The 134,147-nt window shown below is 44.3% G+C and overlaps 2 protein-coding genes across 5 annotated transcripts; both read right to left on the bottom strand.

The window, feature by feature from the left end:
* Positions 1-5,889: 5,889 nt before the first annotated feature.
* Positions 5,890-57,477, bottom strand: FBLN7 (fibulin 7). Of its 2 annotated transcripts, XM_057558818.1 has the most exons (8): positions 57,127-57,477; positions 34,764-34,923; positions 29,976-30,146; positions 16,351-16,476; positions 13,866-14,003; positions 12,719-12,856; positions 11,868-12,006; positions 9,035-10,433 (listed from the first exon to the last, which is right to left on the bottom strand). In XM_057558818.1, the coding sequence occupies exons 1-8, from the start codon at positions 57,199-57,201 to the stop codon at positions 10,061-10,063; spliced, it is 1,320 nt and encodes a 439-aa protein (XP_057414801.1). In that variant the 5' UTR covers positions 57,202-57,477; the 3' UTR covers positions 9,035-10,060. The 2 variants fall into 2 exon arrangements, with proteins under 2 accessions (XP_057414802.1, XP_057414801.1); XM_057558819.1 differs by lacking the exons at positions 34,764-34,923; positions 57,127-57,477 and adding an exon at positions 33,420-33,518 and having other exon boundaries at positions 5,890-10,433.
* A 14,299-nt stretch (positions 57,478-71,776) lies between these two features.
* Positions 71,777-124,289, bottom strand: TMEM87B (transmembrane protein 87B). Of its 3 annotated transcripts, XM_057558218.1 has the most exons (20): positions 123,958-124,088; positions 123,097-123,276; positions 120,996-121,056; positions 117,340-117,431; positions 115,402-115,536; positions 114,380-114,433; positions 112,889-112,979; positions 111,000-111,061; positions 110,576-110,759; positions 107,583-107,682; positions 103,507-103,600; positions 101,898-101,968; positions 96,098-96,207; positions 95,954-96,012; positions 94,592-94,695; positions 93,209-93,282; positions 84,336-84,409; positions 82,164-82,216; positions 76,513-76,543; positions 71,777-75,033 (listed from the first exon to the last, which is right to left on the bottom strand). In XM_057558218.1, exons 3-20 carry the CDS (start codon positions 121,024-121,026, stop codon positions 74,974-74,976), a joined length of 1,479 nt encoding a protein of 492 aa, XP_057414201.1. In that variant the 5' UTR covers positions 121,027-121,056; positions 123,097-123,276; positions 123,958-124,088; the 3' UTR covers positions 71,777-74,973. The 3 variants fall into 3 exon arrangements, with proteins under 3 accessions (XP_057414201.1, XP_057414199.1, XP_057414200.1); XM_057558216.1 differs by lacking the exons at positions 101,898-101,968; positions 123,097-123,276 and adding an exon at positions 97,744-97,815 and having other exon boundaries at positions 96,098-96,206; positions 123,958-124,289; XM_057558217.1 differs by lacking the exon at positions 123,097-123,276 and having other exon boundaries at positions 123,958-124,288.
* Positions 124,290-134,147: the final 9,858 nt, after the last annotated feature.

Below are 134,147 nucleotides of genomic sequence, written 5' to 3'. Positions count from 1 at the left end.
GCTTCTTCTCTGACTCGCAGCTGAGCAGGAATTACACAAATAAGGTGATCGTTTTTTATCACTTTTAAGTGCTCCAAGATTATTGACAAAGAAAAGGATAACCAGGCTGGGATGTGGGCTTTTGAAGAGAAGAGTGTGCTTGGCACTGGGTGGCTGTCCAAGTTCCCCAGAATGGAGGTGCCCCCTCCCTCGGGGAGGTGGGTTGGTTGACCCTCAGCAGATGCTCTGCAGAGGAGACCAGGATACAAGGTGTGTTCATTTGCTGTAACAGAGGACCACAAACTCGGTGCCTAGAACAACGGAAATGTATTCTCTCTCAGTTCTGGAGGCTAGAAGTCTGAAGTCAAGGGGTAGGCATGGCCACGCTCTGAAGGCTCTAAGGGATGATCCTTCCTTGCCTCTGTCTAGTTTCTGGTGGTGACTGGCGATCCTTGGTGTTTCTTGGCTGTGACAGCCTAACTCCAATCTCTTCATCGGTCTTCTCTCCCTGTGTATGTCTGCATCTGTTTTCTCTTCTTATGAGGATACTGGTCATTGGGTTAAGGCCCACCCCAATCCAGTATGACCTCATTTTAATTAACTAATTACATCTGCAAAATCCCTATTTCCAAGCAAGGTCACATTCACAGGTACCAGGTGTTAGGACTCAAACATACCTTTTTGGCGGACACGGTCCCGCCAAAACACAAGGCCTGTTCTGCTCCCGAGGCAAGAGGTTGCAGTAGAGCTAGGGTTGGGCCTTTGGGGCCTCCTAAAACTCCGTGTTGCTGGGAAGCCTAACCTCAACCTTTGAGACATACCACTGTAGCCCAGTTTTGCAATTTAAGGTATCACTTGTGTGTGTGGCTTTTTTGTTTGTTTGGTGTTAAGGAGTTGAGTATAAGGAGTTGAGTTCATCCCAGCCCCTCAGCCCATAGCATGATCTCATCATCAGTCATAGAGGGATTCTCCCTTATTTTATTTTTTTCCCTTTCTGCCCTGCATCAGTCAGGATAGTTATGCTGGAGTAACAAACAACTCTAAAATCTCTGTGGCTTGAAACAACCAAGGATGATATTTTGCTCATGCTGTGCACAGCGTGGGCCAGCAGTTCACTGTGTCACACAGGTAGGCACCTAAGCTGTCAGCGCAGCCTCCACCTGAGTGGGGCCAGATGCCATCAGGGAAGGGAAAGAACTCTGCAATAGTGTGACCGAACCACAAGGGGGCAGAAGTCCCCAGAGGTGGGAGAATAGGAGCGATTTGGCCAGATTGGCCAATGTTTGCCCTGATCGCCAGCTCTTTTATTGGGTTGGCCAATTGGGAAAAACTGGAATGAATTTTTTGGCCAACCCAATATTTTGCGGCTTGTCTGTCACCTTGTCTGTGGGTTTCCATTAAGGATTTCCATCTTTAGGAGGCTCTCACTACTGTTTCCTTCCTACTCATCTTTCTAATAGTCCCTTTCCCAATCCACTGCCTCAGGGCCCTGATGTTTACAAACTAAATTAAAGCCAAGTTGTTTCTGGATGCGATGGGTGGCCTCTCTTAATGCATTCATGTTGGTCCTCATGATTTAAGGTTCTCCAATCATCAGTCTCTAGACGAGTGTTGAGCACCTGCCAGGGAGAGCAGGTGCTGGGGCTACATCAGCAGGTGTGCAGACACGATGCCTGCTCTCTCGGGACTTCCCTGGTGGTCCAGTGGTTAAGAATCCGCCTTCCAGTGCAGGGGACACGGGTTCGAGCCCTGGTCGGGGAACTAAGATCCCACATGCCGCGGGGCAGCTAAGCCCTCGAGCCGCAACTACTGAGCCCGTGTGCTCTGGAGCCCACGCACCACAACTAGAGAAGCACTCATGCCGGAACAAAGACCCGGCGCAGCCAAAAAAAAAAAAAAAAGATGACTGCTCTCATGGAGCTGGGATTCCAGCCAGTTAGATCCAGGATGCTTTGGGCTACAAACAACAAGAATTCCATCTCAAACCCACTTAAACCATAACCACATTATCTCATATAACAGGAAGTCCAGAGGCAGGAAAGTTTCCAGGGGTATTTTGATTGGGACCCCAGCTCCATTTGGCTCTGCCTTTCACCAGGAGGCTTTTTCCTTATACTAGCTTCTTTCATTGTGTGTAAAATGGTTTCCAGCAGCAACCGTGATGACATATTCCCTCTTATTCAGTGGAAAAGATAGAGACCTTTCCAACCATGTAATAAGAAAGCCATTCCCTTCATTCTGCCTGGGACATTCACTGTGGTTGCCTTGGAGCCTGGAGGGTGGGTGGTGGGTGATCGCCTTCCCCTGAGTCACAGGCTGGAATGAGGAGTGTATTGGTTTACTAGGGCTGCCATCACAAAGGACCCAAGACACAATTATGGAGGCTAGAAGTCTGAGATCAAGGTGTCAGCAAGGCTGAGTTCTGAGGCCTCTCTCCTTGGCTTGTAGATGGCTGTCTTCTCCTCCCTGTGTCTTCACACGGTCTTCCCTCTGTGTGTGTCTGTTTCCTAATCTCTTCTTATAAAGACACCAGGCCTGTTGGATTAGAGCCCACCCTAATGGCCTCATTTAAACTTAATTAGCTCTTTAAAGACCCTATTTTCCAATACAGTCACATTGAGGTACTAGGGGTTAGGATTTCAACATCAGAATTGGGGTGTGGGTACACAGTTCAACTCATAACAAGGAGGGAAGGGACTCTGAGCAAAACAGGTTTCTTTTTGGAAGGTGGAAAAGGGAAATGGATATTGGATGGGCAACCAACAGGCTTCATGCTATGGGGAGAGACAGAAAACAGGTAAACAAATATGATCATTTCAGATAGTGAAAAGTACTTCTGAAGAAAGCGAAACAGGGAAAGGTAATCAAGAGGGATGGCAGATGGGTGAGCAGCATTGGCGAGGGCAGCTGGGACGGCCTCTCTGGGGAGGGGACTTTTGAACCCACCCAAGTGGAGACCAGAATGAGGAGCAGAGCAAGGAGGAAACGACAGATCCAGAAGCCCCAGGTTAGGAATGAGCTTGGCAGAGTCCAGGGGAAGAAAGGAGGCTGGTGCATCTGGAAGCATCACAAGCAGTGGTCCAGGAGGTCGGCAGGGGCCAGCTCACTCAGGGCTCTGGGATTTGGGGTTGCCCACTAAGATCCGGCTGCCCTCAGGGAAACGGATCATGATTGAACATGGAATGTGTTGAATTTCCACGTGGCCAGGTAACTCTGCAGAGATACACTTGTCCCATGGGCAGACTCCAAACCACTGTAAGACCAGCATTGGAGTGAGAAAGACCCCTTAGAGGATGGTGCCCTTTCTCCAGCTTCCAAGGCCCAGTCCCCAACCAAGTTTGGCACTGCCTGCCAGCTGAAGGCAGGAAGGGAGGAATGAGTACATAGCTCATCTTAGCCCACAGGACTCTGGGAAGGGGTGAGGAACAAAATACATAGCTCATCTTAGCCCACAGGACTCTGGGAAGGGGTGGGGAACAAAACAAACTCTCCCTGTGATGGAACTTGACGGCTTGGGTGGGGAGGACAGATGAGTCTAAGAAACAGAGATCTTTATCTCCAGCACCACGTCTGACCACTCGGCCAACTGTAAAGGGAAGGAAGGCGAGATACTGTCCAAGGGCCACCACATGATGGTTGTGAATCCTGGCTCAGGTCAGCAAGGTATACATACCATGGAGCCTGTTTTTCCTCTAAAAAGTGTATCTAAAGAGCTTCCTGGAGGTAAAGAACTAGATGGAGAAAATCTGATTTCTCATTTGAAGGTGGTGGTCAGACTCAGAAAATTCTGTCAGCCCAAACCCAGTTTTCACCAAGTCATACTCTCCTGTGTGCATGTCAGCTGACCTTCCCATGGCTTTGCCGATGCTGGATTTTGTTGGAAATGCTCCTTGTGAGAGTGAGTTTACCAGGAGATGGCTTGCATGTCCCACTAGAGTTCCCTAGTAAGAACCATTTCAATGCCAGCTCCTCCATGAACTGGTCCCAGCCCTTCCCTCGACCTCTGAGCTTGGTGAACCTGCAGCACCATGCCTGGCGACTTTAACTCTGTTTCTCCCATTGTCCCTGGTGAGACATGTGAAGATCTTATCTCCCAGCCTGAGTATAAACCCTGTCTTAGGCAGGGATCATCTGTTTGCAGAGAACACCCAAAAGGGCTATCTGATGAAACCCACAGGTCAGAAGCCGGATTTCAGGAGGCACTGGAGCCCTAAGCAGGAAAGCAGGAGTGGCACGGTTAGAACATGGCCCTCATGGCCCTAAAATCCTTTGAAACCTCTCAGTTCAACTCTGTGAGGTCACTGGTCCATGTCCACTTCCCTTGACTCAGTGGCTGCTTGCGACTATGTCAGCCAACAGTGTGGCGGAGGTGACCCTACGTGACTTCCGAGGCTGGGTCATAAAGGCCATGCAGCTTCTACCTTGTTTTCTGGGACATGCACTCTAAGAGCCCTGAGCCGCCACGTCAGAAGTCTGCCTACTCTGAGGCCACCACGCTCTGAGAAAGCTAGCCCACAAGGAGAGTCCAAGGACAGCTTTCCCGTTGTCAGTGCTAGTCTCCGAGTCATCCCAGCCCGGGCCAGACATGCAAGTGAGTGAATGACCCTTCAGGTAAGCCCAGCCCCCAGCCCAGGAGTCTTCCCAGCTGAGGGAGGTACAGACATTGTGGAGTAAATACAAACCACCCCACTGTGCTCTGTCTGAATTCCTGACCCACAGAATTTATGAGCATAATAAAGTAATTGTTTTAAGCTGCTAAGTTTGGGGATATTTTATACAGCAGTAATAGAACACAAAACGAGGCTCCCTCCCTGCAAGTTTCCTTTCTTCCCACGAAGAATCAGCATCATCGTCCTCTCTGTGTAGATGAGCCCAAGGTGGTCATCCCAGGCCTTGCTTTACATCACGACTTCCTTCAGACCCTTGAGATTCTGAGTCCTAATTCCAAACACCAGGAAATGAAATCTGACTGTCACCACACACGATCACAGTGTTTGCAACACCTAGGTTACATGGATGATATATCTATGTATACTTATGCATACAGTTAGTATATACTGACCACCCTCTTTTGCTGCCTTTATTTTCATAGCACTCATCCCTCTTTGAAATCACACACTTTTCTTGTGTATTTATATTATCTTCTCGCTTGCTATAGTGTAAGGGTACCATGAGGTCAGGGCCCATCTTCTCATCCATTGTATTCTGAACAACTGAAACAGTGCCTGGAACACTGTAGACCTCCAGGAATATTTATGCAGCTTATAAACCCCTATAGATTTTCATTGTACAAGGTAAAAGTCGTAGAAGTCCACTTTTCTCTCCCTGCAGTGTGAGCTTGGTGAAAGCTGAGTCAGTGGCTGGTGGACCCATTCAAGGCTGACCATGTCTCTCCTTGGGGCACATGCTCAGATGCCCAATAAACCAGTGACCATGACCATGCAGTTTATTGTGACCATGCAGGGATATTTTGTTTTTGGCTTATTTTCCTTTTAGTTTGCTAGTGTTGTAAGTATAACATTTTAAAAATAAGATGATTTTTTAAAGTTATCCCAAAACCTAGCTAACTTTCCATCCCTCAGGAGCCCGTGATCCAGTTGGCTTGTCCCTCATGTCTTCCTAGTGAATGTTGATTACTACTCAGAAGTCCAGGACAGGCGGGTGGGCTAGCTGTGGAATAGCCCTCCATTCAGGCTTCTCTGTCCTTCCAAAGGAGAGTCTGGTGGATGCACAGATGTGAGAACTGGGGACACCACTGGGGCCTTCTTTGGTTTTAGGGACACAAACTCTCATACATTGTTCATGGGGATAGAAGGTAGTATAATCCTTATGGAGGAAAAATTGGCCCTAGAGATAGAAAGGCAAAAATGCAAAAAGACAAGTGCATATTGTTGCAGTATTTTAATAGCAACGGACTGGAAAAAACCCAAATGTCAATCAAGGGTGACTGGTTGAATAAACAATGGTATGTCCTCATAATGGAGCATTTTATAGGAGAACATTCTATCTGGTTCTATGGGATAATATTCAATATACTGTCAAGGAAAAAAAGCAAGATCAAGGAAAGTGTGAAATGAATTAGTATGCTATCATTTATCATGTGTTTATATGTTTTTAAATGGAAGGGTAAAATGGAAAAAACTTGATTATCTATGGTAGAAGGAGGACATAGGGTGGAGGGGACTGGGTTAGTATATAGACTTCTCTGATTACAGCTCATTTTGTGAATTTGACTTTGGAACCATGTAAATAGTTTACACAATTCCTTTTAAAAATTAAAGTAAAAAAAGCAATCTCTAAAAATTTAAGGAAAACAAAGCAAATAACCATAACCCTGATTCAAGCTTGGGGCATAACCACAGAGAGAGGAACTATTCCAAGTTATTTGATTGTACATCCTTAATAGCATGAACCCTAAGGACAAAAAGAACTGAGAAAGAAAAATCTTAACTGTTTTCAGTAATTTTTTGATGCTAATTTTGTTACCATTGCATTGTTATTCTGAGGATTTAAAACAATGTGTAATTATTTTGGTGATTTTGAGAAGGAGGTCTTCAGAATGAGAGAAAAAAGAGCAGATGTAAGATCAATGAGGTTACATGAAAAACCCTGTACTCCTGAGCTGAATTGGAAGTATCAGTATAAACTCATGTAGTGTTTCTTCTTAAAACAAAACAAAACAAAATGAATAGTACTTATTTCCTAGCTCTTTCCACTAAAACCAAGAAACAATGACCAAACCACTACCAATGAGCCCTCCTTACACTCAGATTTTGATCTCTAATGACCATTCCCCACTGAAAGGAACCAGGGATCCCTGGGTAAAAAAATCGATAACTTCAGGGCTGGAGCATAAAATATACAAGATGAGCTTGAAACATCTTGTCATACAAGATCACTACAAAACTCTTAAAGACCACTAGGGTCATGTCAAAAAGAATCAGCCAACTTGAAGCAGTTCACAAGAGCCAAAGAGGACAATCTGAGTGACAGGAAAGATAATAACTGCAATGGATTGAAACATACATATCAAATATGTTTAAACCATGAGTTCATAATGTATCCAATAAGAGCACAACTCTCCCTGGACAGCTTGGAAAGATGCCAGGGAACCACCTTGGAAACTGACAAAGGGGAAAAAGTCAAAAATGTATCCAGTCTTTCCTGTACAAACCAAACCTCAGGGTAACCAAATAACTGATGAAGTTTCTCCTTGTAAGGTATGCCAGCTAATAAACGAAGAAACAGTAGCACTAGAATATTATTTGCAACCCCTAAAGAAGTAGCGGATCTATTGAATAATCATCAATAGTTGCTAACATCAGAAAAGAGAGGCAACTGGAGATGATATGGGTCCCCCTGGAAGTACCTATCACCACCAATAAAGTAGTCTTGCGAAAATAAACCTAACTGGAGTCTGATTGAATTTCTAGATATAACTACTGATATATAAGAAATAAATAGGACAGAGGACCATGTTAAAAGACACTACAGACAATGTAAAGCAATTATACTCCAATAAAAATATTAAAAAAAAAAAAAAAGAAGACACTACAGAGACAGACTCAGGAAAACCCAGACTGTGAGAAATTCTATAGGACAAAGGACCTTCTAACAAGGACAAAGGAGGCTTCTTCCAACAAGCCTCCAGGTTATCTCAATATATGCTAAACCGTGAGAACCACTGCTACAGATTAGAGGTTTAAGAAGTGAATCAACAAATTACAGAGCATGGACCTAATTCAAACAAAAAAATCCACAAGCCACTCAGAAACTTGAACAATGACTAAATATTTGAAGGTATTAAGGAATTATTGCTGATTTTTTTAGGTATGATTGATTGATATTGAGGTTATGCTTTTTGAAAAGTTCTTAATGGTTTAGAGATAATGCTGAAATATTTACAGATGAAATGATGTGAGGTCCAGGATCTGCTTCAAAATCATCGTGGGGTGGGGTGAGAGCAGAGATGAAGCAAGATTGGCTGTGAGTTGATTGTTGAAGCTGGTGATTTGGAAATGGGGTTCATTCTATTGTCTGTACTTTGGTATATGTTTGCAGTGGTACCTTATAAAAAGTTTTAGAAGCTCCTTGCCAAATAACATGAAACTGTATTACTTGGAAAGGGCTGCAAATTAATACCTGTTAACTGCTAGCTCTTCTGACCTAGCACAGATTTGAGCTATGAAAGGACACAGGAGAGGTTGGTTTCCATAGGGGAAAGTTGAGAGAGGCTAGAGAACAAGCTATCCCCCAGGGAGGAAGGGCCAGGCATAATCCACAAGAGGGTGGATTCAGGCAGGCATTCATAGGTGGGTACTGTAAGGGCTGGGGCTCAGCGTGGCATTTCATAGACGGGAAGCAGGTTTGATGATGGCAGATCTCGGTGATGCAAATCATTGGTTTCGCTTGGCCTGTGTGGCATCCAAGTCATCATCCTACACAAGTTTGGGGGGAGGGCCACCTGCTCTGTAGTGCCCCCAAATCACTCCTTACCTGCTGGGAGGTAAGAGACTTGTCCTTCGGCACTACCCACCCTACCCCTGGCAAGAAGGTAGGTCACACACCTGCGACGTACTTTCAGGAGCATGGCCATGCCTTGGACCCGCCCACCTGGTGTTCTGCACAGGCGACAGGGTGGTGTGTGGGCTTCTGACCCATCAGAGCACCATTTGGAAACACGAGGCCATGGATGATAGTTTTAATAACATCCTGTAACAACCCAGGGAAGCAGATGTGCCAGGCCCCTGTTCTGTTGTTGGAGAGATTACAGCTGAGCCCAGAGGGGGAGAAAAATGTCAGAAGCAACTCTTGACCATGTCTCACTTTGTCTGACATAATAACACACAAGAGAGGTGTCCTAGGAACCACCTTGATGTAGGGCTTGATCACTAAACTGTCAGCATGCTTCCTCTGGCTCCACCTCACACCAAGGCCAATACAAAGAATTTTTCAATAGGATGTCGGTGATGAAATCGCACCTGGATGAACATGCATTTCCTGACAGCTCAGCTAGCTTCTAAATTGTCACTTAAACGGTCTCCCCCACCCCACTCCCAGCCCCCGCAGGCATTTTTTTTCCTCAGTCACCTGGAGGGCGTCACCCCTGGGCTCCTCCATCAGAAGTAGAAGGTCCTGGAATCAATGGCAGTTCACAAGCATTTTCTCAAACTCTCCATGGCCAGATGTTGCCTTATCAATTTCCCATGTGGCCAAACCAAATTTCTGTTGATGGAGCAATCCCAGCGTCACCTCTGTGTTATCTTATTCATTTATCCCAGTGGGTCCAGCCTAGACAGGAAGAGGACCAGTTACCCCCCTCCTAGGAGGAACTGGGCTAGCTCACGGTCAGGGACAGGCCAGGTGGGCAGGGAGGAGCCACAGACTTTATTTCTTCAGTTATAATACCAGGTTACGTTTTGAGATATGATTTCTCAAAAGGGAATGAATTCAGGCAAAATCTACACGTGAACATTGGTTCCTTGATCTGGATGAATCTGCACTGGGGTCCAGGCCCTGCCACGGCTCTCTGATGAGAAGGCTGGCAGGCGTGTCACAGAGGGGAATGCAGACAAGAACGTGCTGGGTCGTGGAAGGGAATCCTGCCCCCCCATCCCATGCCGCGTGCACAGGGGCATGATTTGACCCTCAGCATGACCAGAACTACTTCATAACAAGGCTTGACTATAACAATACAGGAGGCTGGACAATCATCTCAGACACATGCCATAAGCTCTCCCCTCCCTAGCTAGTTCAAGCTCACAATGCCACTCAACACAGCATTTTGAAAAGCTGCCCATTCCTCTGTAAAAAAAAAAAAAAAAAATTGGTGAAAGTGCATAATCTAAGGGGAGGGCCTTAAAGCAGAAAAACGTGTGATGGCAGTAGTTTGGGTTTTGGGGCTGTGCTTTGGTGCCACTTCCTGGGACAGAGTGCAGCGCTGCCCTAGGAACGTAGGGGACAGGCAGATGGGCAGTGGGCAGGCTGGGGAGAGATGTCTCTTGCAGTCAACGCCTGCAGCTGAGTCTTTGAGGAAGAGAAATGAGCCCAGATTGCTGCACACCGTGACCCCATGGCACCCTCAGAAGTCATAAGGGGACACAAAGATGGTGACCTTGGACACGTGGTTGGCCTGGAAGGAGCGGTCCAGGTATTCGGACATGTCAACATCCACCTCCAGTGTCTGAGGTCCCTCCAGGGTCTGGACCAGGATCAGCTCCCCTGTCTGGCGGTCTGAGCGCTGCATCACAAAGTGGCCGCGGCTGTTCCCACCCACGATCCCAAATCGCAGGCTGTTGGGTCCAGGCCGGCCGGGGGCCGAGGCCGTGGCCATGCGGAAGAGCGTGATGGGCGTCTTCAGGTTGGAGGGCAGAGAGAGGTAATGGAAGGAGATGGTCTTGGGCATGTGGCGGCAGGGCCTGCTGTCCATGGGGCAGGGGTTCCGTTCACACTGGCTGGAACAGAGAGGCAAAACGTAGGGAGCCGTCAGCCTTGGGGGAAGTCAGGAGGGGCTGCTCTGACCGGGCTTGTCTGCCCACCCGCCCTCCTGCAGAGGCCACCGGAGTGACCCTTCCAGCCACGGGTCCCTCGCCACGGGTGCTCCAGAGCCACAGGCCAGTGAGTGTGGCTGGCGTCAGGCCTGGCCATGACTCACCTGTATATGTATGTCCGGGTGTGCATGCATGTTTATATATGCTATTACTACCGTTTTTACAGAAAAATAAAGCCGGGGAAGATTAAATAACAATGGTGCTGGCATTCAAACCAGGTGCCCATCCTACACGTGCTGAGACCCCAGCAGTTAGCTGGCAACGTCCTGGATTGTGGTTCTCCACATGTGGTGGGCTTTCTAAACACCCAGTGTCTGTTCTTTTTTTTTTGGGGGGGGCGCACCCCATGGCTTTTGGGATCTTAGCTTCCTGACCAGGGATCAAACCCGGGTCACGGTAGTGAAAGCGCAAAGTCCTAACCACTGGACCACCAGGGAGTTCCCCCAGTGTTCACTCTTAAAGCAGGACACCCTGTCTTCCTCAGGCATGTGGAGCCAGGGGTCGTGTGGAAGTGCTTTGATAGTTTTCTACCTTGTCCGACACAAGAGACAGATGCAATTTAGCGATTTTGGTGACTCAGATCATCACCGTTAAGGAGGTCAAATAGCACTTCCAGATGTTAATCAGGGATGTCCCCAAAGGCTCTGACATACAGGTCTCTCTGTCCCTTCACTACGTGACACCGGAGGAAGATCTTCACTCTCAGTGAATAACTGCCACTCTTCAGCGCCACTGACTTTCTTGCTGCTTTTAATCTGCTTTAGCCTTAAAAGCAATTCAGGCAGCTAAACGAGTGAGGTCAATGCATTCTAAAGACAAACTAAGGCTCCTGTGATCTCTCTCTCAGAAGAAAACGTGTACTTTGTGATAGCTGCAGTTATTCTCCTTAAAAGCCTGTCTCCCACCTTTTGGAAAAAAAAAAAAAAGTCTGTTAGGTGCTGAGGTTACTAGAAATCGAAGTTCCTAGTAGCAGTGGAAAAGCAAGAGTAATATAATGCAAAGTGTACAGTTACCATGTGAACACAGGAAATGATCCTCTCCTGAACCTGTGTAACAGATACCTGCCTCCTGGCCGCCTCACCATGGCCCTCTTGGCCTCCCTGTCAGCAGGGAAGCTCTCAGAACCTCATTCTTAAGTGCGCAGGGCAGCAGTGCATTCAGTGCAACCTCTAAAGGGAGATGGGAGCTCTGAGAAGCCAGACTCCCAGCTCCGTGCCTTTCATCAGACATAACTGTACCTTCTCCCAAGAACGTCGAGGAAGAATGCAGCCCAGCCCCCCAGGAGGCCTGGGTGAGGGATGTACGTGCTCAGCCATGGGTGGCCCTGGCTATACTCACAACGGAGAGGTCTTCACGTAGCTCACATTGCCGCTGCCCTCAGGGCACTCGGGGCTGACGCACTGGAAGCCTCCACCCGTGTTGATGCACACGGTACCCCGGGGGCACACGTGCTGCGGGCTCACACACTCATCGACATCTGAAATACCGGACACCCAGTGAGGGTGAAGATCCCCCGACACCCCCTCCATCACTGATGGGACTACATGAATGGCCCCACAGGCACTGGAATGAGGTGCTCCACACGCAGTGAACTTTCCAAATACCCAGTGCTGATTCTTAAAACTGGAAGTCCGGTCGTCCTTAACCATTTGAAATCCAGATCTGGTGGAAGTGCTGGGGAACTCCCCTCCCTGGATCCCATCCTCCTCCCCTGGCCATGACAGGTTACAGAGGTGCTGGAGGGCACGGACGAGTGTTACTGGTCACAGCACTTCTCTCAGACCTGCCTCCTCCTCAGCCAGAGGGCCCAGGAGTCTGCCCTCCGTGGCTCATATCATGCCCTTTATATGTTCTCTGCTCCCTTCACACGTGAGTTCCCGGGCTGGAGGCTGGGTTTCTTCCCAACCTCCGCATAACCCTACGTGGGCCTTCATGAATACTTGTGGGATAGAAGGATGGATGGATGGATGGATGATGGGTGATGGCTGTCTGGATGCTTTCTCCCTCTAGTCCCAGGTGACCCACTCCTCTGAGCCCCGCAGTGGAGCCCCACTAGGACGTCACTGGGGAGCTGCCTGTTCTCTCAGGTTCCATGTCAGCCCATGGAGGAGCCCTCTGCCCTCTCCTCCTCCCCCCGTAGTTCAGAGCCATAGTCTGGGACCACCTGCCTCTGCCACGGCCTCACTCACCCTCACAGCTCTTGCCATCGGCCAGGGTCCGGTATCCGCTGGGGCAGGCACAGCGGTAGGAGCCAGGGGTGTTCACACAGGCGTGCATGCAGAGCCGGGAGCGCCCCTCCTGTCCGTAGAGCTCGCATTCATTCACATCTGGGGACAGAAATGCCCAGTATGACTCCAGGAGCCACCAGGCGGGCGGCCCCTAACCATGACCCAGGATGGCTGCTGTGTCACCATCTCTGTCAGCTGTGGCTAACTGGCTGGGTCGGGTGTGGCCACCAAGCCCTATCCCCGGCAGGGCATGCAGGAGCGCCCCCCTTTCTCCCAAGCCAAGGACCCCGAGGGCTGCAGGGAGGAGTCAGGGAGCTGATGTAGCCGACCTTAGGCCGGCTCCTCTAAGGCCTTTGACTACCTGGGGAGACCCTGCAGAGGCTGTCAAGTCAGGCCCAGCAGCCCAGGGAGGAAGGCGTGGGGCTGCAGACCTAGACTCCCACCCTGGTTCCCAGCCGCACCTTAACCCTCCTCATCTTTAGGAGTGGTGTAAGAGGGTTTCTGCTGCTGTAAAATGAGGCTGTTGGCACCAAACGGCCAATTCTTAGGTTTGAACCAATGGTTTGAGTTGTTTTCAGAAGGAACTTCGATAATCGGGAGAGGTTTGCAAAAGTGGGCCAGTCAGTAAAGCTAAGCCGAGAGGGGACCAGAGAATGAGCCCAGGCCCCTGCACAGCTCCGGGGGGCGGAGTGCGGGGAGCGAGGGGGCTGTCTACGGTCACAGCGACTCTAGCTCCTCCCTGCCACCTGCCCTGCGATCCCAGCCAAGAGGGAGCGGATAAGGGACCTGAAGGCTCTCCTAGACGAGTGTGCGTGGCCGGGGGGAGACCGGGGACCCCTGGCTTCTTTCTCTACAGTCTGGTTTTCTTAGGACAGCCCCTAATGTCTTCGCACTAGCTGTGTCCTAGCACCCATCTGCACCACACTTACCTAAGCCGCAAGGTGGGCGGGCCTTTCTGAGACCACGCCCAGGAAGCCGCCCGCCCGCGCGCACTCGGCCCCTGGGCGAGGGCGGGGTGCGCCCGGGAGGGCTGCAGGTGGGAGCGCCTCTCCCCGCAACCCCAGCGTCCCCCCATCCGCCTCCCTCCCCCGGCTGAGCCCGCGCCTACCCTGGCAGACGCTGTCGCCGGCGGCGCCGCTCAGGTGGAATCCGGCCTCGCAGCTGCAGTGCTGCGTCCGCTCCACCTGCGCGCATCGCGGCGCGCGGCTGAAGGCGGGGTCCCCCTCCTCGCTGCCCTCGAGGGCGACTGCGGGGAGAAGACACCCTTAGGGCCGGGCCCGGCGCACCTGGGCCTGACCTTGGAGGAGCCCCGAGATCGGGGCGTGGCCCCTTCTCAGAGCTTACTCTGGAGTAGGGAAAGGAAAGGCACGGAATTAACCGAAACCCAGCCGTCGGTCCAGGGCCCACCGGAAGGGGCGAAGGACAGGGGACGCACCCGAATAGAACGACGCACGAAAAGCAGGCCACACAACTGCACCCTGAGGACCACAGTACCGTTAAACCCGCGTTTCACTTACAAAGGCTTAAAACACCAAAATTCTAGCCGTGATCACTGTAGTTGAAAACTATGCAGCTTATCGAAATAATGCCATTTGTAGCCACATGGATGGACCTCGAGATTGTCATAGTGAAGTAAGTCAGACACCGAGAGACAAATATCATATGGTATCGCTTATATGTGGAATCTAAAAAAAGGGTGCAAATGAACTTATTTACAAAACAGAAATAGAGTGACAGATGTAGAAAACAAACTTCTGGTTACCAAGGGGGAAGGAGGGAGGGATAAATTGGGAGATTGGAATTAACATATACACACTACTATATATAAAACAGATAACTAATAAGGACCTACTGTATAGCACAGGGAACTCTACTCAATACTCTGTAATGGCCTATATGGGAAAAGAATCTTAAAAAGAGTGGATATATGTATATGTATAACTGATTCAGTTTGCTGTACAGCAGAAACTAACACAACATTGTAAATCAACTATACTCCAGTAAAAAGTAATTAAAAAAAAAACTATGGAGCTTACAACACTACTTCTTTTTCAGGGTTCTTTTTTGTATTTTTTAAATACTTTCCTAAAGTGTCTAAGCTTTTTGTTTGTTGTAACTAAGAACATAAATCAATTTTCTTATCAGAAAAAAAGTGTTAGTTTTTGAAAGTTTTCAAAGGATTGAGAGCTCTCATATGGTCAGAAGAGACTGCAAAGCAATCGGTGGTAGGGCTTCCCTGGTGGCGCAGTGGTTGAGAGTCTGCCTGCCAACTGCAGGGGACACGGGTTCGAGCCCTGGTCTGGGAAGATCCCACATGCCGCAGAGCAACTAGGCCCGTGAGCCACAATTACTGAGCCTGCGCGTCTGGAGCCTGTGCTCCGCAACAAGAGAGGCCGCGATAGTGAGAGGCCCGTGCACCGCGATGAAGAGTGGCCCCCGCTTGCCACAACTGGAGAAAGCCCTCGCACAGAAACGAAGACCCAACACAGCCATAAATAAATAAAAAATAAATAAATAAATAGGGGGGAGAAGCCGTGAGGCTGCCAAGAAGGCCCTGTTTCCACATAGGGCAGCCCCAGGGACAGGCGCTGTCAGGGGGCCTCTGGGCTCTTCCTGAGAAAGTGCCCAGCAGGGTGACTCAGCTGAACGGAATCAAGACACATTAAGCAGCAGATCTCTGGGGACAACATTTAAACCTGACCTTGAGCTGGGTCCAATGCAAGGATATCAAGTATTGACAAAGCTTGTACTCTCTGGACACCAATTCTTACCGCCCCCCCCCCCCCAAGATTCCACTCAGAAATCAAGACAGTCAGACAGGACACTTCAGGCTTTTCTGGCAAAGGAATAAGACATCTTTAGGTTTTGACTTTTTTTTTTTTTTTTTTGACTTCATGGCATGCAGGCTCTTAGTTCCCTGACCAGGGATCGAACCTGTGCCCCCTGAAGTGGAAGCATGGAGTCTCAACCGCTGGACCGCCAGGGAAGTCCTGGTTTTGATTTTCTTATATAAGAAATGTTGGCTGCAGCATAGTGTAGAACCGCCACCCATCCGCCATAGATTCCTTATCATTGGATTTTCTTGGCACCCGCAAAAACAGCCACAGTGTGACAGCTAGACCTTCAGGCTGGACAAATGTTGAGACTCGAGTGTGGGTCATAACCTCATCACCAGTCGAATGTCTAGTTCATCCAGCTCTGAAAATACTTTGGCCTGTGTTAGTAACTACGAATTTTGCAGGATGTGATGAGAGCGTCTGCAGGAGAAGCTGTTTTGCTGACGTGCAGAGGAAAAGTCAACCATGTGAAGGTGACAGCAAGGAGGCTTCTCAGGCCAAGTTCCCAATCTGGAGGGTTTTCAGGGTGGGGTCAGTCCTTCCACTTGCATTTTCTTCCATAAGAAGGATCAAAACTCTGGTTCCACAAAAGAACTAAACGCCATCCCAAATAACCACTTCAGGGAACCAGAGGGATCCTTGGATGTAAAACAGAGAGGACATCCCGCCTGGTCTGCCTTTGGTGACCCATGACTGGGGTCCTACTTCTCTCTCTGCAGCAGACCGTCCTCCCCCAGCCCCACAGCTGCTACGTACCAGTCTGGGCCTGATGCTGACAGCGGCTCCCTGTCCTTCCCGGAGGACAAATGCATTTGTACTGGTTGACACCTTCCACACACGTGCCACCATTCTGACAAGGCTGGCTGGAGCATTCGCTGATATCTAGGAAAATAAATAAGTTTCAGATACAGGTATGTGAGTTCTAATTCTAAAATGAACAAACAGAAAACAAAGATGGGGTCACTTTCTTTCCATGGCAGGATGACTCCAGTTTGTGACCTCCCCACTCTGCCCATGCCACGGCCCCTCCCAGCAAGAGCAAGAGCTGGGAGGGGGCCAGTGGGGCTGAGATGTAGCCTACCCTCCATTCAGCAGGCCACGGACCCTGGCACACGCTGCGCCCACCTGGAGCTCTACCTGTGGGAGCTGGCCCATCACCCAGCTGTGTTCTACCCAGGGGCACCATTTTCTAATTTGCAGTGTAGACGCTGTAGTGGGGCAGAGGCAACTACCTGTGGCCTGTGCCCGCATTGCCTTTGCATCGAGCCTTACAGCCCCCCAACTCTGCCTCTATCAACCAGCACCCAGGTAGAACACCTTCTGAACAAGAACTCAATTCAGAGGGTTATAAGAGAGAGGGGTGGCTCATCAGAATGTCCAGGGATGGGGAAAATGAACTCTTTCCAAATTCCCACCCAGACACCCTCCTGTGCTCATTATTTCCTGTGCGACCAGGGAGGAGTTAATCTTGACCTTGACATTTCCTTAATGTCGGAAAAGGGAAATGTTCTTTGCTTATATACACAACGGTCCTGTGGAAAATATATGGAGAGATATATTAAACGTGTTTAAAATTTTAATAGGTTTAGGGACTTCCCTGGCGGTCCAGTAGTTAGGACTCGGCGCTTTCACTGCCGGGGGCCCAGGTTCAATCCCTGGTCAGGGAACTAGGATCCTGCAAGCCGAGTGGCGTGGCCAAAAAATATGATAATAATAAAATAAAATAAAAATTTAATAGGTTTTAATAGATTTTTCTCTGGTAGATTACAGGTAATTTTTGCTTATTGACAATTTTTTATACTCTTCTGTTTTTCCAAAATAAATCTTCTAATGAGAAAAAATGATTTTTTAAAACCGTCAGCCCACATCTGCTTGTTGTGAGTTCCTTAAGTCCAGTTTTAATGCACAGAGCACAGGCCATTTCCACCAGAGAGGAAAGGTTTGTCAGTTCACTGACTTGACCACAGCATCTTGGGAAAGAAAACTGGAAGCACCTTCTTGTTGGCATAAGAGCATCCTTTCCTGCTGTGTCTATTAAGAGGGAGGAAAAGGTGCTTTGCTCCTGATGAGAACAACAGCCTTCCTGTGGGTGGGTTGGCAGGGACTTTGGCTTCTCTTCAGCCTCCTTGTAATTGGGATGTTATGTAGACGATTACATGGATTCTATTAATCGTGAAAGGACCCAGACCATCCAAATGCTGCTTATCCCTGGAGAAGAAGCCACTCCAATTCCTCAGTAACCTCAGCCTGGGGAGGGGAACCTCAGCGATCCCCCCCTCTATGTTCTGTTTTCAGATGACCGGTTTCCAGGAATGTGTCTGGAACGACACAAATGCCCCAGAGCTTGGAATTTGTTTCTGCCCATTGCCCAGCACCATCATTGCTCCCCAGCAAAGTCTGAAAGTGGGCAGATCACTAGGCTGGGAAGTTATGGGCAGAGAGCCAAAGACCGTGAACTGGAGAATCTTTCGGTTTGGCCCCGGGGCGGCGACCAGCACCATTGTCTGTCCCCTGCTGGGCTTCCAGTGGAAGGCACTGAGTCTAGCGCACCTGGCTGCACCTGGCTGGTGTGGGTGTGGGTGTGGGTGTGCGTAGGGTGGGATGGAATCATTGGCTTGATAGAGAAATGCAGAGGTGTCCCGCTCCCGTCTGGATCTTGTTCCCCAGGATTTTCATTTCTAGACAGGCTCTATTCGACTCTTTATTTCTTATCTTGATACAATGTCAGGCATTCCATGGTCTGATGTCCAGTTCTGGCGCCCCATCTGTGTGACCTGACTGAGGTACAGTTGTCATCACATTCTTATCTGTCCAAGCTGTGGCATTTAGCTAAATGCATGGCAACTTCAGAGCTATAAAAGAGGGCACTGGCAGACCTAAATAGACATTTCTCCAAGGAAAGCATACAGATGGCCAACAGGCACATGAAAAGATGCTCAACATCGCTAATAATTAGAGAAATGCAAATCAAAACTACCATGAGGTCCCACCTCCCACCGGTCAGAATGGCCATCATTAAAAAGCCTACAGGGGCTTCCCTGGTGGCGCAGTGGTTGAGAATCCGCCTGCCAATGCAGGGGACACGGGTTCGAGCCCTGGTCTGGGAAGATCCCACATGCCGCGGAGCAACTAGGCCCGTGAGCCACAATTGCTGAGCCTGCGCGTCTGGAGCCTGTGCTCCCCAACAAGAGAGGCCGCGATAGTGAGAGGCCTGCGCACCGCGATGAAGAGTGGCCCCCACTTGCTGCAACTAGAGAAAGCCCTCGCACAGAAACGGAGACACAACACAGCCATAAATAAATAAATAAATAAATAAAATTTTAAAAAAAAGCCTACAAATAACAAATGTTTGAGAGGGTGTGGAGAAAAGGGAACGCTCCTACACTTTTGGTGGGAATGTAAATTGGTGCAGCCATTATGGAAAACAGTATGGAGGTTCCTTATGGTAGAGTTATCGTATGATCAGCAATCCCACTCCTGGGCATGTATCTGGAAAAGACGAAAACTCTAATATGAAAAGATATATGCACCCCAATGTTCATAGCAGCACTATTTTTTTTTTAATTTATTTTTATTTTTTTAATTTTTGGCTGCGTCGGGTCTTTGTTGCTGCACGCGGGCTTTCACTAGTTGCGGGGAGCGGGGGCTACTCTTCGTTGCGGTGCGTGGGCTTCTCATTGTGGTGGCTTCTCTTGTTGTGGAGCACGGGCTCTAGGCGCGCGGGCTTCAGTAGTTGTTGTACGCAGGCTCAGTAGTTGTGGCTCACAGGCTCTAGAGTGCAGGCTCAGTAGTTGTGGCACACGGGCTTAGTTGCTCCACGGCATGTGGGATCTTCCCGGACCAGGGATCGAACCCGTGTCCCCTGCATTGGCAGGCGGATTCCCAACCACTGCGCCACCAGGGAAGTCCCCATAGCAGCACTATTGACAATAGCCAAGGCATGGAAACAACCTAAATGTCCATCGACAGGTGAACTGATAAGATGTGGGGGCTTCCCTGGTGGCGCAGTGGTTGAGAGTCTGCCTGCCGATGCAGGGAACACGGGTTCGAGCCCTGGTCAGGGAGGATCCCACATGCCGCGGAGCAACTGGGCCCGTGAGCCACAACTACTGAGCCTGCGCGTCTGCAGCTGTGCTCTGCAATGAGAGGCCGCGACAGTGAGAGGCCCGCGCACCGCGATGAAGAGTGGCCCCCGCTCACCGCAACTGGAGAAAGCCCTCGCACAGAAACGAAGACCCAACACAGCCAAAAATAAATAAATTTATTAAAAAAAAAAAAAAAGATGTGGTATATAAACAATGGAGTATTACTCAACCATAAAGAAGAATGAAATATTGCCATTTGCAGCAAGGCGGATGGACCTAAAGATTATCATACTAAGTGAAGTAAGTCAGACAGAGAAAGACAAACATTATAGGATATCATTTATATGTGGTATCTAGAAAAAATAATACACATCAACTCATTTACAAAACAGAAACAGATTCACAGACATAGAAAACAAAATTATGGTTACCAAAGGGGAAAGGGATGGGGGAGAGATAAATTAGGAGTTTGGGATTAACAGAGACACACTACTATGTATAAAATAGATAAACAACAAGGTCCTACTGTATAGCACAGGGGAACTATACTCAATATCTTGTAATAACCTCTAATGGAAAAGAATCTGAAAAAGTATATATATATATATGTATATATATACATATATATACACATACATATATATATATCCGAATCACTCTGCTGCATACCTGAAACTAATACAATATTGTAAATCAACCCTACTTCAATTTTAAAAAAAAGAGGGTACTGGCAGAGACTATGGAGAGGCTGGAAAGCCAAAAGCATGGATGATAATTCCATTTTAATCTTTTTACTGAGCACTTACTGTTTCCCTGGAACTAAGCTAAGTGTTTTACATGCATGAGCTGATTTTTCCTCTTTTATTTGTTTCCTGTTGTTTTATCATCTTGCTTCAAATTTTCCATTTCTCCAATCACCTCATTTCTAAGGTTTTCTGATTTTTATTTATATTGTCCTTTCATAGTTTTTATCTTTTTAAAATTTCTTTCTACTTGTTTGGAAATACTAGGTTGCAGTTTTCATCTTTTGTTATGGTCATGTCTTTCTGGGATTTCTTCATTGACTGTAGAGAGTTTATTCTCTGTATTTTTAGAATAATTTGTATGGAATTTGGCAAGAGTCCTTTTCTGTTACTCATATTGAGGGGAAATAAGTTTTCCCGCATAGCTTTTCTGACTTCCTGACTCTTAATCTCCCCCTTTAGTTGTTTCTCAAGGTGGCTCATGCCTTCTCTGCTCTGCCCCATCCTCTCTCTTACTTTTACCCGCACCATCCCTTTCATTTGCGCCGATTTTCCTTGTTGGGCTCAATTTGGATTCTCCTCCTATTCGAGTCTCCTCCACACTGGAGCTTTGTCCTGAGAAGTTTCCAGAGATCCTCGGGGCCAGATTGCTCCAGCCACTGAAACTTCTTGATGCAAAGGTAAACCCCACACCTGAGAAAACTGACCCAGAAAGGCCAGTACTGAGCCGGATCCCGATACAATTATTGGATTTTCAAGAAAAACTAAAAAATCCTTTGGGCATCCAGGCACAAAGACCAAGGTACTTATGATAGCAACAACAGTATCAGTTAAAACAGGAGACGTGGAAGAACACATTTAAGATACTCAAGAAAATGTGAGACAGGTATTTTATGTCCAATCCAACAGTCGTTGGGTGGTAAAGCTGTACACTTTTTGAAAGTGTAAGAACTCGGGGAATTGCCCCCCTGAGTCCCTCTTCAAGGAACTACTGGAGAGAGGTCAGCAAGAGGACGGTGATGCTTACCAAGGCTCAGCATCACAAGAAGAGAGAAGACGGACAGCAGGGATTTCCCAGCAGAAGTATGTACCGCCCCTTTGCCCAAACAGTACAAAAATCTCACCAGAATCTGATCAAGCCTCTGGAGTTAGCTACCAGTTTATAAGAAATACAGAGACCAAAAACTTACAAACTTCCAGTCATAAGATAAGTACTAGGCATATAATGTACAACGTGATGACTGTGGTTAACTCTGCCGTGTAGTATATTTGAAAGGGAGTAAACCCTAAGAGTTCTCATCACAAGGGAAAAAAGAAACCATTTTTTTTTGTATCTGTAGGAGATGATGGATGTTAACTAAACTTCCTGTGGTAATCATTTCACAATCTATGGAAGTCAAGTAGTTATGCTGTACACCTTAAACTTACACAGTGCTGTATGTCATTATATCTCAGTAAAACTGGACACACAGATAAAAGAAATGCAGGTCATGTTAAATGACCCCACAGGGATGCAGTGAGCAAGACCAAGTCTGTGGGAAACAACCCATTTTCTTCAACAAATAAACTGCAAAGGAATGGGAGACGGGGAGGAGGAGGAGTCATCTTCTTCAAGACGACTATGGATTAAAAAGGTGTAGGAGACACATCAACCAACTGCGATGTATGGAACTTATTTGGACCCTGGTCCAAACGAAGTGTTAAAAATATGAGAGACAATTGGAGAAACGTTTACCCTGACTAGATATTTCAAGATATTAAGGGATTTGGTTGTGTTGATAATTACTGGGCTATGAGTGGCTGAGAACCATTAAACTATTCTTTCTACTTTTGAATGTCTGAATTTTTCCATAATGAAAAATGCTTTAAGATTGCTTGTCTTGATGAATGGATAAAGAAGATGTGGTACATATATATATACACATAATGGAATATTACTCAACCATGAAAAAGAATGAAATAATGCCATTTGCAGCTACACGGATGGACCCAGAGATTATCACACTAAGGGAAGTAAGTCAGACAGAGAAAGACAAATACCACACTGTGGTGGGGGCGGGGGGGGATGGAATGAGAGGTTGGAGTTAGCAGATGGAAACTATTACATGTAGAAGGGATAAACAATACGGTCCTACTGTAGGGCACAGGGAACTACATTCAATATCCTGTAATAAACCATAATGGAAAAGAAAAAAAGCTTGCTTGTCTCGGCATTGGTTATGATTATAGAAGCAACAGAGGAATAGTTAAGTATAGAATAGCCCTTATGAAGAAGTGCTTCATAATCATTAAAAGTTATGTTTAGAAAGAAGAGTTAATGGAGATTAACTTGCGTTAATATCTACACCCAGAAGATGTTGAATATGTAAAATTTGCATATATCTGCTTAGATAAAAGTCTGGAAGGAAATTCATAGTTTCTAAATATAATCCCCCATTCATTCATTCACTCACTCAAGCATTTGGTAAATCAGCCAGCCAGTCAGTTTCACAGTAACTAATTATCAAGTGGCTACTATATCAAAGGTCTTTCAATTGCTGTTTAAAGGTCTCTGAGGAAAGGTCTCATGATATGAAGGCAAGGGAACTGAAGCTGTGCTCTATTCTGACTTCAAGATAACCTTCCAGACACCAAATCCAGTGCACGACCCTGATTTTCTGCAGTCTCCCTGTGGTTTGCCTCTGCAGGCTCTTCCTGTCTCCTTTGCCCTCCTTTGTCTGGGTCCTGAGCTGCTTCTTCTTTTTTTTTTTTTTAGAGGCAGGATCTGATATGAGTTTATTTATTTATTTATTTTTGGCTGTGTTTGGTCTTCGTTGCTGCACGCGGGCTTTCTCTAGTTGTGGCGAGCAGGGGCTACTCTTCGTTGCGGTGCGCGGGCTTCTCATTGTGGTGACTTCTCTTCTTGCAGAGCACGGGCTCTAGGCGCGTGGGCTTCAGTAGTTGTGGCTCACGGGCTCTAGAGCACAGGCTCAGTAGTTGTGGCGCACGGGCTTAGTTGCTCCGCGGCATGTGGGATCTTCCTGGACCGGGGCTCGAACCCGTGTCCCCTGCATTGGCAGGCGGATTCTTAACCACTGCGCCACCAGGGAAGTCCCCTGAGCTACTTCTTTTCTCTCTCTCCCCTCTCCTCTGGGTGCTCATATCACTGTCCATGGATTTAAACACCATCTTTATGCTAATATTTCCCAACTGCGTCTCTCTGACCCTCCTTTGCCCTTGACACCAGACTTTACATCCAACTGTCCACCTAACTCTATTGGGAAAGGACGTCTTTGGCCCCACACTGGGCCTGGCACACTCCCTCAACATGAGATAAAGCATCCCCACGGCCTGTGCTGGGTTTACCACCTCGTGTGGCCACATCTTTCCCTGCTTCCTGCTCCACGAGTGCTCTTGTGTTCTGCTGCGGTTGTATGTGGATGGTCCTCAGGCACGCCCTCAGCTCCAGTGTTTCAGCTTCCTTGGGGAAGTGGAGGGGCGGGGAGGAGGGTCCTTCCACTGCACGCAGGTGAGCTGCCCTGTGCAACTGCTGCTGAGAGAGACCCGCACGCCCTCAGCTCCAGTGTTTCAGCTTCCTTGGGGAAGTGGAGGGGCGGGGAGGAGTGTCCTTCCACTGCACGCAGGTGAGCTGCCCTGTGCAACTGCTGCTGAGAGAGACCCACCCGCCCTGGGGGACGGGCGCCCACGGCTGGAGCTGGTCTTGCTCTGTCTACTCTGCGTGAGGACGGCGTTGCTCCAGCCAGGGCCTGACCCCTTTGTGTTTTCCTTGGCGACTCCAACACCGAGATGCCGTGGGCAGAAAGTGCTTGGAGCCTCGCTGGGACTGGTAACCAGGGCACGGTACTGTGCCCGATGGTCTCCACGGATTGAATGTATGGATCTCTACTGGGATGTTGCACAGACATGCTAACGTGACCAAAATGGAATTATGATCAACGACCCACACACAGGTTGTTTAAAACAAACCTACCGGGCTTCCCCGGTGGCGCAGTGGTTGAGAACCTGCCTGCCAATGCAGGGGACACGGGTTTGAGCCCTGGTCTGGGAAGATCCCACATGCCGTGGAGCAACTAGGCCCGTGAGCCACAACTACTGAGCCTGCGCGTCTGGAGCCTGTGCTCCGCAACAAGAGAGGCCGCGATAGTGAGAGGCCCGTGCACCGCGATGAAGAGTGGCCCCCGCTTGCCACAACTAGAGAAAGCCCTCGCACAGAAACGAAGACCCAACACAAGCCAAAAATAAATAGATAAATAAATTAATTTAAAAAAAACCCTACCTATTTACATTCCCACCAAGAGAAAAAAGAATAAAATAATGCCAGTTGCAGCCACATGGATGGACCTAGAGATGATCATACAAAGTGAAGTCAGACAGAGAAAGACAAATATTACATGATATCACTTACATGTGGAATCTGAAAAAATAATACAAATCAACTCACAAAACAGAAACAGACTCGGGCTTCCCAGGTGGCGCAGTGGTTAAGAATCCGCCTGCCAATGCAGGGGACACGGGTTCGATCCCTGGTCTGGGAAGATCCCACATGCCGCAGAGCAACTAAGCTTGTGCGCCACAACTACTGAGCCTGTGCTCTAGAGCCCGTGAGCCACAACTACTGAGCCCGCGTGCCTAGAGCCCGTGCTCCACAACGAGAGAAGCCACCGCAATGAGAAGCCTGTGCACTGCAACAATGAGTAGCCCCTGCTCGCTGCAACTAGAGAAAGCCCGCGTGCAGCAACGAAAACCCAACAGAGCCAAAAATAAAATAAATAAAATAAATTAAAAAAAAAAAAGAAACAGACTCACAGACATAGAAAACAGAATTATGATTACGAAAGGGGATACGGGAAGGAAAGGGATAAATGAGGAGCTGGGGATTAGCAGATACACATTAGTATATATAAAATAGATAAACAACAAGGATTTACTGTGTAACACAGGGAACTATATTCAGTATCTTGCAATAACCTGTAATGGAAAAGAATCTGAAGCCGTACATCTGAAACTAACACAGTGTTATAAATCAACTATAGTCAAATAAAAACAACAACCCAAAACAAACCTACATCTGTCACTGGGTCTTCATGGTCTCATGCACCCTGTCTGGGAGCCTAGGAGCCCCGCCTTCTCTTCCTGCTCACATCCCACGTGGGATAAGTTCCATCAGCTCTGTCTCCAAGTTTACTTTCAATCTCCCCTGCTGCATCTCTCCCCTGGACCTGCTAACAGCCACCTAAGTGGTTTCCCAGCGTCCATCTCTTCTCGTCACCTCCAGTGCATCTCTACACAACAGCAAAGTGCCCATCCAATCAGCACAGCCCTCTTCTTAAACCTGCTTATTGTGCTAGATCTAAAACCCCACCGACAGCATGGCCCCTATGACTACAAGAGCTGGCCTCTGAGTCTCTCCACCTGGACTCACTCACTCTCAGCTCACACGCTGCTCCAGCAACAAGGTTCTATATTTTATATTTTCGTTTCCTCAAACACGCCAAATTCTCCCTTTGTCAGGGCCTTTGCATGTGTCACTCCCTCCTCCTGGAACGGCGTCCTCCTCGTGCCGCCCGTTAGTGACCGTCATCACACGGCTGGATCCCGCTCATCCTTTCCGTTTTTGTCACCGCCTTAGAGCGACCCTCAACTGTCCCTCACCCCATGGGATTTATTCCCAGTCCCTTGTTAGATCCCTTCGAAGCACCCACCACAAATGTCGATTTGTCGACCTTTGTGTTTGGTGACCTGTCTTGCCTACACCTTGGAGTGTGAGCCCTGCGAGGCTGGGCAGTGGCTGCTAGATTCAGCATTGAATCCCTAACACGATGCTTTGTGCATAGCTGGTACCCAGTGAAAACTGGTTGAATGAATGGATGAATGAAGGTTTAAAAAAAGGGAGGGTGGGGATGACGAATGAAAACAATTCTTTTTTTCCCAGCATGGCGGTAAGGGACAAGGGTATTTATTTCTCTCGTGTTGTTTTTTGGTTACCCATGTTGTCAAAGGGATGAGGTCTGTGGCTATGATTTCCTCAATTCAGGAAGCTTCAAATCTTAAAAACATGCTCTTCTGAGTAAGAAGGGAAAAAGGGAACTAATCCAGGAAGCTCAATGGCTGTTTTCCATCCTGGAGTTCTGGAGGCTACCTCTGCCCACTGCGTTTTTTAATGGTATAATTACGTGTCATTTCCTTCCATGCCAACTTGTGTTCATCACCTTCTTTCCAAGCAGTTGCCCGGATATGGGGTGAGGGGCAATTATTAAAGCACTGCCAAATTTTTCAGTGACAGTGACCTTTTGGGTCTTGAGATAAATTCCCTGTAAGTAAGAAGATGATTTCCCCCCTGTGGTCACACCCACAGTGACTACAAGACTCCTGACGTGGACGAGCGGTAGCTGCTGATAGGATTCTGGGGCCACTCCGAGGCGGGGGAAGGGGAGCCCTGGATTGTTGAACTCCAGCCCGTGTCCTGCCCATGCCCTCAACGCTGTCCCAACTGGTCACCAAATAGCAGGTAGAAGCACTACTTCTCCTTCTTGACAGGCTTGGGTGGCCCCCCTTTGAGGCTCCTGCTAGAGACAGCATCCATTAATCGAATAAATTCCTGCCCAGAACAGAACTGTCCGTCAGGCACCGTCCACTCACTTGGAGAGCGGTCATGTCCAACAGCTGGTTGGGCACCTTAGTCATGACATATGAGTGTTTTTGTTTCATCACCACCCGAGGGTGAACTCCATGCCCAGTTTACACTTAAACTGTAAGATGCAAAATATCCCTCTAAGATCTCAGTGTGGACTGGCCACTGCCTCGTTCCCTGAGCCACTGCTTGTCAGGTTTTTAGATAGTAAATGTGGCCCTCGTAGAAGTCCAGGGTGGGCTACAGCAAGCCGTCCTCGGGCACGGAGGTCAGGGAAGAAGGACCAGTGGGCAGAGAGGAGGCTGGGGGAGAGGGGAGGCCAAGAACACACGGCGAATCTGGAATGAGCTGGGAAGTTCAAGGTGGAGAAAGAGGAGTACCATTTTGGACAATGGGAAAGACCAGTAGACTTGCTGGTCACGCTTGGCAGTGGTCCTCCAGGGAAGGTGACCTCCACATCTCAGGAGAGGGACTGCTCAGTGAGACTGGGTGCCCTGATGTTTGTCAGGGCTGGCTCGACTTTCCCAAAATGTCAGTGCAGGGGAAGGTATCTCACCTGGTCATGCCCTACTGTTGGCTTACACCTGGCAGCCCTTCTGATTGGTTAGGGCCCAAATACATCAGCGCTTCAAAACGTTCAATATCCTTTTTGCTTCTGGCAGTGGCAAAAACCAATAAAGCGGTGTTTCTCAAAATTCAGTTAACGTCAGAATCGTACGAAAAATGCAGATTTCCCAAGTCTCATCCATAAAGATCTCACCCAACTCGGTAGACCTGTTGAGGCCTCAGAGCCTGTGTTTTACAAGCTTTCTGGGTGACTCTGGAGCACCTGAAAGTTTGGGAACCACGGCACACAGGCCACAATGCAGTAGGGCTCTGTTTTCCATCAAGGGGGTCCTGCTGCAGGGAGGTGAGGTGCTAATACATAATTAACACGTGCAAGGTCAAGAGGGCAGCTGGCAGACACACCCAGGATCCTCTGGGGAGGCATCCTAGTCAGGCTGGTAAGATGACCCTGGGCTGCTTTGGGTCCCAACTTTGTCAAGCAACAACATATTCCTTTGTTCCTGAGCCTCTGGTGTTTCTTACTTATCTGCCTAAATATGCATTTTTTCAGCTGTCTTCTCCTTCGAGCCCATCTTTTCTTTTAAACCACATGATGCTCACTGTAAATGTGTATCACCACTGTGGGCTGAATATGGATAAGACCTGAGCAAGAAAGAAAACTTGCACTTGGGTAAAACGTGCTTGCCCACAGCACCGCCGGGGGAGCATGGGCTGGTGCCGCCCTTGTGAAGAGCAGCATGGCGGCACTTGGTCCAAAGGAAGTGAGCGTGCAACCAACTGCCCCCCAACTCCAGCCCCATATACAGGGCCCAGAGACAAAGAGAGGGGATCAGAAGACCTTGTCAGCACTGTTTGTGGTGGTGGGGAGGAGACTACCATCTGGGTGTCCATGACAGGAGTACAACGGGTGAGATGTACCCGCACCTCATGGAAGTTGGTGGGGCCATCAGAGGCACCTGGATGCTTGGAGGAAGAAACCAACTGGGGTCAGTAACCCAATCTGTAAGTTAAAAGTACAGACGCCCAAAGCAACGACGATGAAATGCTGTTGTGGTCCCACCTCTGCTACCATAGTTTAGCACACATAAGGTGCTTTTCCTGGATGGAGATCTTTCAGGGTCAAGGGTAAATCCAGATACTGGCATTTCCCCCGGTGTGTCTGCAGGTCATGTGGCTTGATTTCCTGGCTGGTTCCCAGATAAGTCTGAGAGCTGGTACCTGTCATCAACCTTTGAATCACTGTTCTTCCCAGGAGCGGGAAACAGAAGTCTAGGTCCATGAGTGTGGTGCTGGTTGCCCTGTGCTTCTCATGTCAACCTACACTCGTCTTCAGAGATGGCCTCTTTTTTTTTTTTAAACATTAAAAAAAATTATTTATTTATTTATTTATTTGGCTGGCCCAGGTCTTAGTTGCGGCAGGCGGGCTCCTTAGTTGCGGCATGTGAACTCTTAGGTACGGCATGCATGTGGGATCTAGTTCCCTGACCAGGGAACGAACTTGGGCCCCCTGCCTTGGGAGTGTGGAGTCTTAACCACTGCACCACGAGGGAAGTCCCGAGATGGTCTGTTTTCTGATGTTCCTTTATATTTTCAAGTTATTTATGCATTTGAAGTCCTCTCCATACTACTCTTGACAACGGACCTATTTATGTAATATTTGCATTTTCCCCTTCCATGCTTGGGCTAAAATCATGGACATTCTGCCCCAGCAGATGTCCTGTGAATCCTGTTCTGAGAATGAACAGGATATCCGTGATATTTTGACCATATACTTTTAAAAAGCCAACAAATTATGCGTGCCAAGAAAGTACTGTTTTCAAGCTTAGCCAGAGAAAAGAAGCCTTTTCATGCCTCCCTCTCATCCCAATGGTCTCTCCTGGAGCCTGTCTACACCAAGTCCCAAAGCAGTCACAAAGGACACCTGAGAAATTTCCTCAACCCTACAGATCACCAAGAGGCTCGCCAATAAACTACAGCCCCAGAACAAAGCAGCCCAAAGGAGGAACATTTCCCTGCAGTACCTCTTCTTGCCCCTCCCCTAACCCACAGAAGACTTCTTGCCCCAACTCTGGGGTCAGAGTGTATGGTATGAATCAGTTCAGCCTGTTCCCCAGCTGTGTGGCCTTGGGCAAGTTCCTTCACCTCTCTGTGCCTCAATTTCCCCATATGCAAAACAAGAAGACTAAATCGTTGGGGGTGTCTGGCAAGGGCTTATGTAGATAAGAGGCCAGCCCAAGCCAGGCTGTGGTCATCAGACACACTGGCTGCTGTTCTGCGGTTGAGGAATCAGGCAGAAAAGTGTCCCCCGGAATGACCCTTCCCATCTGGCAGGCCCCTGGGGAGGAAGGACCGTACCTCTACAGCGGGGCTGCTCTCCCGTCCAGGTGCCGTTGGGAAGACACACCACGCTGCTGGGCCCAACCAGCCGGAAGCCAGCGTTGCAGGTAAAATGGACTTCGTGATCCACTAAGTACTTGCTCCCAAACTTTCTGCCATCCGGAGGGGTGCTCAGAGCAGGGCAGGAAACTGTAAGGAAAAAAAGAAGGCCCACAGCCCTTTAGACATCACTCCGGATTACACGGCTTCTCACCCTCAGTGCCCTGGGGTTGAGTGCCTGCTCCGGGCTGTGCACTGTGCTGCACATTTTATTTTTTCTTATTTTTTGGCCGCACTGCGCGGCTTGCGGGATCTTAGTTCCCCAAGCAGGGATCGAACCCGGGTCCCCAGCAGTGGAAGCACAGAGTCCTAACCACTGAACTGCCAGGGAATTCCCTGGGCTGCACATTTTCCATACCACATGTCACCGAACCCTCAAAGCACTCTTGGGCACAGGTAATGCATGCCCGCTTGGTGACAGATGAGGAGACCGCAGCTCACAGACTCCCAGGGTCATGGGCAGGGCCTGGCAGCCTGGGAGGGTGGGAGCTGGGACCCCCCCCCACAGGGCCCACACTCTCGCTCTGCTCTCTCAGAGCCCCAGCTGTCCCCGGGGTTTCCTTGGTTCTCCTGAACAGGCTGGGCTCAGCCCCACCTCGAGGCCTTGGCTTTTGCCCTTCTCTCTGCCTGGAATGTTCTTTCCCCAGAACTGCCCATCTCTGGCTGCTTCTCACTCTCCAAGTCTTGACCTGAATGCCCTCCACCCCCCAGAGTGTTCTCTAACCACCATGTTCTGCTAAAACCTCCCCTGTGAGTTCACTTTGCTTTCTTCTAGCATGTGTAACTGTTGGCATTATCTTATTGACACGTTTGTTTCCACGTTTGTTGTCAGTTCTTCCCTCAGAATGCAGCTCCAGAGGGCAGGGACCTCACCCAGCCTCCTGTCCCTGCTGTATCCCGGCACCAGCCCAGTGTCTGGCACATAATGAGTGCCCAGTAAATAATTCTTGACCGAATGAATGAGTGAAAAATTGTTTACTGGGTTCTTACCATCTGCCAGGCACCATATTAGGAGTTTGACACTGAGTGAACAAAACAGATGAAACCCAGCTCTCGGGAAGCCCCCTTCCAGCAGGCGAGACACGTGATAAGCAAGATCCACAAGCAAATGGCAAGGGGTGACAAGAGGTGACAAGTGTCATGTAGAAAATAAAGTAGGGAATAGCGCTGGGGATGCCAGAGGAGGGCTCAATTTGGGTATGGTGGCCGGGGAGGTCTCCCTGGGACAAAAAGTTGAGTGAGGTGAAGGCATGACCATGCAGATATCTGGGGAGGACAGAGGGATCAAGCCGGTGCAAAGGCCCTGAGGTGGGTGTGTGCCTGGCAGGTCTGAGGAATGTCCAGACCACCGTGGCTGCAATGGAGTGGATGAGCTGGACAGTAGTTGCGGATGAAGCCAGAGAGGCGTCAGGGAGCGACATAGAGCAGTGTCACATGGCATAGAAAAGGAAAGAAAAGGCCACGTAACTGGCTCTCGGCATGAGATGGGGCCGCTGGAGGGTCTGAGGAGAGGCAGAGAGTGACCGACCTGTACGCAAACAGCATCACTCTGGCTTCAGCTTGAGTGCAACGTCCAGTGCGAGAGAGGACAGAGAGGGAGGTAGAAGCCAGGGGCAGGATGAAGGCGGCTCAGCCCAGGGTGGGAGCAGGGAGCCAGGAGAGACGGCTTCAACCCTGGCTGCGCCGTGAAGGCAGAAGCAACCGGATTTCCTGAAGGACCACCGTGGGCTGGAGAGAGAGGGGGGACGCTCCCCGTTCCTCCTCCACCTGCAGCAGAGCGCCACGCGTGGTCCACGCTTGTCTAAAGGGAGAGTGTCCCGAGTTGTGACAGGTTGGGTTTGGATTTAGCTGAGCTGGAAATTCAGAGCCACTTCTAACACGGTTTAAAGTAGGTTCCAAGTGTCATTTGTAAAACTATTTTCAGGGTTTTAGACAGATGAAAACGAAGCTATTGCTTCAGCTGTGTAGGTTGTAGCGCGTGATGGAGGATCGCTCAGCATCCCCCTCGAGGGGAGCACCTGCCCACACGTCACTCCGGGGGCACTGGGCAGCCACCTGCAGCTCTGCCCCAAATCCCACCTGTGTCCTGGGAGAAGGGCAGGAGCCGGCCCACCCCCCGAGGACTCTCAGTGCCCTTTGGTTACTGGGGAACACCTGACCATGCTGTGTCACCTTCCTTTATGGACCTCCAAGTGGGCACCCGTGGTAATGACCTTGTGAGCAGGAAGCCAGGATGAGCCCACAACGCAATGCTTGGGCGCTCCCAGCTCGCTGTCTCAGTCCCTGTAAATACACTTTATATTTCTCTCTGAAAAATCTACTACTGCATTGTGCTGAAAAGGATTCAAAATGCTTTGGGGGAAAGGAGTAGGGTCTCTTTGGGGAAGAGAAATCTTTAAAACCCTCAAAAAAGAAAACCTACCTGCTGGAGCAACTCACAGGTAAGTGGTACCAGACTGGATGGAGTCAACATCTCCACACAGCTCCATAAATGTCAGTAGACTTAATGAAATGGATACATATTAATTAAAAATCAATTTGCAGGGACTTCCCTGGCGGTCCAGTGGTTAAGACTTCGCCTTCCAATGCAGGGCTTGCGGGTTTGATTCCTGGTCAGGGAGCTAAGATCCCACATGCCTCGTGGCCAAAAAAACCAAGACATAAAACAGAAGCAGTATTGTAACAAATTCAATAAAGACTTTAAAAATGGTCCACATCAAAACATCTTAAAAAAAAAAAAATAATAGCAAGCACTTCCCAAATGGGAGCCGAAGGTTTCTGTTGGGTGGAAAGACATGCCCCTTGGCTGGTTCATTTCATCATGATCGTGTCTTGGTGAGTCTACAGGGCCACAGGGAAGCTGTCTACACCTTCCCAAAGGAGGACAACATGTAAGAATGAGCTTGGCAGTGAAGCAATCCTGGCGATCTGGGAACATGATTGGAATGAGGGGCCGAGATAAGCCCTAAAGCTGATGGATTGTGATGTCCCTAGGAAAACAGGAGGGAGGAACTTAGAACACAAGCCAGAAAGAGGAAGGCCAAGAATTTTCCAGGACTAGAAATTATTCTTCCTGACTGCCTGCAAATGCCCTTCTGAAAAAAAGGAAAAGATAATTTTCCCACTACGTGCAGTTTGATCTGGAGCAAGCTTCCCGCTTCCCCCGTCCCCTGTGTGGCGCCCCCCCTCCCCCGCAGGCAGTCCTGACAGCTGCCAACCCCATGTCCAACACACAAGAGAGACAGAACGCATGACAGCAACTCTTGAAAAAGAGAATTGGCCACTCTGAAAAATCTTGTATGGTTCAGAGAAGAAAGACCTTGAACCTGGTGACAAGAGGATTAGTAATTTAAGCATAGCTACCTTTCTGTATATACTCGTGGACAGGGACCTCTAACATGGACAGAGCAGTTGTAGAAATTATCTCCTGCAGGTTCTTCTTGGAAACTTCCAGAAACGGCAGGAGCTCTGATCCCATGAAAACAGAAAGGATCTGTGTGGGTGAACCTCTAGCAGAAAACAAAATCACCAGAGCTGGGACCCACTACTGCTGACTCACTTCTCTTGGCCTCAGTTTCCCCATCTGCAGCAGAAGGGAACAATGCCCTGCCTGCTTCTCGGAGTCCGGCTGCGATGAGCCCCACCAAAGGCTGGGGCCTCTTGGCGCCTTGGAAAGTGTGAGGGCTTTGGCCGGCAGGTCTAGTTCTGCACCCGTGGAGCCAAGGAAAACAGGAGTCGACTCAGGGCTGTGGAGACTCTGGATTTGCTACCACAGTCGCTGAAAAGGTAGGAAATCCAACTCAGGAAACTTCATCTCACACCACAAAGAAGGCCCTTGAGAAATGTGTCTTAAGTGAGTAAATGATGTCAGATATTCCGTAGGTTCACGACTCAGAACAAACATACAACCTTCCCCCTGACCCCCATCAATCATCCTGAGGAGAGGCCAGAGGAAATCCAGCCGCCCACCCCCGGGCCTTGACAGCATGGAAACCGTCACTGGGACAACCAGGAAAAGACCCAGAGTCTGTCAGTGCCCTACCCCCCAGGGGAAGGGGTCTGGGGGGCCCCCAGTAACCTCACCAGACAAACGGGACTTGCCCTCAGCAGCCCCTCCATCCCACCCCACCGCACTAACGGGGGGCTCCTGGAGGAGGGAGGACTAGTGTTCATGCCGGGAAAACGGAAGCCAGTGTTGGTTCATAGGCTGTACCCGGCGGGTCACACGAGTGCGGGATGCTGATGGTGGGAAGGCCGTGTGGGTTCGGGAGGGCGTGTGTGGGACCTCTCTGTGCTTTCCATTCAGTGTTACCGTGAACTGACAACTGCTCAAAAAAAAAAGTCTATTAAATTAAAAAAAAAAAAAAAAAAAGGAACTACCTAGGGTCCACCTGGATAGGGAAAGGGAAGGGAGAAGCAGCTGATGCTGTGAAAGTGGTGCCTTTCGACAATTCTCTGGAGACGCTATGCAGACGTGAGGGTTGCTGAGCCTGGAACGAAAAGGTCTAAGAGGAAATGGGTGCCACGCAGATGATGGGGGCAGACGGCTGACAGACGCCTTCTTCACACTCTCCCACCCTCCAGCCCCAGACAGAAGCGGAGGCAGGGGACGGTCCGCGACTCAATCCACTGCGAACCCTGGCCAGGCAAGGGAGATCAGGGCGGGGAGAGGACCCCGGGGCCCGGGGTGGGGACTTGGGGACCCACCTGGGGGCGTGTCCGGGCCCGCTCTGCTCACAGAGCTCTGCAGCGCCACCAGCCGGCTCTTCATGTGACGGACGCCCTCGGCGAAGCGTGTCTCCTGGCCCTTCAGCAGCTGCTGCAGCTGGCGGATGGCCGAGAGGAGTTGCTGTTTGTTGGGACAGTTCTGGGGAGAGAGAGAAATCACCACCACCAGCAGTATGGGGGCTGCTTCAGTCCCATCCTCCTTCCGTGGGCTTCCAGAAGTCACCCGGCCCCTGGGCCCAAACACCCTGGAGAGTCACCGAGCACCAGGTAAAAGTGGCCCCATCAGGCGTCCCGACATCTGTCGGGTTAGGTCACCAAAAGGCGGCCTCAAGTGCACGTATCAGCGGTCTTACCCCAAAGAACCCCTGGGCGCCCCCCCCCCCCCAATTCTTCACTCTAAGTTAATGCTCTGAAATCTGGGCCTCAGAGAACCTTTTCTTTCTTTCTCCCTTGGATTTATTTTTTTTTCTCCCTTGGGTATTTTTTACAGCAGATGGATGATAAAACATATAAAACAGGTGAAACGGGGATCCCCAATGGTTCTTTTTTTTTTTATATAAATTTATTTATTTATTTATTATTTTATTTTTGGCTGCGTTGGGTCTTCGTTGCTGTGCGCGGGCTTTCTCTAGTTGCGGCGAGCGGGGGCTACTCTTCGTTGTGGTGCGTGGGCTTCTCATTGCGGTGGCTTCTCTTGTTGCAGAGCATGGGCTCTAGGCACGTGGGCTTCAATAGTTGTGGCACGTGGGCTCAGTAGTTGTGGCTCGCGGGCTCTAGAGCGCAGGCTCAGTAGTTGTGGCACACGGGCTTAGTTGCTCTGCGGCATGTGGGATCTTCCCGGACCAGGGCTCGAACCCGTGTCCCCTGCACTGGCAGGTGGAGTCTTAACCACTACGCCACCAGGGAAGCCCCCCAGTGGTTCTTATACTTTCAAAAATCTAACAGGGCAAATAAGAAAAAACTCAGTAGAGTTAAAGAAGCATTCACTAGAAGTCAACACCGAGTTCTGACAATTTTTAAAAACCTTAAAAAATAGAAAAAGGAGGCTTGTGTTTATTCTGATAAAGACTAACTTAAAGCAATACCCAGCATCATGCTTAGTGATAAAAATCTGAAGGTTTCTGATCCTAATTGCCTTGAAGAGCCAGGAAATAAACAGGAGGAAAGGAGAGGTGAATACAGTGGGCAGTGATAGGACCATGGCCGTGGCTCACATGGGCGTTGTGTGTTACCTCAGCATAGCCTGGTCCAACCTGACTCATATGACCTGCACGGAACAAAGGAGAGCAGAATGGTGGTTTTCTCTAGGGATAGGCTTGTGGATCACTTTTTATTTTATTTTTTATACTTATTTTTTTTCTACAATGATTATTAGTTTTATAATTAGAAAAAAATGTCTAAAAGTCAGCAGGCGGCAGGCAGGCACGTGGCCTCTGCAGCCTGGGTGGCTTCCAGCTTCGCCAATGGAGCACTGCCACCGCGGTGGAAACAGAGCTGCAGCCTCTCTCCCAGGGAGGCTGCCAGGCCGCTGCACCTTGGAGAGTTCACCAAACAGATGACTCACTGGCCTGGTTCAATGGATGCTTTTGACAAAGCTGAATCCCCAGTTGCCCCTGGAGCTCGTTAAACCATGGGGGCTCCTTGGCCTCCACCCTAACCAGGGCCTGACGGCGCCTGGCCCCAAACGCAATTTCTGGGAAGGGAAGTTCTGTTTGTTTTCCTTCTTCTTCCCTTGTTGCGGCCCTTCCCACGCAGGTTCTGGGCACCTGGGCAGTGAGCTCCTGCAGTCCCCTACCTGCCCAGCACAGCACAGCACAGCAATCCACCCGGTCCTGATTTCCCACACCCATCTCCCTTCCCTTTATTTATTTAATTCTTTTTTAAAGATTCCTTTTTTTTTTTTTTTTTTGATGTGGACCATTTTTCAAGTCTTTATTGAATTTGTTACAATATTGCTTCTGTTTTATGTTTTGGTTTTTTTGGCCACGAGGCATGTGGGATCTTACCTCCCTGACCAGGAATTGAATCCGCACCCCCTGCATTGGAAGGTGAAGTCTTAACCACTGGACCGCCAGGGAAGTCCCCTCCCTTCCCTTAAAAAAAATTAAAAAGAGCCGCTTTCAGAGATGGCTTCGTGGCTCATGTGTGATTCACATTTCTGAAGTTCCTCATAGTTTACAAAGCTACTTCCTACTTCTAAGAAGACTACTGGCTCGCAGCAACCCTGGGTGAAGAAGGCCTGGGATTGTCTCTATTTCACAGTCAAGGTACAGAGGCTGAGAGTCAGGTGACTTGTCCCAAACCATGTGGCTCATGAGCGGTAGAGCCAGGCTGGCGGCCTGCTGACTACCACCCCAGTGCCCCTGCCAAGCAGTCCGTGCCCCAGTGGCTGCCTTATGCCCTAGGGCATTTCACAAGTGCCCTTGTGTGGTGAATGGTCTTATTGATTAATCTGCACTAGGGACTGATAACTCTGTGACCCAAGCAAAATATCCCACAGGAGTGGGTTTCTAACTCCCATCTAGACTTCAGGTTGGGGAGGAAGGGCAGTGGGGACAGGAAGTGGGGAGGGGTGGAGGAGACAATCTCACACACTGAACCAGGCCAGCAGTTGCCTCCAGGGCGTGATAGCTGGGAGACGGCTGTCCCAGCGGACAGGGAAGGGCTAAGTTTTGAAGTAGGGGACAAGAGATCAATGCCAAGACCTCTGCCGGGAACCTGGGGTTGGGGACATGGGGCTCCAGTCAGTACAGAAAGAAGGGCAGCGGGAGTGGAGCGAACAGGGCCTCTGGGCAGTCAAGTGAGTCGAACCCCAGTGCTCCTGGGTCCAGGCAAACTGTCTTCTGCTTGCGGTGGCGCTGCCCCCGAGCCCTCCTTACCCCTGCACCGTGGATGGCAGGCACCAGTGGCTTTTCCTCAAGGTGCTCGTTACAGGTGAGATGTGCTCATCTCTCCAATCACAGTGGAAAAACCTTCCAGATCAAGCACACTAAGGCCACATCCAGGCAGGGAAGGAGGGGGAAGGGTGGTGGGGCGGACTTGCTGAGGGAAAGTCAGGAAATCTCCATCCTTGCCTCTGACCTCACAGGAGTGATTCTAACAGAACAAAGTGTTAGAAAATCCTTGTGAGCCCAGAAATAAACCCATGCATATATGGTCAATTAATTTATGACCAAGGAGCCAAGAATATACAATGGCAAAAGGACAGTCTCTTCAATAAATGGTGCTGGGAAAAACTGGAGAGTAACAGGCAAAAGAATGAAACTAGACCTCTCTCTTAACATCATACAGAAATCCACTCAAATTAGATGGAAGACTTGAACATAAGACCTGAAACCATAAAACTCCTAGAAGAAAACATAGTTAGTAAGATCTTTGACTTCAGTCTTGGCAATGATTTTTTGGATTTGACACCAAGAGCAAAGGCAACAAAAGAGAAAATAAACAAGTGAAACTAAATCAAACTGAAAAGCTTCTACATAGCGAAGGAAACCATCAGCAAAATGAAAAGGCAACCTACAGAATGGGAGAAAATATTTGCAAGTCATCTGCAAAATATCTGATAAGGGGTTAATATCTAAAAATATACAAAGAACTCATACAACTCGATAACAAAAAATAAGAAACAAACAAACAAACAAAAATCTGATTTAAAAATGGGCAGAGGGGCTTCCCTGGTGGCGCAGTGGTTGAGAATCTGCCTGCTAATGCAGGGGACACGGGTTCGAGCCCTGGTCTGGGAAGATCCCACATGCCACGGAGCAACTGGGCTCGTGAGCCACAACTACTGAGCCTGCGCGTCTGGAGCCTGTGCTCCACAACGAGAGGCCGCGATAGTGAGAGGCCCGCGCACCGCGATGAAGAGTGGCCCCCACTTGCCACAACTAGAGAAAGCCCTCGCACAGAAACGAAGACCCAACACAGCCCCCAAAAAGTAAATAAATAAGTAAAACATGTCAATTCATTAAATATTAAAAAAAAAAATGGGCAGAGGATCTGAATAGACATTTTTCGAAAGAAGATATTCCAAAGATGGCCAACAGGTACATGAAAAAATGCTCAACATCACTAATCATCAGAGAAATGCAAATCAAGACAACAATAGGTATCATCTCACACCTGTTTGAATGGCTATTATAGAAAAGACAAGAAATAACAACTGTTGGTGAAGATGTGGAGAAAAGGGAACCCTCGTGCACTGTTGGTAGGAATGTAAATTGGTGCAGACACTATGGAAAACAGATTGGAGTTTACTCAAAAAATTAAAAATAGAACTACCATATGGTCTAGCAATTCCAAAGGAAACAAAATCATATCTCGAAAAGATATATGCACCCCCATGCTCATTGCAGCATTATTTTCAATAGCTAAGACATGGAAACCACCTAAATGTCCACTGATGGATGAATGCAAAAAGCAAATGTAGGAAAAGCCATAAAAAAGAATTAAATCCTGCCATTCATGACAACAGGATGGACCTCGAGGACATCATGCTAAGTGAAATAAGACAGAGAAAGATGAGTACTGTATGATCTCAGTTATATATGGAGTCTGAAAAAAAACCCAACACATAGATACAGAGAACAGATTGGTGGTTGCCAGAGGCAGGGGGTGGGGGGGGTTAGAGAAGTGGGTGAAGTGTGTCAAAAGGTCAAAACTTTTGGTTAGGGGCTTCCCTGGTGGCGCAGTGGTTAAGAATCCGCCTGCCAATGCAGGGGACACAGGTTCGAGCCCTGGTCCGGGAAGATCCCACATGCCACAGAGCAACTAAGCCCGTGTGCCACAACTACTGAGCCTGCACCCTAGAGCCAGCGAGCCACAACTACTGAGCCCACGTGCCACAACTACTGAAGCCCGCGCGCCTATAGCCCGTGCTCCACAACAAAGAGAAGCCACTGCAATGAGAAGCCCGTGCACCGCAATGAAGAGTAGCTCCCGCTTGCCACAACTAGAGAAAGCCCACGCACAGCAATGAAGACCCAACACAGCCAAAAATAAAAAAATAAAATAAATAAATGTATTAAAAAAACAAAAAACTTTCGGTTATAGGATAAGTAAGTTCTGGGCATGTAATGTACAGCATGGCGACTATAATTAACAACAATATATTGCATATGTAAGAGTTGCTAAAAGAGTAGATTTTAAAAGTTCTCATCACGAGAAAAAAATTGCAACTGTGTGCAGTGATGAATGTTAACTAGACTTACTGTGGTGATCATTTCACAATATATACATAGAGCAAATCACTATGTTGTATACCTTGGACTATTATTATTACACATTTATATTATATTATACAATTATATCTCAATAAAACTCAGTGGGGGGGGGGAGACATAAAGTTTGCAAGGAAAAAAAAAAAAAAGGAAGATCCTTGTCTTCTTGGCAAGCCAGCATGGCAGGGGCAGAGCCAGGGTGCCAGGGCAGTGGAAAGAATGACTGCCTCTCGACATGAGGTTTGATGGGTCTGTGCAGCAGCTGCTACTAACAGGGCAGTCCCTTGATCCCAAAGTGCTGGAAATGGAGTCCACAGGAGCCACGCTCAGAATCCATCACCTGCAGTGGACCTCAGCATATGCCTCAGAGGCATAACTGAGTTTATCTGCAGAGATGGATGACAGGCTAGAAAGCTTCGCACCAAGTCAAATGCTCAAGAGGTCTGCACCTTGGGGACATTAGGGGGCATCATGGGGACAAATCACGTCACAGGAGGGGGACTGAGAACCTAAGTGTTTCCCCTTTTCAAACTGAGAAAGCTTTATCGTTTTGCTTGATCATAAAAATAAAGCATGCTTCCTGCAAAACCATTCAAAACGCAGAAAAACACATCAGAACAAAGGACAAGTCTCATGACCGAAGACAACCACTGTTAATTTTTTGTGAGGTTTTATCTTTTGGATTAGATACACATGCACACACACACACATAAGCATCACCTTGCAGGTGCTGGACCAAGGGACGCAGGTCCTACATTAGCTCTTTACTCTCCACTCTGGGTTGTGGCATCATTTCCACGTCAACGAGCAGAGCAAAAGTTGGACCCTGAGCCTCAATTTCACTTCTGTTCCTCTGTGTTCTTTTCTGTCCAAGAAGGGGGTCTCCTTGCCCCCCTCCATTTGTCTGCCCACTTCCCCTCCCACACCCACCATCTGCGCTGGCCCAAGAGAAGCCACACATGGGAATGGATCATCTCCTTCTTTATAAACATAGCTCGTCAACGAGGGCGGCCCGAGGGGGCTTTGAGGGACTGCGAGGGTCTCAGAGGCTGGGGGACAGGAAACAGGCTGGACCCTCAGGTGTCACCCATCTGAATTTCAGCCTGGCCCTGCCACAGTGAAAGCTGGCTTCCCATCTCAGGGTCCCAGACCCCAACTGTAAAAAGCAACCGCCCACTTGGGCAGGAAGGCTCACAAAGGCTATGACTGGGCAAAGGTCAAATCCAGGCAGGGGGTTGGGGGGGAGGTGGGGGGAAGGGCTGGGAAGAGGGGGGCTCCATACCAGGGGGCGGGAAGGCGTATCTCGGGGGAGGGAAGGCGTATCTCAGAGGAAGCTGCCAAACCAGGGCCCCCTCGCTAGTTGTGGCGAGCGGGGGCTACTCTTCCTTGCGGTGCTCGGCCTTCTCCTTGCAGTGGCTTCTCTTGTTGTGGAGCATGGGCTCTAGGTGCGTGGGCTTCAGTAGTTGTGGCACACGGGCTTCAGTAGTTGTGGCTCACGGGCTTCAGTAGTTGTGGCACGCAGGCTCAGTAGTTGTGGCTCATGGGCTCTAGAGCACAGGCTCAGTAGTTGTGGCGCACGGGCTTAGTTGCTCCGCGGCATGTGGGATCTTCCCGGACCAGGGCTCGAACCTGTGTCCCCTGCATTGGCAGGCAGATTCTTAACCACTGCGCCCCCGTGGAAGCCCCTTCCAGGACTCTGATTTTTAATATTTTTCTCAAAGAGAGACCCTCAAATGGTATAAGTTTGCATCCTTTCAATACTTGGCTCCAAGCCTGGCTTATGCCATTGACAATAAATAATGAAAATTAGTTTCCATTTCTTAGAGTTAATAACGTATTTGTAACGGAACCAAGAAAAGGCATGCAGTGAAACTCTTCCATCCTTGAGTAGGAAAAAGATCAAGATTTACCATGCTTGGTGTCAGTCTATTTATCTCTTGTAAAAATAAAATACAGTGTGTGTGTGTGAAAAAATAAATAAATAAATAAATAAATAAAAGATTTACCGCTTCTGGTGTCAAACTCTGCCTCAGAGGGCTGGGTGCTTCACTGAACTCAACACCAAGGGCAGTGCTTGCAGAGAAGACCAGAAGCAGAGAGAGAAGTAGCAACAGCAGTCACCCCAGCCAGCTCGTCCTGAGCTGGGATGGAGGTGGCAGAGGCGGTTCTAGAACACACCTGCCAGTGCCGAGAGCCAGGCGGGAGGGGGCTGAGTCAGGCTCTTGGGAGCAAGGAGGTCACAGACCTATCCTCCATCCAACCCACCGCACCTCCAGGGAAAGTCTTGTCCATCTTCTCTCCAGCCCATTCTCTCACATGGATCTAATGGAGACGCCTCAGGGCTTACAACACCCCTCTTCCGGGGAGGCTGAATAGCTCCCGAGGCCCCACCTGCTGGCCCAGGGGTGGACACAGACAAAGACGATGTGTGTCCCCCAGCTCACCCCATCCCCGTGCCAGAACTCGGTAGGCGGACCTTCCCACCCCATCCAAGCCTCCTTGCCGTCTGGGCTCAGTCTACAAATGAAGCCCAGCTCTCAAAACCCCGAAGGGCCCAGGCATGGGGGGGCACAAGGATGGGGGGTCCTTGAGGCGCCATTCTCACGTGACCTGGCTCGATGGTCATCCTGACAGCGACAGTCTTGGCACAGTGGCTATTTCTGAGCGCCACCTCAAGGACAATAGAGCCCAGACCCCTCCAGGCAGCCACGGATGACCCCTTGGACCTCGGAGGGGCCATCTCACGCTGGTTTCTTCTAAGCCACAGCTATGTGTCATGTCAGCATGTTGTTTATGGGAACACAGATGTTTTGATGCCTTTAGATCTATGAAAGGACGGAGCACACTTGCCAAGTGTGTGCCTGCTAGCCAAGGCTCGAGGCCCTCTGCATCTGAGTCATGTAGAATTTGCACATGATTTTTCTTCTCCGGAAGTTTTTTGTTTTGTTTTTTTAAATTTTAGACCAAATCAGAAGCGGGTTATAACTCCTCAGCTTCTCTCATCCCAGTGACCTTGACCCAGCACCCACACAGAAGAGTAAAGGAAGGACACTTCTGGGGTAAGTGAGGGAATTTTGCTTGGGGAGGTGCCCAAGGCCCTTGTCTTAGGGTTCTCCAGAGAAACAGAACCAAGAAGAACCAACTGTATCTGTACACACCCTGTAGCGAGAGAGAGAAGGAGAGAGATTTATTTTAAGGAATTGGCTCATGCAAAGTGTGGGCTGGAGACCCAGGGAAGAGTTGGTACTGTAGCTCCAAAGGCCGTCTGGAGGCATAAAGCCCTCCTTCTCTGGGGACCTCAGTCTTTGGGATGAAGCCCACCCACATTATGGACGGCAACCTGCTTTACTCAAAGTCTACCATTTAATGCTAATCAAGTCTAAAAAAATACCTTCACAGAGACTTCCCTGACAAGCCAGTGGTTAAGACTCCATGCTTCCACTGCAGGGGGCAGAGGTTCGATCCCTGGTCAGGGAACTAAGATCCTGCATGCCGCACCGTGCGGCCGAAAGAAAAAAAAAAACCTTCACAGCAACATCGAGACTGGTGTTTCACTAAATATCTGGTCTAGCCAAGTGGACAAATAAAATTAGCTATCACAACCCTCCAGCAGAGTCTCCCTTTGTGTACTCAGGGCATTTTGGGTTCTTACGAGGCCGGCTGCCCAAAATTCTGTATTTTTGCCCCAACCCAATTCTTGTCTACTTTTTGAAATGGCCACGGGAGCGATGACAACAGTGGGAGCCAAGAGGCAGCACTACCACCACACCGCACACAAGCAAAGTCGTTAGATGCTCACGGCAGCCCTGGGATATGGGCACCATTATTACACCCACTTTACAGGCAAGGAAGCCAAGTAGTCACTTGGCCATGGTGACGCATCCAGGATTGAAATCCCAGCAGGCCTCCTCCAGACCCTGATGTGACACTTCAGAGAGGGGTCCACGGAGAACCCCCAGGAGCCCTCCTCTGTCCTTCTCCCGACTCCTCTCCTTTTCTAGCACCCCCTTGACGGCCACCTCTGGTCACCTCTCTCCTGGCCCCTTTGCATGCCTGAGGGCAGAGAACAAGTTATAGACAACTTGGAATCCTCATCACTGAGGACAGGACCTGAGTGCACACGAGATGCTCATTTGAGCAAACCAACAAAACAGATGAATGAGGAGCGAAGGAAGATGTAAGTGTGAGCCCAGGGCAGTCTTCCTCATCTTACTCCCCAAATCCACCATATTCTTTCACCTGCCTGCTGCCCAACCAAGCTTCCAGTGGCCACATTCACCTGCACACTTGGTTGTGCCTTTAACTGCATCACTTTACCTCCAGCAAATATCTCCCCTAACGCCCAGCCCAGTGGGGAGCTCCGTTCACACACACACACATACACACACACACATATACAGTACACATATACACATACCACATACACACACATACACACATATACACACATACATATACACCGTACACACACACATACACAATACACATATACACACACATACCACATACACATATACACACATACACAATACACATATACATACCACATACACATATACACACACACATATAAAACCAGCCACAATCCCCTGTGGAGCCCCCTGGTACTGGGCCTTCCCCTCACCTCTCTCCATAACTTGAGGACTTCCTGGCTGCAGAAATGGGGCATGATTTGCTTACTTCCTTTTGGGACTTGACCCAATATGAGTAGAGAAGGAGAGAGGAAGTTGAGAAAATAAAGAGGAAAAGAAGAGGAAAAAGAAACTTAGTATATTGCACCTTCTCCTCACTTATTCATTTTTTGTCTGATTTTTCTTCTTTTTTATATTACATTTTTTATTGCGGTATAATTGACATACAACATTCTGTTAGTTTCACATGTACAACAGAATGATTCCATAATTCATTCATTTATTCATTATTCCACAAATATTCACTAAGCATCCTACTTCTTGCCAGGCACTGACGTAAGAAACGGAGCCATCATTATCTCATTTAGTCCTCCTTGCAGCCCCCCTAGGCAGGCATGGTTATCCCCATTTCACAGCTAGAGAAACTGAGGCTCAGGGCATCCGGTTGGTCAATGGCGAGGCTACCTTACCAGTCACATTGTGCCCAGTCCACCCACTGGGAAAGTATGTTCTTCTTCTCTCTTCAGCCCAAGGGAACCAGGACGAGGGGCTCAGAGGCCCCAGTTTGCTAGCCGACCCTCTCAGTCCCCCCACTGTCCCCCCCAACACACACGCACGGACCCTTCAGGGAACGTCAGCCCACGTGTGTGCACATTCACACATGACCCAAGATTTCTCCGACTTGTGAAAGTGGACATCCGGATCTGACTGGGTCTCCTGGGGCTGACGCCAAGGAGGCGGAGGGCGCTGGGGGGCCTGGTCCTGGCGGGCAGCGTGGGCAGAATGAAGGGGACTGATGAGGTGAGTGCGGTGGGCGTGGCCATGCGTGAGAGGTGGAGCCTTGGAGACCTTACTCTTAAAGTGACTCACCTGGATGGTTGTCAAGGCTGAATGACATACGTGGTGCACTTTCAGATCGTCCTACCTTCGCTAGCGAAAAATCCCAAGCGTTTCTCCGTGAGCAGGCAACGGTGCGACAGAAACTATCCTGTCCTGTACCTGCACCTGCGTCCCACCTGCTCTCCCTGCGTCCTCCCGGGCCCTCCTGCAATCTAAGCTTCCCAAAAGACAGAGGTCAGAACCCCGACACGGGACTCACTGGGCTAACATCAGGGTAAGATTCTCAGGTTTCTGGGATAAAAACATAGATATCTTTGGGCGGAGGGCATTATTCTGCTTACAGAGCCGTATGTGATCAAGCCCTGCCACCTCCAACTGTGTCCAGATCAGGCACCTTCTGTGTCCCAACATTCAGACCTCCTCTGTGTTTCTCCACACACCTCAGCAAGCTTACTTCTACCTCAGGGCCTTTGCACTGGCTGTTTCCTCTGCCCAGATTCTGCCCCTGGTCCTTGAAAGCCAGGGTCCTGTCTTTCCATTTTCCCTTAGAAGCCCCCTTCTCAAAGAGCCCTTACCTGCCTACTGAGTATAGAGCAGCCTCCTGGCCACCCTCCAACACAAGACCCCATTTCCACGGTCTGCCTCCGGATACTTTCAGGTTTGTCTTGTTTTTCTCTGCCTGCTTGGTGAGCCACGTGACAACAGGGTCTGTGTCCAGCTCATCGTTCTCTCCCCTAACACGTACTGAGCCCTCATGTTGGACCTGTTCTTTGAATGTCACTCATTTTCCCCTTCCTACAACCCCATGAGACAGGCATCTCAGAGGGGGAGGCTGACTCACAAGAGGCAGGAACTTGCCCCAGGTCACTCAGCCGGGAAGCATGGGAGCCAGAACACACATCAGGCGCTCAGGGTCTTATCCACTGGCTACACCGCCTCGGGCCCTGCTGCCTTGCCAGACCCAGAAAATCACCCGGTAGGAAAGGCTCTCAGGACATAGTTGTAGAATGAGCACATTACCTTACTGGTTAGGTTCCTTCTGGGAAGGTAAAATCTTGAATTACGCAATCAGAGAAGGCGCTGGGAGGTGATACTGACAAGTTTGTATGTTTTTCACACCACAGCGTAAATGACTGATGGTGTCTGATGCTTCTCTGGAAGAAGCTTTTCTTTTTGTCTTTTTTTAGCCTACAGACACCCGTGGCGCTTTCCCTTTCTTCAAATCAGCCAAGAGTCATCTGATTCTCTCGGCTCCCTGGGCCGTGCACCCAGTGACCGATCACACTCTGCCTCCAACCCCTCCTGCAGAGACGGGAAACCCAGGCTAGGGGAGCAGTGGGAAAGGTATCTCCTGAGCTGGCAGTGCGCCACTTCTGTTGAGGGTCTAGAGGTAACCTAATCCCCAGCATAAAGAGAAATGTCTGAGTCAGGAGCCAACCAGATGACAGCAGTGAGGTCAGGGGGCAGCCTAGGGTCTCCTGAGTCCCTGGAGTTGCCATCCCACCCCCACCCCTCCAGTCTTTGATGTGAATGATGTCACGTCTCAGTCTTACCTGGAAACCCAGCCCCAAGATGAGCTCCCTGGGCTTTGCTTCCCATTTAAGCTGCTTCCCTCTGGAGAGTCTGGCGCCCAGACTGCCAGAGGGACACACGTTTTCCCGCATACAGGGAAAATCGATGGTTACTTCCTCGAGATATAGATTTACTTACTGAAATGGGTAGGTTTGGGTCCTGTCAAATTGTAGGTGCCTATTGTTTTCTTAAATGAAGATGTCTGTGACATCCTTATTTTAGGTTCCAGGCAACTCCAGAGAAGCAGGGAAGACTCAGGCAGAGGGTTTGAAAGGACATAGAAAGTTCTACCCACTCAGGGAGTCTGCCCCGTTGTCCCCAGGGCCCCAGGGCTGCACAAGCCTTGGGAAAGTTGGTAGAAGCATGGCAGCCCACCATTGCCCCTATAAATCAGGGGCACCGTCGGGCCTCTGTCAACAGTCAGGGGATGCACGCTCCTCTTGGGGCAGCTGGCTGGGAGGCAGGTCGAGGTGGGCGCATGGAGGGAGGGCCCGTGCCCAGATGGTGGGGTGAGCAGCTCCGCAGGCATCTGGCTTGGTCTGCCTGGAATCAAGTCCAGGGTCAAACAGGATCCTCCAGGGGGAGCAGGCCTGGGAGGGCATCGGTTCCTGCCTGAAAGACTCCAGGCCAACCCGAGAACCCAGGGCACTGCCTTCTTGCCCAGCTGTTCACATTCGGTTCACACCCTCAGCACTTGCTGCCCAACACCCCCGGGGGCCAGAAGCTGCCCCACGGAGCAAAGGGGTCTCCACTCTTCTCTGTAATCAGGGCCGTCCTTGACAGGACTTGGAAAGAGTCCCCCTCCTGAAGGTGCCAGGGGAAGGTGGAGGCTGCTGGAGAAAGTGGAAGATGCCAGGACAGCCTCTGGGTCACCCATCCTCACCCTGACCCCACCCATTCATCTGAACACCGTCTCTGCGGGGAGTAAAGCCCTGGATCACTACTGATGAAGGTTTGCAGAATGGCAATCTCTTCCTCCCCACACCCACACCATCTGCAAGGAGGCTCTGCCAGTCTTCCCATCCAGAGGGAGGTCTGTTTTCCCATCTCCGGATATGGGCGGGTCTTGTGACTTGCTTTGGCCAACAGAATGCACTGGAAGCGATATACCAGTTCCAAGGCTGGCTCTGGATTAACCACATTGTCTAGTTTCTGTATGTGATGTTTTGACATCTGGGGCCACGCTGACTTGGCACAGACTGCCCCTCTGTGGCAGGGCCAGCAAATTCCTAGAGGCAGCAAACAACACAACACCCTTCCTGCCCGTGCCCAGCACACCTTTGGTAGCAAACCAACGGAACCAGAGCCCATCCGCCTGCTTATCTGGCTCCGAAGCTTGTGAGACACTAACACCTGTCCAGTCCCCGCCAACAAACCTGGGCTTCGGCATCAGACAACTAGGGGCAGCACTATACCGCCATCCTGCTACAATTATTCCAACTAGCCAGTCTTAACCTGGTTAGTCCCCTTAGCCTGTCTCACTCATTTCTTCCCTCAAACCCCCCAGTAAAGGCTTTCCAGAAGTCTCCCTCCCTCTCTCTCTGCCTGCTGTTCTCTCTGTAGCCCAACTTGGTATGACATGCTCCCTCCTCGAGAGAACTGTAAGTAACACACGATCTTTTCCGGCAGTGTCTCCTGATCTGTTGGCCTCACCACACTTGGAGGAAGCCAAAATCCCAGCTTCATTTTAGAACAGCGTCTCAAGAAGTCTTGGGCATTCTGCTAGTCCTGGCCCTTGACCACTTTCTACCATGTGAAAAACCCAGGCTAGCCTGCTGGAGGATGAGAGGTTGCGTGGAGCAGAGCCACCCTGGACCAACCAGCCCCAGCTAACCTGGCAGCCGTCCACAGATGAAGAGGAGCCCAGACCCGAACAGCGGAGCCTGGAGCCAGTGAGCAGAAGAGTCCAGCTGAGGCCAGCTCAAACTGCCACCCTGATCGGTCAACTCCAGATCTAGAGCAGCCCTTTCAAAACCGAATGCAGGGCCCTTGTCTGTTTTGTTCCCGGCCTGGGCCATGGCAGTCACCAAATATTTGTTTTATGAAATGCCCCATTTTCAATATGGATGATTCACATGTCCCCGTAGCTTCCGCTCACCCCCATGTATTCTTTTTTTTTTTTTTTTTTAATTTTATAGCTACTTTATTTATTTATTTATTTATTTTTGGCTGTGTTGGGTCCTCGGTTCGTGCGAGGGCTTTCTCTGGTTACGGCAAGTGGGGGCCACTCTTCATCGCGGTGCGGGGACCGCTCTTCATCGCGGTGCGCGGGCCTTTCACTATAGCGGCCCCTCCCGTTGCGGGGCACAGGCTCCAGACGCGCAGGCTCAGCAGTTGTGGCTCACGGGCCCAGTTGCTCCGCGGCATGTGGGATCTTCCCAGACCAGGGCTCGAACCCGTGTCCCCTGCATTAGCAGGCAGATTCTCAACCACTGCGCCACCAGGGAAGCCCCCCCCATGTATTCTTATAATACAGGCGCTGGTGTATAAAACCCTGCTGCAGGGTAGCAAATACTCCTGGTGCTGCGAGCACGGCAGATACCTTTAATCAAGCATGGTAGCCTTTTGTGCTGAGTTCTGAAGTAAACATCAATCCGTCTCAACCTGGAGTCCAGCCAATCCAACGCAACTGGCAGTAGAACTGACATTGATAAGCTGACCATACTACACCGGGAAGGAACATACTTGGGTTTTCATATTTCCACCCTTCTTCATCTCATTTGTTCTCAGACCAGGGAATAGGTCTCAAACCCTCCCCACCTCCTTCCCTCCCGACTCAGTCAGTGGGGGACATTGGATGGGGGCATTTCCCCCCCTCTCGCTCCTTCCTCTGGCTTTGCTCCCAACATGAGGATTCAGCTGCCGCTTCCTCAGGCACATCAGACCCCCCAGCGTGGGGATAATGGTGCTACCGTTGGCTGCTTTCAAGTTTCAGGGTAGAAAAATGGTAACATCCACAATAGGAAAGTGATTTGGGAAGGCCTAAGGATCGCGGATTAAAACATCATTTTCTTGAGAATGTGTTCAAAAAAACAAGGGAATAAGCCAAGAAAGAGGAAGACATATGATCTAGAAAACATAAACTCCAGCTCAAGCCAAAGTCCCTGGGTAGCCACAGGGCCATGAGCCCAGAGAAGGTCAGCAGAACTGGAATCCAGGGGGAAAGCAGCCCGACAGAATATGGACTAGGGAAGAGATTATTGGAAACAACTGTGCTTATGTAGAGGACGAACCGGGCAAAAGAGAAAAATCTTGACGAAAACCAAAGAGTTACACAAGAAAGGAAATTAATCATAGTAGACTATTTGGCTCTGCAGCGAACAATGGAACAAAGTACTCATCTGTCGTTACAGGAGATCAATTGTTTAGAAATGGGGAGTAATTTCCAGGGCATTTAAAAACAGTTGCCTCAAGAGAGAGTGAGGACTGTGGAACAATTTCTTGAAAGCCACGAGCTACCAAAAGTCACCCAAAGGAAAAAGGCTACCCTAAGTAGTGCTGTATCTGTCAGAGAAATTGAATTCAGAGTTAAAAACCTTCCAGAAAAGAAATCTCCAAGCCCACATGGTTTCATTGGTCAATTCTACCAAAACATTATACGAGGAACTGACACCACCTCTACACAGTTTCTTCCAGAAAACAGAAGAGAAGGGGACAGCTCACAATTCATTTTAGGAAGCCAGCATTACCCTGGTAACAAAACCAGGTAAAGACAGTAGAAGAAATCCATAGATGAGGGATAGCAAACTGTGTCTGTAGAAAGAGGGCCAGAGAGTCAAAGTTTTCAACTTTGCAGCCCATAGGGTCTCTGTTGCAACTGCTCACCTCCTCAATTGCAGTGCAAAAAGCAGGTATGGATGACATGTAAGTAATCAGTGTGGACAGATTTGACCAGCAGTGTGCTAGATGTGGCTCATGGACCATAGTATGCTGACCCCTGCTATACACCAATATCCCTCATGAACAAGATACAAGAATTCTCACAAAATATTAGCAAGTAGAACCCAGAAGTATAGACGATGTATACGATGCCATAATCAATTAGGGTTTATCTGGGAATGCAAGGCTGGTTTCAAAATTAGAAAATCAATCACACAGCATTGTAAATCAACTGTACTTCAATTTAAAAAAATTAAAAATAAGTTTAGAAATTCAGTCAAAGTCATCCACTTTAATAACAGACTGAAGAAAAACCACAGGATCATATCAATGGAAGCAGAAAAAGCATGTGATAAAATTCAACATCCATTCATAATGAATACTCTATCAAACTATGGCTAGAAGAGAACCTTAACCTGACAAATGGCATCTGCAAAAACCCACAGCCTAGCATCCCACTTAATATTAAAAAACTGAATGCATTCTTCCCAAGTTCTAGAACAAGGCAAGAATGTCCACTCTCTTACTCAACACAGTATTGGAAGTTTAAATAAGTGTAATAAGGCTAAATAAATAAATAAATGGCGCATGGATTAGAAAGGAAGAAATAAAATTGCCCCGATTCACAGATAACATGATTGTTTATGTAAAAAAATCTGAGGGACTCTACACACAAAAAAATGCCCTATAACTAATAAGTGAGTTCCACAAAGTCACAGGACACCATGTCCACACAGAAAAGCCCACTGAATTTCCATATACAAGGAATATAGCATTGGAAATGAAAAAATTTAAAACCTAATACCACTTAAAATAGCTCCAAAAATGAAATACTTAGATACAAATCTAACAAAACATGTTTATGTTGGTAACTAAAAAATGCTGATGAGAGAAATCAAGGAAGATCTAAATAAATGGAAAGACATATTGTTTTCACAGACTGGAAGACTCAATATTGTTAAGATGCCAATTCACCCCTAATTGATCAATAGGTTTAATGCAGTTCCAATCAAAATTCCAGTGGAATTTTGTAGATAGAGACAAGCCGATTCTAAAATCTTAATGGAAATACAAGCTATAATAACTGCAACAAGTTTGAAAAAGAATAATAAAGTCTTAAAATCTATCCAATTTTAAGTCTTATATAAAATTACAGTAACGGGACTTCCCTGGTGGTGTAGTGGTTAAGAATCCGCCTGCCAATGCAGGGGACAGGGGTTCGATCCCTGGTCTGGGAAGATCCCACATGCCTCTGGAGCAACTAAGCCCGTGTGCCACAACTGCTGAGTCTGCGCTCTAGAGCCCGCAAACCACAACTACTGAGCCTGCGCACCACAACTACTGAAGCCCATGCGCCTAGAGCTCATGCTCCGCAACGAGAGGCCACCGCAATGAGAAGCCCGTGCACGGCAACAAAGAGTAGACGCCCGCTCGCCCCAACTAGAGAAAGCCCGTGCGCAATGAAGACCCAATGCAGCCAAATAAATAAAATTACAGTAATCAAGATAGTGTGTTACTGGCAGAAATAAACCCATATGATGCACTGATTTTTGACAAAGTTGCTAAGACAATTCAATGGCAATTCAACAGTCTTTTCAACAACTGCTGTTGGAACAACTGGAAATCTACATGCAAAGTATTTATCTCAACATAAACCTCACACTTTACACAAAAATTAACTCAAAATAAATTACAGATCAAAATGTAAAAATGCAAAACTACAAACATTTTAGAAGAAAACATACAAGAAAGTTTTCATGATCTGGGGTCAAAGAGTTCTTAGACTTGACACCAAAACCACGATCTATAAAAATAAAAAATCGATCAATTGGACTTCATCAAAATTTTAAATCTTTGCTCTGGGAAAGACACTGTTTAGACAAGCTGCAGTGAATGAAATAATGCCATTTGCAGCAACATGGATGGACCTGGAGATTATCATATGGAGTGAAGTAAGTCAGACAGAGAAAGACATATATCATATGACATCACTTATGTGGAATCTAAAAAAAAATGATACAAATGAACTTATTTACAAAACAGAAATAGACTCACAGGCTTAGAAAACAAATTTATGGTTACCAAAGGGGAAAGGTGGGGTGGGGAGAGGAATAAATCACAAGTTTGGGATTAACATATACACACTACTATATATAAAATAGATAATCAACAAGGATCTACTGTATAGCACAGGGAACTATACGCAATACTCTGTAATAACCTATATGGGAAAAGAATCTGAAAAAGAATAGATATATGAATATGTATAACTGACTCACTTTGCTGTACACCCGAAACTAACAGAACGTTGTAAATCAACTATACTCCAATATAAAATTTAAAAAATTTTTTAAAAGACAAGCTGCAGGGCTTTCCTGGTGGCGCAGTGGTTGAGAATCTGCCTGCCAGTGCAGGGGACGCGGGTTCGAGCCCTGGTCTGGGAAGATCCCACATGCCGTGGAGCAACTAGGCCCGTGAGCCACAATCACTGAGCCTGCGCGTCTGGAGCCTGTGCTCCACAACAAGAGAGGCCGCGATAGTGAGAGGCCCGCACACCGCAATGAAGAGTGGCCCCCGCTTGCCACAACTAGAGAAAGCCCTCGCACAGAAACGAAGACTCAACACAGCCATAAGTAAATTAATTAATTAATTAAAAAAAAAAGACAGGGCTTCCCTGGTGGCGCAGTGGTTGAGAATCTGCCTGCCAATGCAGGGGACACGGGTTCGAGTCCTGGTCTGGGAAGATCCCACATGCCGTGGAGCAACTGTGCCCGTGAGCCACAATTACTGAGCCTGCGCATCTGGAGCCTGTGCTCCGCAACAGGAGAGGCCGCGATAGTGAGAGGCCCGCGCACCGTGATGAAGAGTGGCCCCCGCTTGCCACAACTAGGGAAAGCCCTCGCACAGAAACGAAGACCCAACACAGCCATAAAAAAATTTTTTTTTAAATTAATTAATTAATTTAAAAAAAAAAAAAAAAGACAAGCTGCAGATAGGGAGAAAATATTGGCAATTCACACATCTGATAAAGGATTTCTATTTAGACTGTATAAAGAATACTCAAAACTTAACAATAAGAAAACAAACCACCCATTTGGAAAATGGGCAGAGGGCCTGAACAGACACTTCACCCAGTAAACTATTCAAATGGCAAATAAGCACATGAAAAGATGTCAATATTATCAGTTATTAGAGAAATGGAAATTAAAAGCACAATGAGATACCATTCCATATCTATTAGAGTGACTTAGAAACAAACAAACAAACCTGATAATATTAAGTGCTGGTGAGGATGCAGGGCAACTGGGTCTTTTATGTATTGCTGGTGGGAATGCAAAATGATAACAACTGATGTGGAATACAGTTTGGCTGCTTCTTACAAAGTTAAAGATACACTTACCATATAACCCAGCAATCCCACTCCTAGATATTTACCCAAGAGAAATGAGTGTTTACATTCACACAAAAGCTGTATGGGAATGTTTATGGCAGCTCTAGTCATAATCACCAAAAACTGGAACTGATACCATGGGTGTCATTCAGTTCAATGGCTGAATTGATTAAAAAAAAGCTGTGATACGTCCACACAATGGAATACTACCCAGCAATAGGAAGGAACTGTGCATCCCCAGAACGACATGGAAGAATCTTAAATGCTTTATGCTAAGTTAAAGAAGTCAGAGTCAAAAGTCCATGTACTTTTTGCTTCCATTTATATGACATTGTGAAGATGAAAAAACTATAATGATGAAGAACGGATCAGTGTTGCCAGGGGCTGGGGTGGCCGGAGGGTGTGACTACATCGGGCATGATGATGTCATTTTGGGGTGGTGGAACTGTTCTGTCTCCTGACTGTGGTGGTGAGTACCACATATAGAACATAGCTCTATGGTTAAAATCACGAAATGTACACCAAAAACATTTCTTTCCCATTAAACTGTAAAAAGCAATGTATCAACTGGGAGTGGACAACCAAAAGAATGAATCTCTAATGGTGGAATTTGGAACCCTGTGACATGTGATCACAAGGAGAGGTTTTGGAGAAGGGGAAACGTTCTGAAATGCCACAGCCCCCCCTCCCCACAGGCAACGAGGAGGCCGAGAGCCATCGTGGGGGAAGAGGGTGAGGCGTGGGGTGTGTTAAATGTTCTCCCTTTCTTGTCTCCCCAGCAAGGCTGTTTCTCTTCCTGGGGGAAGGCCACAGAGTGGGCAGTAGTGTTGGGAAAGGGCCCCCACTTACGGGATCCCCACATTGCTCAATCTCCCCTCCTTCCCCAGGACCACTGGCTCTCCAACAGCAGGTCACAGAAATCTTGCAAAGTGACCCAGGACAGATGTGCTGAAAAGTCAGACAAGGATTAGGGGTGAGATTCCCCCGACTACATAGGACTTTGGGTGAAAGACAGTTTCACTAGAATTTTTACGGCTTAGGGATGCACCTACCTGTGCTTCTGGCTTTGAGCTCTGGGCCTCAGGTTCTGTTATGTAATCTGCAAAGTGGGTGGGATACCCCACTGTTCTGTTGGGTGGGTTGATTTTGGCCCTAGACCAGGCTTCTGCTGCCTGGTGGCTGAGTGACTTCCTGCAGTGGCAACTCACTGCATTCTGCACTCACACGGGCCCCTGTTTGGTCTGAACTGAGTTCTCCCTGCCTGGAACCCCTTCCTGAGCCCCAAGGGCTTCTAGGTGGCCACGGATGTGCTTGTCAGGTATTCAGTCCAGGGGTTGAGAGTCTGCGGGGAAGGGAAAAGGCTTGGAGACCAAGGAGAGAGATTAAATTTACTCCACTCCTTCCTGGTCATGTGAACTTGAGTAAGTCAGAATCTCCCTGGGTCTCAGCTCCCTCATCTGCAAAATGGGGATGACAATAGTTCCCGACTCACAGCGCTGCTCTGAGGATAAAGAGCCTGGAAGATGCTTAGCAAAGAATCCAGCGCTCATCACTCAGCGAGCTTTCTTTCCGTCTGCCGTTACTATTATTGCTATGGACGGTATTCTTGGGGTAGCTGCCCCACAGCCCACGGGACACGCCGTCACAGAGGGAGGGGTCTCCAGTTTCCAGAGCCAGTCTGGTGATAGCTGGCTCTGAATTGAGCAATTCCAGTCTCACCTTTGGATGATGCATTTTTATCTGCATTCTTATCTTAATTTTAACCATGAGTTTTTACTGCTTAATGTAAAAGTGAATCTGGTCAAGCACATAAGTCCAGTGGGACTCCAACAGACACAAACGTCAGGGAGAGAAAAATTAAACGGCAAGCTGCCTGCAAGTGTGGGAAAGAAATGCAGTCCCAAATCTAAGATCCTCTAGGCTCAGGTGAGGCTGCTTCAGAAACCTCCCACCTGTCTCTGCCTGGGAAACGCGGCGAACTGCTAAGAAAGTTCTGAGCCTTTAAAAGTTGGTGGTGGGGCTTCCCTGGTGGCGCAGTGGTTAAGAATCTGCCTGCCAATGCAGGGGACACGGGTTCGAGCCCTGGTCCGGGACGATCCCACATGCCGCGGGAGCAACTAAGCCCGTCCGCCACAACTTACTGAGCCTGCGCTCTAGAGCCCGTGAGCCACAACTACTGAGCCCACCGCCGCATCTACTGAAGCCCGTGCGCCTAGAGCCCGTGCTCCACAAGAGAAGCCACCGCAATGAGAAGCCCGCGCACCGCAACGAAGAGTAGCCCCCGCTCGCCACAACTAGAGAAAGCCCGTGCGCAGCAACGAAGACCCAACGCAGCCAAAAATAAAATAAATAAATACATTTAAAAGTTGGTGGTGGTAAGAATGATATTTCAGTTAGAAATTTAAATGTTGGAAGTTGGAGGGGAGGGGACAACCTCTACCCCTAACTGGGTGAGCAGGGAGCTCTTCTGGAGACCTGAGGAAGACCAGTGTCTCATAAATCCCAGGGCAATCTTTCTGCAACGCTCGGTTCTCACGCGGAGCCCTCTCTCTCCCTCCCCCCAGCGGACCGAGGCTTTCGCACAAACTGCTTGGCTAGACCAGCCCGGGTTCTCCCAGACGCCCGGGCCGCGATGCATCCGATGACAGATGGGGGGAATCTCACGCTTCTCTCTGAAAACTGAACCCCAGCTCCAGCCTCGCTCCAAGCCCCCAGGCCGAGCATTCCGGTGGAATGTGGCGAGCCCAGGTCCTCCGGCCTTGGTGTGGCCTCCCCTGCAAGCGGGACAGCGGAGGGGCGGGAGGGACACTGACCTGGGAAGCCCGCGGTTCGGGGCAGGCGAGGAAAAGCAGCAGGAGGAAGAGCGCGCGGGGACAGTTGGGCACCATCTTGCCAATCGGAACCTTTCTGCTTGGGAAGGGGAAATAACTTTGTCTGCCTTCCCTGCCGCAGTTGTCCCAAGGCGATGCCGCAGCCGCCCCTGCGGGGAGCGGGGCTCCGCGCGGCCCCGAGCGGCTCGGGCAGGGAGGGAGGCGGGAGCCCCGGAGCGCAGCCGGGCCCGCCGCGCTCGGGAGGCGCAGTCCCGGGTCCAGGTGCGCCGCGCGCCGACCTGCAGCCGCAGCGGCCAGGAGCGTCCGCAGCCGCCCGCACGAGACAATCGCTGCGAGGCGGGGAGGCGCCAGCCCCTTGGCCAAGGCCGAGGAGGAGGGGCTGCCCGGCTAGGAATGCGCCTGGGAGCGCGCCCAACCCGCGCGGCTCCCCGAGGAGGCCGGGCGCGACGCCGAGGACGAGCGCGGGCATCCTCAGCGCCCTCGCGGGGGAGGCGGCCGAGGCGGCGCGCACGTGCGTGCGGGAGCCCAGGAGCCCACCCCGCGCCGGGCCGCTGCTGACCCGCCCCTTTCCCGGCTGGAGACACTGAGGCGGACATCACCCAGCCGAAAGTGGAGCTTCAAACCCAGGTGTGTCCAACTTCAGAGCTCACGTGAGGACATCTTCCTCCGCGGCCTTCGGAAGACAGGACTAGAATGGCCAGGAGATGGGCTTCATGAACTTAGACCCAGTTCTCCACCCGAGTAGACTAGTGTCTTTTTCAACAATGCTCTCGGGGTACAAGAACACACACGCACGGTGACTCAGAATCGACAGCCCTCCTCATTTGCTGTCCTCCACTCCCCAAACGGAAGGAGAAACTCAGTTTGGACTGGAGGCCGGGTTATGGGAACACTGGATGCTTTGCTGAGGTCGGGTGGGAAATGCCGCTGGGAAGGGCAGACATGAGCAGTCTCAGTCGTTGCATCCAGGGGCTGTGGGAGGAACCAGATGGCCTCAGCCCCAAGCTCCTGGAAAACATTATTTAAGTTCTTACTGGAAGGATGTTTTCAGAAGGCAACACTGCAGATGTCATGGTGCACACCAAGTCTGGCCAAGCCTCAAATCTATTTTTCCTTTTCCGAATTTCACTTAGCAGAGCCCACTCAGAGCTCAGAAGGCTGCAGCCTCAGAGCAGGAACTGTTTTCCTTTGGAAAGGAAAGTTGGGGTCCCCTGGAAAGCGTGGCGCCCGGTGCAGCCTGGCCACCTGGGCAGGAGTTACCCAGGAAATCCTGCTGGGTTGCCCCCTCCACCTTCCTGCCAGAGGAAGGAGAGCAGGTCTGGTACTCTTATCTGCATTCCTGGGGAGATGGCTTGAGAGAGACCTGGGCGGAAGATTGCTTTTCCCTATCCAGGTGGAGGGCGCTGGGCAGCAGTGACCTGAGCCCGGGCGGCCTGTGGAAATAGAGGTTTTCTGCCTTTGCTGTCTGTGCCAAAGCCCAGAGTCCCCCCTCTCTGTCTGCACTCTCCCCACCCCTACCCCCAAGGAAGGGTTCCTTCTGGTCACCGTGGCTGTGTTTATTTTGTATTTTATCCTACCTTGTGTTTACATGGCAGCCCCCAAAGCCAAGGCTTCTCACCCGTGTCCCCGCTGTGCGCTGGAACCAGACATATGTGCACAAGACCTGTTCTCCTCTTGAGCCCTCTGAATGGATTCATAAAGCTGGAAGGCACTCCTGATTTCACCAGTGAAGAAAGTGAAGCCGGGAATGGCTGAGTGACTTGCCCATGGTTTGCAAACCCAAAGGTCTCCAGAGCAGGGCTGTTTCCAGCACAGGCTACCTTATCCCACATTTTACTTAAATAATGCAATCATAGGATTTCAGGAATTTTATTTACAGGAACAGAGTTTTTCCTGTTTTTTTTTTTTTTTTTTTTTGGTTTTCTTCTTCTTCCCTTCTTCTTCTTCTCCTTCTTTTCTTCTTCTTCTTTTACTTTTCAAGCATTTCTAAGTTTCAACACAGATTTTTTTTCCTATTACCAATTTCCATTTGTTTCCCTTGTCCTGTGGCTGACTTCTGTCTAGTGCTCTGGCATCTGCTCTGAATTAACCTTCTAAGGTCCCACTGCCCCAGCAGTACTGTCCCTTCTCTCTCTGTCCTCAACTGCCCTTGACCTGTGGTCATCAAGGCACACCCTCCACGGCCAGACTTGCCAAGGCTGCGAAGGGCAGACAGACCGTGAGAATAAGCCAAGTGCCCTCTATTCAGGGCTCTGAAAACTAACCTTTGACTTAATAAGATGGGCCTACCTCGATATTGTTTCTTCTGTTTCCTCTATATTTCGTTTTCAAGAGACTATTCTGGAATGTCAGGGGATGAAGGGGGTCTAGATGTCTAAAGAAAATATTGTTAAAGCCTTTTGGCGGAATCAGTTGCCATCTTCTGGGCTTAGTGCTGGCTCTCTGATACACTCACATTCCCTGTGTAAAGTGGGAATACAAAATGGGGGAGGAAGTTATGCTGTAGAAATCTGTTTAAGACCCGATCAGAAGCAGCACCCAGTCTAAATCAGCCATTCCAGAGCGGTTTCCTGGGACCCTCACAGTGACTGACACGTCGCTTTTTCTCTTCCGGGTTTCTCGGGCTTCTCTGTGGCTGAATCTTGTCTGTCATCTCATTCTGAGCTGCTTCTCCCTCTTTGTCTCCTTCACTCACCTCTATCTGTGATTCTAAGTGTAATCGACCCCCACTAAGCACCTGCAAAGGGGCCCAGGAACAAAGCCCAGCGTGTGAGCCTGAGCCAGGATAACGGGGTAGGAACAGGGGGAGGGTGGTCTAACAGGAGTGCAGTGACTTAGTCCAATTTACTCTTTACACAAATATTTATCAGGTGCCAGCTCCGAGCACGGCCCTTTTGTGAGGGGCTACGGGATGCTTTCACGCTCAATCTCGAGCCCCAGCCAACAAAATCGTGCACTCCTGTGTTGAACTTTGAAGACTGTCCGCTTCTGTATGATGTCATGACAGCTAGAAGAGACTTTCCTGCCTACAAAACCGTTTCCAATTTTATAAAATGAAAATCTGTAGGAAAACAGATTCAATTGTGCCGTGATTAAAGACCAAACACCAGTTAACGTCTGCCAAAAGGGGGAAATGCTGCAAATCCATGAATGCCGTTCCACAGTGAAGTCCAAGTGCCTGCGGGAGGGGCAGAGTATGGATGCAGCCAAGGACACACAGCCCTTGAAATCAGACACACCTGGGCCGGATCTTACCCACTACATGTTGCCAGTGTGACCTTGCAACTCTCCGAAGCTTTGCAGGTCTCAGTTTCCTCAACGATGTATGGAAACAGCATTTATCTGAAGAATTATTAAGGGGTTTCAAAATGATGAATATAAAGTGCCTAACACAGTGCCTAGCGTATAGTGGTACTTAGTTAAAGAGTCATTGCCTAAACTGACTCATGGTCCTCCACACGGGGACAACATAAGAAGGGAACCAACATTTCCTTAGCACCTGTTGTATGCCAGGCCCTCTGTTGAGCGTTTCATGAATGTTCTCATTTATTCCCTCACAACCCAGCAAAATAGGTCCTATTATTATTCCCATTTTGCAGACTGGGAAACTGAGGCTTAGAATGCTTGATCACCCAAGATCAACATCAGGTTAGTAATTGGGAGAAACAGGATTTACACTTGGGTGTGTCCGATCCCGAGGAGCAGGCTTTCTGCTGCATTAGAAACTAAACACAAGAATTTGCTCATTGTTCTCCTCGGCCAATGTTTGATATCTTCTAAGGCAGATATATCAAAATTAGCTTCAGGAGTAATTTTTCAGGGATACATTTTTACTGCAAACTGAGATTACACCTATACAATTAGGCCTGATTACAATAACCTCCAAGGAATTGTTGAAATTAATTCCTGGGTCTAGAATTTCCTACGTAATATTGTTCAAAACAGGATGGCTTTGCCAGAGGACTCTATTTGTCCCTCCGGATGCACTCTGCACCCGTTCCCACCCTGCCCTCTGCCTCGATGCCAACCTGTAGGGATTGCATCAGCACCCTTGGGTGCCCTGTCCTCTGGCTGTGTGTAGCAGGTGGAGGCGCTCAGTGGGAGGTCCTGAGCTTGACTCAAGCTGGCTGTGTCCCTCGATAGAAGATCACTGCTCCTTTCAAGGCGATCTGTTCCCCATCCCTCTCTTTCCCTGGGATTCCAGCAGCCCCTCTCCCTCTCATCCTCCTGGGTCCAAAGATAGGAAGAGCACCTGCATTAGAAGCCTTGGGATAGGGCACTCCCCTGGTTGGCATTTGTACATCCTGCTCATATCCTGTAAATAAATCATCTGCAAATTATACTAACTTGAGCAAGCCATCTTTCGGCTTTTGACTGATGGAGTGACCATTGGCAATAAGTTGAAAATATTTTTTCTCCCCAGAATTGTGGCTCTAACAGGAAATGAGGTGACATATACACATGATCAAGCTTGTGCACACACACTCTCTGGGCGAGGCACTAAGAGGTTACTGACAATCTTTCCCCTTAGTAATACAATACTATTTTTGTCTAAGGTTGTAATATACCCAGTTAAAAATACCCCTATACCACCTCTTCAGACTCCCTAAATGCAGACTCCCTTGGCTGCGTGACCCAGTTCTGACTGATGAGATATAAGTGAGGTCTGGTGAGTGGGGCTTCCAGGAAAGCCACTTTCTTGATAAATAGAAACAGACTCAACTGGTGTGTGTCCTTCTTCCTCTTGCCTGGAGCATGGGCCCAATGCCTGGAGGTGCAGCAGCCACCCCATGACCATGAGGACCAGATGGACGTTTAGAAAGAGAAAAGGCATATGTTCATAGTAGCAGTATTCTCAATAGCCAAGACATGGACACAACCTAAATGTCCATCGACAGATGAATGGATAAAGAAGATGTGGTACATATATACAATGGAATACTACTCAGCCATAAAAAAATAAAATAATGCTATTTGCAGCAACATGGATGGACCTAGAGATTATCATACTAAGTGACGTAAGTCAGAAGGAGAAAGACAAATACCATATAGTATCACTTATATGTGAAATCTAAAACATGACATAAATGAACTTATTTACAAAACAGAAACACAGTCATAGACATAGAGAACAGACTTGTGGTTGCCAAGGGGGGTGGGGTGGGGGAGGGATGGATTGGGAGTTTGCCATTAGCAGATGCAACTATTATATAGAGAATATATAAACAACAAGGATAAACAACAAGGTCCTACTGTATAGCACAGAGAACTATATTCAACATCCTGTGATAAACCATAATGAAAAAGAATATATATATATATGGGCTTCCCTGGTGGTGCAGTGGATAAGAACCTGCCTGCCAGCGCAGGGGATACAGGTTCAATCCCTGGTCCAGGAAGATCCCACATGCCGTGGAGCAACTAAGCCCGTGAGCCACAACTACTGAGCCCACGTGCCACAACTACTGAAGCCCACGCGCCTAGAGCCCGTGCTCTGCAACAAGAGAAGCCACCGCGATGAGAAGCCCACGCACCACAACGAAGAGTAGCCCCCGCTTGCCACAAATAGAGAAAGTCCGCGCACAGCAACGAAGACCCAACACAGCCAAAAAAAAAAAAAAAAAAGAATATATATATAAAACTGAATCACTTTGCTGTACACCAGAAATTAACACAACATTGTAAATCAAGTATACTTCAATAAAATAAATTAAAAAAAAGAAGAAGAAAGAAAGAAAGAGAGAAGGCAGAGGGAGCTTGCTTCCTTAATGATTTCTTTGAGACATGCCAGTCCTGGGCCTCTTACTTCCAGATGTCTTGTTTGCTAAGAAACATAAATCCCTGTTTGGTTAAGCCACTGGTAGCTGGATTTCTTTTTCATGCAGTGGAACCCAAATCTATGAGTCCATTGGGATATAAATGATATAAATATAAATTTATATATAAATTTATTTTTATTTTATTTTTTTATTATTTATATGATATATATATAAATATATAAATGATTAAATAAATAAAAGGCACGGGGGGGACAACAACTCTTCCTTACAGAAAAATTATGATCAGTAAAAGTAGAAAAAATGTAAAAAATAGAAAAGTCACCTTTAGAACGCTACAGTAATAATTGCTGCAGGTAAGATCCACCAATGAATGCTAAAATTAGTGGGTAAATATTTAAGCAGAAACAGGAGTTTTGCATAGCTTCAAAGTATCTCCCCCCAAATATTTACAAATATTAGAAAGGGAAAAATTTAAATTTACAGTGGATCAATGAGGCATATCAACATCAATATCATGTACCCTCTGACCTGAGGCACAGAGAAAGGTGCATCACTTCTGTGACATTCTTGCCCCAAATGCATAGCATCAATCCAATCATGAGAAAAAATGAGATAAACCCAAATTGAGACACATACTACAAAATACCTAACTGGTATTATCAGGCAATGAAAGATCTGGAAGACAAGGAACTGCCACAGATAAGAGGTGCCCAAGAAGACATAGCAAATGCAGTGTGGGATCCTGGAGTGGGTTCTAGAACGGAATATGGACATTAGTGGAAAAACTGATGAAATATGCATAAATGCTGTGCTTTAGTTAATGGTATTGTATCAAGGTTTCATTCACAGCTTTGACAAGTGTTCTGTGGTTATATGTTAACAAAGGGGGAGGCTGGATGAAAGGTGTAAGGGAACTGGACTAATTCTGCAACTTTTCTGTAAATCTAAAATTACCTCAAAAAGATAAAGAAGCATGTCTGTATGTTATAAAATTTGATTTTTAAATTTCATCTTCTATCAATTATGGTAAATTAGAATATTCAAGGACTTTTCCCATTTTATCTAATTTTTCAAATTTATTAGCATAAATTATTGGTATTATTCCCTTTTTATCTTTTAAAAATCTGTTGGATATGTAGTGATAGCCCCTCTTTTATTCCTGATATTGGTAATCAGGGCTCTCTCTCTCTCTTTTCTTTTTTTTTAAAATAAATTTATTTATTTTATTTATTTATTTTTGGCTGCGTTGGGTCTTCATTGCTGCATGTGGGCTTTCTCTAGTTGTGGCGAGCGGGGGCTACTCCTCATTTCGGTGCATGGGCTTCTCATTGCGGTGGCTTCTCTTGTTGCAGAGCACGGGCTCTAGGCACGTGGGCTTCAGTAGTTGTGGCACGCAGGCTCAGTAGTTGTGGCTTGCGGGCTCTAGAGCGCAGGCTCAGTAGTTGTGGCGCACAGGCCTAGTTGCTCTGCGGCACGTGGGATCTTCCTGGACCAGGGCTCGAACCTGTGTCCCCTGCATTGGCAGGCGGACTCCCAACCACTGTGCCACCAGGGAAGCCCATCGATCTCTTTTCTTTTCGTTTTTTTTTTTTACTAGTATAGGTAGACATTCATTGATTTTGTTTATCTTTTCAAAGAACAAACTTTTAGCTTTGTTAACTTTATTGTTTGTTTAAATTTCATGGGTTTTGGATTTTTTAAAAAATTGAAGTATAGGGGACTTCCCTGGCAGTGCAGTGGATAAGACTTCGCAGTCCCAATGCAGGGTGCCCAGGTTCAATCCTTGGTCAGGGAACTAGATCCCACACACATTCCGCAACTAAGAGTTCACATGCCACAACTAAGGAGCCTGCCTGCTGCAACTAAGACCCAGTGCAACCAAAAAAAAAAAAAAAATCCTTTAAAAAAAAGTTTGAAATATAGCTGATTTACAATATTAGTTTCAGGTGTACGACATAGTGATTCATTATTTTTACAGATTATATTCCATTTTAAATTATTATAAAATAAGGACTATATTTCCCTGTGGTGTACACTATATCCTTGTTGCTTATTTGTTTTATAATTAAGAGTTTGTATCTCTTAATCCCCTACCTCTATCTTGCCCTTGTCTCCTTCCCTCTCCCCACTGATAACCACTTGTTTGTTCTCTGTATCTGTGAGCCCATTTTTGTTTTGTTATATTCTTTCATTTGTTTTATTTTTTGGATTCCACCTGTGAGTGATAACAGAGTATTTCTCTTTCTTTGACTTGATATTACACTAAACATAATACCTTCTAGGTCCATCCATGTTGTTGCAAATGGCAGAATTTCATTTTTTATGGCTGAGTAGTATTCCACTGTATACATGTACCACATCTTCTTTATCCATTCATCTGTTGATGGACACTTAGGTTGCTTCCGTACCTTGGCTACTGTAAATAATGCTGCTATGAACATTGGAGTGCATGTATCTTTTTGAATTATTGTTTTCATTTTCTTCCAATATATATCCAGGAATGGAATAGCTGGATAATATGGCAGTTCTATTTTTAGTTTTTTGAGGAGCCTCAGTATTATTTTCCATAGTGGCTGCACCAATTTACATTCCCAGCAACAGTGCACTAGGGTTCCCTTTTCTTCACATCCTCACCAACATTTTTTATTTGTGGTATTTTTGATGATAGCCATTCTGACAGGTTATCATTCTGACAATGATATCTCATTGTGGTTTTGATTTGCATTTCTCTGATGATTAGTGATGCTGAGCATCTTTTCATGTGCCTGTTGGCCATCTCCATGTCTTCTTTGGAAAAGTGTCTGTTCTGGTCTTCTCCCCATTTTTTACTCAGGTTTTTTTTTTCTTTTTTTTGATATTGAGATGTATGAGCTGTTTATATATTCTGGATACGAACCCCTTATTGGTCATATCATTTGCAAATATTTTCTCCCATTCAGTAGGTTGTCTTTTCATTTTATTGATGGTTTCCTTTGCTGTGCAAAAGCTTTTAAGTTTAATTAGGCCCCATTTGTTTATTTTTGCCTTTTTTTTTTTTTTTTTTTTTGCCTTCAGAGACTGATCCAAAAAAAATATTGCTACAATTTATGCCAAAGAGTGTTCTGCCTGTATTCTCTTCTAGTTTTATGGTTTCAGGTCTTAACTGTCTTTAATCCATTCTGCCCCCCTGCAGTATTGGGAATGTAGACCCTTAATTGTGAAGGCTACTGCTGAGCTGGGGAACAGAGTATGGTAGTAGGACAAATTAGAACACCACCAAGCTTGATGTTCTTACTGAAATTCAGGAATTTTTCTTGAATAAATGCTCCCTAGGTTGCTGCAAGACAGGTCAATTTCCAGAGTTCTAAAAAGGTTAATTCTGAAAGTTTTCATGAGGATTTCCATTGTTTTTATGATAAATTTTCAGAGGTCCTTAGTCCCCATTTTCTCTGACGTCACCCCACATTATGTTTTTAAGCAGGCAGTTTACAGGGTTGGACTCTAGCCAAACTTCGTCTCTTACGTTAGCAGAAATCTTAGTTTCATTTTTTTTAGCCTCAGATGGGTGTATGGAGTCTGTACCAGCATACATGCATAGCTGAGGGCAAGCCAGTGATTTGGGAGGTTTATACACAGAATACGGTTCTTACTTTCTTTGGTTCTCTCTTTCAGTAATTCTATCACTTTCCAGCTGTTGTGGTTCTTCTAATTTCTGTCTTCCAGCTCAAGTAAAATTCAGGTTTTATATCTGGGTTTAATCTCCACTTGGCACAAACTGTGGCCTGCCCTGAGTGTAAAAGCCATAAAAATGGGAAATGCACCCAGTACAAGTCCCTTCATTCAATTGTTGAGTACCTTCCAGTGTCTCCCTGTTTCTGTCTCTCTCTGATGTCTTCAAAGTAGCTGTTATTTAAATTTTATCTAGAGTTGTTGTCTGCGGGTAAGGTTGGTTCAATAGAAGGTAATTCTCCATTATCAGAACTTGAAATCCACAAATACATTTTATAATAATAAATCCATTATTTAAAAAGCAATTTCTTAGTGAAAAGGCCAGCTTGTTCATTCCCCACTTAATTTTCTTTTTTTAAAAAAGAAAGGGGACTTCCCTGGCAGTCCAGTGCAGGGGAAGTCTCCGTGCTTCCACTGTAAGGGGCGCGGGTTTGATCCCTGGTCAGGGAACAAAGATCTTGCATGCCATGCAGTATGGCCAAAAAAATAAAAATAAAAAAGAAATTGAAAAAACAAAAAGATAAAATTTAGAATAGAATATTTTATTATCAGTATGTTCAGTAGCATTCAGTAGTATGTTCAGTAGCATTTATTATCAGTATGTTCAGTAGCATTCAGTATTATCGGTATGTTCAGTAGCATTTATTATTCAGTATGTTCAGTAGCATACTGATTTATTATCAGTATGTTCAGTAGTATGTTATCAGTATGTTCAGCATTAAAAATAAAATAGACACTGTCTTTAACTCTCTGGAGTATACTATGCAAGGAAATGTCCACTTATCAAATTAAGAACCAGAGAATCAGAATTATGACTCTTTATGTAGAGACAAGAATTCGGTGGCTAGAGTGAAAGACAACACAGTAATATAAAATGACGTAGCAAGGGATAACCAAATCATAGAAAGTATATTTCAAGTTTTGATGTGCAGTTCAACCTGCCTGTGGCACCTCCCTCCCTCTGACCCTGAGGATCCAGAGTTGAGAAAAGCAATCTAGGAGACAGGCTCCCACTCTGGCCTGAGGGACCTGGGGCCAAGGAAGCTTTCCTGGGTCCTTATTTTCTCATCCGTATAATGAGCTCAGAGGCCCCTTGGAGCTTTCAAGTTCTAATTCTGAGAGAGACTGGAAATATACCAAAAGGAAAAGTTTTTTTTTTTTTTTAATTTATTTTTGGCTGCATGGGGTCTTCGTTGCTGCACTTGGGCTTTTCTCTAGTTGCGGCGAGCTGGGGCCGCTCTTCGTTGCCGAGCACGGGCTTCTCATTGCGGTGGCTTCTCTTGTTGCGGAGCACGGGCTCTAGGCTCGTGGACTCAGTAGTTGTGGCTCGCGGGCTCTAGAGCGCAGGCTCAGTAGCTGTGGCTCACGGGCTTAGTTGCTCCGCAGCATGTGGGATCTTCCCGGACCGGGGCTCGAACCCGTGTCCCCTGCATTGGCAGGCGGATTCTTAACCACTACGCCACCAGGGAGACCTGAAAAGTTTTTTTTTTTTTTTTTTTTTTACCAGGATGGTGGTACTCTTTGTGTACATTTAAAAATTTTTACAAAATTTTATCCCTAAATTGGCATTTGGTAAGTACAAGTAAATGAATAAAATTTTTGAAGGCAAGAATTAGAGGCCAAAAATAGAGATTAGCCCTCTTCAGAGACGTTACTTTGGCACCATCTGCTGGATGGAGTTTAAAAGCATTCCTGTACACAAACTTGCACTGCAGCTTCTTCTTCTTTCCCAAATGATTCAAAGGAAATATTTTCAAAATTATTTACATCCGAATTCAGTACCATACCAGCTTATGTTAGTAGGAATTTAGCTGTCAACCCACTATTACTGAAGGGGCATAGGACATGCCTTGGGTAACTTCATTTTTTTTTTTTTTAATTTAGTTGCTGATTCTTTTATTCAGTATTAATGTATGTCCACCACGTGCCAAAAAGTGGTGTCACATGATTTTGGCAGAGACCATTGTTGCTCATGGAATACCACAACTCTTCCATATTTCCCAGGAGTGCCCCCCCTTCCCTTGAAGGTCAGGTGAGAGGGAAATGAGCCCTTGTGCTTTAGAACACCAAAAATTCTGTGTGCTTCCTTCATCCCTCATTTCTCTGCCAGAGAGACTCAGAACCTGTATCAGTTTTCTATTGCTGCTGTAACAAGTTATCACAAACTGGTGACTGAAACAATTCAAACTTATTATCTTACAGTTCTGGAGGTCAGAAGTCCAATATGAGTCTCCTTGAGCTAAAATCAAGGCGTGAGCAGGGCTGAGTTCCTTCTGGAGGTCCCCAGGAAGAATCTGTTTCCTTGAGTTTTCCAGCTCCTTGAGGACACCTGCCATCCCTTGGCTCATGGCCCCTTCCTCCATCTTCAAAGCCAACCATGGTGGCTCAAGGGCGTTTCATAACACATCTCTCTGACTCATGTCCTGTAGTCACATCTCTCTCTGAGTCAGTTGGGAAACATTCTCTTTTTTTTTTTCATTGGAGTATAATTGATTTACAATGTTGTGTTAGTTTCTGCTGTACAATGAAGTGAATCAGCTATATGTATACGTATATCCCCTCCCTTTTGGACCTCCCTCCCACCCATCTAGGTTGTCACAGAGCACCGAGCTGAGCTTCCTGTGCTTTATAGCATGTTCCTGCTAGCTAGCTATTTTATGCATGGTACATATATACAATGGAATATTACTCAGCCATAAAAAGGAATGAAATTGGGTCATTTGTCGAGATGTGGATGGACCTAGAGTCTGTCATACAGAGTGAAGTAAGCCAGAAAGAGAAAAACAAATATCGTATATTAACACATATATGTGGAATCTAGAAAAATGGTACAGATGAACCTATTTGCAGGGCAGGAATAGAAAGGCAGACATATGGAATGGACATGTGGACACAGGGAGGGAAGGGGAAGGTGGGACGAATTGGGAGATTAGGATTGACATATATACACTACCATGGGTAACTTCATTTTAATACACGTAAAGAAACCTTAGAATGTGTTTGAATTTCGTATGGAATTTGTTTCAACTGAGTCTCAGTAGCATCTACCACAATCAGTGTTGCTTTTTTTTTTAACTGCTGCATTTTTTTTATACTAACCTTAGCTGTCTTGGGAAGGCCTGTACACCAGGCACTTTATTTGTTGCTGCACACGGGCTTTCTCTAGTTGTGGCGAGCGGGGGCTACTCTTCGTTGCGGTGCACAGGCTTCTCACTGTGGTGACTTCTCTTGTTGCGGAGCACGGGCTCTAGGCACACGGGTTTCAGTAGTTGTGGCACGTGCGCTCAGTAGTTGTGGCTTGCGGGCTCTAGAGCGCAGGCTCAGGCTCAGTTGTGGCGCACGGGCTTAGTTGATCCAGAGGCATGTGGGATCTTCCCAGACCAGGGATCGAACCTGTGTCCCCTGCATTGGCAGGCGGATTCTTAACCACTGTGCCACCAGGGAAGTCTGCACCAGGCACTTTAGATACAATATCTTAATCCTCTAACAGGTAATCACATGTTTCTTAAATGAAATTTCCCTTCTCCCCAGGACTTTGAGGACAACCCTTCAAGGACACTTCTCAGCCATAGCTGGTATTGTACCAGTTTTGTCACTTGTCAGGAGGGTGACCTTGGGTAAGTTATTTAACCACCCTCAGTTTCTTATCTATAAACTGGCTATACCTCCCTCATTGTCTACTATGAGACCACAATGGTTGACAAAGCCTGGCACTCTCCAGCACTCCCAACACTCCCTGAATTGTTATCAGTCACGACAACAGACCCTGCTTTTCCTCTGGGACTACCCATCCTGATCATCCTCCAAGGCTGGGAGAATTCCCATGAAGAAAATCCTCCACGTCCCAGCTACTTGGGGCCAGATGGATTTTATTGATTAACGGACTCAGCTGTAATCTGAGAACACCCTTGTTTCTAAAGTTTCTGATATCATACAGCCTAGTTATGGCCCTTTTAACATATTTACTTCCCAAAATGTTGACCTTAGAAAGCTGGAAAAACACAGAAGGGCTTGGAAGTCTCCCCTAGGCCAGTGCCCCCAAATAACCTGGGGCGGAAGCCTTCATTGTCCACCAAAATCCATCCTCTCCTTTCACAGTTAGAATAGCAGGCAGGGATATGGCTCACATCATTTCCCAGTCCAGTTGGCAGTTTGGTGTGGCCACGTGACTGAGTTTTGCTAATGGAATAGGCTAAGAGGTGATGGGTACCACTTCTAGGTCTAGCCCCGCAAAATCCCCAGGCTGGAACAACTCTCCCCTTCTGCTGGCTGGATGCAGATGACAGGCCCCAGGAGGCGGTGGGCCCACAAGATGAAAATAAACCTTGGGCCCCTGAGGGACTGTGTGAGGAGGGTGGCCCTGCTCACCTCTACACCTATCCTAGCACAGTTGCAAGGTCAAGAAATAAATTTTGTCTTCACCTACTGAAATGTGATTGAATTATTATTTATTATTAATTACAGCCTAGCTGAACCTGAACATTCATCCTGAGTGCCACTGTGATGTGTTTTCACTCAGTCCTTTCCCTACTTTGTGTTTACAGAGATGAGTTCACATATGTGACTTTATATTTCTTACAAGTACATTTCTATGTTATCATATATTCTTCATAATTTAATCGTTGCAGAGTATTCCATAAAGTAGCTGGTAAACCATAATTCACTTAACCATTCTACTGTTGATATTTAGTTTGCTTCTTGTTTTTTCTCTACTTTGCATAATGCTATAATAAACATTTTTGTGCAGAAGCCTGATTCTATATTTTGAATCATTTTTAAAAATGTCACCAGAACTGGTATTATTCAAAGGTTATGAAAAGGTTGAACTTCTTTTCACACAGACTGAATCAGTTACATTACCATCACTAATGATGTGCTCATTCCATCAGACATTAAAAAGCAAAAGGATTTTTACAAATACTTAACAGCATAAACATATCAACTTGATTTTTTAAAATTTCCCCTTTTATTTTGCATTTCTTTGATCACTACTGAGATAGAACACTTCTTCATGTTTGTTAATTAGCTGTACCTCATCTTTTGAGAATTTTGTTTATGTCCTGCCATCTACTGGAGTCTACATTTCCTGTAGATTTAAATAATCTTAGCACTCATAAATCCTATCAAGAATGGATCATCCAAAATTTCAGAAAGCATTTTATTGTCAGAACAAATATTAAGGCACAAAAATACATCAGTTTTTTCAAACAAAAATCTTTGAAATAGTTTTGTCCTATATTCAGAGCAGCTTCTTCCAAATTATACAATAATTTAACCTTTTAAATAAAAATATATAACTTCTTAAGCCCCTTTCTTCCCAAATACATGTTTTCCTAGTTCTAAAGAAGTTTCTTATTGAGCTCCTGTGTTATAAATGTACATTTCCTTAAATCTAGTTTTGTCACTTATATACATTCGCTATGTAATTTTTAGTACTTTAACCAACATGTTACACTTCTTTCTTATAAGGCATGGTGTTTTGTATTGCTTATCGCATGCTGTTGATCATACAAAGACACAAGTACCAAAACTAGGGACTTATAAATCTAGCATAATACGTCTCATAAACCAGTCCTGTATGGCCTAGTGCAATAGACTCAAATCCCTTTTGAAAAAAGGATATAAAAATCAACCTTTTATACTTTCATGTACACGTATGTCTTTTATACTTTCAGTCTTCACATTACAGTAGTGCAAATATAATATACTGCAGTAGAGGGGGAAAGTCAGTACTCTCTACAGGATATGTGAAAGATTTTAAATATTATTTTCTTTACAGGAAAAGTAAAAAGTATGGGAGCATCTTATCTCTTGGGCTTAAAAAATTCACATATTCATCTATTTTTCCTTACTTTTTGAAATAAACTAACTTAAAGCTCCACTAAAGCAGATACTAATACTAATCTAACTCAAATCATGAAAATTCCCTTTTAAGCAGATTTCATACATCACATAAACCTAACATGAATTGCATAATAAAAACACTTAAGCATGTTGCCTAGGAACACATAAAACTGGACTCTTATTCTCAGATCCCTGCATTAATAGGGAAACCCATCTTGATGGCATCCTAAGAATAAAGTGATGTGATAGCCTCAAAGACCCTGATGCCCAAAGTTTCTGGAAACTTTGTGCAGAAGCGGGGATGACGAGTTGTACGGTGGCTGTGAGTGTGACTTCTCCCTGGGGTCCTTCATCAGAACTACGGCTACAGCCCCAGGGAGCCCCTCCTGCGCACACGAGGGGGCCAAGAAGGCCCTCTGTAGGAATACTCGATTCAGCTCACGAGTCACCAACAAACACAACTGCCACTGAAGGTGACAGACCCAGTATACGCCCCTTGAAAAACATTTCTGATGAGGTTATCAGGAGAAAATACTGCTTTCTGTGACGAGGAGAAAAGTCTGCATTTCGGTGTGCACCTGAGCCGCACCGGCAGGCATCATTTTTCTTGCCAGCTGCAGACAGAAGTGTTTTTATAAACACTATCAAGGTTATGTGAGAAGCATCTTCCCTTATTACTACTCAGTTACCCTCAACTCCCCACTCGCACTCCACGACATCTGCAGCTGGAAACCCAGGATTCTACATTTCAAAATTCAACTAGAGCCCTCTGAGTTGGGGATCAATCTGCTTCAAAATCTGGGGACTGGTATTAGATACAAATGTTAGGAACAAGAAGGCACTGGTCACCTCCAGCTCTGAAACAACTGGGCTGAGGGTAAAATACACCAAAACCAGAATGGACATAAATGCTGGGAAAGATGGTAGGTGGGAGCCCATTATTGTGGCAGGAACGGAAACAAGGAAGGGAACCCACACTGTTAGATGTTCTTTTCTTGGGAAGGATGTCCCAAACCTTTCTCAGTACAACATGGTCAATATTCACTATTGAAAATAAATTTGAAAGTATCTTTCAAGAGGCATTACTACTAGAAAGCTTTTTTACTAACTCCTATGAAATGAGTAAATGAGAAACCAATTCAAAACGCAGGCTTTTGAAAGAAATCATTTTGTTTTGTGGCTTCACAATGAAAAAAATCAATGAAAGGTTATGATTCAAGTGCTTGTACTGGTTAAGACTTTGATGCTTAATCAAAAACTCTGAAGTCATCCTCAACTCACAAGGTTAGAGCTCCTTCAAAGAAAGACATATAGGATTCTAACTTTAATTCCTATTCTAAATGTTCACTAGGCTGTATCTTTGGTCAGGAGAGCAGCAAAACATTCACCATTTCCATCATACTATATTCAACTGCTTTTCAAGTTTAGAACGTTCTGCATTAAAAAAAAAAATTTTTTTTTAATTTCAAATTACACATTACATATATAATGTAACAAAATAATGTATAAAACATGGTTTAAGGTTAAAAAATTAATTAGTTACAAGATTAATAGTGATGTACTATGCAGTTAAATATATATTTTATTATGAAACCAAATATGCTAGGATTACATAGAAGGTTCTAGTTTCCTCAAGGTTCACTGGTAATGAGCCTCTCAGCTCGCCAGGGAGGAAGTGCTCTGGTGGAGCCATGTGGCCAGGGGACCCCATCTGCCCCAGGCATTCAGCAGCAGCACACAGATATCTGGCCTGAGGGAGGGGACAGTGGCAGAGCAGATCTTTGGAAGTGACCTCTCTCCATGTACTGTGCTCCCCTGAGCTCAGACAGAGAAGACCAATGCTATGATCTGATGTGCGTGGTGATAATTACACACAAGGGCTTTGTGCAGATGTGCATACACACAGGTACACACACACATACACACACACACACACACACAGCAAACCTAACCACATAAACATCCTTATGTTCCAACGTTAACCAAGTTTTACTTCTTATCAAATTGCTTCAGCATGAAAATCAGAGAGAATTATTACTGCATCTAGTAACTATAAACCCAAGAGATGGAGACACTGCTTTACCACACCTCAGAAGAATCACATCACCTGAATCAAACAAAGGTCACTGGAAGAACAGTAGGAGTGTTGATGTAAAAAAGTTGTTTTAAATTGTCATATTTCCCAGGAAAAAAAAAGAGAACCCAAATCCACAAGCCTGCCACCCATCAGCAAAGGGCATTTGGGCACCTATCTTTATTATAATACTTCTCTCAGGTCATTGCCAAGTCTAGGCAATTTAATGGACATTAAACTGGCATTCAAGAGTCAGCTTAATAAGGGTTGCAGAACCCTCCCACCATCTGAATTCTTAATTTTAGTACATGGATTTCCAAGATCATGCAATAAAAACTTATTGTACTATATCAAAACAAAGTTCTCTTTCAGTCTTGAGGAAGTCCTTCACTGTTATGTAGGCTTCATTTATGTGGGTTCCAATCACATTATTTTTTCTGAAGAGAACATTTTTTCTGCCATTTCAGATCTGGTCATAATTTCCTTAAAAAAAAGGGAAGATATTCATCAAAATTTTGATGCTCCTTCCAGGTCCTAACACAATTCTCTATAGCGCCTCTACGAAGTAGTCACAATTTTGTGGGGTACACACCATGATATACATAGAAATATTAGATACGGAAAATAAAAACCATATAATCCAGACTTCTAGTAATGGAGTATAATCAATTATCTGTTAAGTTCAGAAAACTTTAACATTTCTAATTCAGAATCACCAGTGTGAGGCAGGGACAGAGCTAAAATGGATTTCTTAGGCATAGAGTTCATCTAGGGATTTGCCTGACTTTACCAGTTTAGGTATTTTGGAAATTACAAATCAATTATTTATCAAATGAATACTACAAATGCCCTTTTAAAAGTAATTCCATGGTATATCTTTCCGTAGAGTTATAAATCCTGGAGTTCAACGGTTTTGTAGCAAGGTGCGTATATATGGCAGCCTCAAAACTTCCCATCCCGCTATGGCCAAATCCCCACGCTGACACCAGCCTTCTCCCTGACCTTTCAATGAACAGAGCTGTAGCTTCTCTCATATTCTACAGCCACCACATAAATTACTCCTTAGCTGCCACTCACTTCCTGCTACTCTTCCTCTGTATAAACTGGTGGACCCCACGTCCATCCTTTAATCCTTACAATTCAGACTTCATCCTGTCCTGGGCCACCCTGCAGTGTCCAGATGATCTATAACTAATTTTTTTCCCCAAAAAAACCTTCCTAAATTCACATCATCTATTCAAATGTCCTACTTAGTAAATGTAACTCAGTTAGAAACTCTATTTAATACCCCAGGAAAATATCTACAAATCTAAGAGATTGATTTAGACAAACTGCCATCTTGAAGTCTTCTAAACCCTTATATCTTAAGATGTTAGAAAATCATAGACTCAAAACCTCATAAAATAATTCTTCCCTCCTTTTACACCAATAAGCATTTATCTTGATCCTGTTTTAAATGAGGATCCAGTTCCTTAAAACTTTACCCACAACTCAGTGCAGTCTTTCAATCTGCTCAATTTGTAATCATTTTAAAAAGTAACTTTCAGGGCTTCCCTGGTGGCGCAGTGGTTGAGAATCTGCCTGCTAATGCAGGAGACACGGGTTCGAGCCCTGGTCTGGGAAGATCCCACATGCCGCGGAGCGGCTGGGCCCGTGAGCCACAGCTGCTGAGCCTGCGCGTCTGGAGCCTGTGCCCCGCAACGGGAGGGGCCGCGATAGTGAAAGGCCCGCGCACCGCGATGAAGAGCGGTCCCCGCACCGCGATGAAGAGTGGCCCCCACTTGCCGCAACTAGAGAAAGCCCTCGCACGAACCGAAGACCCAGCACAGTCAAAAATAAATAAATAAATTAATTAAATAAATAAATTAAAAAAAAAAAAAGTAACTTTCAGAGCTTCTTTTGAAATACATTTCTACTTTATGAAAATAATAGCTCCAAGACATAAGAAAAAATATATTTTACCTCATCTGAATCCACTAATACTGGAAGAGCTCTGAAATAAAAGAAATAAAAAAGTTGACAATGTTATTAAAAGGCCAGTGTATCTACAAAGCTGAATATAAGCATATCCCATGATCCACCAAGTCTCACTCCTGGAAGACAAAGCCAACAGAAATGAATACCTAGTGCTGCCAACAGACATGGAGAAGAATATTCATAGCAGTGTTGTTCTTAACAGGCTCCAAATAGGTAAACTGGAATACTATACAGCCCCCAAAAGAGGTATGAACTATTGAGGGATCAGATTTTAAAAACTGACCCAAGTAATCTACCGTTACAGACATCAGTACAGCAGTAGCTTTGGGAGAGTGGGGTCATGATTTGGGAGGAAAACAAGAAGACGGTTTTTAGGGTATTAGTGATGTTCCAGTTTTTGATCTGGGTATCTGGGTGCAGGTTACATGAGTGTGCTTATATTAAAAATTTACTGAGTTGTATACTTATTTAGAATTTGTGCACTTTCCAGAATGGGTGCTATACTTCAAAAATTTCAGCTAAAAAATTAACTGAAATATGAAAATAATTATAACTTCAAAATGGAAACAACAAAAATCAGCAATTGTAGAGGCTAATATGTTGGAAGAACATCAGGACTAAACCATGATGAATGAATAATTCCAAACACAATGGGCATCCAATTATATCTTTGTTTTTTAAGCCCCTGGTTATTTTTTACATTGAATAGTTGGACAAATACGTTGACTAGTGATGTGCTATCTAATTTGAAAACCCACATGTCACGTACTTTTGTGAGAACTTAAGAGGAATGAACAGGCTTGACTGTAGTCATCATTTCACTACGTACATGTATATAAAATTATCATGTTGTACATCTTAAATAAACACAAATTTAATTAAAAGATATACCTATCTTTTTTTTTTTTTAATTTTTTTTATTTAATTTATTTTTGGCTGTGTTGGGTCTTCGCTTCCGTGCAAGGGCTTTCTCTAGTTGCAGCAAGCGGGGGCCACTCTTCATCGCGGTGTGCGGGCCTCTCACTATCGCGGCCTCTCCTGTTGCAGAGCACAGGCTCCAGACGCGCAGGCTCAGTAGTTGTGGCTCACGGGCCCAGTTGCTCCGCGGCATGTGGGATCTTCCCAGACCAGGGCTTGAACCCGTGTCCCCTGCATTGGCAGGCAGATTCTCAACCACTGCGCCACCAGGGAAGCCCCATACCTATCTTTAAAAAGATGGATGAGTAAACATATTATGAAAGGTGGTATTTATGGTATCAAGTATTTGTTTAATCCTATGTCATTGCTACCATTGACTGGACACAAACCAGTGAAGGATACTGAAGAGAGAAAAAGTTATGCAACAGAGCCTTTGCTCGGGAAAGGCTATATGGATAAAAAGACAAATGTAGGGCTTCCCTGGTGGCGCAGTGGTTGAGAATCTGCCTGCCAATGCAGGGGACACGGGTTCGAGCCCTGGTCTGGGAAGATCCCACAGGCCGCGGAACAGCTGGGCCTGTGAGCCACAACTACTGAGCCTGCGCATCTGGAGCCTGTGCTCCGCAACAAGAGAGGCCGCGACAGTGAGAGGCCCGCGCACCGCGATGAAGAGTGGCCCCCGCTCGCCGCAACTAGAGAAAGCCCTCGCGCAGAAACGAAGACCCAACACAGCCAAAAATAATAAATAAATTAAAAAAAAAAAAAAGACAAATGTAGAGCTTCGATGTGCAATGGAGCACGGAGAGGGAGAGCCCAAAGGAAGGGTCTGCATGCCAAGGTCACAACATGAAAGCCACATCAACACACAATCCAGAGGATGCCACTAACAGTGCAGCCCACGGTGGAGACAGAAGAAAGAGAAGTCGGGGCCTCGCTAGATGTGAGGAAGGAGCCAACTTATATGGCTTGGAATAATACTATTAAGGGAAATCCAGACTGCTTTAGGGAAAGATGATCCAGAACCTTGGGGGCCCAGAAGACAGCCCATTGAGTGCTTAGCACCTCGTTTAGAGATAAACACTGCAATCTCCAAAATGGTTCCTTTTGTGAGGTAAATGACTATTTAAAACTTATTAAGATGGACTCAGTGCATTGAAGAGGAAGGAGAACTATGCTAAGCTGATCTTTTTGGTTTATCAGAGATACAGAAAAGCCATAATGAATACCAGATGAATATCACATAACACACTAGATCATATGGTTATTCATGATCTGTTTAGATTGTCCTATGACTTGCAAAATTTTTGGTCCATTTCTACTGATGTATAAAAAAGTGTTTACCTGTATATGAAGTCCAGTTTCTAAACTTGCCACATAAATTGCACATGAATTTTGGGTAGCATTGTGCTAAACTTCTTGTGTTAAAAGTTTTCAGAATGGACACACAGGTTCCTAAGAACCTAAAATGCTGCAAGCTATCTTGGATTATACAATTCTACTCATTTCACATAAATGGTTCATGAGAACATAAAAGAAGACATTTTGCTCTTTTATATTCCAGAGGAATTTTTGTAATCAGGCAGACATTCTACTTACAGAAAGAAACTGTAGAGAGTAATGACTCTCTAAGACATAAGGAGAACTGCCCAGGAGCCTTATTGCTTTCCACCAAGAAGTGATGGCATAGTACGGGGTTAGTCTACTTAGGTGATTTCCTTCTAAAGTACTCAGTAGTGAATTTCCAAATCTGGAAGATAACGGTTGCCACCTAATCTGAATCTCTCCACACAACCTTGCTCAAAATTCCATGAAGTCCCTAAGGATTGCAAACAAAACCACACACAACTCACAGTCTTCAGCATAACCAGGAGAACACAGCAAACCTGAAATTATATGTAAACAGAGAAATAAGTGCCAATACTAACAAATTCCCTGCTGTCACTGCAAGCTCATGAGTACTGAGAGTGGAGAAAGAGAGGTTCGAGAGACTCTGTGAAAGAGTAGAGGGGAAGGAGGATTTAGACAAAGTATAGACAAACCTCTTCAAGAAAAATCAACACTAAGTTCCAAAATACTGACTAAAGGCCAGTGACTTGGTAGTTCACAGTATCTGCTACAGGGAAGGGGCTTAAATTTGAGGGGAACCAAAAGTAGCAGCCTTGAACAATCATGGTTTTCAGGGGAGAATCAGATACATGGAGGAGTGGTACCCTCAGAGCTATGGCAGTACCATGAATAAAAACAAGGAAGTAAAAGGGGAAAATTAAAGATCTTGTAGAAATAAAAGAAAAATAAGACACCACCAACCTCCCTCTCTCCATACCTCCATCCCATCAACATTTTCCATAAATAAAACTATAATTTATGCAACTGATGGAAGAAAGCACTCAAACTAGGTACTCTCACTACCAAATGCCTAGGAATGGGAAAAACAAACAAAACCAATTCCATATAATGGTGCAGGAAGAAAAAAAGAAGGAAAATGAAAATCAAAATGTTTTACAGTAGAAGAAAGCTACAGCTATAACACAACACTCCAAATTAGATGAAATAAGTTAAAAAGAATATTTGGTGATATTAAAAACTACAATAAGAAATTTTAAAACCAAGAGCAAAAATGGATAAAAACAAAAGAGGAAGAAATTCAAAGAGTCCATTAAACTCTGGGAAAAAAAAAAAAAAGACAAAATCATCCCAGCAATGAAGAAAAAAATTACAAGGCACCCAAGGCAGAACAAATTTAAATAAAAATTTAATATGTGGCAAGAAAACTACTAAGAAAATGAAAATGATATAAAGAAAGAAGTAAAAAGGATTACAGAGAAACTAGTAAAAAAAATGGAAGATAGCAGGTAAAGGTGGAAAGAAATCAGATGATTCCTCCCACAGAAACATTTATAAAACCTGGACAAAAATATTAAAAATAAGTAGTTAAAGGCACTGGAAAATGACCAAAGGGAGTGGGGATATGAATCCAAGTAGCTCAACAAATTCCAAGAATACTCAAAAAGGAAACCACACCTAGGCACATCATACACACACTGTGGAAAGCCAAATGTAAAGAAAAAAATCTGAAAAGCGGCAAAAAATAAATGACACGGTACACACATGAGGACAATACAACTAAAAACTGACTTCTCTTCAAAACAATAGAAACCAGAAGATATTGGAGGGATGTGTTGGAAGAGCTCAAACAAAAGTCAATCAAGCTTTTTATATCCAGCAAAACCATCCTTTGGACAGGACGGCAAACAAATACATTTCACATAAATAAAATTGAAAGAATTAGTTTCTAGAAGACCCATACTGTAAGAAACACTAAAGAAAGACCTACAGGAGAAGGTGGTAACTCAGATATACAGAAAGGAAAAAAGAAATAATAAATGCATGTAAAGGATATTTATACACCTATTTTCCTTTTATGACTATTAAAAGAAAAAAGTATAATAGTGTACTATTAGTTTCATAATGTAAAGGCAGTTCTTACCTCATATGAATCTGATATGTGTGAATTTCAGTTACCACAGTTTAATTAAACACCAGTCCCTCAACAAGACAGTTCAAATTTCAGTTACTCAAAAGCACAATGAGATACCACTTCACAGACACTAAGAGATCCAAAATCAAAAAGGTGAACAATTACAAGTGCTGACAAGGATATGGAGAAATCAGAAACCTCATACATTACTGATAGGATTATAAAATGGTTCGGCTCTTGGAAAACTGCTTGGCACTTCCTCAAGATGTTCAACATACAGTTACCACATGATCTAGCAATTCCACTTCTAGGTATATACCGAACAGAAAAGAAAAACCCAAGAAAAGGAGACAGTCCTGAAGGCAGCCAAAAACAAAACAAAACAAAACCCACATAACATATGAAGGAACAGAGAAGAAGTACAGCGGACTTCTTTCTAAAACTATGAAAGCTGGAAAACATTCAAGTGAGAATCTTTGAAGTGCTGAAAGAAAAAACAGTCAACTAGGAATTCTATACCCCTCAAAACAGCTTCCCAAACAGCCAAAACAAAGACTTTTTCAGACAAATAAAACCTGACAGACTTATTACCAACATACTTGCACGACCATAAACATAAAGGAAATTCTTCAGGCAAATGTAACATCATACTAGACAGAAACTGTCTAAAAAGGAAGTAAATGGGAGCAGGGAAAGGAACAAACAACATGTGAAAACATCATATTTGGCTATCCTGTTGTCTACTGTGGAAACAGCTATCTGGAATTCGTGTGTCATGTAGAACACTGATAAAGAAGAACTTGAATAGCTCCAAGTTCCCAGAGGGGCTTCCTCTGCACTCCAGTTTTCCTATGCTCATGTTTTTCCTCCAAAAGCTTCCCCAGGTATCGTGGTTACATGTGTTTAAAAAAAAAAAACTTTGAACTCTTCCACATTATAAAGTTAAAACAAAATGATTCTGATCCTGATAAACTTACACAAGAAAATGTTGGAGTTGGTTATAGGGCAGGAGTATTAATAGAGTTGTTGTACAGTGAAAAAGGAGGGAGAAAGACAGACCAAGGCAGGGCTGTGTTTTCTTTGCATTTCGATACGAAGTTAATCAGTCATACACTAGTGATGGGGGCCTATAAAAACATACAGAGGTGAGAGTTTTGAAAAGCACATAACAAAGCATGAAAATTATCCCTTTATACTACAGCCTAAATTTTAGATTCAAACTTTAGCATAGGATATTTACACATCTGTGAATGAAGAAGGAATATTTTCCTCCACCCACTTCAAATCTTCATCCTGTAGAAATAAATATTTACATATTAGCTTTTGCTTAATAATGCCTGAAAGCAGAATTTTTAAATAGAATGTATATATAATTTAAGCATTTAAATTCAAATGCATGACATTCTTTTAATTTCTACATAGCCTAAGAAGTTGACACTTATGCCACACGAAAATTGTGCCAGTATTTTCTTAAACAGTCAAACGAACACTTGGATTTTGGATTTTTGTACTTCTTTGGTTTTGGTTAGATGCACAGGTGTTATATTTTTGTCTTGAAAAACCATAGTAAAAATACAAAGAGTTGATTTATAAGATAGAAAACAGCATGAATATTGACTTGTATTAATTTTTTGCTTCCAGCATTCAGTATGCCTCCTAATCTGTTCACTTTATATCATGAGTTTATAATTTTTCAACAGAAAAAGATGATGGTACAGATATTCTAACTTTACAAAAGCCTATTTATTTCAGTCACTTGTGTTTAATGCTCATGTTTCTGTAGGAGAAAAGAAAAGCAGGTCAATTGGGGTATCTAAAATTTTTTTTCAACAGAAACTTGCTTATAGTTACCTCGCTGGGAGTAAGAAAAATAAAAGGTATATTGAATATTTTGGTTTATAATGTAAAATAAATCAAAATGGCTACATGGAATCCTCTGGTTCTAGCATTAATTATATCTTGCTTACTTACAGAGAGAGAGAAAGCAACTGAGCCAGTACTAATAGGAACCCCAATTCTCTGAGTGAATCTTGGGTAGAAATGAGTCAATCAAGGAGAGACAAGGTCCCCAACTTCTGATCAAGAGCTGACTACACGGGACTTCCCTGGTGGCGCAGTGGTTAAGAATCTGCCTGCCAATGCAGGGGACATGGGTTTGAGCCCTGGTCCGGGAAGATCCCACATGCCACAGAGCAACTAAGCCCATGAGCCACAACTACAGAGCCTGTGCTCTAGGGCCCGTGAGCCACAACTACTGAGCCCACGTGTCACAACTACTGAAGCCCGCGCATCTAGAGCCCATGCTCTGCAACGAGAGAAGCCACTGCAATGAGAAGCCCGCGCACCACATTGAAGAGTAGCCCCCGCTCACCACAACTAGAGAAAGCCCGCACACAGCAACGAAGACCCAATGCAGCCAAAAATAATTTAATTAATTAATTAAAAAATAAAATAAAATAATTATCTTAAAAAAAAGAGCTGACTACACAATTTAGAGAAATGAAAACATTTTCCCTTGCTATATGTGCAAATACTGAGCTTTAAAATAAACTGAAACATATCCCTAAAATAAGAGGAAAATCTCTTAGCAAGCTGAAAGTTTAATAGTTCTAACACCAGATAATTAAAACTGTGGAACTTTTTAAAGTTTAGTTAAATTACCATAAAACTACTCAAAGAACACATTTTAAAGAATTATTAATTACCAAAAATAAGGATTAGAGAATTTACCAAATCCAACAAATGAAACTGTTTCATACACCATCCATCCTGTCAGAACTTAGGTGCGTACATAAATTTTTACACCTTATTAACCACAATATATGTAACTGTAAGAAAGCCAAATATAAAACTGTATGATAGGCATTTCCATTTTCTTTAATTACTTTCATAATTACCACTTTTATGCATAAATAATATGCATAAAATATTTAAAAACTCATCTCTACCCAATATTTTACCGTTTTATTCGTTTACATGGTTTAAAAGTCCCTTTCCAACAGACAACAAATGTTATCTGAAATGGCTTCAAAAATCACATAAAAGTGCTGAAAAATTAACAAACTTTCACTATAACAAAGCTTCTCAATCTTTAATGTGCATGCGAATCATCTACGGAATTCTGTTAAAAAGCAGATTTAGATTCAGTAGATCTGATGTAGGCCTGAAATTCTGTGTTTCTAACAAGTTCCCAGGTGAGGTTTGTGCCGCTGGTCCAATGACAGCACATGAAAAGTGAGGGTTTACAGCAGTACAGTTGTCAGACTTAACTAGTATCACTACTTGGTAACATTTATTTTCATACAGAAAAACCTAGCAAAAAGTGTTCTCCCGAAGGTCAAAGAATGTGACACTCATATAGATTTCTAAAGTATTAAAGACTGAGACTCTATTAAATATATACTATACTCACAAAATTATCAGAAGTAGCAGGTTTAGCTGTTCCATTGGAAACCGTTTTTGAGACTCTTAATTTTATTCCTTCAGCTGTAATGAGAAACATTATAGAAATTCATAAAATTATAAAATAATATTTTCTTTTGTAGCTTCACATTTAATAACCCTATAAAGAGAGTTAATAGTGGAAGCTTTGGGCTGGGTGCTGGCTTTAATATACCATTTGGGAATGTAGGAGGGACAGAAAAAGTTAAAAATGTCGTAACTGATTACAAAAACAACCAGGCTCTCAAGCTGCTAGTTTAAATTCCAGTTTTACAGGAGTTTAAATAAACAAGCAAACATACATACATGCACACATTAGATCGTTTCAGTACATTTTAAAGTTCATGGATTTAAAAATCTACAGGATTTATGATATATTTAAGAATAAAACACACCTGTGGCCATGCTTTCACTTCTCTAATGTATAAACTTTTAGAATGTGTTTATGGTATAAATAAAATAAGGAAGAAAAAGATTTTCTTTGTATTTGACCAAGGCTCTTCTTCATGCCAGCAGGTTTAGCAGAGGAGAGGTTAAGCGCATGAGTCCTGAAACTAGACGCCCTCACTTGGAATTCTGGCTCTATCTATGTAACCTCGGGCTAAGCAATCAACTTTCTGTGACTCAATGTCCCTGCCTATAAAATGGAATAATAATAATGTCTACCTCAGAGAATTCTGATGAGCATTAAACAAATTAGCATATATAAGGTGCCTGAAACATAATGTCTATGTCCAATAAGTATTCACTTTTGTTACTACAATAATTTGCAAAATGTGCTTCTCCATAAACTAGGACAGTTGGTACAATATGATGAGATCAAGTGCATAAGTGGATATAATGAATGAAAATGAGATTGCTCAATCTGAAAATGTTTCCATGGGGCATCTGAAATCTCAACATTTGGGATCCTTCTCTTAAAGGCGTAATACACTGATTTTATTTTTAACTGAAGTATAATATTAAAAATAAAATACACAAACTTTTAAGTGTACAGCCTGAAGAGATTTTTATCAACTCTTGTGTAACTACCATCCCAATCAAGACATTTAACATTTTTATCATCACAGAGGATTCTTTTTCATTTAATATTTTTTCTTTCTTTATTTATTTGGGTCTTAGTTGTGGTATACAAACTCTTAGTTGCAGCATGCATGTGGGATCTAGTTCCCTGACCAGGGATGCAACCCGGGCCCCCTGCATTGGGAGTGCAGAGTCTTAACCACTGTGCCACCAGGGAAGTCCCCACAGAGGGCTTTTTAAATTCCTTTCTGGTCAATCCCAACCCCACCAAAAGCAACTATTGCTTTGATTTACATAATCACCACAGTTTACTCCTGCCTGCTCTAGAACTTCATATACAAAACCATAAGGACCCAATATTCTTTTGGATTTGACTACTTTCACTCAACATAAAGGTTTTGAGATTTATTCATGTTGTATAGTGTTGATTACTTTTGCTTCCCAAACAGTATTCCATTGTATAAGTATACCATTATTATTTTATCCATTCATCTGTTGACAGACATTTGGGCTATTTCAGTTTTGGACTATTAAGGATCAAGCTGCTATAAAAGTGTACACAGTGTCTTTCTGTGGACATCTGCTTTCATTTTCATTTTTGGATAAATACTTTGGAGTGGAATGACTGGGTTATATGGTAGGTGTATGTTTAACTTTTTAAGAAACTGTCAAACTGCTTTCTTAAAACTTAAGACTTCTTCCGTAATGTATGAGCGATCCAGCTGTTCTACATGCTCTTCAGCATTTCATGTTGCCAGTCTTTTAAATTTTAACCATGCTAGTGGATACATGGTAGCATTTCACTCTGGTTTTAATTTGCGTTTCCCTGATGACCAGTATTATCGAGCACCTTTTCATGTGCTTACTGGCCTTTCCTTTTCTTCTTTGGTGAAGCGTCTATTTAAGTATTCCATTTTTTTTTTTTTTTTTTTACAAATTGAGTTATCTTTTATTAATTTGTAGGAATTCTTATATTCTGGATACAAGTCCTTTGTCAGATATATGTATTGAGAATGTTTTATCCCAGTCTAGGGCTGGCCTTTTCACTTTCTTGTTTCTCTTGATGAACATAAGTTTTTAATTTTGGTGATGGCTAATTTAACAACCTTTTTATTTTATGGTAACTGCTTTTTGTGTCCTAAGAAACTGCCTAACCCAAGGTCATGAAGATATCTTCCTGTTTTCTGCTAGAAGAGTTATAGTTTAATCTTTTACATCTAGGTCTGTGATCTTTTTTTTTTTTAATTTATTTATTTAATTTATTTTTTATTTATTTTTGGCTACGTTGGGTCTTCATTGCTGTGCGCAGGCTTTCTCTAGTTGTGGCGAGCGGGGGCTACTCTTCGTTGTGGTGCACGGGCTTCTCATTGTGGTGGCTTGTCTTGTTGCAGAGCATTGGCTCTAGGGCACATGGGCTTCAGTAGTTGTGGCACGCGGGCTCAGTAGTTGTAGCTCATGGGCTCTAGAGCACAGGCTCAGTAGTTATGGCGCATGGGCTTAGTTGCCGCATGGCATGTGGGATCTTCCTGGACCAGGGCTCGAACCCATGTCCCCTGCATTGGCAGGCAGATTCTTAACCACTGCGCCACCAGGGAAGCCCTATCTTGAATTAATTATAGGTGATATACACGGCAGGAGGCTAGGTGATTTTCCCCCCATGTGTCTATCTAGTTGTTCCACACTCTTTGTTGAAAATACTGTCTTTTCCTCATATAAAGCCTTGCTGCCTCTGTCAAAAATCAATTGACAAATGAGGTTTCCAATTTGGAGCTAATTTAAATATTATATCTCTTTTAAAAACAAAAACTTTAGAAACCTCCTATTATATTGGAATCAATTTGGTGCTAGTAAGAAGATATTCTTTAAAGTGTTATTGCATTAATAAAATAATCTGAAGCAACAACAACAAAATCCACTGAACAGTATGTGCAGATTTATTTTTGGACTTTTTTTTTAAGTTGTCTGAAATTTCATTTCATTATATTTTATTTATTTATTTTTGGGACTCTATTTTGATACACTGAGGTATATATCCTTATGCCAATACCACACTGTCTGGATTAGTATAACTTGAAATTTTTGTCTTGAAATCAGTGTAAGTCCATTAATTTTATTTTATTTAGATATAACTTCCACACCATAAAATGCACCATTTTGAAGTGTACAATTCAGTGGATTTTAGAACAGTCACAGAACTGTGCAATCATCATCACTGTTAATTTCAGAAGCTTTTCATCACCCCCCACCCCAAAACCCCATACCTATTAGCAGTTACTCCCAACTCACTCCTTCCACCAGCCCCTGGCAGCCACTAATCTATTTTCTATCTTCATGGATTTACCTTTCCTGGATTTTTCATATAAATGGAATCATATAACATACGATCTATTGTAATTGGCTTCTTTCACTTAGTATAGTGTTTTCAAGATCTATGTTGTAACTATAAGAATGTTTAGGTTCTTCCAGATCTTTTGTATTTCCATACATATTTTAAAATCAGCTTAACCATTTTTTTAAAAATCAGCCAGAATAACAATTGGGACTGTACTGGATCTACATAGCAATTGAGGAAGTGATGGCTTAATAATATTGAGAGTTACAATTCATAAACATTTACTTATTCTATAATTTCTCTTGGCATTGTTTTGTATTCTTCAGTGCAGTTTTCCACATTTTTTCCCATTAAATTTATTCCTAAATAATTTATTTTTTGAAGCTCCTGTAAATAATATTTTAAATTTCATTTTTCAATTATTTCCAGTTATATAAAAAACAACTAATTTCTGTATTTGGACATATATCCTATGACTCTGTTATATTATTCACCTATTAGTTCTAGTGCATTTTTTCTTTTCTGTAGACCCCTTAGGATTTTCTACATACTTAATCTTGCTGAGGAATTCCCTGGCACGCTAGTGGTTAGGACTCGGTGCTTTCACTGCCGAGGGCGTGGGTTCAATCCCTGGTCGGGGAACTAACCCCACAAGCCGCGCGGCGCAGCCGAAACAAAACAAAACAAAACCTTGCTGTTTGTAAATAAAAACAGGTTTACTTCTTGCTTTCCACACTTTATGGCTTTTGTATTCTTTGGGTTGGCTTGTGTTTTGCCTTTCTGCACTGGCTAGGAACTGCTGTCTGATACTGAGTCAAAGTGGTGAGCAGATATCTGTGTACTTTGTTCCCAGTCTTGGGAGGAAAGCATTCACTAGTTCACCATTAAGTATGATTTTAGCTGTAGAGTTGTTTTTTTTTTAAACTTTGGGTTTGTTTATTTATTTATTTATTTATTTATTTATTTATTTATTTATGGCTGTGTTGGGTCTTTGTTTCTGTGCGAGGGCTTTCTCTAGTTGCGGCAAGTCGGGGCCATTCTTCATTGCGGTGCGCGGGCCTCTCATTATCGCGGCCTCTCTTGTTGTGGAGCACAGGCTCCAGACGCGCAGGCTCAGTAATTGTGGCTCACGGGCCTAGTTGCTCCGTGGCATGTGGGATCTTCCCAGACCAGGGCTCGAACCCGTGTCCCCTGCATTGGCAGGCAGATTCTCAACCACTGCGCCACCAGGGAAGCCCAGCTGTAGAGTTTTTTTCATACTATTCTGTAATTTGTTTGCTAAGTGGGTCTCTTTTTAAAAAAATCATGAATAGGTGAATTCTGTGATATGTCTTTCTGTACCTACTGAGGTACAGAGGTAGGTATTATGTCATTTTTCTTCCTTACTCTTCAGATGAATTACAGCGATTGACTTTCAAATGTTGAAACAGCCTTGCAACCCTGGGATAAAGTTCACTTGACAATGATGGTCTTGCATTGTTCTTCTAGATCTTATTTACTAAAAATAAAATAAGAGTGGTATGTGGGATCTTAGTTCCCTGACCAGGGATCGAACCTGTGCCCCCTGCAGTGGAAGCATGGAGTGTTAACCACTGGACCGCCAGGGAAGTCCGTTTAAAGGAATTTTATGTCTCTACTCATGAGTGATACTGGTCTGTAACTTTCTTTTTTTTGTCTTTGTCAGATTTTGGTATCTGAGTTGTGCTGGCCTTATAAAACAAGTTGGGAAGTATTCCCACCTCCTCTATATTCTTTTTTTAACATCTTTATTGGAGTATAATTACTTTACAATGGTGTGTTCGTTTCTGCTTTATAACAAAGTGAATCAGTTATACATATACATATGTCCCCATATCTCTTCCCTCTTGCGTCTCCCTCCCTCCCACCCTCCCTATCCCACCCCTCTAGGTGGTCACAAAGCACCGAGCTGATCTCCCTGTGCTACGCGGCTGCTTCCCACTAGCTATCTACTTTACTTTTGGTAGTGTATATATGTCCATGCCACTCTCTCACTTTGTCCCAGCTTACCCTTCCCCCTCCCTGTATCCTCAAGTCCATTCTCTAGTAGGTCTGTGTCTTTATTCCTGTCTTGCCCCTAGGTTCTTCATGACCTTGTTTTGTTTGTTTGTTTCCATATATATGTGTTAGCATACGGTATTTGTTTTTCTCTTTCTGACTTACTTCACTCTGTACGACAGACTCTAGGTCCATCCACCTCACTACAAATAACTCAATTTTGTTTCTTTTTATGGCTGAGTAATATTCCATTGTATATATGTGCCACATCTTCTTTATCCATTCATCTGTTGATGGATACTTAGGTTGCTTCCATGTCCTGGCTATTGTAAATAGAGCTGCAATAAATATTTTGGTACATGACTCTTTCTGAATTACGGTTTTCTCAGGGTATATGCCCAGTAGTGGGATTGCTGGGTTGTATGGTAGTTCTATTTTTAGTTTTTTAAGGAGACTCCACACTGTTCTCCATAGTGGCTGTATCAATTTACATTCCCACCAACAGTGCAAGAGGGTTCCCTTTTCTCCACACCCTCTCCAGCATTTATTGTTTTTTTGATGATGGCCATTCTGACCGGTGTGAGATGATATATCATTGTAGTTTTGATTTGCATTTCTGTAATGATTAATGATGTTGAGCATTCTTTCATGTGTTTGTATATCTGTATATCTTCTTTGAAGAAATGTCTGTTTAGGTCTTCTGCCCATTTTTGAATTGGCTTGTTTGTTTTTTTGATATTGAGCTGCATGAGCTGCTTGTAAATTTTGGAGATTAATTCTTTGTCAGTTGCTTCATTTGTAAATATTTTCTCCCATTCTGTCACCTCCTCTATATTCTAAAGCGTTGTGTAAGATTAGAATATTTCTTCCTTAAGTATTTGAAAGCATTCACTAGTGAAGCCAGCCATTTGGGTCTGGCACTTTAGGGGAAGATTTTAAATTTCAAACCCAATTTCTTTAATAAATATATGGCTATTCCAATTAGTGGCATAGGGTTAGAATTAAGATTAGGATAGTTTCTTAAGTGTATTTTTCAAGGAATTTGTTCATTTTATCCAAACGCCCAATTTGTTCATAATATCCCCTTACTTACCCTTTCTTACTGTAGTAATGTCCTCCCTATCTTTCCAATGTTGGAAATTTGCCTTGCTATATTTTATTTCTGGTTTAGATTACCTAGAGGTTAATCAATTTTTATTAATCTTTTCAAAGAAACTACTTTTGGCTTTGCTGATTTTCTCTATTTACCCCTGTTTTCTATTTCATTGATGTAGACACAACTTTATTATATCCTTCCTTCTAATTACCCCAGGTTTAATTTGCCATTCTTTTTCTAGCTTCTTAAGATGGAAACATATTATCAATATGTTTTCTTGGTAATATAGGCATTTAAAGCTATTAATTTTCCTCTAAGAATTGGTTTAGCTGCATCCTGTAAAATGTGGCCTGTTATACTTTTATTATCATTAGCATGAAATATTTTCTAATATTCCTTCAATCCATGAGTTACTTAGAAATTATTGCTTAATTTCTAAACATTTGATTATTTTGTAGATATCTTACTGCTGTGCATCTAATTTAACCATTGTGATCATAAACATACTCTATATGATTACAATCCATTGAAATATATGGAGACATTTTTAATGGCCACACGTATGGTCTATCTTATTCAACATAGACTTGAAGAACATTTATTCTTTGGTTGCTAAATGCAATGTTCTATAAATATCAATCAAGTCAATTAGGTTGATGGTTTTATTCAACTCTAGCTGTAACATCTGGGCCACCTCTAGATTGCTCTTACTGATTTTTCCCTCAACTATGGATCACAGCTTCCAGTTTCATCCCATGTCTAGTAATTTATCATTGTATACTGGACATTGAGAATGGTATCTTATAGACTGGATTCTCTTATCTTCCTCTGGGAAGCGTTGTGTTTTGTTCTAGCAGGCAATTCAAATTATTGCTAGATCACTCTGATCTTTTGGGGATATGCTTTTAGATTTTATTAGGGTTTATTTCAGTTTAGCTTTAGTCCTAGGGTAAATTTCAGTGGTCCTAGACTGTGGTCTTTACTTCTAAGGAGTGGCCATTCTGGTGTTTTAATGGAAAGCCCAAGGGGTTTACCCAAGCACTTTTAACTTGCTGAGATTTGAATTTCAAACTCTGCAGTGGCAGCTGCTGAAATTTCTGTTCCGCTTCTTAGCCTAATAGCTATTGTTTTCCCCCTGGCCTCTTGGAGTCTCACTTTGCACATACCCAGTTCAGGTATCAGATAAGACTAGAGAGACTTTATAGACTTTCGAATTTCCCCCTTTGTGGCTCTCTCTTTTCTGGATTTCTTCCATCAATCTCCAGACATTCTTACAGCCCCAAATTTCACTCTCCAATTCCTTGCATCAGTAAAATTACACCTATCTGCTTGTGCTCTAGCCACTGTACTGTCTCATTAACTGGGCATGAACTCTTCTTTCATGGTTCTCTTCTTTCAACAGTGAAATCTCCTCCAGTTTCTGCCTGCTTTTCTTTGATCTCCAGTGCCTCCAATAGTTAATTAAAAAAAAAATCTGTCCAGAGTTTATTCTAGCTATCAGCAGGAAGATTAGCCCCAAACAATTCATTCCATCATTATTGGAGCCAGAACCAACACACTGAATTTTAATATCTCTGAATAAGTTTTGTGATTTCTTTTCTTAATAGAAAAGTCAGAAAAACATGAAAGAATTAGTTGTAGGTGATAATCTGATGAGAGGAGGTAAAAGGAAGTGTGGACACTGAAGACACACTGATTATGTTGCAAATTTTGCTGACTGGTTAGATTATAAAATTTTCACAGTAGAGAAACAAAAAAAATCGTGAAAAAGAATGTTACTAATAAGAGAAACCAAAGTAAGAGGGAAGAATGGACTAAAGATAAAATTACTCTTTACACCTGAGTTACATACTTATGTTGCCTTAACAAATGCTTTAATTACAGTGTTTTGGTAAAATTAATAAAATGATAAGACGCTTATGTATAAATTAATAGAAAGATGAAAACTAAAGCACTAAAACCATAATTAGAAATGCTTTGGGCATGACCGGGAAATTACAGATGTGCACAATTTTCAAGAGCAAGAAGAGGTGATACAAAGAAATTTAGCAATCATCATTAAGAAGATGAATATTATTTAGGAGCTAAGCACAATATATACCAAATCACTCTTGTGGAAAACAGTGCACCTACTTCAATACTTAGACTTTAAGAGCAAACATGTAACAAAAGCTCAAACTACTTTAGCAATCTTGAAAATTTCATTACTGACTTCTCTTCTGTGACTGTCTACCATAATAGAGGTTTCTGCAGATATAGTTTTAAAAATATTTTACAGGAAAAAAAGTGTATCTGATCTTGCATCACAGGTAGAGGTACAATATTTCTTTGTTACAATATATACAGTGGTCATTTAATAAGAAAATATGTCACTCACTTAAATTTTCAGATGTTACCATGAATTCTTCAATTTCATCATCAGAATCATCTATTAAGGGCATGAAGGCATATCTAAATCAAAAACAAGGAGTAGTTTTACTAGTGTGTTGAAACCTATTCAACTTTCAGTTTACATCTAAAAGAGTCAGTACACACTTTAAAAAATATATACACTTAAAAAGTTTCCCATAAATTGAAATGATAAAAATTTAATTATTTTACTCTCAAATCAGCAAAGGTTACTGTGAAGAAACTGTGAAACTGGGGTTCCCAAACCCGTTGGTAAAAGCATAAATGGATCAAATTTCTCTGGAAGCAACTTTGAAATATCGAATGCTCAGGGAAAGGAATTTTCTGCTGTACTTTTTTCTCCATGTCAGGTTTACCTCCCTGCCCACTATTTTTACTTATCCCCTAACAAAAAGAAATTGCTAACCTGATTGGTGAAAATAAAGCACACCAATCGAGCCACATTTACTAGGTCCAACAGCATTCAAAAAGCACTGCTGATTTAAAAAAAAAAAAAAAAAGCATTGCTGATAATAGCAAAAAAACTAGAAACTAAGTGTCTAATAATTAGGGACTGCTTATATAAATTATGCTACAATCATATGGAATGCCAGATAGCCATTAAAAGTAATATGGTAGGTCTATACAAGATGATAAGGAAAGAAACATTTTAAACAAAGAAAGTGCAGAATAGTGTATATATGTATGTATGTATTATCATTGTATAATTTTTTAATCTTTTTTTAATCAAAAAATTTTCTATTGAAGTATAGTTGATTTGCATGTTGTTGTATAATTTTAAGGAGAGAGAGAAACACACACACTAGTATATATTTTTTCATTTTTTCCTAGAAGGAAGAAACTTAACAGTGCTTTCCTTGGGGAAGAGAAATGAGGCAAGGGAAGCTGTGGGGCTTCCTGTCACATGTAGTCTAAAGTACAAGTTTCTGAATTTCGCATTCAAGCTCTTTACGATTTTGCTCCCACTTTTCCTTTCCAGCTTTATGTCCCGCCAGTGTAAGAGTAGTAACCAAACCGCATGGCTTGTTGGCCTCCAAAGTATGCCATGTCTGTTCCCGCTACCCCTAGAAAACCTGCACTCTTTCCCAGGTCAGCCATTCACTGTCCTACTCCTTTCCTGAAGGTGTAACATAAATGCTGCCTTTTCATGGATACCTCTTCCACCTTCCTGCTGGGCTTATATATCTCTTATTTCACTGTCTTGCTTTTGTTACATTTGTCTCCCCACTTGACTGTATGTACACTCTTTAACAGCAAGGACTACCTCTCCAGTTTCTATAAATGCTGTTTTAACATTGTAGCAGATGATGAGCAAATCCTTGCCAAATTCGAACTTTCCTATGTTAGGTACCTCTGATTATTTGCTGATGGTCTCCACAAAAACATTATTACAATAAGGATAAGGGAAAAAAGGAAGCTCCAAAACGCATCATCAACCCAGCGTTCCATCCAATCCTATAATAAGGACAATTCAAACAGGAAAAGTTAATTTTCTGATAAACATACAGATTTCCCATTCAAATAGTATATAATGACAAGTACTAATGAAATCTTTCCAACCAGTAAGTCTCCCAAATGAATAAGCACACGTTTTTCCGAGAAACATAAAAACTAAGAAATGCTATCTCTATAAAATCATTATGCTTACTTCAGTAATATTAATGCTTTACTTCAGCCTTATAACCAATACAATGAATAAAATCCTAACAAATTATATAGTATCATAAAAAGAATTAGAGGGACTTCCCTGTTGGCGCAGTGGTTAAGAATCCGCCTGCCAACGCAGGGGACACAGGTTCAAGCCCTGGTCCGGGAAGATCCCACATGCCACGGAGCAACTAAGCCCATGCGCCGCAATTACTGAGCCTGTGCTCTAGAGCCTGAGAACCACAACTACTGAGCCCATGTGCCACAACTACTGAAGCCCACGCACCTAGAGCCCGTGCTCCGCAACAAGAGAAGCCACTGCAATGAGAAGCCCGCGCACCGCAACGAAGAGTAGCCCCCACTCTCTGCAACTAGAGAAAGCCCGCACACAGCAACAAAGACCCAACACAGCCAAAAATAAATAAATAAATTTTTAAAAAAAAGAATTAGAGTTTAAAAGGGCTTCAGAAGTCAATTTATTTTCTAGACAAGAACAGTTTCTTCTCTCACTAAATTATCCCTACAGCAGCAGAAGTCCAGGGTTTTCAGAAGGCTCTTTATAATTATTTATATAGAACTAGAGACTACTTCCAAATCAAGAAACCCCCAAGAGGGCCTTTTATATTTTAAGTCTGAGAAATGTATCTTCTTCTAACTAGAGAATCCATGGAGGGTATCTCTTGAATATTCATAATGAGTATACCATCCTAGAAACATGTCAGGCTTAAGGTTTACAGTCCTAAGTACAAAACAACCCAATTACACTGTGTGCTGGAAGAAAAAGATTTCCTGTTACCTTAAATTATACAGGGGGAGGATTCCTTTTCAAAATATACCAAAAGAAGTTGAGAAAAGGGCATAGTTGGAAAAGGAGATTTAAGAGGAACTTTTTCAGACATTTAAAGAAGGCAAGTGTTTTTATAATTCTATACAAAATAATTCCAAGTAAACAGAAGATCTCCACTAAAATTATCTCTGTCTACAAACACAAAATTCTTCAAACTTACACAAAATAAAATAGAATAATTAAAAATGCAAAGTGTTTCAATAGGAAGGTTATACTTACTGACTGACATTTTGCAATTCTAAATGTCTTAGTTGTCCACACCATAAACACTAGAGATGCTGAAACACACCAAAAAAAGTCAACCTCTGAAAGAATATGCAATAGTAAAATAATGTATTTTAAAAGAAAAGTTAGACAGCTTACCCATTATGGCAAAGATCAGGGTATTTGTAAAGTGCCTGTACAGAGAAAATTTCACTGTGTTCTTTCTTAGCCTTAGAGTCTTCATTGTTTGTGCCAAACTTATAAAAATGTGAAAAAAGTTAAGGAAGAAATTTTCAATAGTAATATACAGTTAAGATAAAAAACAAAATAAGAATCTTCTGCTACATTTCCAAAATTAGTACTGCTATATAGAATTCCTATAATTTAAAACTAATAAAAACAACAGAAAATGTTGTCTTGTCCAATATTGTATAATCATGATACCAATTTCATCACAGATATTGTTTTACAATATACCACTGTCTGAACTAAGTAAACAAACTTCAAGGAAAAAAAAAACATAAGCAAGAAGACCTATGATGTGCTCCTTCAATGCCAAGTTCTTGAAACAGAGAACAGAGCAGGACACACACTAAATGGGGCCAAGTCCTCCTTAGGCCAGACACTCTTTACAGATCCCATCATGACATGCCATTTGGCTTGTGCTTTTCTGTCTGTTTCTTTCTTATTTTGTTGTTTCTGGTCTAGTCTCACTTTATCCTCCGAATGACCATAATTAAGAAGTTGCATCATCTGTCAATTCCATTTTATAAATTTAAACTGAAATATGTCAAGTAACACAAATCTGGACTTAGGTAAAGAGAGACTTTATTGAAGAGATTATTGCAATAGGGAGAATGTTCCGACTGTAAGATTCGAGAGAGTCCCAAAGGTCAGGCAGGGAAGGGCTTTGCTTTTATAGGGAGGAGTAAACAGGTCTCGAGAGCAGCAGGTGTGAGAAGTGGGTGGCCTGACGGGGCAGTTGCTCAGAGAACGACTTTCCTTGAAGTCTGCAGGTTTTCAGGAGGGGCCATGAAGGAGGGCTGCGGGTGGATGAAAGCCCGGGGACCCGGGGGAAGGAGAAGGCTTAGTTTGGTCCAGTCTGGTATTTTGTCCAGATTGGTCAGTGGGTACATAGGTCTGTGTCTGGCCCTGTCATAAGTAAACACGGGGGCACCTGGGAGTCTCATCGAAGTCCTATGGGGAAAGGCATCTGTTTGTATTGATAGTAAGCCTTTTCCCGGAACCTGAAAGGGTGGAGGCTGTCTTAACCACGGCTGTTCCAGGAGCACAGGGCTCAGGTAAAGTACGACACTGTCAGGTATGAAGAAGCAGAAAGAGGCTTGTCCACGGGCTCCTCAGCAGTGCAGCTGTGTTCAAGCCAGAGCTCTGTAAACGGGAGCTGCTTCCTCTGCAGCACCTGCCAAGCCCCGTTCAGGGACCACACTCTGAACACACACAACAGAGTTGAGCAAAGGAATGGAAGTGGCACAGTTTGCCCTTAGGCCTCCTATTTAAATTCCAAATACTTCATTCATCGAAAACTTCACTTTAGTACTAAAACTACCAAAGCTGTTTTTCAATCTTTCTAAAGGACCAATAAGTTGCAACAGAAGATCAATTTCTAAAGTAGCACAATTCAACCCATTAGGCCTACTGTCAGAATTTACAGAAATGCACATATGCTTTATTCAGTAAACGTGATCAAGACCAAATACTTCTGAAGCAGTAATGAAAGCACACAGGCCCCATCATCCTGACATGAGAATCACCTTGAACGTGCTGCTGCGCTAGGAAAAGGATATCCACCAGCACAAGCCAGAGTCAAGAAGAGACAGAGGGAGGCTGGCCAGAAGCACAAGATCAGAATCATTTGCCTGCAGCAAAACAGCAAAAAAATAAAACAAACAAGCAGGAGAAAAGAGGCAGAAGGCTGTGGCTTTTGGCATTTTCAGGCTATTTTTTCTATTAATGTAGAATTAGATTCTTACAGGAGGGGCTAGATTAGGTTCATCAAAGGTGAAGGAAGCAGGGTCATTATCCCAGCACCCAATTCTATAAGGATGTAGTCCTGCTTCTTTGCTTGTCATTGGTAACCATTTAGGAAATCCACTACCTTTTTGTACAGAGAAAGCAGACTTTTCATCTCAGTAATGAAAATTACCAAACAGCAATCTAAAAGCAAACGTCAGAAATTCAGGTTGAAGCAGAAATGGATAATACTAAATTTCCTTTCTCTCACCATGAAATACTAACCAAGAGAACTTTAATTTCTGGATTTCTTTATGACTTTGACTTCAAACATGTTTATTAAAAACATTATTAATTAAGCAAGCTGAATCTTTCCCCTTATTTTCCTTATCTCCCCATCCCAATCTGGCTCATTATGTGTTGGACCAAAGCCAGTGCTGTCCATAAAGGTGGTAAGTTACCCTCATTCAAATCCACATGGAATTAGAGCGTTTACAGCCACTTTCCTCTGGAATTTTCTGCCAAGTTGCATTACTATGTATTTCCCCCAATGAACCAATGAACCACCTTGTAGATGATTAAGAACAAGAATACTCTGAGGGACTTCCCTAGTGGTGCAGTGGTTGAGAGTCTGCCTGCCAATGCAGGGGACACGGATTCGAGCCCTGGTCTGGGAAGATCCCGCATGCCGTGGAGCAACTGGGCCCGTGAGCCACAACTACTGAGCCTGCGCGTTTGGAGCCTGTGCTCTGCAACAAGAGAGGCCATGATAGTGAGAGGCCCGTGCACCGCGATGAAGAGTGGCCCCCGCTCGCCGCAACTGGAGAAAGCCCTCGCACAGAAACGAAGACCCAACACAGTCAAAAATAAATAAATAAAAATTAAAAAAAAAAAAAGAACACTCTGAAATACAGATCTGTAAACTACCAGGAGAAAAGATAATATAGATTTTTAAAATGTAAAGTTTACAAGGCTCTAAGCATCTACAAGTTTAGAAGTAAGACAACTCCAAAATGAATAGATGTCTTAAGCTCATTTTCTAAACCCACAATGACAGAAGAGAAGACATGAAGATTAGAGACGGTAACGCTGAGCCCAGTAGCTAGCTCACCTCCCCTGCAATTCTGCCTGTCCGGGTCCCCGGATGTTCGCACTGCCTGCCCCTTGTCCTCAAGTCAGGTGAGAATCCCTAACAAGCGATGGAGCTGGGGCTTCGGCAGAGCCGGCTCCACACTGGGGATGAGTACTCAGAGCTGGAACCCTGCTCACCTGCAGAACTGAGCAATGGACTTCGCCTTTTTAACAACCGAATGACTCTACATTTTTTTTTTTAGTGTAGAGAATATGAAAAATTACACTAGAGTAAGACATTTTTACGACTCGGAAAAGATCAGATTTATGTTACTATAATTTTATTCAGTAAACTTGGATTCTCAACTGGTAGCTCTCAACAGAAGAAGAATCCAGTTTTTAAGCAAGTTGGTCGAAACAACTCTTTAAATCAGGTATTATCCCTTCACTAGACACCCCTCGGACACTAGGGGCTACCTGGACATAACTTAGGAGGTCTGTAAATGCCTCACTGTAGGAAAAACTCCTTGTGTGAATGAAGTGTGTGTTTATATATAATCTGTGAAGAAGCTCCACAGCTTTCACCAGATTTGCAAAGGCATCTCTGCTGCCAGAACCCAAACAAGGCTAAGAACCACTGCTTTCGAGAATAAAAATAAATTAAAAGATTTTTGTTTTGTTCTTACCTTGGAAGCATATCGAGAATTCACAAACAGGGAATTTAAAGAATAGATAAGACCGGGTTTAGGAAAACAACCCACAAGGAGCTCAGAAAATCCTACTAACAGTGTTACATCTGTTAGCGCACCTTCAGAAAGGGACAGCTTCCTGTAGAGAAGGGACACGGGCAATTTTAAGCCCTCCGGCCCTCCCTGTGAGAGACAAAGATGAGAAGATGCCTCTTTCCATGTGGAAAGAAACACAAGGAAAACAAAAGCACATTTAATGTTAAAAGCTAAAAGACAATTATCAAAGACAACAGAAACAAAAAGAACTGTGTAAAAATAAAAGCTTATGAGTTTCAAAGAGGACATAAATGTCAACGAAACAGATAAAAATAATGTTCTGGATCCACAGAACCCCGCATTCTGCTCTGACCAGGTCGTAGTTTCTCTAGAATCCCTCCCATTTCCACGAATGCGCTTTAGAGGGTCCTGCCTTGGAGAGGAAAACAGTGGAATTGCCCAGACTCCACTGGAGTCACTCAACCAGTGAGGAGGAGCCTCAAGGATCGGTTAACACTGTCTCTGAAACTTCTCCTGCTGTGCTATGGCCTCTGGCCCACCACCTCCACCGAACCCGCTCTCCTGCTGTCCGCCGTGACCCCTGGAATGCACCAGGCAGACAGGTGCGCCTTGGGAACTCATCTCTCTGCAGCGCTAGACACTGCTGAGCACCCCTCCTTACCAAAGCTTTCCTAGCCTCCACCCCAGGACGACTTCCTGATTCTCCCACCTCCCTTCGCCCTGGACTTCCTTCCATGCATGTTTCCGCCCCACGAGGCACTATCCTGGTTCCTCTCCACTTGCTGGTCTACCTGTTCTTCTTGGGTCGCTTCCGCGGCTGCGACCTTCTCCCACACAAAGCTGACTCCCACCTTCATCACCAGCTCTGACTCCTCTTGCTAAGCCAGGCTGGGACTTCCAACTCTCTTCTTCACACTAATGCCCCGGGCAGCTCAACCCTCACCCACTGTGGTCCCTTATCCATGTTTACCACCCTGAGAATGGCAACACTGGCCCAGCCACCTACTTGAGACGTGCACGCCTTCCTGGGAGCCCTCTCTCCCTTTCCCCACCCATTCCTAGCCAGCCTGTCATCCAGAGTCCTTCTTCCATTTCCTCTGTCCCATTTCTGACCCTCACTACCCCTCCTTTGGCCCACGGCAAATGACTCCTTACTAGACTTCCCAGCTCTAGACTCTCCTTTCCCAGGCATTTTTTTTTTTTTATACTTTATTTATTTATTTTATTTATTTATTTATGACTGTGTTGGGTCTCTTAGTTTTCGTGCGAGGTCTTTCTCTAGTTGCGGCAAGTGGGGGCCACTCTTCATCGCGGTGCGCGGGCCTTTCACTATCGCGGCCCCTCCCGTTGCGGGGCACAGGCTCCAGACGCGCAGGCTCAGTAGTTGTGGCTCACGGGCCCAGTTGCTCCGTGGCATGTGGGATCTTCCCAGACCAGGGCTCGAACCCGTGTCCCCTGCATTGGCAGGCAGATTCTCAACCACTGCACCACCAGGGAAGCCCCTCCCAGGCATTTTTTAAAATGCCATCCTTGAGTTCTTTCTTACAAGATTTCATCATGTCATTCACCTGTGCAGCCTCAACTCCTGGCTACTTTCCACCTTCTAAACTCTCGAGCATGTCATTCTATCCTTCCCTTCTGGTCCCACCTTCCATGATTCTCCTACACACGTTACCTACAGGCAAGCTACTCTGAGACATCGTGCCACTGTCCCTATATTTTCATGCTTCCAACTATTTGGTCCCCTTAAATCTTCCCAGAATGCTTTCCCCTCAGTTCTTTTCCTAGTAAACCCCCATTTGTCCACTCAGTCTCAATTAAAATGTCACCATCTCCCTGAAATCTTTCCTGATTTTCACCCTGGAATAAATTTCTCTTTCCTCTGTTTGCATAGCACCTCTCTAAAATGGCAATTACTATTGCTATGTTGCTCCTAGTTATGTATTTGTCTTCCTTACCAGATCGCTCAATATGTGCATTTAAGTTTGCTGAACTAATAGAAAAAATAAGGATATTTTTTTGTTCGAGGAATTGTTACTTTTTCACCTTCAACTAAATTTCTATATTGAGGTAACAATAATGCATAAGTATATTTCTTTCTATTATTATTACAAACTAAAAATAATCTGATTTTAATGATACAACAATTTTAGGACACAGTAAAGGATATGAACCATACAAAAATGGAGTCAATAACAGCTAAAATAATGTCAGCAAATACAACAGCTAAATGGTTAGAACCCTGAAAAATAAAAATAGGGAAAAAAATCTGAATGTAAAAGTTTCATTGTATTATAATAATTATCATCTGATGTAGAAAAACAATTTATCTCATATCATCATTTTATAAAAGGCCACATAAAAGATGTTATTGCCTAACAGAATTGTGTTTGAGCACATGGAAGTTATCTGTTTTGGTGTCAACAAATGTTTGTCATCAACTTGTCCCGTGATAACATAAAAGTGTACGATAAAGTGGCAAATAAAACACAGCGCGTCCCACCCGACTCAGGTCAACTATTTCAATCTCTGCCCTCTCCGCACCAAACCTGCAGCCATGGCTCCTAAAGAAATGGACTCCTCTTCATCCCCACGCATGTGAAAGGACGTGAAAAAAGTAAAATAAGGAAGAGGAACTGTGTGGAAGGGTATAAACAAACCATAGGTTGGATGCGTACTCAAGAGCTGACAGAGAATCATATTTAAAACGGTCACGTCTAAGATGCTGACTGTGTAAAATTTTAAAGAAATACAATGCAATCTATCCGTGCGATGTTTATCCTTTCCATTTTCTTTCTAGCAAAGATGAGTTTTCTGTGAATTATACATGTAAATGCAAAGTTCTTCCTTATTATGTAAACGTAAAAATAAATGCACCTTTCAAGGAGCAGGTGTATCTAACCCAGAATGCAGATGTGTCAAAGACACCAGAAGAAAAGTGAAGCTTTTAACATTATTGGACAAATGTCCTGTTTTAAGGGTCAGATCAACCTACATGAAGTAGATGTTACGTGGCAATATACAGATTATTCACTCTGTACACAGTGATCTGATTTAAACATCTAATCCAAAAGACGTTTTGACTAAAAATTACAAGGTTCTCTGAATCAAGTAAAAATATAATAAGCCTCTTAATCACTCGGTCGTCAGCCATATTATTAAGGAAAACCGAGAGCTAGAAATGTAGGGGTCTTCACAAATACAAATATTCGCTCTTCTCGAGAGTAAAGCACTGCTGCCCATGTTGCTAGAGCCGTTTCTCCCCAGAACGCGACCTCCTCCTGGTTCTTCCAAGCGTGGAGTCTGCTGAATCCCCCAAATTCTGAGCCCACAAGAGTCAGGGAAAACTTACAACCAAAGGAGACTTTAAAAAGCGATGACGCGTAATATCTGTATGCACACGAGGTAAGATGAACTTTCTCTTCACTTACACGTTTAAACCAAGGGTTAAGGAAGAAATGAATGTGCTCAGACTGCATAATGATAAAGATGAATGTTCTTCGTAAAGAACAACCACGAACATTTTTGAGATGGAGCTAATTCCTAGGATGACGTCACGTGGTACCTTCATAACCACATCATTTTACAAAGTGCTCTGTTTAGCCTTATACGTTCAGGACGTATTTAAAAAGGGAAAGAGTCCACGGGGGGGAAATAAACTCAAATTGGGCCTTTATCACAAATTTCCTATCTTTAAAAATTCATCTCAGGAGATAGAAAGTAAAATCATATTTCACAGCAACAACAAAAAAAGTGCAAGTGGAATGATGTAGTTTTTACCCCAATGACTCTTATCACGCTTTCAGTAGCCGCAAAGATAAAGTAAAGAATCCCCAGTCCGATGACCCGGTGCACGACTGTTCCTAGACGAGGCCTGGAACAAGCAGGAGCAAACAGAAAAAAGAAGAAGAAAAAGCAAGGTAAGTAAAACGTTATCTGACTACAGTAACCGGCCCCATTTCCAACACCAGGGATGTCACTATCCAATCACGTCAGTCCCTTCCCGCCGTGGAGGTACTTCGTTTTAGGAAACAGCATTATTTCCTGGGAAGAAGGCAGAAACAGGCTCAGGGAAATCTGGCCTCCTTCTCTACGACATGAAGCTGTACTGATGCCTAAGAAGCAATATTTTTGAGGCCAGAGGATCTTGCTGCCGAAATCCAAGCAATATGATTAACATAACCCAGGTACTATGTCTATAGAATGGACGAGAAGAGTGATGAAACCTAGGAAGTAAGTGCCAACTTCTAAGTGTCACTGGCAGAAATAATCATTTAATTCTTTCACTAACAGAAATTGTAAAGTGTTCTGAGATGTGTCTTGTCAGCGATAATCCACTGATTCTATGACTTGGGCAGAGAAAGAGCAGGATGTCAGGAGATCGAATCCCACTGCCTTCCTCTCTCAATACTCCCAAACGACAGTCCGAACAGACTCCAGCTTTCATTCTTCGAATTGAAAAGAATTAAAATAACAGTTTTGATTCTTTGAAAGTATAAATGAGTTGAGAACATGCAAAGATGATGATTTTTGAAATTAGTCATTTGAAAATAGAACTGAAATTTCGAGAATTCCCTGGGGGTCCAATGGTTAGGACGTGGCGCTTTCACTGCCGTGGGCCCAGCTTCAATCCCTGGTTGGGGAACTAAGGTCCCTCAGGCCACACAGCGTGGCCAAAAAAAAAAAAAAAGAACTGAAATTTCATGACACTTGCAAGTCAGAATTTATTGTGAATACGTTTTAACTCAAAAACCCTCCTTTCAGAGTAATTAGAAGAAAAAACTGGTTTTGAAAAAAAAATACTTATGATAGTCATTTTAAAACAAATCTAAGTAAAAACTGAACTAATACCCATAGCTCATATTTCAGACAATTTATCTAATTTAGTTAATCTAAATTCTGATTCACTATAGCCAGCCTTCTGGAACCCTGCAACAGCCAGAACTGTTACTGCGCTCGCTTTGTAAGGGTTGAACACAAGTTGACAGTGAAGGGATTCAGTCAAAAAGGGCTGAGCCCTCACCCACCAGCTCAGTCTTCTATCCCTTTCTCAGCCACCGCCCTCTGCACCCTGGGACCTGATGGTCATAACTACAGCTGTGAGCTGCCCCTGGGACCCAGAGGGTTTTGTGTTCTCTATGTACTAAGGCCAAAAACACAAAAGAAAGCAAAACAGATGAAAAGAAGGTTTCCTCGCTACAGTCTTGGTAACTGCACCAGTCCGGAGCTCAGAAGCACGTGTGCGTGCATTAGTGCACGGTTACTGAGTGCACGCTGTGTGCCGCCCAGCGCACTGGGGCCTCGGGATACAGCAGGACACAATACAGGGAAGTCACACGCAAGTGGGGGGAAGAGACAACAAATGCTAAGAAACACGTCAAAAGGGATGAGGGGCTACAGCGATGGAGGATGGGCACTGATTAGGGTCCCAAAGGGCCATCCTCCCTGGGGGCGGGGGTGATGGTGAGGCAGAGAACTAAAGGAAGTGAGGGAGCAAACCACGCCTGGGATCCGGGGGAGAAGCTGACAAGCAGAGGCCCTTCCTGCGCTGTGAGCCAAGTGTCTGCTGTGTTTAAGGAACAGTGAGAGCAAGAAAACCAGCAGGAGGGGGCAGAGTGTTGGGGAGGAGAGTGGCAGGAGATGAGGTCAGCCATCGGAGAAGCCGCGAGATGGAATTTGGGCTTCACTGAGTGAAATGAGCAGAGAAGTAATGAAATTGGAGTTACAGTTTAAGAGAATCATCTTGGCTGCTGCTGTGTTTGAAAAGACTGACGGGAGACCCGGGCAGAAGCAGGGAAACCAGTTCGGAGGCTACCGGAGTGTAGTCCCGGCAGGAGAAGCTGGTGGCCTGGACCAGGGTGGTAGCTGTGGAGGGGCGGGATGGGCCCATTCTGGACTCGTTCAGCAGCCAGAGCCACAGAAGTGGATGAGAAAGCCTCGGGGATGCCAGTCACTAGAGCAGAGGTCTGGGGCCTGAGCCCAGGGCCCCCCAACACTGGAGCTCGGGAAGACGAGGGGGCTGCAGCACAGGAGACCCTGAAGGAGCCTCCACCTCCTGAAGGGCACCTGCACGGGGGCTGAGCGGGGCCCTGCGATTTGGCAAGGAGAGGTCAAGGTGACCTTGACAGGAGCAGTCTCAGTGGAGGAATGGGGCCAAACCTCACAAGGACAGAAAATGAGGGAAGTGGAAGTGGCCAAGTACAGACAACACATCGGAAAAATGCTGCTGCACACCCGGGAAAAGCAATGAAGGAGAAGCAGAGGAGAGGGCCATCTGGGTTCAAGGGAGGGTTTGCTTCTGAAGATGACAGAAGTAACAGTGTGCTGATGGGAATGGCCCACCGGAGAGGGAAATTGACGCTATCAGAGAAAACGGACAGACTGCTGGAACAGCTTCTTTGACAGAGGAGGTAACAGGACCCAGGGCACTAGGGGAGGGCGGGGCTTAACCACACACAGGGATGGTCCACGCCTTACAGGAGCAGAACACGCTGCGTGTGGTCCAGAGGTGGGGAGGATGACACAGACCTGACGGCCCCAATTCCCTTCTGATGGCTTCTAATTCCTCAGTGAGAAAAGAGCCAAGATCAGCTACGATGGATGAGGGTAGGGAGGTGTGAGGAGAGAGAAGGGGTAAGTGGTCTTCCGCAGTGAAGAGTCAGAACACAAATGGCAAGGGGATCGAGAACTGCCAGCAGCACTCAGGGCGCCCTTCAAGTTCAGGGTCATGAAGTGAACTGAGCCAGGCAGTGGGGTGGGGGGTGTTCTTCTCAGGCTGACTCTGCGGCCCCGGCTGAACCTGCGCAGATGGAGAGCTGGATTTATCAAGGGAGGCTGACAAAGGAAAAGGCGGAGGGCCTCAGGGGCAGCAGGGGTGATCAGTGCCCTGCCGGACCGTGGAAGGCGGTGGGATCAATAGGCCGGAGGCCACACCAGGGACCAAGAGTGCCTACAGCTGACATATTAGAGAAAGTAAACAGGAAACGGGGGAGGCTGAAGAGTGGATTGCTTACACGTGCCACCATGGAGAGGGTGCCGTTATACACAATAATAAATAAATAATAATCAAGTCTAGAAAATGGCCAGGGGACTCGGTAGTTGAGGGGAGGTGACAGGTAAGAGCGGCAGAGGTGAGGAGGTGAGGTCAGGTTTCTTAAAGGATCCTCAAACGGATACTGAAATCACAGGGAATCCTGACAATGAAGTGCTGAGGAGAAAGACAGTAAAGCAAGTGCTCGGAGCGGGGAGGGATGCGGGGAAACCTGGCAGCTGACAAGGCCTGCCATCAGAAGATGGAGCTGTGGTCCAGTGTGAGGGCTTGAGTTTCTGGGAGTCAGAGGGTCTTAGGGAACAGGCTCTTCCAAGTTCACACCCAGGGACTCAAAGGTAAGAGGGAGAAAAGATCTGCTTGAGAGGGTCCCGAAAGCGGGGCCTCAGGCGACTGCCAGGTTTCGGCCAGAAATTCTGCTGAACCTGGTGTTTAATCAGAGCGTTCTCTCTTACAATATCTCATACACAATCATGACCCCTAACTGTGCTGTCTAGGAAACAGAAAATGGTCTGAACTTCGAGAGTCATTTAAAATGTTCCATTATCCTTATAGTTGATTATTCATCTAACTCTAAAGTTACTGGAATTCAAATTCAGGATCTTTATCGGAGAAAAGGATAAAATAGCCAGTGCATGGAAATCTTTTAAAAACACGTCCTTGCAGGTATTTCCCTCTGGGGTTTGTGTTACGATACTGAGAGGTGTCGGGTTTCACAGGGGTCACAGCGGAGATGGATGGGATCACAGGATGGGGATGCAGTGTCTTTTCCGGGCCCTGGTACTTACTTCACAATGCCGGTACTTACTTCACAATGCCGTATCCCAAGCTCACGATGATCACCAGGAGGCGAGCCAGCGTCCTCTTAATCGCAGATATCAACTCCGCAAAGATCAGTAAACCTTGGGCTGAGGGGGACGAAGGAAAATCACTCGCTCTGGGTCCATCTGGACGCCTACCTCCAAGAGTCTAAATGTGTACTGTGTACAGTTACGTCCTGACCTCAGACGAATTAGCCACATTTAATTTAAAGGTCTTCTAATCCAAGTGATGTTTGAAACCTCAATGAAGGGGATTCTGATCGGCTCTACTGGGTACAGCTTTCTCACGTCCACTGCAAATCTGTCTCCCCGAGCTCCCCTCTGTTCTTATTCTTCCCTTGAGGCTGCAAAGAATTGGAGCCCTTTCCTGTCCTGTAAATATCTGAAAACCATAATGCCTTCAAGAGCTCTCTTTTCTCCAGGTTGCCCTCATCATTTACTCATTCACGCTCCTACCGTGCGGCTATCACAGTAAAAGACACACCATGTTCCCTGCCCTTGTGAAGCCTGTACTCTGGTCGGGACAAGTAAATGGACAGAACTCAGCAAGTGCTGGAGGTAACGCTGTTATCTCCCAGGATTGTGATGAAAGCGACCTAATCCACACAAGGCAGGAAAATCTTCTCATAGGAAGTGACAGCTACACCAGGGTTTGAAGGCTGAGTAGGAGTTAACCGTTTGGAGGAGGGAAAGGGGAAAGCAAAGGAAATGGCACATGCAAAGGCATGGAGGGAAAAAGAGACAAAGCAAAATATGCTGCAAGAAGTGAAAGTTCGGCATGTCTGCAGCAGAGCGTGTAACGAGGGAGGTCAAGAAAAGAGGCTGGGGCAGAGGTAGGGCCCAATCACCTCAGTTTTAGGCCAGGCCACGAGTCAGGGCTTGTTGCTAAGGGCAGTGGGAAGTCAATGATAGTAAACAAGGGAGTGAAAAAGGAACTAGTAAACTACAGCCCATAGGCCAAATCTGGCCCTACATCTGTTTTGTAAATAAAGTTTTATTGGAACACAGCCATGTCCATTTGTTGTCTGTGGCAGCTTTCATGCTCCAATGGCAGTAGTTGAGAAGTTGCAACACAGACTACATGGCTCGCAAAGCCAAAAATATTTACTGTGTAGACTTTGCAGGAAAAGCTTGCTGACCCTTGGAATAAAGTAGACAGCTTTATTTTATCAAGATTGCTCTACTTAATGGCTTGGAGAGGAATAGACTGTAGGTGAGGAAAACGCGCAGGAGTCTACTCCAGAATTTAGCCAAGACATGATGAGAGTGCTGGCGGTAAAGATGGAGAGGAGAAAGCCATCCAGAAACTAGTTGTGAATCCACCTAATATTGTTTTCAGTTCATGTTTCTCTGCCTTCTCCAGAAGAAACCACAAGAGACCTTGCCCAATACCTTGAAGAAGTGCAGATATACTAAATTTATTACATTTGCCTAACTGCCAATCTAGAAGCACAAAACAAAGAAGTCAATTGACACGACCTATTCTTAATGTATCCTTGCTGGGTCCTAACAATCACTAAATCATCACTGCTTGATTTTTCTGAAGTCTATCCTTCCAGGACGAATGCTAAGCAAGACAGCCTGGGTTACAGAATTTACGCTTGGGAAAATCAGAAACAACATGAGCCCAGACCCCGTCTGGCGCCTCTCCTTTCCACAGGACTCCTCAAAGACAAGGAAAGCAGTCTGGGGTCTCTCTTCCAAGGGCCTTCTGGTGTCATCTCAAAGGGCTTGAAGGCCCTGAGGACGACAGATGGTCTTTCCTTCTCTTCATGGATCTCAGGCTTTTGCTGCCCCTCACCCAAGTTCACGCCACCCTCTTCTAGACAGAGACCCCCACCACTGGCAGCAAAGGAGCTGATCCGCCTTCTCTGACATTCAAGAATGCTTTAACCCCCAGTAATATGCAGCAGCTCTATCCTTCCTTCCTTCCTTATCTGGTTTAGGGCAGGCACACACACATACACACGCACACACATCACTAAAACTTCTTGTAGGGTAATAATACCTCTAACGTGCCTCCCTGGATGTTTGTCTTATCTTTATTGTTTTGTACATGTCTTTTTAAACTTTTTATTTTGGGAAATTACAAACATTCTCCAACACAGAGAAAGCGATATAATGAACTCCCATGTACCCGTCACTCAGCTTCCATAATTATCAACATTATGCTAAATTTGTCTCATCTATTTTCCAACTCACCCTCTTTTTTTCCCGGAGTATTTTAAAATAAAGAGCAGACACAACTACACCCTTTGAAAATCTGTACCACGATCATTTGTAACTGACCGCTCAGAAGCACATTCCTGAGGGCTTTCTATCCATCTGAGCTATCTCCCTTTTGAAGGTTCAGTGATGGAATTAATTGTACCTTTACTTCTCTGGCCCTTTTGAACTCTATCTTCTAGAAGTCTGGGGCACCCATCTGAGGATGCCCCACTATATGCCCTGCCTGCTTCCCACATTCCACTGTGTAAGCTGGGATGGTATCTCCCACGGTCACATGAAGTTCTTTGCAAAAAGGCTGCAGTCACCATCCATCCCGGCACTACTGATTTTACTCCCTGTGGCCAAATTTTCTTTTCTTCTTTGGAGGGGAAAGGAGAAGAAAGAGGATGAGGAAAAAAAACAGAGAAATATGTTAAAAGGATTAGCAGCACCCTATGTCCCCAGTCCAGAACTTCGTGTTGTTTAAAGCCAGTCACGGGTAGCTGAACCTTAGGGAATAGGAATTTTCTTTTCCCCAGGAGGGAAGTAAGGGAAAGTCAGCAAGAAGAAAACAGAAAATGAAGACAACACACATGCTAGCCTGGATCAGAGTCCTACTCTGATATTCTCTTCTTGGCTTCCCTCCTCGTCATCTATATGGTTGTTCCCAAACCATTGTATGAAGGTGGGGCGGGGAGTCCCCACAGCTCTGCTCACAAATGCTAGGAGACTCTTGGGTCATACCATATTCATGGACACAGTCACCACTTACTTGATAACCCAGTGCTGTTGATGTTTTGGTATTCAGCATAAAAAACTGCTTTTTCAAGCATTCCCAGGAAAATAACAGCTGCAATCCAGAACTGGATTCTTAATATATCTTTCCAATAGCAGGCAGACCACATCAGCCAGAGTATGCCATATAAGATATAAACGATACACATCACCATGTAGAACTGTGGGAGGAGAAGCAATTTTAGTCAGTTAAGCCTTTTGATCATTTGAAAATTGACATTTCTACACTTAAGTTTGCAATCCTTTATTTTCCAGTCACCATGGAACCAGAAATAGAGGGTATGTCAAAGTGTTAGCTACTAAGGAATTACCACCACTGAGCTCTTAAAATGTTTAAATGTTCCAGTTAGGATACAAAACTCATTTTTTAAAAAAAGGAAAAAATGATAAGAGATACTCACAATCATCAGAGGCCAATCTGATGCAGAGATATACCCATGAGGCCCCATCGTAGAAAGAGAAACTGGTGAAGGCAGGGTGGGGATAAAGAAATTAAGGCATTAAAATTAACAACCAGTTTTCCTTAAGTTTTTCAATGTAAGCTCATTTTAAGACTCCAAGAATACAAACCAAGTTAACAAATGCTGAATTTTTACCTTTGATTATGTAACTGTATGAAGATATCTTTATGTATTTGTATACATGCTCTTGTAAAGTGTGGGTCAAGTCAGACCTTATGCAGACAGCAAAGTAGTCCTGGTCTGAGATTGGCCCTGGCTGAGTCCCTGACCTAGCTGAGGACTCTGTCTTTCTTAATGTAACTTGGATAAATTACTGAACTCCAGGGACTTCCCTGGTGGTCCAGCAGTTAAGACTCCGAGCTCCCAATGCAGGGGGCCCGGGTTCCATTCCTGGTCAGAGAACTAGATCCCGCATGCCGCAAGTTAAGATCCCACACGCTGCAACTAAAGATCCCGCACGCAGCGACCCAGCGCAGCCAAATTAATTAATTAATTTTAAAAATTAAAGAAAAAAAATTTACTGAACTCCAGAATCTAGTTTGGGTTGTTGCCCGAGAGCAATAACAAACAGAGTGCCGAATACGGTGCAAGACTTGCCAGGCTTAGCAACTGCGCCAGTTACTAACCAGCAGAAGCTTAAATCTGCCTGCTGGTGTCAGAGGAAAAGACGCCACACCTGGGAAGGAAGGGTGCACAGGCTGGGGAGCAGGATGGAGGCAAGGCCCCTGCTCCCCGTGTGGCATGGTCTGGGCCCATTACAGCACTTCCGGGAGGAAGGCCTGCTTCACACTCTCCAGAGCAGCCCCTCCACCAGCTTCCCCGTGGAAGACCAGCTCTGGGCCTCCTCTGCGGCCATGCCTGACTCACCTCACTGCTTTCTCCCTCCTCTCTGGACTGGGTGCCCCTCAGAGACAGAGGCTGGCTTCACTTCTGTGTCCCAGTGGGTGAATCAGAGCAGTTTGCAAATCACCAGGATCCTCACATGCTGCTTGGCTACTGTCAGCCGAGCAGATACCCAGTCTAGAAAATGACCGCTAAAACAATTCCAGGACCCATGGAAGTATTCGCTCCCTTGAAGACCGCTTAGTGTGAGCCCGCTCTCACACTGGGCACCAGGAACTATGGTTTCACGAGGTAAAGAGCATCTACCTTACGGGCAGGCAGGGGAGCTCACAGAACACAGAAGCCACAGTTGCCAGACATGCTACTTCTACTCCTAGGCTACAAACAGATTCTTTTTTCTTAAACTTTTTAAAGAACAAAAATTTTAAACCCCTGATGATGGCCATTTTCAAGAAACAGGATATAATCCACTTCAAGTACGAATAAGGTGTCGCCTACCCATTTCTACATGTTAAAAAAAATTTTTTTTTAATCTGGAAGGATGGAGAATTTTGTATCCCTCTATGAAGTTTAAAACTTTTTAAATTTATCTTTTTTTTAAAATTCACCCTTTTATTTATTTTATTTATTTTTATTTTTTTCTTGGCCACGCTGTGCGGCTTGTGGGATCCTAGTTCCCCGACCAGGGATTGAACCCTGGCCCTCGGCAGCCGAAGCACAGAGTCCCAACCACTGGACCACCAGGGAACTCCCAAAATTTACCTTAAATTAATTTAAAATTTCCATTCCGTTAAAAAATAAATATTAGAGTTAAGAGAAGCATAAAGTTCTAAGTACCCCAAATAAACATATTATTCATTTTTGTGATTAACAGAAAATCATTTTTGAATAACGTGTTTTAACAGAGAATGTAGATTTGGGTTAATGACAAAAATACAGAATACAGTAAAAGCAGACAATAAAGCATGCATACTGTTTAACTATACCATTCAAATTCCAGCTTGCATCTGTTTTTTCTGTTTTAACAGAAACAATAAAGATATGAAACCCATCTCTCTGTGTTTTGGCTACAACATCCTGAAACAGAAAAAGAAATCCTTCATGTTATTTTTTTAAATTGCTATATAAGATATAGCTAAACGATTGTCCACCACATTTTAAAACAACTTTTAAGAATTGAATTGGGTTACTTAAAAAAAAAAAACACAGATAAAAGGAATGGTGGGCTGTGGAAGGATAGCGGGTAGTGGAAGGATTTCCTCCATTTGTTTTTTTTTTACCACCATCCTCCCACACCCAAAGGGATGGAGGAGGAAAAAAGCCTTTTCCACTTGCCAATGTTTTCTACTTTTTATATTTCTACAGGTTTTCCCCCTAATGTTACCATTCTATGTTTTATTTAATACTACCTTTCAAATAGTTTTTCTAATATCCTAGTATAATCAAGCATTCAGTTATTTATTTATTTATTTATTTATTTATACTTTTTGGCCACGCCCTGAGGCATGTGGAATCTTAGTTTCCTGACCAGGGATTGAACCCGCACCGCCTGCATTGGAAGCACGGAGTCTTAACCACTGGACCACCAGGGAAGTCCCAAGCTTTCAGTTTTTAAATGTGTATTTTTTTTAATTGAACTGGGGGAGAAAGATGTCAGGTAACATTGCTGGAAATGACTCAGATTTGGTGTATAGGCTAAAGTATTTAAATTCCTTAAGGCACTCTGTTGCTAGCAGTCTCACTGAGGCCTGAAACTGCCCCCTGGCGCTGCACCAAACTTTTCACACTCCTCCTTCCTGAGTATTTCCTATCCTTCCCTCTCATTTCCTACTCCTCCACCTGTGACAGTCTGTGCAAAGCAAAGAGTTGGTCCACTCACTGCAGAGTTGGTCCATTCACTGCAGAGTGAATGCCCTTCCACTATCAGACTACTCTGTAAGATGGCTGGAGAAAACAGTATAAAAGCAGAAGAGCCCCAGTCTAAAGGCAAACATCAAGCTCTTCTAAATCCACTTTCAGTCCCTACACTCAACTCCTTGTAATCCTCTCAACCTCTTAGTCTTCTGACTTTGAGTAATTTCCCCAAATTCCAAATTTCCCCTCCCCCTCGTGCTACATCATGGTTTCTATCTATTTCTTTACTTCCTTAAGGATGATACAGATCAGCCCACTGCTGTGCTGTCTCAGGTATTTGGCAGCGGAATTTTATTTTTTAAAATAAAGAAAGACTACATAGAAGTTACCGTTAAATCACACCTTTAAAGAGATTTTTCAACAAAGACAGAACCAAGTATGTACAAAATTCACACAGACATTATGTAAGGAAATATACTGTTTTAAATAATGCTTCTTTTTTCTTTCCTAATTCTACTAACCCTACTTTAGATCACTCTCTGAGTATCTGTCCATCAACAGATTCTGCTCAGTCTTACTCTAACTTGTATGTATTTGATTTAAAGGCAAATAAAATGACTTACCGCTGACCCTTCCTGGTTTGAAACATTTCCGGTATTTGTTATTAGTTCTTTATTCTGGAAAAATAAAATAAAATAATTTCATTTTATATTGTTGCCTTTCCATAAGGAAAAATACTTTTAACAATTAAGAAAAAAAAATGTGTTATGAAAAAAGTAAAGATTAAAGCTGAACACCAGAGAACAAATCTCACGGTATCCCAAACATGCGTAACAAAATCCTACTTTTGAAAAATTACTTCCTTAATCAGGGCAGTGGTCACCGTCGGCAGGGAGGGTAGTAGGAACTCAAAGGGAGCTCGAGGTGCTCAAATGCCCTGTTCTTGATCGGGATTCACACGGGTGGGTTCAGGTTGTGAAAATTCATCAAGCCCTACACTACTGATATGCAAGCTTTGCTGTAAATTTATGTATATTTATTATACCTTGACACAAATTTTGAAAACAACCCTTTAACATTTTTATTAAAGACATTTTCATTTCAGAATTTACAGGACAAAAAAATCAGTTAAAATGATCCACAGCCTCACTACCCAGAGATGACTGCTGTTAACATTTTAGAATCTAGTCTTCTAGGCTAGGAGGAGAAAGTGCACAAAGGAGAGTGTTCAAGTGTGTTAAACGCTGGTAAGTCAAGTACACTGACAGACCTTCAGTAGGAGTAACAGACCTAGGGATCTAATGACATGGAGGTCACTGGTGACCTTGACTAGAGCTGTTCTGATGGGATGATGGGGGCAAAGCCCTGACTGGGGTGGGCAGAAGAGAGACGAGGGATGGAATGACAGAAAATCATGAAAGGATGATAAAAGGACCCTCTTTCAAGGATACTGCTGCAAAAGGCACAAAGAAATGGAACAACGGTTCCCCTTATTATGTACTGCCGCACACACAAAAGAACTAAACCTAAAAATTGACAAATTAAGCACCTTCCTTTATCAAAATACTGATAAAACAGGCGTTGATACTTGCATTCACTGGGAGAAACATAAATTCTATTTCAACATGGCAAGACAGGTACTCACATTCAATGAGGGAAACACCTGTAAATCACTGTTGCAATCTAAGTTTTCACTTTTTGTTGTCCAACATTCGCTGTTCTTGAAATAATGACCACAAAAGTCTTCACTGACACTAAGTTCATGTTTTTGTGACAGCTCCTATGCAAAGTAAGATTCTATGTCATAATTTATTTCCACGTAATATCTAAATAATACCAAAAAGTTATTCAGCTTGGAACACTTGAAACATGCAATAGAACAAAATACCGAAAAGAAAAAGTTTTGAATATAATTTTCAGTACAACTGAGGTAAACATAACATTTTAGCCATTCTGATGTGCTCAGGTACAGTAATACATAATATAAGCATTCTCTTACAGTAAGAAAAGTGATTAAGATGTTACTACAAGGAAATGGTTCACAGAGAAATACAAAATACTTTGTCCTGGGGCTACTTCCATTTTACTCCAGGTATAAAAGACTTTACAGAGAAAGAAAGCAGCACTTAATTACAAGGAAAGATAAACCAAACACTTAGTAACATAAAGCAAAGATGGCAAACCCAACTGAGTGCAGGGGGAACACTCATTTACACATCAATGAACAATGAGGCTCCTAGATGGATGAATAAAACCACGCTCCTAATGGCAACTCCCAGGCATGAAGAAAAGGTTAAGAGGCTTCCATTGGCCAAATATGGGACAATTTGAGCAAAATACATAAATACAGTAATATATTATAACCCACCCAACAAAGTTAAAATCAATGAGTCCATAATGATAATTGATTGACTGACAGACGGATAAGAGAGAGGAAAACAGCGTATCCTCATGGTTGAATGCTAATAAATGTAGAAGAAAACATGGAATTAGAAAATCATTGTTTAGCAATCATCACAGTGGTAACTGTGCTTTGATTCAGGCAAGAATCAAAGAATGTTAAAACAAGGACTGATGAGAAAACAGGATATTTACACATAAATGCAAAAGTATTTCTTCACAAATTATTGTTAACAACAAGGAGAAAAGTAGTAGCTTTACAGTGGAGAAACCTGGCAGAAACTTCCTTAACTGATCAAAGTTAACATCACCAAAAATGGGACAAAACAGTATATTTTCTGGTATGCCTGCCAAAAATATAACCTGAATTGAATCACGAGGAGACGTGAGAAATATTCAAATTGAGGGACATTTTGTAAAAATAACTGGCTTGTACACCTCAAATATATCAATGTCATGTCACGAACCACCCTCAACACCTCCACCCCCCCCAAAAAACCTGCAGAAATACAATGTGATCCTGGATTGGATCCTGTACCAGAAAAAGAAAAGAAAAGAAAAAAAAAAGCTGCTAAAAAGGATGTTGTTGGGACAATGGCAAAGTTTGAATATGGTTTATTAGCTATTACGTCAATTAGCATTGTATCGCTGTTAAATTTCGTAAATCTGATCACTGTACTGTGTAATCTAAGGGAATATCTTTGTTCTTAGGAAATACACACTGACCTAACCCGGTCTCTTTTTCCTCCTCTCACACTCTCCCCCTCCTTCTCCCTCCTCACCTCTTTCCGAGGTCTACTTATACTCACTAAATCTACTCATACTCGCTGAAGTTCTAGGTTCCCTATGACTAATTATTTGAATGAAGTGAAACTTTTACATTTCTTCTTTAAATTGAGTTGGTTTTCATTTGTGCGTGACCCACAGTCCCCTTTATCAATGGTTTCCACAACTCTGATTTAAATATTTACTAACATTTTTCATAAGATCCAAGGAAACCAAAAGATCTGTATTCTCAGAAAGCATATACTTTGATATATTTAAGGCATTTATTGCCTAAGTCCCCAAATCTGTGGTACTTCTCTATTTCTGGCCTCCTCACTTGATAAAAGCTAATAAATCTTTAAACTCCTAATTTTTCCTTCATAGCTTTAGACACATTTAAAATTTGTGTTTTACTTACTTCCAGCTCAGAATATTCATGGTGACAGGTATGATGCTCCAAAAGCCACACTATGGTAAACTTCACAGGCCCAGAGCAACTGAATGACTTCACTGTTTAGAGAAAGAAAGTCTCATTTTAGAACAATACTATATATACTCTAATATAAACTTAAGGTTTCCAAGAACGCAATTTAAAATAGACTACTTTGGACTTCCCTGTGGCGCAGTGGTTAAGAATCTGCCTGCCAAGGCAGGGGACACAGGTTCGAGTCCTGGTCTGGGAAGATCCCACATGCCGTGGAGCAACTAAGCCCGTGCGCCACAACTACTGAGCCCATGTGCCACAACTACTGAAGCTCGCGCGCCTAGAGCCTGTGCTCTGCAACAAGAGAAGCCACTGCAATGAGAAGCCAGCGCACCGCAACAAAGGGTAGCCCCTGCTCGCCGCAACTAGAGAAAGCCCGCGTGCAGAAACGAGGACCCAACGCAGCCAAAAATAAATAAATGTTCCTTTAAAAAATAAATAAATAAAATAGACTACTTTAAGGAAACAATGAGTAAAGTGTTACCTAATTTCTCCAAAAAGTCACTGCAAAATGAGACAGTTAAATTCCTTAAATTAAATTATTACGGTTAACCAAGGCTGAGGCTGGTAGAGTTTCTGGGGCAGAGTACCCAAGAGGTGGGAACTACACAGAGAAAGGGTCAATGAAATCTGCATACAGATCCTTGGTCTCTGGCTGCATAACAGCCTGCCCGTGCATAGGGACAAGCTGAAAAATTCTCAGAGTTCACACGGGGATGGGAACTAGCCAGAGTCTGCACTAGCCAGAGTGGAGAGGCCTCATTAAACACACCTAGCGTTTGGGAGAGACGCAGAAGAGTCACACCTTAGGAGTGGTGCTAAGTTAGTTCTAGAGCAAAGGCTACTCCTGGTCCACCCTAAAAGAAATTAAAAACAAAACTGGAAAGGATCGAACTGACCCCAAAGAAACTTAACTGTCTGCCAGAACAAAGTTGTTCACGGAATACAACATTCTAGTACTCAAGAATGTAAAATTCACGATATCCACTATCCAAACAAAAGTGCTAGATCTACAAAGCGGGAAAAGTTGACTGATAATTATGACATGAATCAGTGAATTTGACAACGATGTGCACTGTTCTATGTGTCTATCACAGTTCCACAGTGTTGGGATTACCATAGCTTCATGTTAAGTTCTGAAATCAGAGAGTAAAAGCCCTCCCACTTTGTTCTTTTTTAAAACTGTTTTGGCTATTCTAGGTCCTCTGTATTTGCATACAGGTTTCAGAAACAGCTAGCCAGTTTCTATATAAGTGTGCCTGGATTTTGATTGGGATTAATTGAATTTATAGGTCAATCTGGGGAGAATTGACAGTATAATGTTAAGTTATAGATTTAGCATAGATGCCCTTTATCAGGTTGAGGACATTTCCTTCCATTTCTAGTTTTCTGAGAGTTTTCATCATGGATAGGTGCTGATTTTTTTCAAATGCTTTTTTGTATATATTGAGATGATTATATGATGTATTGCTTTTATTCTGTTAATATGGTGAATTACACTGAGAGATTTTCACCAGTGGCTCCACATGACTGCATCTTGAATGGAGTAGCTAAGAGGGGTCACCTTAGCTCTCCTTAGGGAAAGCAAGGCATCTGATCCACAAAACAGCATGGACACATACCCAAGGGACCAATGCTTAACTTTGTAGGCACTAAAATTTGGCTCTGGGACTTCCCTGGTAGCACAGTGGTTAAGAATCCGCCTGCCAATGCAGGGGACACGGTTTCGAGCCCTGGTCTGGGAAGATCCCACATGCCATGGAGCAACTAAGCCCGTGCGCTACAACTACGGAGCCTGCGCTCTAGAGCCTGCGAGCCACAACTACTGAGCCCATGCGCCACAACTACTGAAGCCCGCACGCCTAGAGCCCGTGCTCCGCAACAAGAGAAGCCACCGCAGTGAGAAGCCCACGCACCGCAACGAAGAGTAGCCCTTGCTCACCACAACTAGAGAAAGCCCGTGCGCAGCAACGAAGACCCAATGCAGCCATAAATAAATAAATTAATTAATTAATTTTTTTAAAAAGTCATTCCTAACAAATATTTTTTAAAAATAATAATAAAATAAAATGTGGCTCTGGGAGAACTCAGAGACTCAGTTTCATCTTTCACACCACGGATGTAGATGTATAAACCAGAATGCCTAATTACTCACTTAAACAGTAACTATAAAGTAGATGTATAATGATCAACTAACTCTCTTTCTTCAGCACACTTTCCTGAATGTCCATTGTGATGAGAAGGCTGCTTGGTGAATATGGCAGCAGAACAAGGAGGCTCAGGTGGGCACTTCATCCACCCCCGCCAGCCACAATGTTAGAGCTACGGTCGTAGTTAAAGAAAGACCTCTCTCCCATCAGTGCTGGGACACTGCCAGCTTTTACCTGACTAAACCCTCATTTTTTTTGTTACGCTTTTGTTCCTAACTCCCTTCTGCTGCCTCATTTTTCTTTCTTTAGATATGTTAATACTAAATCGTGGTCTACTTTTAGGCTGATCTCGGACATTACATACTGATTTAAAAAAAAAATCACATTCTGCGTTTCAGTGGTCCATATAACTTTTTATTCCCCCATGTAATTTTTTTGTCTGCACCAGTGTTTTAAATCTTGTCTAGACAGTGAGACATGAATTTATTAAAGCATTGAGAGGCCAAAATTTTTTCCTAACCCACCTTGGGCTTCAATTTCCTCTTACCAAGCTCTTATCACCACTGATGATCTATATCACGAAGCTGCTTTGAACCACCTTTGCTTTCTAGCTGATGGCTGGCCTACTTCCATCAGCAAAGACCACACATGGCAGAATTCTCCAACAAATGATCAGAGGATGGTGTGAGAGATAAAAGGGCCACAGCTGTGGGTCCCACGAAGCCAATTCGCTCTACCCAACAAAAAAACTACTCCTTACCCCAAACTTAACTCTGGCAACCAACTGACCTAGTCAAGTTACAGGAAACACCTAGAGGGGTTAGTGCACAGTAAATATGATCCAATGTAAACTCATTAAAAATACTGCAAACCTCAAGATCTATGACTTGGTAGTCATGACACACCAGTATTTACATAGACAACACAGTCCCTAGCAAATATTTTCAATTTCATAAGCTCCAAAATCCTAATTGTTAGTGTCTAATAATTTTTATTTCATACTGTGATCATGTGTATATTTAGAAAATTTTCAGAAACACAAAGGTTTCATCACAATCATGGCATTTCATATAACCATAAAAAGAATTTACTGAATTTTAAAAGGGATTCAGAGTCAAATTTCGGAGGTCAAATACTTTTTTGCTGAAGACTACTTTATTAGGTTTTAACTATAATTTTTAAAGAATGATAAAGAATGATTCACATTACATTTTCTGAGACAGGATCAGAAAAATTCATTCTTGAAAATAACTATGACCCGACTAGAACAAAAGAAACCCTTAAAATGTTAGGATCACTTAAAAATATTTGCCTAGTTTAAAATATATAATATTACAATGTGTTATGTTAGTTTATATTAAATTAATGCATTAGTTTATATTACGTTGCTCATTTATAATTTATTGTTATTTTACTGTTATATTAGTTTATTATACTTACCAGAAAACTTGATCTCAGTAGAGTTAAACATAGTTTTCCTAAATATCAAAGGTCCTGATTTCTATAATGAAAAACAAAGAAATACAGAAAGCTCTTGTTAAAAACATTTCTCTCTACTGTTTAAGAGTATAGTTTTATCCTGGAAAATACATAGTTCTAATCCTTTAACTTCTATGCCTGGAGTGATTATTCTTTAAAAACGTAAATCTGGGACTTCCCTGGCGGTCCAGTGGTTAAGACTCCGTGCTTCCACTGCAGGGGCCACAGGTTCAATCCCTGGTCGAGGAACTAAGATCCCACATGCCCCGTGGCTCAGCCAAAAAAAAAAAAAAAAAAGGCATTAAAAATGTAAATCTGATCACATCACTCACTGGCTTAGAACCTTGTCTCATGTAATCTACTCCCTGCAATGGATGTGAGCCTCCGGAAGGCTCCTGGGGCCAGCAACACACGGTGGGTGAGGGCGGCTGCCACTGTCGATGACTGTTGCTCAGACAGACAACCTGTCTGTGCATCTGCAGCTGCTCTCGTGGTATCAACATAAATGCACTTCTGATAAAACAACTGACCCTCTCCCTAAGTTATGGTTTACCGCTGTCTCTTTACAAGAGACCAAATCTCACTGCCGCTCACAGGGCCCCGCAAAACCAAGGCCTGCCCACCTCTCTTGCACCTTTCTCTCAGGTCCTCAAAAACATGACACTCCTTCCTGCCGTCAGGACCTTAGTAGTCAACCTGAAACTTACTTGAAATCCCCTCCCTGTCGCTCTCTTCATCTAGTTATTTCCTTCTTACCCTGAAAACCCAGTTCAAATATCCCCTTCCACAGGGGCTCTTCCACTGGGGCCCACACCAGGCCAGGCCCTCCCTTCCATGGTCTGTAAGACCCATTCCTCACAACCCCATGCCACAACCAAAATGAAATCTCACACTAGTTAGTTATTTAATGTCTGCCCTCACCAAGAAAAAAAATCCTGTGAGAAGGGATTACGATAAACGAACGTGTGGTTAGGAATTAAGGAAAAACACTGATAGGACAAGCAGCTCTTTCCTGATAACCTCTTCTCCCTCCTCAACAGTTTCAACATCAATAAAACCCCGGGCCCAGACCCCTCCTCTGAGCTGCACATCCACATACCCAATTGCCTAAAGGTCATGTCCACTGGGACGTCCAATAGACGGTCCACACTCACCTGGCCTAATCCAGACACCTCCCCCCCTGCTCCTGACCAGCTCTCTTCCTGCGCTGTCTACCGTGGTTGTAGGCGCTGCCACCCCCAGTCATGGCTCTTTCCCATCTCTCACCTCTGTCACCCCATCTCCACGGCATGCCTACTTTATCTCACAGGCACTTCCCAGATTTAGCTCTTTCTCTCCATTCCTGCCACCACTGCCCTAATTCAGGCCTACGCTTCTGCAATAACTGGTACCTCCGCCTCCAGACCGGAGCCTATAATTCATCCTTTGATAGCAGCCACAGTGATTAGCAGGTTATGTCTAAAACCCTTCAATGGCGTTTCCTCATTCACACCCCAAAGCTGCTAGTGGCGACCGGGGTGGGGCTAATCCAACCTATAAAAGGGGTGTGTTGGGCCCACAAGGGGCCTTTAAACGGTTTTTTTTTTTAATTAGTTGACATAATAAAAATATGGAATCTGACTTCACTTTAAAAAAAGAAAAGGAGACCTGGCAATTCTGTGCCTAGACCACCCTGTAGGATCCACCAGCTGGAGCCAGTCTGTATGCAGCCGATTCACTTCCAACTTATTCGGACTCAGTTTATGCTACTGCCCACTCACTACAGAAGCAGCATCAAATGGTAAGTGTGGTTCTCTGAGTTTTGCTTTTTACTGTTCAGAGAAATTTAACGATGAAGATACGCAGGCTCTATCACTGGCACACAAAATAGGGCACCAACCCAGAAGAATCCTGTAAGAAATGGTTGCACTGGGTCTTAAAGATTCAGAAAGATATGTACTCTCCTTCCTTTATGCAGCTTTTGTGTTATAGGAAGAATTTGTAGCCTCTGGTACTTTCTCTTTCCGGTTGAGGAAATCAAAATATAAGTTTTGCCTTTAGAATTGGGACATCGTTTCCATACATGTGGAAAATACTCATCTCAAACGGAGCTGGATGAATCCTCTGAAATCTAGAAAAGCAGGAGATAAGGCCTCTTCGATTTCCTGTCCCTCTTCAGCAAATCTTTCCAAAATTCTACCTCTGCATTCCTCCCACATCATCTCATGTAACTACTGGATGTCAAGTTCTCAAATGGCCTGCCCTGTAAAGGAAGAGTTTCCACACTCATGCCTCCAGACTAGCCTTGCAGACAGACATCCCTTAATTACACATCCTGCCCCCGCCCCCCCCGCCCACACACACTCCCGGAGCTGTGATGTCAGGAACCCAAGAAGAGGGAAAGAGGGGTGGGGTGACTATTGCATGTTCCCTTCTCACTCAAAGAAAGAAAGAAAAAAAGGCGCAAGCGCTTTCTAAATTTATGCGGAAACTGAAGCCCTGGAAAATCCACTCTGTGCCACACGGGTGTGGCCCTGTGGTTGCACCCGGGCACGAGGAGAGGTCAAATCCAAAGATGCCGCTAGGAGTGCCGAGGGGTTCAGGGCTCAGGTCTGAAAAAACGAGGACCTGATCTAGCCAGAGCATGTCGGAGCAGAGCGAGGGGCCAGGACTTCGGGAATGGTGATCCTCATGAACAGGGTTCAGAAGGGATAGCAATTCCCCAGCACACAAGCTTGACAGGTCCTCCCCACAGCCCAGGTCGGGCCGGAGGAGGGGGCGCTCCCCGCGCCGAGCAGACAAAGAGCCCAGAGAAAGTTTCAGGGGACCCGGGGCAGGCCCGGCCAGATCAACAAGCCCGGGACCGGCTCCTGGAGCCCAGAGAGCCCGGGGAGGACCTGCGGGCCCGGGCAGCACCTCGCCTGGGTCCCGACACTCCACTTACGTCATTGATCGTCGCTGCCCAGAGCCCGAGCTCGGGGACGGCGCCCACAGCCGCCGGGCCCCAGCACAGGAGGCAGAGGGCGACTCGCAGCAGCGGGCGCCTGGCGGGAAGGCGGCCGCGGGATGGAAGCCATACCCCGGCTCGGCTGGTGGCGGCCATCTTGACGCGGAAGCCGCACCTGGCGCTCCGTGGCGCCCGCCACGCCCCAGGCCCGCACCTGGTGCAGCTCCGCCCCGGGCGGGTTCGGGTCCGGGAAGTGTGGCTGGGGCATGGAGGCGGGGCTCAGGGCCGGTCGGGGCGTGGAGCTAGAGGTGGGGCCAGAGAGTGGAAAGGAAAGGGGGCGGGAGAGAAGGAGGGGTCCGAGCGTAAAGGCGGGGCCAGGCAGGGAGGGGAGCCGGGAGAGGAGGCGAGGGGCGGGGCTCAGGGTTGGGCTGGAGTGTGGAGGCGGGGCCGGGCGGGCGTGGAGGAGATGGGCGGGGCTCAGAGTCAGGTCGTGGGTAGGAGGCGGGGCCGGAGGGGAGGCGGGGCCGGAGGGGAGGTGGGGCCGGAGGGGAGGCGGGGCTCTAAATCAGGTCCGAGCTGGAAGCGGCTTCAGCACGAGGCGGGAAGCTGAGGTCCCAGAATTCGCGTGGCTCTGGTCGGATGCTTAGTGGGAAATATAGGATGGAGCTACTAGCTAAAGTTTTTCTCTGTGTATTTCAGTTTCTTGAATCCTCTGCATTTGTCCCCCAACCCCCTCAGCTCAGGGGAAACAAATTGTTCTCTAAATTCATGGTAAGTGCCTGGAAAGTGCTTTGAGGTCCTGTCTGTTGAACCCAAGGCATTGTATTGTGAGTACAATGTCTGTAGGATGGTTAATGGTTTTTAGAACAAATAAAGTTGCCTGGTTACTTAAAGCTCAGAGGGGCAGAGCTTGGGTCTGTCTTAACTGTGTACTTCGCCAGGCATTTTTGACTGTGAAACCTGAGTAAATGTCTTGCTGTCAAAGAGAACTACAGTAGTTTATTATTAAATGTAAATGTAAATAATGTCCAGAGGGAGAATACAATCCTAGTTTAACATTGTCATTAACATAAGATAGGATCGATTTATAGTCAAGAGGATCTGGCCTTATCAGTCATCTTAGTCACTTATTTAGACAGTAATTATTGAGAGCCTAATGTGTAATAAAGACGTGCATTCCATACGTGCCTTTCCCAGCAAGCAGTTGTGATCATTTCTATGTGGGTGGAAATAGTAGACTATGCCAAGGCCTGGAGGAACAGAAAGACCTATCAGATGACTAGTTATTGGTGTGAGATGGACAGTGGCAAGACTGCGAATATTTAAACAGTAGCAGAACATTCAGGTCCTCCTAAGCACTTTAGTCTAAGACATCAGAGGGGCAATGATGGTTTTTAAGCAAGGAGGATGAAGTGACCAGATTATTTTGGTTACTCTCAGTCATATGAAAACTGTGTTAAGGCGGGCAATGAGATAGTAAGTTAAGAATATTTCAATACTTTGTATGACCAGTTAAGAATAAATTACAGTAATTCAGAGATGGTGGCCTCAACCACAGAAGCTTCCATTAGAATAGAGATTTGGATGGATTCCAGAAATGTGGGAGATGGAGATTTTTAATTAAAAAACCTTGGTGATTGATTAGATATTGGAGCTTAGGAAGGAGAGGGGTTGAGGCTGGAACCAAGGTATCTGGCTGGAAGAAGTGAGGTGTGGAACATCTGGAAGAGGAGAAACGTTAGGAGATCCAGGACCAGATGGCTTCACAAAGGGGTAATTTATTTAGGTCACTGTACATTGGGGAAAGAGGGATACCCAAACAATTCAAGGAGTGTTGGACACAGAGTCTGAGTTGGTATTGGCTCTCTATTAGAATGAGAGGCATAAGGGGCCAAGTAATAAATAGAGTCTGGGCCCATAGTTGGATCCACTGGGTCCACAGACCCACATGGTGGTAATTATCCTGGTTCCAGATTGTATAATTGGAATATACATAATGAGTAGCTGAAATGACCTTACACTGGTCCTGGGTGTCTAGAATAAGAGCTGTCTTAATGAGGAAGTCCAAGTAGAAGCCTCTGAATCTGCCCCGCTGGCCAAACCATATTGTCTCCTGGGGGGAATGGCAGAAATTAGTGCTACCTTTAAAAGATGCAATGGTGGTGGCTACCATCACTTCTCCATTTAACGCCTCTTCCATTGTAGGTGCTCCCCTTAGTACAATATTATTTACGAGGATACTTTGTGTCCTTTTCCATTGATCCACTCACATCCCTCTATTCCAGATTTCCTTGTCCCAAATCTTCTGATATTTTTCCTCCCAGATTCCTGACCAGCTGGCTAAGCCATTAACCACTGCCCATAAATCCATGTATGTTTCAACTTCAGACAACTTCCCTTTCCACAAAAAGTGAATAAACAGATGCATTGCCTAAAGCTCTGTCCCTGTGCCCCACCCTGGGGACACTGGAAGGATTTCTTCCTCACCTTTGTCTTTCAAGGCCACCCCTGAGTAAGACTAGAGTGCAGCTGCTATCCTTTTTCAACTTGCCCCTACATATGGAGCTGATCCATCTATGTACCAAGCTCAGGCTTTTAACCTCTCTATCAGCTGGTCATAAATAGGATCTTCCATGCAGCCCTGGGTGTGAACTGAGGGAGAAGCACTTTTGCAACTTTGCTTGATGTCAATGAGAGTAGATAAACAACATCTATTAACTACAAAGCCCTTGATGACAGAGAAATGATTGAAAAAGTTTTCTGAGTTGGAAGACTTATTATTGTTAAAGTGCCCATTCCCCCAAAAGTGATCTACAGTTTCAGTGCAATCCCTATCAAAATTCTATTTTTTCACAGAAACAGAAAAATCCTAAAATTTGTATGGAAACACAAGAGACCCTCAAACAGCCAATGCAATCTTGAGAAAGAAGAACAAAGCTGGAGGCATCACACTTCCTGATTTTAAACTATATCACATACAAATGTACTTATTTACAAAACAGAAAAAGACCTACAGATATTGAAAACAAACTTACGGTTACCAAAGGGGAAACATGGGGAGAGGGATAAATCAGGAGCTTGGGATTAACATACACACACTACTTTATATAAGATAGATAACCAACAAGGACCTACTGTATAGCACAGGGAACTCTACTCACTAGTGTGTGATAACCTATATGAGAAAAGAATCTGAAAAAGACTGAATATATGTATATGTATAACTGAATCACTTTGCTGTAGACCTGAAACTAATACAACATTGTAACTCAACTATACTCCAATAAAATTTTTAAAAACTATATTACAAAGCTACAGTAAAAAAAACAAAAAACGAAACCCTCCCCCCCCAAAAAACAGTATGCTATTGGCATAAAACAGACACATAGATCAATGGAACAGAATAGAGACCCTGGAAATAAACCATTGCATAATGGTCAATTAATTTTCTACGGAGTCTCCAGGAATACACAATGGGGAAAGGACAGTCTCTTCAATAAGTGGTACTGGGAAAACTGGATATCTATATGCAAAAGAATGGATCCTATCTTACACCATACACAAAAATCAATGCTAAATGGATTAAAGACTTGGTCATAAAGCTGAAACCATAAAACTCCTAGAAGAAAATGAAGGAGCTAAGTTCCTTTACATTAGTCTTGGTAAAGATTTTTTGGATTTGGGACCAAAAGCAAAAATAAATAGTGGGACTACATCACACTAAAAGCTTCTGCACAGGAAAGGAAACCATCAACAAAATGAAAAGCAACTTATAGAATGAAACTACTTGCAAACCACACATCCAATAAGGAGTTAATATCCAAAATATACAAGAACACATACAACTCAATAGCAAAAAAACCAACAACAAATAGCCCAATTTAAAAAATGGGAAAAACACCTGAATAGACATTTCTCCAAAGAAGACACACAGATAGCCAACGGGCACATGAAAAATGCTGAACATAACTAATCGTCAGGGAAATGAAAGTTAAAACCACAATGAGGGGCTTCCCTGGTGGCACAGTGGTTAAGAATCCGCCTGCCAATACAGGGGACACGGGTTTGAGCCCTGGTCTGGGAAGATCCCACATGCCGTGGAGCAACTAAGCCTGTGCACCACAAATACTGAACCTGCGCTCTAGAGCCCACGAGCCACAACTACTGAGCCAGTGTGCCACAACTACTGAAGCCTGTGTGCCTAGAGCCTGTGCTCTGCAACCAGAGAAGCCACCGCAATGAGAAGCCCATGCACCACAACTAGAGAAAGCCCGTGCGCAGCAACGAAGGCCCAACACAATCAAAAATAAATAAATAAATAAATAAAAATTTAAAAAAATTACAATGAGATATCACCTCACACCTATTGAGATGTCTATTATCAGTAATAAATAATAATAAGACATAAATGATTAAATAAATAAATAGGAGAGAAAGAAAACCTCTTCCTTACAGTAGGACACCAACAAATAAATATAGAATGAATGATGGAGTTAGAAAATCGTCATTTGGTAACTGTCATACTTACACTTGACTCAGAAAGGATCATCAATTGGATTCTAAAATTAGTAAAAGTTTGTTGAGGAAGTATCTGCCACAAACTATATTAATTACAAAGGGGAAAATAGTAATTTTATAGTAGAGGAAGCTGGCAGACACCACCTTAATGATCAAAGTTAATATCACAAGGAGTGGGACAAATTGACATGATATGTCTCACGCTGTGATGCCCTGAAAAGAAGCAGCATCACTTCTGTGGTATTCCTGCCAAAAATGCATCAGCTGAATTGAATCATGGGGAAACCTCGGATAAACTCAAATTGAGGGACATTCTACAAAGTAACTAGCTAGATTGAATTTCTAACAGTTGCTTTTCACAAGAAACTTGTATATCATATAAATATTTTTCTATTGTGTCAAAATTTTATTGTTTACTAATGCTTCATACAGACCCCTTGTTATACAACCATTAAAATTGAAGAGCACTAGGAAATAGAATTGTTTCTAGAACACTAGCCAATCCTCACCAGTAGGTGACACTAGCAGATTGAAGATATTTTATATAAAATACTGTCTACTCTAAATGACTTTTTAATCCAGAGTTTTCATCTTCCAACTTCAATTGACGATGCTATATATACCTCTAATTTAAGCCATTAACACCTTAATCAGTCAGCAAACATTGTGTGCCTTAGTGCTAGGTATCACACATTTGATTGCTGGTAATGGACTCAACAGGGATTTTACATTATTAAAGAACAAGTGCTTTTATGTGTTATTTATTTATTTATTTATTTATTTTTACATCATCATTATTAAGCAAAATAATAACAGCATTTATTTTATTTATTTATTTTTAAAACATCTTTATTAGAGTATAATTGCTTTACAATGGTGTGTCAGTTTCTGCTTTATAACGAAGTGAATCAGTTATACATATACATATGTCCCCATATCTCTTCCCTCTTGCATCTCCCTCCCTCCCACCCTCCCTATCCCACCCCTCTAGGTGGTCACAAAGCACTGAGCTGATCTCCCTGTGCTATGCGGCTGCTTCCCACTAGCTACCTATTTTACATTTGGTAGTATATATAAGTCCATGCCACTCTCTCACTTTGTCCCAGCTTACTCTTCCCCCTCTCCATGTCCTCAAGTCCATTCTCTACGTCTGCATCTTTATTCCTGTCCTGACCCTAGGTTCTTCAGAACCATTTTTTTTTTAAGATTCTGTATATATGTGTTAGCATATGGTATTTGTTTTTCTCTTTCTGACTTACTTCACTCTGTATGACAGACTCTAGGTCCATCCACCTCACTACAAATGACTCAATTTCGTTTCTTTTTATGGCTGAGTAATATTCCGTTGTATATATGTGCCACATCTTCTTTATCCATTCATCTGTCGATGTACACTTAGGTTGCTTCCATGTCCTGGCTATTGTAAATAGAGCTGCAATGAACATTGTGGTACATATCATACTGTTTTGATGATGGTAGCTTTGTTTTTTGTTTTTTGTTTTGGCTGCATTAGGTCTTTGTTGCTGCGCATGGGCTTTCTCTAATTGTGGCGAGTGGGGGCTACTCTTCATTGTGGTGTGTGGGCTTCTCATTGTGCTGGCTTCTCTTGTTGTGGAGCATAGGCTCTAGTAGGCCTGTGTGCAGGCTTCAGTAGCTGCAGCATGTGGGCCCTAGAGCACACGGGCTTCAGTAGTTGTGGCTCATGGGCTCTAGAGCACAGGCTCAGTAGTTGTGGCACACAGACTTCGTTGCTCCACAGCATGTGGGATCTTCCTGGACCAGGGATCTAACCTGTGTCCCCTGAATTGTCAGGTGGATTCTTAACCACTGCGCCACCAGGGAAGTCCCTGTATTATATTTTGAAATCAGAGAGCATGATACCTCCAGCTTTGTTCTTCTTTCTCAAGATTGTTTTGGTTATTTGTGGTGCTTTGTGTTTCCAAGTGCCCATTAATAGATGAATGGATAAAGAAGATGTGGTATACATATATATATATATATATATATACACATATATATATATGTATATATATATATATATACATACAATGGAATATTAGCCATAAAAACTAATGAAATCTTGCCATTTGCAACAACATGGATGGACCTAGAGGGTATTATGTTTAGTGAAATGTCAGACAGAGAAAGACAAATACTGTATGATTTCACTTATACGTGGAATCTAAAAAGCAAATGAACAAACATAGCAAAACAGAACAAAGTCATAGATACAGAGAATAAACAGGTGGTTGCCAGAAGGGAGGGAGGTGGGGGGAGGAGAGAAATAGGTGAGGGAGATTAAGAGGTACAAACTTCCAGTTGCAAAATAAATAAGCCATGGATATGAAATGTACAGTGTGGGAAATATAGTCAATAATTATGTAATATCTTCGTATGGTGACACATGGTAACTAGACTTATCCTGGTGATCATTTTGAAATGTATAGAATTATCAAATCACAATGTTGTTTAACAGGAACTAACATAGTGTTGTAGGTCAATTACACTTCAAAAACAAACAAACTCATAGAAAAAGAGATTAGGTTTCTGATTTCCAGAAGTAGAGGGTGGAGAGAGGGGGAACTGGATGAAGGCATTCGAAAGGTACAAACTTTCAGTTATAAGATAAATAAGTACTAGGGATGTAACGTTATACATGAAATGTGTTAAGTGAGTAAATCCCAAGAGTTCTCAACACAAGGAAAAAATTTTTTTCTATTTCTTTAATTTTGTATCTATATGAGATGATGGATGTTCACTAAACTTATTGTGGTGATCATTTCATGATGTGTGTAAGTCAAATCATGATGCTGTACACCTTAAACTTATACTGTGCTGTATGTCAATCATATCTTTATAAAACTGGGAGAAAAAAAATAAAAATTAGGTTGTCATTTTACTGTTGAGTTGTAAGAATTATTTATAAATTCTGGATAAAAGTTCCTTTTATCCAGACTAATGATTGCTGACTTTGGATTGGAATATTTAATCCGTTCACGTTTAGTGAACTACTCATCACTGGCTAAGCAAGAAACACTGGGAATGCTAGTCAGACTTGTAAACTTCCTGAACTTGGAATATATTATCCAGGCTACAGACAGATCCATAAACAAAATGTGGAGGCCTCATTGGCCCAAGATGTTTAAGTACAACGTCTGATCAATGATTGGCTTACTACTAAGCTCTGCTTGACTCAGGGATGACCCCTTAAAAGCCAGACTTAAAAATAAAAACATGAATAATTTTTAAAAAGCAACTGAGCAGAGGCACCAGTGTTCAAACATTGCAGGAGAAACACAATCTGCAGGATTAGTCCAGGCAAACCCCTAAAGAAACAGTGAGAACAACAACCCCTGGAAGGAGAGACAAATTAGAATCCATAGTTGTTGCAATATATGATCTGAAATATCCAGTTTCAACAGGAATAGATTAAATGGGTAAATAAACAAGAATATTAATGCATACACAGGAAAAAAGTAGTCAATAGAAACTTTCCCTGAAGGGATCCAGATGTTGGGCTGAACAGACATTTTATTATGTAAGAAAGCATCTATTTATAAATATGTTCAAACAATGAAAGAAAACCATTTTTCTTTTATCAAATAGAGAATATCAATAAAGAAAGAGAAATTATTAAAATAACTGAATGGAACTTCTGGAGTTGAAAAAATACAATTACTAAAATGAAAAACTCACTAGAAGGGCCCAATAGCAGATATGAGCCAGCAGAAGGAAGAATCAGTGAACCTGAAGGTAGATCATTACAGATAATCTCACCTAAAGGACAGGAAGAAAAAGAGTTGGAGAACCACACATTTTTGAATGAGAAACTATCTTCTGTCTTCGGAGAAACTATGTTAAAACAAGCCTCATGGAGTTAAGTACTCATGGAGTACTCCATGGAGTTAAAGAAGCAGCCTGCATTCTCTTGTTCAGACTTGTAACATGATGGAATTTTGGTTTTCAAATGCCAGCTGATGGCCCTTTAATTTTAAGTCAAATGGGGCTGGGCCTTAGAGCCTGCTTCCAGGGAAAGCGTTTGATCTCTAGCTCTGAAGTTTGTTACAGAGTCTGAACAGCATCTGCAGGCCTGGCTGATCTGCTTTACTGTGGTATTAATAGACTTCAATAAAATGTGCAAGTCAGAGCACTCTAAGAATATTCTTTAAAAGAAAGTATTCATTTGAAGCCATCTATTCCCTCTTCTGGACTGTTATACAAGACAGCAAGGCCTAGATTGCTGTGCTTTGCAAATCCCAATGTCCCAGTTCTCTTCAGAATATAGTCACTAATATTCTCAGTGAGTATCAGTTGAATGGGTGAGTTGATTGTATCCTCACATGGCTGATGTTCAAAAACACTTTTTTTTTTTTTCAAAAATACTTTTTTGGTTAGAATTTGTAGATGTGCAGTTTCTGTAAATGCACTGATTAATTTAAAATTATTGTGTCCTTAAGAGGTAGGAAGGGTTAATATACATAACTCTCAAGTGTCTCTTTCAAATATCTATGCATGGAATCCTATTTCAATAAAAGATATTATACATGAAAATATTCTAAAGTAGTGGTCTTTGGGTTACAATTTCTGGAAATAATCATTACATTAAAATACAAATAAGTTAGGTAACTTAGTCATGCTTTTTTAAGTTAAACAGGATTGGCAATTTTACTTCTATTCTTAGAGCTTTAAAAGGGAGAAAATAAAACCTACATATAGAAACATCGCACGTTACTGAAATGTTCATTAAAGAAAGCAAAACTTCCCGTTTTCCCATTTGTCACTCAAGGTACCTAAATGTCTTTAGAGAAGTTAAGTTGCTGTTATAACTGGTTTATTTTGGGGTGAGTTACTTTCCCACCGACTCAGCAGAAGTTCCAACTTGCTTTTTTCATTGACCAGGAGAAGTTACAAAATTCTTTACTTTCATGAGTCAGGACAAGTCTGGCCAGAATCGACCTGATTTGTAAGATAAGAGCTGTGGTTTGGCCTGTTTCCTGAGAGGGAATCTCTGCTTGGTCTGGGGGACATGGAAGCAGAGGGAGGGTCTCCTCCTCTCTGGAGGGCACTCTGACACCTCAGGTCCCCAAATCCTGTTGGTAAAGTCACCACTGCTTGCCATCACCCATATATGGAAAGAGAATGGTCACCGAAGCTCAAATAACTAAACTCCAGGATGAGACTGATAGGAGAGGTATCTGGCATCGCTGTGTAGGGAGCTGCCTGCCTCTGGGGGATGAGGGCCACTCTCCTGCACTCTGCCAACTTCCCCTACTGTGTGCATCACTGGCAAAGATTAAGTCTTTTTCTTTTCCTCCTCTCCTCTCCTCTCTCCTCTCCTCTCTCCTCTCCCTCTCTCTCTCTCTTTCTTTCTCCCTTCCTCCCTCCCTCCCTCCCTCCCTTCCTTCCTTCTTCTTTCTCTCTCTCTCTCTATTTTCCTTATTTTTTTTTTTTGGCTGTGTTGGGTCTTAGTTGCGGCACACGGGATCCTTCGTTATGGCGCTTGGGCTTCTCTCTAGTTGTGGTGTGCAGGTTTTTCTCTCTCTAGTTGTGGCGCGAGGGCTCCAGAGCGCGTCGGCTTTGTAGTTTGTGGCATGCAGGCTCTCTAGTTGAGGCGTGTGAGTTCAATAGTGGTGGCATGCTGGGCTTAGTTACCCTGCAGCATGTGAGAT

Source organism: Balaenoptera acutorostrata, chromosome 12 (genome assembly GCF_949987535.1).
Source record: "Balaenoptera acutorostrata chromosome 12, mBalAcu1.1, whole genome shotgun sequence".
Lineage (NCBI taxonomy): Eukaryota > Metazoa > Chordata > Mammalia > Artiodactyla > Balaenopteridae > Balaenoptera > Balaenoptera acutorostrata.
Note: the sequence above shows the minus strand (reverse complement) of the source record. Positions and strands in the feature narration are given on the sequence as shown.

Coding starts and splice junctions, on each gene's coding strand:
- FBLN7 (XM_057558818.1), bottom strand. CDS start 57,201: ATGGTGCCCAACTGTCCCCGCGCGCTCTTCCTCCTGCTGCTTTTCCTC. Junction 34,924..57,126: donor CCGAACCGCGGGCTTCCCAG/GTCAGTGTCCCT, acceptor CTCTCTCCCCAG/AACTGTCCCAACAAACAGCA. Junction 16,477..29,975: donor AGAGCAGCCCCGCTGTAGAG/GTACGGTCCTTC, acceptor TTATTTTCCTAG/ATATCAGCGAATGCTCCAGC.
- TMEM87B (XM_057558216.1), bottom strand. CDS start 124,116: ATGGCCGCCACCAGCCGAGCCGGGGTATGGCTTCCATCCCGCGGCCGC. Junction 84,410..93,208: donor GGTAACATCTGAAAATTTAA/GTGAGTGACATA, acceptor TTCTCATTACAG/CTGAAGGAATAAAATTAAGA. Junction 75,034..76,512: donor TATTAGTGGATTCAGATGAG/GTAAAATATATT, acceptor CTTTTTTTTAAG/GAAATTATGACCAGATCTGA.